At 44.7% G+C, this 141,356-nt stretch overlaps 1 protein-coding gene across 2 annotated transcripts; it reads left to right on the top strand.

Moving 5' to 3' along the window:
* Positions 1–63,724: 63,724 nt before the first annotated feature.
* On the top strand, positions 63,725–113,784 carry FDXR (ferredoxin reductase). Of its 2 annotated transcripts, none has more exons than XM_040435710.1 (12): positions 63,725–63,872; positions 67,994–68,091; positions 70,902–70,997; positions 90,897–91,019; positions 97,220–97,333; positions 99,458–99,559; positions 100,744–100,851; positions 110,795–110,879; positions 112,316–112,515; positions 112,595–112,766; positions 112,847–113,023; positions 113,492–113,784. In XM_040435710.1, the coding sequence occupies exons 1-12, from the start codon at positions 63,791–63,793 to the stop codon at positions 113,620–113,622; spliced, it is 1,488 nt and encodes a 495-aa protein (XP_040291644.1). In that variant the 5' UTR covers positions 63,725–63,790; the 3' UTR covers positions 113,623–113,784. The 2 variants fall into 2 exon arrangements, with proteins under 2 accessions (XP_040291644.1, XP_040291645.1); XM_040435711.1 differs by having other exon boundaries at positions 112,850–113,023; positions 113,492–113,783.
* The last annotated feature ends 27,572 nt before the right edge of the window (positions 113,785–141,356 follow it).

The following is a 141,356-nucleotide window of genomic DNA, read 5'->3' as shown; positions in this document are numbered from 1 at the left end:
TCAATTCTTATCTTACTGCAGCATTCACACAGCTAGACAAATAGTTAACCCTTTGTGACAGAACGGCTGAATATTTTTTTAAGAAAGACCAATTGAAAAAAAGTTTTTTTTTAGCCCAAAATGAGTTAAAAAAAAAAAAAAAAATAGCCTCGAAGGTGTACATAGCCTTTAAAGGCACAGTACATGGTAAATCTCACATTATTATAAACACAGCAGGCATAAATATAGCATGTTCTAGCAACAGTCACATCGCAGTTCTACAGTTCAACTAAGTGGTATTACCTCCGCAAAAGGGTCAAACAGTAACCCATACCAAAAGTTACTGTAAGGGCGGGTTCACATCACCGCTATGAATTCCGTTATCGTTTTCCATTATAATGGAAAATAACGGAATTCGTAAGACGCATTCCATTTTGATATGTCATAATAGAGGTCTACGGGCAAGCATAACGGATCCGTCTGGTTTCCGTTATGCAGGACGGAAAACAAAGTCCTGCTGAAAGCAATAACGGATTTCATAACGGTGATGTGAACCGGCCTTAAAGGATACGTTTTTTCTGTAAGAGGTACAAAGCTTCCTTCCAACCCTTTTCTAGCAGGTACCTTTAGGAGATGTAATGACAATGTTCATTAGTAAGCTCCATTAAACACATGAAAACACTTTTTCACATTGGTAGGTGATGTCCAAGCACAGAAATTTTCCTGAAAAAGCAATTAACAAGAATAATGAGCTGAAATATTAAGTATAACAGCTCATTGTACTGAGCAGGCACTGTGTAATTAACAGGATCCGGGAACACAATGTAATCTATCAGGCTCATGGCAGAGCGTCCTGCATTTTCATGGAAGAAGTGCATTGTGGGTGCTCATGATTATTGGGGGTGCAGAGGATCGAACGATTTATTCCAGAATTTGTTGTGCTCCATGGAACGGTGCCGAACACGTATAAAAGTAAGCCTTCCAAGGCCGGCATCCTACGGCTGACCTGATTCAGTGTATCAAGGTACAGTGGTATTGATCAGCAGAAGGGATTTAAAACCAAGGGCATTCGCTCGGAAAGGTGCACCGTACGGTCCAGAAAGAAAGCAAGGCTGCATTCTGGAGGGCGCTTAGCTAATGGTAGAGAGAAAACATTATTTTTCTTGCCACTGAAAGTGTAATTGTTTATCCCATTAAATTCACGAAGAACGCTTTGTGACTTCTACAGCTTAATGAATGTTTTTGGGCTTTAAAACACATTTATGACATGATGTTACTGAGATAAAACTGTCGTTTCTGGCTAAAAATGCAACTTGAATGGTCATTAAGTTCGCTGGGTTGTGAATTTTGCAGTAAATTATGACTCCGTCTGTAGTAAACTACAGTCACAGCTGGATTATGAGAGACGCTGTTCCTGGGGAAAAGTTTCGCCGGCAGATATGCCACTGGACTATGTCGGTGCTTTCATTAACCATTGCTGCCAGGGGATTGTTAACAATTAAAGTGCTTAGTGCAATATGAAACAGAGGTATAAATTAAGTACAAAACAGTCCTCCAATAGAAATTCATATAGATATAAATAGTGAACATAAGAAGTTAGTCCGCAGGAAAAGGAATCAAATAAGTCAAATACCGACCAGTGTAACTCCAACCCCGACGTACGTTTCGCCTCCAGCTTCCTCAGGGGATATCTTGCTCACAGAATTACACATATTTATTCCCTGATAATTCTCCTATATTAAAATCAGGTGAAAATAACTTACTCAGCCACTTATCACACATGTCCTGGCCTCTGTAACTCGCCATGCGTTCCACTCGGCATGAACGCATGACATCACTTCCTCCCATCCTATTCCACACCCCTAATCGAATGCCTAATTATTTTTCATCACTTGACACTTGGCACTTTAACTGGCACTGTTGCATGGTGTGGCACTGGCACTTTAATTATTCATTATTATTTGGAAATCAGTATGGATTCATAATTCTTATGATTGTACTTACACAATAATGTATTTTTTATTATATTTTATGTTTTACTTATCGAATTGCTCAGTTTGGTCACAATTACAGTATAATCATGTTCATGTTGTAGTAGTTTATTGGGTTTACATCCCCTGTGTATCTCCATTTGGTGTATATGTATGCCGCTGTTATTATATGATGAATTTTAACACCATACAATATGTAATAATAAAGTTATTGACTGTTTCTACATCTATTCAAAACTGTGTGTGAGTTGGCTTTTTGAATTAAAGGTGGTAAATTCGTTAGTACGCAGTGATAATATTACTTTTGGAGCCTAATTGCGGTTGGTGTGACATACTAATAAAACCTGAATTATGTAAATAAAAAAATTAAAAATCATATTGTACCCCTAATACCCATACTGTAGTAAGCAGACGGCATTAGTTTGAATACATGTAAAGTCTATATGATAATAGAGTAACCGTGCTAATGTGATGCTTTGTTTGTCTCGTACCTGTCCTAACAAGGCCAGATTTGGTATTTTTGGGGACCCAAGTAAAGTTATGCCTGGTGGCCTCCGTTGCACCACCTTACCCTGTTGCACCACTAAGCTCCATCCTATCATACCGCGTAGCTCCGCCACATCAGTCCACTAAGTTCCTCCCCTTTTGGCCTGCTAAGCCTCACTCTCAGCTTAGTAGTGCAGCCTGGTCACAGAGAAAACCCCTTTAAAGGTCGATTTAAAAGTTGATTGCCAAAATTTGACATTTGGCTTAAAATGTTACTGCTGGTCCTCTGTTTCTGAAATCATGGGCTGATTAAGTCCCTAGGTAAGTCAGTAGTCCCTGCCTAACCAAACAAGGCTACAGATGGCGCACTTAGGCAGCCACCCTCTTTCCACTGGGAATGATGTCTTACCTGGGACCAAATCAACTTTGGAAGCCAAAGGTCTCTCAGAAATTTGAATTTGGGAGGAAGCGGGTGTTGAGTTGAGGTTATTGTGGCAGGCGCAGCACTTTGAAGTGCCTTTTGCGCTGTTCATGCAGCAAATAACAGATATCTGTCAGAAAAAATAAGAATTTCATTATGACCCACTGAATGTAGTAGTTTCCGGTCAAAGGCTGCTGACCCAGCAGCTTCAAGAAACATCAGTGTGTTGCACCAAGAGGAAAGGCAAGAGGGTTGACAGAGGACTAGAGATGTCCCGAACTATTCGCCGGCGAACATCGCTTGTTCGCGTTCGCCGTGGCGGCGGGCGAACATATGCGATGTTCGGTCCGCCCCCTATTCATCATCATTGAGTAAACTTTGACCCTGTACCTCACAGTCAGCAGACACATTCCAGCCAATCAGCAGCATACCCTCCCAGACCCTCCCATCTCCTGGACAGCATCCATTTTAGATTTATTCGGAAGCTGCAGTCTTAGTGAGAGGAGGGACAGTGTAGCTGCTGCTGATTTAATAGGCAAATCGATAGTTAGGCCAGTGTATTCAGTGTCCACTACAGTCCTGAAAGACTCATCTTATCTCTGCTGTAAGGACAGCACCCCAAAAAGCCCTTTTTAGGGCTAGAACATCAGTCTGCTTTTTTTTCCTCTGTAATCTAATTGCAGTTGCCTGCCAGCGTGTGTGTCAGGCTCACAGGCTATACTGTGCCCACTTGCCCAGTGCCACCACTCATATCTGGTGTCACAGTATCTTGCATTTAAAAAAACAAAAAACTTTTTTGACTATAATATAATAGCAGTCAGCTGTCTGCAAGCGTGTGTGTTTCAGGCCCTGCCAGTGCACAGTGTCACACCAGTGCAACTCATATCTGGTGTCACAGTAGATTACATTAAAAAAATTAAAATAAAAATTTGACTGTGATAGAATAGCAGTCAGTTGCCTGCAAGCGTGTGTGTTTCAGGCCCTGCCAGTGCACAGTGTCAAACCAGTGCAACTCATATCTGGTGTATATCTCTGACTTTTAGTCTAACCAGACTGTCTATTACTCTGTAATTCCTCTAGCGCCGTTCTATAGAAATAGTAAGTTTAAAGAGCACACCAAATGCTTCAAATAACTTCTTTATTAACTTCAACTTTTCTTCATATATAACACTGCCACCTCCGCAGCAGATGTACAAAACACGTGTTGAAAAGATATCACCAAATGGCGGTATGATTAAGATGGTGGTTCAACTGTTTAATCTTGTCATTCAACATAAAATGGTGGATATATTTCTCTCTTGAGTATCTGTACTGTCACTTTAAGTTATTTAAGCACTTTATGATCTCTCTGAGACGTATATCTAAGATTTGACCAATAGTTCTACTGATCTGTATGCAATTTGTATGGATTGCTATTTGTATGCTATTTGTAGTTTGCAATTGAATTTGCAATTGTATGGTTGCAATTGTAGTTTGGTGGAACTATTTTGTCCTCTTGTTCCCATAAAAACACAGCTCTCAGTGGAGTGAATGTCTCTTCAGCTCCTGTCTCTGGTGAATAATGATTCCAGCAGCTCCTGCTAGGGGAATTCCCAGACAGGCTGTGTGTGAAGCTGGCTGTGATTGGTGAAAACTCTTGCTGTGTGAGAAGCTGGCTGTGATTGGTCTAGACATCTGCACAGCAGCAACAGATTAACACTATGCTTTCTGTTGTTTCTGCTGTGTCACTGAGCTTACCTTACATTATATAATGAATCTTAAAGGCATATTATCTTTTCTGCTTCTGTGAACACAATATATAACAGTTAGTTATATGACACCCAAAACATGAAGTCACTGTAAATAACCCTGCTTTTGTCTCTAACACATAAATATAGGAACTGTATTAAGGTTCTCGGCAGGTCCAGCTGAATAAACATACAAGCTATACTAGCAACCTAGGACAGGTCTTAGCTGGCCAGCTACAGTTATCAGACACAGTTCCTATGATCATTAAGGTGTCCATAAACATAAAGGTAAGCAGAACCCAATGCTTTCAGAATGTCTGGATGACCATCTTGGAGGTTTGCTTATTCTCCCTGACAGACAGTGTTGGGGATGTGCCACTAAATAGATTAGACTTGGGGCCACTCCTAACGGAGTTATCCTGGCAGTCCCCTGGTCTTCAGCCATTAACCCCTATACAGGGATCTGGACAAGGTCGGCTCCAGGTTCATGTGGGCCCTTGGGCAATAAAGTCTCAGTGGGCCCCTTTGTGGCAATTCCGGTATTTTCATTGTTCTGCTCCTATTTTAAGCAGAAGAAAAAAAAAAAACATAGATGTGAACCTTAGATTAAATAGCCCCTATAATGCCCATAGTAATGTCCCCCAACTGCCCCCAGTAATGTCCCCATAGTGTCCATAGTCATGTCTCCCCCCAGCCCTCAATAATCTCCCTGCAGTGCCCACAGTGATTTTCCTCCCATCTACACTCACTGGTAACAGGGCTGGAACTGTCTTTGTACTTCATGCCGGTCCCCCGTCAGAGCGCACACCACAGCAGCATCAGATCCACTCATTCCGGCATCTATCAGGCCCCAGCGCTGCCCTACTAGTAGTATTCACTAATGACGTGGGTGGGCGGAGCCCCATTACCAGTGAGCACAGGCATGAACATAGCCCCCAGCCAGTCACCCCCTGACAACAGTACCGCCAGTACCACCCTGATGGCGGCCTTGACCAGCAGCCATAACATTCGGGGCCCTGGTCAAAATATCCAGGGCTCAAGTACCAAATGTTTCGACCTGCTGACGTCCCTGGAGTGAGGAGACGCAGTTGGTTCCCCTAGGAACAGTGGGCCCCAGCACTTGTCCAGGTATGCCAGGTGCTAACGCCGGCCCTGGATCTGGACTCCGCTGCAGGGGAACCACCAGGCCACTCCTGGAGTAGTCTCAGTTCAGAAGCTGCTGACCTACGGGGGTCAAGACACCCTGTTGCATAGTTACATAGTTAATACAGTTGAAAAAAGACACAAGTCCATCAAGTTTAGCCAAGGGATAGCTGGGGACGCGAATCCCAGAAGGAATTGAGACTCGGATATCTACACGTTTTCAGAAGCATCAATGTTGTTCACTTTTTAAGAATTCATCTAAACCCTTTTGAACAGTTTGTCACCACATTTTTTGTATGGCCCATTTATATATTTGTATAGGTTAATAATGTCCCCCTTTAGATGTCTCTTCTCAAGACTAAATAAATTAAATTATTTTAATCTTTCTTCATAACTAAGACCCTCCATGACGCTTATCAGAATAGTCACTCTCCTCTGTACTTTTTCCAGCTGCAGAGCGTCCTTTCTATGGACTGGTGCCCTGAACTGAACTGCATATTCCAGATGAAGCCGCACCATCGCTTTATAAAGTGGTAATATTACATCCCTGCCCCGCGAGTCCATGTCTCGTTTAATGCATGACAATATCCTGGTGGCCTTAGAAGCAGCTGATTGACATTGTATGCTGTAATTTAATCTACCATCCACAAGGACACCCACATTTTTCTCTATAAGTGACTCTCCCAGGGTTACATCCCCTAGGACATATGAAGCACAGAGATTATTACTACCACCAAGATGCATAACTTTACATTTGTCCACATTGAACCTCATTTGCCAAGTTGATGCCCAATCACTGTTGTGGAGCACTGTGGGATTAGGCAAAACTGTAGTCAGTAAATAAGCTGAGGTCAGGGGAGGCAGAGTATGAGCAATCCAGTAAACAGTCTAATGGTCAGGGCAGGCAGCACATGGTGAGAACAGGGAACAGGCAGAAGTCAGGTCCGACAGCGATGAGTCAAATCCAGAAGCAGGCAGAGTTTAGTACACAGGGAGGCAAACTAGCTGACTAGAACCTATTGGTCTGGCATTGCCCTAAATACTCTAAGGTGGCCAGCCATTGGGTGGGGAGGACTATGGGCATGCTGACCCTTTAAGAGCTGAAGAGAGTGTACACATGTGTCCTACGGGCAGCAGGAGGACTCCAGTAAAAGAGGAGCAAGTTGGTAATACTGTCAGGGTTACTCCGGCCGCTGCTACCTCCATACGGCAGCAACATCCAGTTTCCGGGGTAACCAGGAGTACAGCCCAGCCCTCACTGACCTTAGAGCCCGTGGCGTGAGCTGCTGTTCCTGGAGTATGAAGGCCAGTACCTGCAGATTCCAGGTGCTGATTAATTTTTTGTTACCTAGCAATATTAGAAGACTCCACTGGCTGTGACTTTCTGGATTGGACTTGTGACTACGGTTTTGGGTTCTGGCATTCTGGTATCGTATTTTATCTCCTGGTTCTGTCTCTTTGGTGTGTCTGAGTTTGCTCGTTTGCCTGTGGCGTATTCGTACCATGTTGACCATCTGGCTTCTGACCCTTTTCCCGTATAACTACTTATTGTGTTTGTACGTCTGTTTGTCCACGTTTGTGTGTCGCCTTCACACGTATTGCAGACTGTCGTCCAGTTGGGGGTCACTGCCTGGGATGTTTGTGCAGGTAGGTAGGGATAGTGGGTCCAGGCAGTATAGGGGTGCACTATACCTGTGTGTGTGTGTGAGGATAGTCATTGTCTTGACAATTACTCCAACGGCCACATCCACCGGAAGGATGTAGGAGGACACCAAAGTGTCACCAGGGGAAAAACAGCAGGGACCAGGTGAGTGTTTCAGTGGTCGGGCCCACAGGGTGAGGTGAAACGGTGGTGGCCACTGCCGGTATAACAGGGAAGAAGAAGGCTTGGGCAAGGTGCCCATTCCTTTTGTTCTCAAGGGAGGGAAGCCACCGCCATAGGTGTCTATCAGCGGCTTACTTCCCGCACCTCATTGAGAACACATACACATTTTTCTGAGCTAAGTGGGCCGAGGTCAGGAGGAATAGCTATGGTCTAAGAGATACTGCAGGCTAAGAGCACCTTTATTCTTAGTACCATATAACAGCTGGGGAAATCTATAGTCTAGATAAGGGATGCACAACCAGCGGCACGGGGACCACATACAGCCCTCAATATCATTATGAGACTATGTCTTGTGGCTGCTCACATGCATTTTCCATGTATTTATATGGGAATCCTGGAGGTGTAACCAGAGATTTGAAGTTTATACTGTATGTACAATACACTATAAATACAGTATTTCAGTTGGTAGTACCCCTTTAACTTTCATTATAGGTCCTTGGGATTCCTTCAGTCTGACAATGTGGCCCTGGTCTAGATTTTATCTAAACAGCTTATTATTGATCAAAATTACTGTAGCCATGTAGAAAAGTAATGCATTTTTTTCTCTGAGACTGCTATACCGTATGTTGTTCTGTGCGCCACATCTATATTAAATTATATTTTGAAGTGTTATTTGACTCCAGTTTTTAATTAAGGTCAAAGTAATTTCCAGTTTATGTAAAATAATGCATGCCTCGAGGGCTGTGAGATAACCCAATCAATCTTGAAACAAAATGAAATGTGGGAAAAAAAAAGGGGGGAAATCACTGAAGTCTAAATGCAAGTGACCCCAATCTGTCCACTGCTCTATAAATACCGTACATAGCTATTAGGGATGAGCGAATCGACTTCGGATGAAACATCCGAAGTCGATTTGCATAAAACTTTGTTTCGATACTGTACGGAGCAAGCGCTCCGTACAGTATTAGAATGTATTGGCTCCGCTGAGCCGACGTTATTACAGCCAGCCAGTCGCAGGGGCAACACGTGAGGTGCACGGTGGACCGATGAGGGGCCAAATAATATAACACACAGTTCATCAGTTTACTCACGGTTAGCAGAAAGCCTCCCTGGGCTGGCAGCACAGTGTTGAGGTGGACAGCACGAAATCCTACGGGGCACGCTCTGTGGTAGGAAGCATCAGCCAAGATGGTGGTTGAGGTGCCCTTGATGTTAGGGGTGCTTAGGGTGCTTGTTGCGGCTGAGTCCCTTGATGGTTTTTGTCGTCCCTTTCTGGACTAAAACTTCTCTTTCGAGCTGAAGTGCTGGATCTTCACCTTTTCACTCTCTCAGTGTCAATATACTCACTGATCTCCACACTGACCTGTGGTCTCAACTGAACTCCACTCTTAAAGGGTTTCTACCACCAGAAATACTGTTATGTAGCTGACTGACATTAGCGATGCGCTAATGTCAGCACTACATACCAGTTTTTCTAACATTAGTCCCTCCAGCCGTTTTTGTAAAAAATGCACTTTTATTATATGCTAATGAGCCTCTAGGTGCTATGTGGGGATAAAAACCAGCACCTAGAGGCTCCGTCCACTCACCCATTATCCCGCCCAGGTCCCCTGTTCTGCCCGCCCCGCTCCTCTTGATTGATGCCACGGTCCACCGCATCATTGACAAAATCCCTCGCCTGCGCCGTTCACTTCTGTCTTCGGCGCAGGCGCAGTGAGTGAAGGCCGCTCTCCTGATGCCGGCTTCCTCACTGTGACGTAGTCGGCGCAGGCGCAGTGAGGAATCCGGCACCAGGAGTGCATCATTCACTCACTGCGCCTGCGCCGAAGACAGAAGTGAACGGTGCAGGCGCGGGATTTCGTCAATGATGCGGTGGACCGTGGCATCAATCAAGAGTAGCGGGCGGGCAGAACAGGGGACCTGGGCGGGATAATGGGTGAGTGGACGGAGCCTCTAGGTGCTGATTTTACGCCCACATAGCACCTAGAGGCTCATTAGCATATAATAAAAGTGCATTTTTTACAAAAACGGCTGCAGGGACTAATGTTAGAAAAATACTGTTATGTAGTGCTGACATTAGCGCATCGCTAATGTCAGTCAGCTACATAACAGTATTTCTGGTGGTAGAAACCCTTTAATCCGCCTAATCTGATCTGTCTCACTAGGCCTGACCTGGGTATATATATGACCTGAACTTTATCCCCATCTAGTGGTGGGATGTATAAATTACACCTAATTGGCCTGTTAGGGATTTTACAGATAAATACATACAAAATTATACATTACAACCTAGTGCTTTTAATACTGTAAAAAGTGCTTTTAAGCAGTGCCCACACACACGTAGTGGGACGCTGCATTATTACTTCGCGAAATCTCACAAGACTTTGCATAATAACTTCAGAAATTGATTTATACTGTAAAAAAACATTTCCAGAACTCGGGTTCGGTTCCAAGGTACCACTTACATGTACAGTATTGGAACAAAGTTTTATGCGAATCGACTTCGGATGTTTCATCCGAAGTCGATTCGCTCATCCCTAATGGCTATACGTGTGCGAAACAGAAAAAAGTCTGCACAGTTAAAGGTTCTATCAATATCTGATCGGCGGGGGTAAGACACCCCACACTCCGGTGGTCAGCTGTTCTGGCGTAGCTCCGGTGCCAGAACTATACAGCTCCATCCAGGGGTGCACCACCAATGAGGCCAAGTGAGGCGATCGCCTCAGGTAGCACTAGGTAGGGGAAAGAGGGGGCAGCGAAAGGGCCATGGGCAATGAGCACTTTCATTGTGGCAAAGGGGTTAGGTTAAGGAATTGGCATGGGGGGGCGCCATTTCAGTTTTCGCCTCAGGCAGCAGAAAGGCTAGGTGCACCCCTGGCTCCATCAATCCTTTAGTGGACAGATCTGGTTACTGCATTCCGACCATTCCCATTACTTTCTATGGGAGCAGCGCTGCAGAACAGCTAATCAGAGGGGTGCTGGGTGTCGGTCCCCTGCCAATCAGATATTGATGGTGTATCCTGAGGATATATTATCAATATAATTTTTTTTACTCCTTTAAACAAGCATTAAAAAGGGGCTGTATCTTGTGGTTCTAAATAGAAGCCGGCCTAGAGATAAGTGATTAGACACAGGCCTGATTTCTCTAGACATTCTAATGCCTAGCCAACAATGTTCTACGTGGCTGGACCAGGCCCACCACAGCCCAAAAAATTAACCTGAGTGGCTATCCACTCTGTCTTGTAGTCGTGGATCTTGAACATATGGAAAGACATTGTCTTGGTGAGAGAACCCCTTTGAGCTTCAATGCATATGAATAATGATTTTACAAACAGCATTTTATCTGTCTAAGAAACAACTTGCTCCAGAAGAAATCTTCTCCCACTGCTATCTCCACAGAGACCATGCAAGACTAAACCACGCCCCTTAAAGGGGTATTCCCAACTGGACATTTATGGCATATAGATATGACATGACATAAAAGCCTAATAGGTGTGGGTCCAACCTCTGGGACCCGCTCCTATGAGATACATTTACTAATCCGTTCCCTTGCTGGCATATATTTAATTTTCTGGTGCACGGAACTCCTGAAGATATGCCAGAATTATTACGAAAGGTAAAAAAACTTTAGTCCTTCCCCTCGACTTCCAAGCAATCAGAGTCACATCAAAAAGCGCAAATTAATGACACAGAACACAGTCATTGGGTGTTAAATGGTTAAAGATATATTTAAAATACATGACCACACTAAAAATATCAAACCTTCGACTAATGAAGAGTCACACTCAAGAGAGGAAAACCTCTAAGGAACCATGGCTGAAGGAATGCCCTTCCATTAGTCTTAGAAGCTGATGCCAAAATAAGGCCTCCACATAAATAAGGAGGATAGGGAATGAAGCAGCTGGTGATGATCTCGTTGGCTAGTGCAGTGAACAGGTTTGAGGTGGCCCCAAACACTATGCTGGATGGGCCAGACACCATTGAGGTGTCACCATGTGTTGTTACTCTCCAGGGGGATGGTAAGGCATGGCACACCCCAATGAGAAATAAGTCCAGAGAGTCATGGTTTGCAGTAAACCAGTGTGCTTCTCCAGTCTCCACCTTCGGGACCTTCTGCTATCTCCAGAATGGGGCCCCCGAAGTGAACAGAGAGCAGCAGTACATGCACAGCCACCTTCCATTCACCGCTATGGGAGTTTCGAAAATAACCAAGCTCTGGCTCAGCTATTGCCATCAGTCCCTTAGAGGTGTATGGAGAGGCAGTGGTGCTTGCACAGTGCACTCTTCATTCACCGCTATGGAGCTTCTGAAAATAGCCAAGCACACTCACATGGGCGGCGTGCTCTCCTTCACTTCGGGGTTCCTATTTTCTAGACAGAAAAAGGTCCCAGAGGTGGACCTTTCTAACATTGATGGTATAACATTTAATGGTGGCACAAAATCCTGGCAGGCTGATAAATACTGTAGGCACATTTTCTTGACTTTTTTTAAAATAATTTTTACGTTTTGTGTCGATTTACATTGTAGATATATGGAACAGTATATTTATTCTTTGAGGCTGGTAGAGTACATGAATGTCTGATGAAAAGTTAAAGTTCAAGAAAAAAGTCACATTAACGAGGGGATGAAGAAAACACCTGGTTCCCTCCTTTTTATCTTTTCAGCTGCAGATCTGCCAATTCCAAGGCTCCTCTTCTGCCGTCTAATTTGGCAACACCTCTTCTGAGACTACCTGAAAAATCCTGTGCATTTGGTAGTCTGAGACAATTCCTGCTTTCCTTGGATTGTCCAGGACTGATCTTGTGAGCAGCGGTGTCCTATCCAAGAGCAGGGCTGGAAAAGCAAGAAATGTCTTGGACTACCAATGCACAATGTGTATCAGGTGGTAGGATAAGCGGCGTGGCAGAAAAGTAGCCCAGGAACTATGCTGTCCTTATGTTTCCAAACACAGCTCCTGATGAATGGCTTTTTGCCTAGAAATGCGTTGAGCTTCTTGTATATTGCATGAACCATGCTATACTAGGGACTACTTGTAGCCAAGTTTTTTAGGTGTCTCGTGAGGGGTTGGGCATGTGCTAGTTATAGCCCAGAGACAGACAGGTTGGGGTAGAAGTTAGCACTAGAACCCCAGTAGATTCCCTGTGGAGGCTTATAGACACATAAAGAGTGAAACGTTTGTGGCCCCATAATTGCCATATCTAGGCATCTCATGAGCACAAGCTTTATTTATTATCTTTTGTTCCAAGTTCCGAGTGTATAGAGTGGGGCTCGGCCGCTCGAGTGGCGCAGGGATTGATAGTGGTGTTAGTGGTATTTGTTTGTTCTGGCGCCACAGTTTCCCAGTTAATGTGAATTTTTTCTTGAACCAGAGGGTCACTTTAACCACCTCAGCCCCCAGTGCTTAAACACCCTGAAAGACCAGGCCACTTTTTACACTTCTGACCTACACTACTTTCACCGTTTATTGCTCGGTCATGCAACTTACCACCCAAATGAATTTTACCTCCTTTTCTTCTCACTAATAGAGCTTTCATTTGGTGGTATTTCATTGCTGCTGACATTTTTACTTTTTTTGTTATTAATCGAAATTTAACGATTTTTTTGCAAAAAAATGACATTTTTCACTTTCAGTTGTAAAATTTTGCAAAAAAAACGAGATCCATATAGAAATTATGCTCTAAATTTATAGTTCTACATGTCTTTGATAAAAAAAAAATGTTTGGGTAAAAAAAAAATGGTTTGGGTAAAAGTTATAGCGTTTAAAACTATGGTACAAAAATGTGAATTTCCGCTTTTTGAAGCAGCTCTGACTTTCTGAGCACCTGTCATGTTTCCTGAGGTTCCACAATGGCCAGACAGTACAAACACCCCACAAATGACCCCATTTCGGAAAGTACACACCCTAAGGTATTCGCTGATGGGCATAGTGAGTTCATAGAACTTTTTATTTTTTGTCACAAGTTAGCGGAAAATGATGATTTTTTTTTTTATTTTTTTTTCTTACAAAGTCTCATATTCCACTAACTTGTGACAAAAAATAAAAACTTCTATGAACTCACTATGCCTATCACGAAATACCTTGGGGTCTCTTCTTTCCAAAATGGGGTCACTTGTGGGGTAGTTATACTGCCCTGGCATTCTAGGGGCCCAAATGTGTGGTAAGGAGTTTGAAATCAAATTCTGTAAAAAATGACCTGTGAAATCCGAAAGGTGCTCTTTGGAATATGGGCCCCTTTGCCCACCTAGGCTGCAAAAAAGTGTCACACATCTGGTATCTCCGTACTCAGGAGAAGGTGGGGAATGTGTTTTGGGGTGTCTTTTTACATACAGGGAGTGCAGAATTATTAGGCAAGTTGTATTTTTGAGGATTAATTTTATTATTGAACAACAACCATGTTCTCAATGAACCCAAAAAACTCATTAATATCAAAGCTGAATATTTTTGGAAGTAGTTTTTAGTTTGTTTTTAGTTTTAGTTATTTTAGGGGGATATCTGTGTGTGCAGGTGACTATTACTGTGCATAATTATTAGGCAAATTAACAAAAAACAAATATATACCCATTTAAATTATTTATTTTTACCAGTGAAACCAATATAACATCTCAACATTCACAAATATACATTTCTGACATTCAAAAACAAAACAAAAACAAATCAGTGACCAATATAGCCACCTTTCTTTGTAAGGACACTCAAAAGCCTGCCATCCATGGATTCTGTCAGTATTTTGATCTGTTCACCATCAACATTGCGTGCAGCAGCAACCACAGCCTCCCAGACACTGTTCAGAGAGGTGTACTGTTTTCCCTCCTTGTAAATCTCACATTTGATGATGGACCACAGGTTCTCAATGGGGTTCAGATCAGGTGAACAAGGAGGCCATGTCATTAGATTTTCTTCTTTTATACCCTTTCTTGCCAGCCACGCTGTGGAGTACTTGGACGCGTGTGATGGAGCATTGTCCTGCATGAAAATCATGTTTTTCTTGAAGGATGCAGACTTCTTCCTGTACCACTGCTTGAAGAAGGTGTCTTCCAGAAACTGGCAGTAGGACTGGGAGTTGAGCTTGACTCCATCCTCAACCCGAAAAGGCCCCACAAGCTCATCTTTGATGATACCAGCCCAAACCAGTACTCCACCTCCACCTTGCTGGCGTCTGAGTCGGACTGGAGCTCTCTGCCCTTTACCAATCCAGCCACGGGCCCATCCATCTGGCCCATCAAGACTCACTCTCATTTCATCAGTCCATAAAACCTTAGAAAAATCAGTCTTGAGATATTTCTTGGCCCAGTCTTGACGTTTCAGCTTGTGTGTCTTGTTCAGTGGTGGTTGTCTTTCAGCCTTTCTTACCTTGGCCATGTCTCTGAGTATTGCACACCTTGTGCTTTTGGGCACTCCAGTGATGTTGCAGCTCTGAAATATGGCCAAACTGGTGGCAAGTGGCATCTTGGCAGCTGCACGCTTGACTTTTCTCAGTTCATGGGCAGTTATTTTGCGCCTTGGTTTTTCCACACGCTTCTTGCGACCCTGTTGACTATTTTGAATGAAATGCTTGATTGTTCGATGATCACGCTTCAGAAGCTTTGCAATTTTAAGAGTGCTGCATCCCTCTGCAAGATATCTCACTATTTTTGACTTTTCTGAGCCTGTCAAGTCCTTCTTTTGACCCATTTTGCCAAAGGAAAGGAAGTTGCCTAATAATTATGCACACCTGATATAGGGTGTTGATGTCATTAGACCACACCCCTTCTCATTACAGAGATGCACATCACCTAATATGCTTAATTGGTAGTAGGCTTTCGAGCCTATACAGCTTGGAGTAAGACAACATGCATAAAGAGGATGATGTGGTCAAAATACTCATTTGCCTAATAATTCTGCACGCAGTGTATACCCATGCTGGGTGAGATAAATATTTTGGTCAAATGCCAACTTTGTATAAAACAATGGGAAAAGTTGTCTTTTGCCAAGATATTTCTCTCACCCAGCATGGGTATATGTAAAATGACACCCCAAAACACATTCCCCACCTTCTCCTGAGTACGGCAATACCAGATGTGTGACACTTTTTTGCAGCCTAGGTGGGCAAAGGGGCCCATATTCCAAAGAGCACCTTTCGGATTTCACAGGTCATTTTTTACAGAATTTGATTTCAAACTCCTTACCACACATTTGGGCCCCTAGAATGCCAGGGCAGTATAACTACCCCACAAGTGACCCCATTTTGGAAAGAAGACACCCCAAGGTATTCCGTGAGGGGCATGGCAAGTTCCTAGAATTTTTTATTTTTTGTCACAAGTTAGTGGAAAATGATGATTTTTTTTTTTTTTTTCATACAAAGTCTCATATTCCACTAACTTGTGACAAAAAATAAAAACTTCCATGAACTCACTATGCCCATCAGCGAATACCTTGGGGTCTCTTCTTTCCAAAATGGTGTCACTTGTGGGGTAGTTATACTGCCCTGGCATTCTAGGGGCCCAAATGTGTGGTAAGGAGTTTGAAATCAAATTCTGTAAAAAATGACCTGTGAAATCCGAAAGGTGCTCTTTGGAATATGGGCCCCTTTGCCCACCTAGGCTGCAAAAAAGTGTCACACATCTGGTATCTCCGTACTCAGGAGAAGGTGGGGAATGTGTTTTAGGGTGTCATTTTACATATACCCATGCTGGGTGAGATAAATATCTTGGTCAAATGCCAACTTTGTATAAAAAAATGGGAAAAGTTGTCTTTTGCCAAGATATTTCTCTCACCCAGCATGGGTATATGTAAAATGACACCCCAAAACACATTCCCCACCTTCTCCTGAGTACGGAGATACCAGATGTGTGACACTTTTTTGCAGCCTAGGTGGGCAAAGGGGCCCATATTCCAAAGAGCACCTTTCGGATTTCACAGGTCATTTTTTACAGAATTTGATTTCAAACTCCTTATCACACATTTGGGCCCCTAGAATGCCAGGGCAGTATAACTACCCCACAAGTGACCCCATTTTGGAAAGAAGAGACCCCAAGGTATTCGCTGATGGGCATAGTGAGTTCATGGAAGTTTTTATTTTTTGTCACAAGTTAGTGGAATATGAGACTTTGTATGAAAAAAAAAAAAAAAAAAATCAGCATTTTCCACTAACTTGTGACAAAAAATAAAAAATTCTAGGAACTCGCCATGCCCCTCACGGAATACCTTGGGGTGTCTTCTTTCCAAAATGGGGTCACTTGTGGGGTAGTTATACTGCCCTGGCATTTTCCAGGGGCCCTAATGTGTGGTAAGTAGGTAAATGACCTGTGAAATCCTAAAGGTGCTCTTTGGAATGTGGGCCCCTTTGCCCACCTAGGCTGCAAAAAAGTGTCACACATGTGGTATCGCCGTATTCAGGAGAAGTTGGGGAATGTGTTTTGGGGTGTCATTTTACATATACCCTTGCTGGGTGAGAGAAATATCTTGGCAAAAGACAACTTTTCCCATTTTTTTATACAAAGTTGGCATTTGACCAAGATATTTCTCTCACCCAGCATGGGTATATGTAAAATGACACCCCAAAACACATTTCCCACCTTCTCCTGAGTACGGCGATACCAGATGTGTGACACTTTTTTGCAGCCTAGATGCGCAAAGGGGCCCAAATTCCTTTTAGGAGGGCATTTTTAGACATTTGGATACCAGACTTCTTCTCACGCTTTGGGGCCCCTAGAATGCCAGGGCAGTATAAATACCCCACATGTGACCCCATTTTGGAAAGAAGACACCCCAAGGTATTCAATGAGGTGCATGGCGAGTTCATAGAATTTTTTTTTTTTTGGCACAAGTTAGCGGAAATTGATATTTTTAATTTTTTTCTCACAAAGTCTCCCGTTCCGCTAACTTGGGACAAAAATTTCAATCTTTCATGGACTCAATATGCCCCTCACGGAATACCTGGGGGTGTCTTCTTTCCGAAATGGGGTCACATGTGGGGTATTTATACTGCCCTGGCATTCTAGGGGCTCTAAAGCGTGAGAAGAAGTCTGGAATATAAATGTCTAAAAAATTTTACGCATTTGGTTTCCGTGAGGGGTATGGTGAGTTCATGTGAGATTTTATTTTTTGACACAAGTTAGTGGAATATGAGACTTTGTAAGAAAAAAAGAAAAAAATTCCGCTAACTTGGGCCAAAAAAATGTCTGAATGGAGCCTTACAGGGGGGTGATCAATGACAGGGGGGGGTGATCAATGACAGGGGGGGTGATCAATGACAGGGGGGTGATCAATGACAGGGGGGTGATCAATGACAGGGGGGTGATCAGGGAGTCTATATGGGGTGATAACCACAGTCATTGATCACGCCCGTGTAAGGCTTCATTCAGACGTCCGTATGCGTTTTGCGGATCCGATCCATCTATCAGTGGATCCATAAAAATCATGCGGACGTCTGAATTGAGCTTTACAGGGGGGTAATCAATGACAGGGGGGTAATCAATGACAGGGGGGTGATCAGGGAGTCTATATGGGGTGATCACCACAGTCATTGATCACGCCCCTGTAAGGCTTCATTCAGACGTCCGTATGCGTTTTGCGGATCCGATCCATCTATCAGTGCATCCGTAAAAATCATGCGGACATCTGAATGGAGCTTTACAGGGGGGTAATCAATGACAGGGGGGTGATCAGGGAGTCTATATGGGGTGATCACCACAGTCATTGATCATGCCCCTGTAAGGCTTCATTCAGACGTCCGGATGCGTTTTGCGGATCCGATCCATCTATCAGTGGATCCGTAAAAATCATGCGGACGTCTGAATGGAGCTTTACAGGGGGGTAATCAATGACAGGGGGGTAATCAATGACAGGGGGGTAATCAGGTAGTCTATATGGGGTGATCACCACAGTCATTGATCACGCCCCTGTAAGGCTTCATTCAGACGTCCGGATGCGTTTTGCGGATCCGATCCATCTATCAGTGCATCCGTAAAAATCATGCGGACATCTGAATGGAGCTTTACAGGGGGTTGATCAATGACAGGGGGGTGATCACCACAGTCATTGATCATGCCCCTGTAAGGCTTCATTCAGACGTCCGGATGCGTTTTGCGGATCGGATCCATCTATCAGTGCATCCGTAAAAATTATGCGGACATCTGAATGGCGCTTTACAGGGGGGTGATCAGGGAGTCTATATGGGGTGATCACCACAGTCATTGATCACGCCCCTGTAAGGCTTCATTCAGACGTCCGGATGCGTTTTGCGGATCCGATCCATCTATCAGTGCATCCGTAAAAATCATGCGGACATCTGAATGGAGCTTTACAGGGGGGTGATCAGGGAGTCTATATGGGGTGATCACCACAGTCATTGATCATGCCCCTGTAAGGCTTCATTCAGACGTCCGGATGCGTTTTGCGGATCCGATCCATCTATCAGTGCATCCGTAAAAATCATGCGGACATCTGAATGGAGCTTTACAGGGGGGTAATCAATGACAGGGGGGTGATCACCACAGTCATTGATCATGCCCCTGTAAGGCTTCATTCAGACGTCCGGATGCGTTTTGCGGATCGGATCCATCTATCAGCGCATCCGTAAAAATCATGCGGACATCTGAATGGAGCTTTACAGGGGGGTGATCAGGGAGTCTATATGGGGTGATCACCACAGTCATTGATCATGCCCCTGTAAGGCTTCATTCAGACGTCCGGATGCGTTTTGCGGATCGGATCCATCTATCAGTGCATCCGTAAAAATCATGCGGACATCTGAATGGAGCTTTACAGGGGGGTGATCAGGGAGTCTATATGGGGTGATCACCACAGTCATTGATCATGCCCCTGTAAGGCTTCATTCAGACGTCCGGATGCGTTTTGCGGATCCGATCCATCTATCAGTGGATCCGTAAAAATCATGCGGACATCTGAATGGAGCTTTTCAGGGGGGTGATCAATGACAGGGGGGTAATCAATGACAGGGGGGTGATCAGGGAGTCTATATGGGGTGATCAGGGGTGATCAGGGGCTAATAAGGGGTTAATAAGTGACGGGGGGGGGGGTGTAGTGTAGTGTAGTGGTGCTTGGTGCTACTTTACTGAGCTACCTGTGTCCTCTGGTGGTCGATCCAAACAAAGGGGACCACCAGAGGACCAGGTAGCAGGTATATTAGACGCTGTTATCAAAACAGCGTCTAATATACCTGTTAGGGGTTAAAAAAAACACATCTCCAGCCTGCCAGCGAACGATCGCCGCTGGCAGGCTGGAGATCAACTCTCTTACCTTCCGTTCCTGTGAGCGCGCGCGCCTGTGTGCGCGCGTTCACAGGAAATCTCGGCCATCGCGAGATGACGCGTATATGCGTGACTGTGCGCAGCGCTGCCACCTCCGGAACGCGATCCTGCGTTAGGCGGTCCGGAGGTGGTTAAAGGGGTTCTCTGGGAATTAAGAAAATTAAAATACTTAAATATTACTTCATTATAAATATATTCCCAAATACCTTTCATTAGTTATAATGGCTCGTTTTGTCTGGGGAGCAATCATTAGAAGAAATAAAATGGCTACAATCCTACTTGTCCACACAAAACCTGTCCTAATTACACAGGAGGACAAGTTAAAAGAGCTGCACCATTTTCCTCTCTTACTTGTCAGGGATTATGATCCTGAATACAGTTTGATATGATCTTCAGATTAATCTCTGCAGGAATGGAGTTCATTAGGAGACATGAAGTGCAGAGAGGAGGTGCGGTGTAGATAATGAGTAGCAGCACTTGTATGCAGTCTCCATTACCACAGCCCCACATTATCTGTCCTGTCTGTCCTCTCTATACTTCACGTCTCCTCATGAGCTCAATTTCTACAGAGATTCAGCTGAAGATCTTATCATCTGTATTCAGGATCGTAATCCCTGACAAGCAGAGCAGACAGGACGATGAGGCAGCTCTTTACCTCAGTGCTATAAAGTAACTTGTCCTCCTGTGTGATTAGGACAGGTTTTGTGTGTGCTAAGAGGACTGTAGCTGACCAGCTAAGACCTGTCCAAGGTTGCGAGTATAGCTTTTATGTGTATACAGCTAGAACTGCAAATAGCCTTAATACAGTTCCTATGTTTATGTGTTAAAGACAAAAGCAGAGTTCTTTACTGTGACATCATGTTTTGGATGTCATATAACTGTTATATTTTGTGTTCACAGAAGCAGAAAAAGATAATATGCCTTTAAGATTCATTTTGTAATGTAAGGTAAGCTTAGTGACACAGCATAAACAACAGAAAGCATATTGTTAATCTGTTGTTGCTGGGCAGAAGTATAGACCAATCACAGCCAGATTCTTACATAGCAAGAGTTTTCACCAATCACAACCAGCCTCATACACAGCCTATGTGGGGAATTCCCCTAGCCGGAATCATTACTCACCAGAGAGAGGAGCTGAACAGACACACAGTTCCAGTCAGAGTCCAGTTTTATGGGAACAAGAGGCCAAAATAGGTATTTAGAACAGTTATATAATGTTTATATTGTTAGTATTGTGATTAGAACTGTATACTGAACCAGTTTTTTGTGTGTTTACTTACAGTTCCGCCAAATTGCAAGCATACAAACCAGATTCCATACAAATTGCATTGAGCAAGCAGAACTATTAGTTAGACCTCAGATATACCTCTCAGAGAGATCATAAAGTGCTTAAATAACTTAAAGTGACAGTACAGATACTCAAGAGAGAAATATATCCACCATTTTATGTTGAATGACAAGATTGAACAGTTGAACCACAATCTTAATCATACCGCCATTTTGTGATATCTTTTCAACACGTGTTTTGTACATGGACTATCTGCTGCGGAGGCGGCAGTGTTATATATTAAGAAAAGTTGAAGTTAATAAAGAAGTTATTTGAAGCATTTGGTGTGCTCTTTAAACGTTACTGTTTCCATAGAACAGCGCTGGAGGAATTACAGAGTAATAGACAGTCTGGTTAGACTAAAAGTCAGAGATATCAAAATTCTTCTAATGCCACAGCGCAAAAGGCACTTCATAGTGCTGCGCCTGTCACAGTGGAACTATTGCCCTCAGAGGACGAAGCGATAGCGCTCCTCAACTTGCACAGTAAAGAGCGCATTAGAGCAGCGGAGCGCCAGCATATACCTCCCCGCAGCAACTGTTCCCTGAGTGAGCAAGCAAAGACATCTCAGCAGAGCTACCATAAAGGCCATAGAACGTGTGCATTAGTCAGACTGCAGCCGACTCTTAAAGTGGCAGAATGGCAAAGGCAAGATAGTCAGAGAAAGAGCGCCAACCATCCTGCAATCCCTAGAGAGAGAAAGAGACGCATGGTGGGAGGCTAAAGTCCAGAGCTAGAGTGCCTGCACCGCTATCCATGGAGTGACCACGTACTGCAGTCAGCTAGTTTCCCACCACTAGGCCCAAAGCCTGCAGCAGCGTATCCAAGCCAGCGCATCGCAAGGCATCACAGATCATCGCAAGTCATCACAAAGCATCGCAAGTCTGCACAGAGCATCGCAACTCAGCGCAGTGCATCGCAAGTCTGCACAGAGCATTGCAAGTCAGCGCAGAGCATCGCATCACATCAAGAAAAGACAAGTCTCCTTTAAGACAGACATTTGTTACAGCAACCTTCAGATCACAGTATCCTGCTCTTCAGAATAAGGTCAGAGCTTTTCTTTTATTACTTATCATTGCATATAGGCTTTGGCATAAAGAGAGATTTTTTGTGTTCAGAAATAAGAGACTTTAAATAAAAACAAATGACAGTTTGTAGTACATTGACTCTAAAGCATTTAAAGTGAAAGTCATTTATTGCCTGCATTTATTTCTGCATTTGTCAGTATTGCATTTAAAGTGAAAGGACTCTTAATATTTGTATTGATTGTCAGTATTGCATTTAAAGTAAAATGTCTGAACCCAGTATTACCATGCCACTGTTAGAGGATACAAAGATAGAGTAGAGGGGGAAGAGCAAGGGAACCTGTCTGAGGTAGAAGAGTCTGATGCAGCATTAGTCCTGCCTCAAACAAATATAGCCCAAACAGATGAACTAAGATGTTCATCACGTGTCAGAAAACCGACCCCAAAGATGCTGGAAAATTTGGAGCAAGAGGCAGCATTAAAGGAGAAAAAGTTTACCCGGATGTATGATAGGTGGAAATCATACATTAAAGAGGACCTTTCACTAGGTTAAAAACTAAAAACTAACTATATCAGTGGGCAGAGCGGCGCCCAGGGGTCCCCCTGCACTTACTAGAATGTCTGGGCGCCGCTCCGTTCGCCCAGTATAGGCTCTGGTGTCTGCAGCTCCCTCTGTTGTACTGGCCGGAGTTTTTGTATTAGGGTTGTCCCTTGCTGCAGCGCTGGCCAATCATAGCGCACAGCTCATAGCCTGGGACTCCCAGGCTATGAGCTGTGCGCTACGATTGGCCAGCGCTGCAGCAAGGGACAACCCTAATGCAAATACTCCGCCCAGTACAACAGAGGGAGCTGCAGACACCGGAGCCTATACCGAGCGAACGGAGCGGCACCCAGACATACTGGTAAGTGCAGGGGGATCCCCTCGGCCCACTGATATAGTTAGTTTTTAGTTTTTAAACTAGTGAAAGGTCCTCTTTAAAGGGGTTGTCCGAGTTATGAAAAAAAATAATATAGCACTGAAAATCTGATGGGCAGCAGTATATAACTAAGCTAAGCAAGTTTTATGCAAAAAAATATATATATATTTCCTAATTTCCCTGGTTCTTTTCTGGCCCTTTGTTTACATGCAATAAAAACAATCTCTGCCCCTCCCCCTGCACTGCTAAGGGAGTGGATACAAGAGCTGCCCTGAGTGACATGTCTGCCTGCTGTTGTATGTGTAGGACTACAAGTCCAAGCTGTATAATGACACTGCTAAGGGAGTGAATACAAGAGCTGCCCTGAGTGCTGGGAGAATCAACAGCAACTTGTAAGTGTAGAACTACAAGTCCCACTTGCATAATGACACTGCTAATACACACAGGATCTTCCCCCTACCTTCTTGTGCAATGCTCTCTCTAGTCTGTCAGATCCTGTGCCCAGAATTGTCACTGTTGCAGCTAGCCAGTATGTGCAGCTGAAGGGGTTAAGAATCTTAGGAGAGAGAACAGACGGCAGTGAAGGGGGGGCGTGGCCAGCACAGTGACGTCTCGTTTACAGGCTTGTAAACGACCTTTATCAGAGCAGCGAGAGAAGCTGACATCACAGGTCATGTGACCCTCAGTAAAATCTGAGAAACCAGCCACTGGAGATAAAGTGAGTTAATTGGAAAGCTGTTACATTTGCTTAGTTAGGAACATAGCAAGAACAAAAAAATAACTCGGATAACCCCTTTAAAGATATTCATAGAAAGCTAAAGCAAAAAAGTATAAAAGGGAACTTGAGTGATATGGTAGAGAAGGTAGAAGAATCTGAATCAGAGCTTATGGCAGCATATGTCAACCTGCGGTCGTTTACGACACCTTCCCAGGATATTGTAACATGGACACATGTACTGCGGTCACTAAAGATTTAGTAAAGCTCATGAGAGAACTATCATCTGCAGCAAACTATGATGAAGTTAAAGCAAGAAGTAGAATGAACGAGCTTTTTATGAGAGACTATGCTAGGTCCTTAGGGGGAACAACAATCTCTAGTATGACTTCCTTCGCTAGCAGAAGTGCCACCCACATATCAAAGTCCTCAAATATTTCAGCCAAAAGAAAGGAATTAGCTGAACAACTTGCTGTCAAGAAATCAGAAATTTAGATGGAAGCTGCCATCGAGGCGCAGCGTCAACTGATGGCTGAAAAGCAAGCTGAAAAGGATGCACAACGCCATCAGATGGAAGCTGAAATGGATGCACAATGCCATCAGATGGAAGCTGAAATGGAGGCAAAGCGCCATCAAATGGAAGCTGAAATGGAGGCACAGTGCCAACAGATGAAAAGTCTGGAAAGGCAAAAAGAAGTTAAGATCATTGAAGCCAGACTCAGAGTACACAAAGAGGATATGAATCAGAGTAGTCATAGGTTCAAATCTGTTCTATGTGAAGAAGCAGACTCCTACTTTCCTACTTACGCCCACGAGAATGGAAGGGAATCTCCAGCATTTAGTGAGAGAATAAGTTATTATCCTTCCATCCCTGCTCAGAAAAACAAAGAGAGGCCTAGTCCAGTGTTAGGAAAAAGGTGTGTGAATTTACCCTCTATCTCTACCAGAAAAAATAAAGAAAAGGACTAAGATAAAGAAAAGGACTCTAATTCAGAAGTAAGTGAGAAAATAGAACCGGATGATTCTATTCCTAGATGTCATGGCAATGCTCAGGAGAGTGTTACAACTATTGTCCCAACAGGACAACAGAAAACAGTCCTCACTAGACTTCCCGTGCCAGAACCCACTGTATTTTCAGGAGACGTACTGAAGTTCATAGAGTGGAAGGCAAGTTTTGAAATGATCATTGAGCATCATTGCTTCAGTTTAATCGACAAGTTATTCTACCTTCAGAGATATGTTTGTGGGGAAGCAAAGAAAGTTCTTGAAGATAACTTCTATAGAAAAGACGAAGAAGCCTACAAGCAAGCTTGGGACAAATTGAATGCAAGATCTGGTCATCCTTTCTTAGTACAAAGAGCTTTTAGAGAGAAATTGAATAACTGGCCTAAAATAGGTCCTAAAGAACACTTCAGACTCCAAGAGTACGGTGACTTCCTGCAAGCCTGCAGCAATGCCATCCCACACGTTCAAGGACTGGAAGTACTGAACGACTATCTAGAAAACCACAGGATGCTAACTAAGTTACCTGAATAAGTGGCTTTTAGATGGAATCGCTATGTGACTGAACAGTTAGCTCTAGACAAGAACTTCCCAAGTTTTAAAGAGTTCTCTGAGTTCGTCAATAAGGAAGCACGGGTAGCATGTAATCCAGTAACATCATCTTATGTCTCAAAATCCTTAGAAGAAAGGCCTGCAATAGAGATAAGACATGCAAGAGCAACTAGCTTTGCAACCAACACAGCAGCTAAAGGTCCAGATACCTACGAAAGCAAGTTCAAAGTCACTACTGGGATCAGTAGAGAGACAGAACCAACAAATCTTCAGACTACCTTCAAGTGTATGTTCTGTGGAGGGAACCACTCCATACATAAGTGCCAACAATTGAAGGCGAAGTCCCCAGAAGAAAAGAAAAAGATGAAAAAGAAGAGAAAAATTGTGCTGGATAACCAACTGTGTTTCGGATGCCTAAGAAAAGGCCATGTTACTAAGGAGTGTAAGAAAAAGGCCACATGCAGCGTTTGCAAAGGACGCCATCCTACACCACTACAAGAAGAACGTGCAAAGAAAGATAAATCCTCAATACCTAAAGATACTGAGGAAGGAAAGAAAGTATCGGTATTCTCTTGCAGAGTGAGGGAAGGAGAAAGCAATGGCACATCAATGGTTGTACCAGTGTGCATTTCAAATCCTAAAAGGAGGAACAAAAAGGTATACGCCTATGCGCTACTGGATGCCCAGAGTGACGTCACCTTCATTGATCAAGAAATCTGCAAGAAATTACAAGTGGTCACAGAACCAGTGAAGCTCAAACTCACCACAATGACGGGGAGAGACACATTAGTGAACAGTCAAAGGGTTAAAGGACAGAGTTAGAGGACTTCATTCAAACTGCACATTAGATCTACCTCCAGCTTATACAAAAGACGATATACCTCTAAATCGAGATTGCATACCTACCTGTGAAACAGGCAATGAATGGGAGCACTTATCTGTCATATCTCTTGAAATGTCCCCGCTGAAGGAGTTTGGTGTTGGACTGTTGATAGGCTACGATTGTCCCGAAGCCTTGGTACCACGAAAGGTAATCACAGGAGAAAAGGGTGCAGCTGTTCAAACTGATCTAGGACGGGGTGTTGTTGGAGGAACACAGCATATTGCAAACTCAAGACAGGTGACAGGTTTGTGTCATCGAATATCTGTCCAAGAGTTACCAATTGTAAGTCCAGCAAAAGTAATCAAGATCCTTGAATCCGACTTTGCAGACATAAGTTCTAAAGAAAAGAGTGTATCACAAGAAGACAAAGTTCGTACACACTCTAGAAGAAAGTATTCAGCAGAATCAACAAGGCCATCTTGAAATGCCCTTACCCTTTAGAGAATGACCTCGTCTGCCAAATAACAGAAATCTTGCCCTAGCAAGATTGAAATGTTTGAAGAAAAAGAGATCCCAAATTCAAGCAGGATTATTTGAAATTCATGGAAGGCATTCTCGAAGAAGGACATTTCAGAGAAAGTTAATAACCAACCTAAAGAAGGAGAAGTGTGGTACATCCCACATCAAGGTGTTTACCACTCAAAGAAACCAGATAAGATTAGAGTAGTATTTGATTGCTCAGCAAAGTACAATGGTGTTGCATTGAACGATCATCTACTAAAAGGACCAGATCTTACAAACACTTTGCCTGGAGTACTCTGTAGATTCAGAATGTATCCTGTAGCGGTCATGTGTGACGTTGAAAAGATGTTCCACCAGTTTCATGTGAAGAATGAAGATATAGACTTCCTGAGGTTTTTTATGGTGGGAGGATGGAGATACAGATACAGCAGAATACAGAATGAAAGTACACTTGTTTGGAGCAGCATCATCTCCAGGTTGCGCCAATTATGGTATGAAGTACCTTGCTAATCAGAATGAAAAGGATTGCCCATTAGCAGCAAATTTTATGAAGAAAAACTTTTATGTAGATGATGGTTTCATGAGTCTAGAGTCTACAGAATCTGCAATCAAACTAGTTAAGGAAAGAAAAGAGTTATGCGCAAGAGGAAACCTGCGCCTTCATAAATTCATCTCAAACAACAGAGAGGTACTGGAATCCATCAGTGACTCTGAACGTGCAGCAACAATGAAGAATGTAGATCTCAATTATGATCATCTTCCAGTTCAGAACGTACTTGGATTGGGATGGAATGTAGAGAACGACAAGTTCTTCTCTGAAGTATCTATTGAAGAGAAAGTTGCAACTAGATGAACCATTCTTTCCGCAGTGGCTTCTATATTTGATCCATTGGGATTCTTAGCCCCAGTAATCCTCAGAGCAAAATAAATACTGCAAGAATTATGCTGACAGAAGTTGGGATGGGATGAGCCCATATCTGAAAATTTGAGGCCAAGGTGGGAGACTTGCAAAACTTGAGAGAAGTTTGAATACCCAGATGTTTTGTATCTCATGATTTCGGAAAGTACAAGAAAATAGAACTTCATCATTTTTCAGATGCCATTAGTTATGGTTATGGTCAGTGCTCCTACAGAGTAATAGGAGAAGAAAAGATACACTGTGCCCTGGTTATGGGGAAGGCCAGAGTTGCACCTACCAGTATTCAGACAATACCAAGACTTGAACTGACAGCAGCCGTAGTTTCAGCATCAGTAAGCAAGTTTCTGAGAGAAGAATTGGAATTGAAAATAGATGAAGAATATTTTTAGACAGACTCACAAGTTGTCCTAGGATACATAAACAACAAAGCTTGAAGATTCCATATCTTTGTCGCCAACAGAGTTGAGAAAATTCGGGAAATAACAAATCCAGAACATTGGCATCACATTGACACAAAGCATAACCCAGCAGATCATGCTTCAAGGGCCTGAATGTAACAAAATTGAAAAATTCAAATTGGTTCACAGGCCCAGAGTTCCTTTGGGAAAAGGAAATCACGCCCAGTAAAGGTTACACAGAATTGTCTATGGGTGATCCAGAAGTAAAAGTTGTACAAACATTGAGCACTGCTGCCAAGTGTCAAGATGACATACTTGAAAGACTAGCCAGATGTTCAAAATGGAATACAGTCATAAACATAGTAGCTCGAATTCAACGTTTGGCAAAGGGAATCAGAAAGAAGGAATTGTTAAATGTAGAAGAAAGAATGAAAGCTGAATAAACAGTCATAAGACTCATTCAACAGAGATTCTACAGTGAAGAGTTGAAGAGACTTAGTCAAGAACCTAAAAGGCTTCCAAACAACCACCCATTGTACAAGATTAATCTTGTTCTGCAGGATGGTCAACTGAAGGTGGGAGATAGACTGGAAAATGCATAGTTACCTATCAGAGTGAAGCATCCAGCAATTCTACCCAAAAACTCTACCTTCACAAGATTGATTATTGATCACTACCACCACAACATATACAGTACTTGCATCAAGGAAGAAGATTTACCCAAAGCTGTTTGAGAGAAGGTGGTTACTGGATTGTAAAAGGAAGCAAAGTTATAGAAAAGTATATAAGTAAATGTGTAGTCTTCAGAAAGGCACGTAGACCTACCCAAGAATGGCAGATTTACCGGCAGATCGTGTAAACCCATCACCACCATTTTTTATAGCGCAATAGATTGTTTTTGGCCCATTCATCACCAAACAGAACCACAAGGAGTACAAGAGATATGGACTAATATTTACATGTCTAAGCTCCAAAGCAATTCACCCGGAATTATTAGAGAATATGTCAACTGACGCATTCATCAACGCCTTAAGATGTTTCACAGCCATTAGAGGTACCGTCAGAGAGCTTAGATCTGACCAAGGATCTAATTTTGTCAGAGCAAAGAATGAATTGAAGAAAGCTCTAAAAGAGATTGATAAAGAAAAAGTAACTAAGTATTTGTTAGAGAAACAGTGTGATTTTCATATGAATGCTCCACATGCAAGCCATACAGGAGGAGTTTGGGAACGACAAATCAGAACTGTGAGAAATGTGTTAAGTTCAGTGTTGAAAAAGAACGCCAGAAGAATAGATGATGCTTCACTTAGGACCCTATTCTATTAAGTAATGTCTATTGTTAACAGTCGTCCACTTACAGTTGATAACATCAACGATCCAACAAGTTTGGACCCTTTAGCTCCCAACCATCTACTTCACCTTAAGTCGGATTACATAAAGCCACCGCCTGGCAAGTTCACCAAAGAGGATTTCTATGCCAGAAGAAGATGGCGAAGAGTTCAATATCTATCAGAACAGTTTTGGAATAGATGGAGGAAAGAGTACTTAGCCAATCTTATGCTAAGAAGTAAATGCCAAACACCCAGAAGAAATGTCCAAGTTGGTGACATAGTGTTAGTAAAAGAAGAAGATTTACCTAGAAGTCAATGAAAATTGGCCAAAGTTCTAGAAGTTCAAAAGGATGAAGATAAACTAGTAAGAAGAGTGTTGTTACAAATAGGAGACTCAAAACTTGACAAAAAAGGAAAACGTCTCACTACACCACTCATGTTGGAACATCCTATACAGAAGTTAGTTGTTCTACTTGAGAGTGATAAAAGACACTTGCAAGTTCAGAACCTGATGGAAAATTCCTCAAATTCATGTTCAAGTCCTACCACTAAGAACATAGAATTATAGATAATTTTGGTAGGAGTGTAGCTGGCCAGCTAATACCTGTCCTAGGTTGCTAGTATAGCTTATATGCAAAAAGCCTTAATACAATTCCTATGTTTATGTGTTAAAGACAAAAGCAGAGTTATTTACTGTGACAACATGTTTTGGATGTCATATAACTGTTATATTTTGTGTTCACAGAAGCATAAAAAGATAATATATGCTTTAAGATTCATTTTGTAATGTAAGGTAAGCTCAGTGACACAGTAGAAACAACAGAAAGCTGTCACGGATGTTGTTGCAGATAGCTGGAACTTATGAATAAACGTCCGACTGGCTTGATCACAAACTAAGGAGCATATAGGTGAGCCCTATAAAACCCTAAGAGCTCTCCCTAACTGCTATGGCCATGCAAGGGTATCAATGGTAGACGATTGCATGCCCACGTACCTATGACTGTGTGATACCTGAAAACCCTATAATAGTGAGGGGACACGACCACCGGCTCCCTGCACTTAATACGGACGGAGTCAGCTCCCTGCACTTAATACGGACGGAGTCAGGGTCACCTAGAATCAAGCCAGCAAGGAAACACAAATAAAGGAAAAGGACTTATCTGAGGAATCAGCAGTAGCAGCCTCCAGCAGTGAACAACTCATCCAGGAAGAAGTATAAACCGCAAAGTGAGGCAGTATGGGAGGGAATATAAAGGGAGACAATTAGTGTAAATAGGTTACAGCTGGGAGAAGGAAAGGAGATGACAAAGTGAAACCAAAACAAAGAACCTCATGCAAGAGGTAGAGAAGAACTTCTAACAGACCTTCTCACAGAACTGGCGGTGACAGTACCCCTCCCTCTACGGGTGGACTCTGGACACTCAGAGCCCACCTTCTCAGGATGAGACCTATGGAAAGCCCTGATGAGACGAGTGGCCTTAATGTCCGCCACTGGGACCCACATCCTCTCCTCAGGACCATAACCCTCCCAATGAACGAGGTACTGGAGAGAACCGCGGATAATGCGAGAATCCACAATCCTAGAGACCTGAAATTCAATATTGCCATCAACAAAAATTGGAGGAGGAGGCAAAGAGGAGGGTACAGTGGGTTGGACATAAGGTTTTATTAGGGACCTGTGAAAAACATTATGGATCTTCCAAGTCTGAGGAAGATCAAGACGGAAGGCAACAGGATTGATGACGGACAAGATCTTGTAAGGCCCAATAAACTTAGGACCCAACTTCCAGGAGGGAACCTTCAGTTTGATATTCTTTGTAGACAACCACACCAGATCACCCACATTCAGGTCCGGACCAGGCACTCGTCTCTTATTCGCCACACGCTTATATCTCTCACTCATCCTCTTCAGATTACCCTGAATCTTTTGCCAAATAAATGACAAAGACGAGGTAAATCTCTCCTCATCAGGTAAACCAGAAGACCCCTCTCCAGAGAATGTCCCAAACTGCGGATGAAACCCATATGCACCAAAAAATGGTGACTTATCAGAGGACTCCTGGCGACGGTTATTTAAAGCAAACTCAGCAAGGGACAAAAAAGAATACCAATCCTCCTAATTCTCCGCCACAAAACAGCGCAGATATGTCTCCAGATTCTGATTGACGCGTTCGGTCTGACCACTCGACTGCGGGTGAAAAGCAGAAGAGAACGACAACCGAATCCCCAAGCGAGAACAGAAGGCCTTCCAGAATCTGGAAACAAATTGAGTGCCCCTATCAGAAACGATGTCTGAAGGAATGCCATGCAATTTAACAATGTGATCAACAAACGCTTGCGCCAACGTCTTAGCATTGGGTAACCCAGGAAAGGGAATGAAATGCGCCATTTTGCTAAAACGGTCCACTACCACCAGAATCACAGTCTTCCCCGAGGAACGAGGCAGGTCCGTAATGAAGTCCATGGACAGATGCGTCCAAGGACAGGAAGGTATGGGTAACGGGAGGAGAGAACCCGATGGCCGTGAATGAGGGACCTTGGCACGAGCGCAGGTCTCTCAGGCTGCCACAAAACCCTCAACTGTCTTACGAAGAGCCGGCCACCAGAATATCTGAGCAATGAGATCCACTGTGGCTCTACTCCCCGGGTGCCCAGCAAGGACAGTATCGTGGTGCTCCTTAAAAACCTTGTGTCGTAAAGCGAGAGGCACAAACAACCTCCCAGGAGGACAAAGATCAGGAGCCTCTGCCTGGGCTGCCTGAACCCCTGCCTCCAAATCAGGATAATGAGCAGAGACGACCACCCCTTCAGCCAAAATGGGACCCGGGTCTTCAAAGTTCCCCCCTCCTGGAAAACAACGTGACAGGGCATCCGCCCTCATATTTTTAACCCCAGGGCGGAACGTGACAACAAAATTAAACCTAGAAAAGAACAAAGACCATCTGGCCTGTCTCGGGTTCAGACGTTTAGCCGATTTCAAGTAGGCCAGATTCTTATGGTCGGTAAACACGGTAATAGGGTGTCTGGCTCCCTCTAACCAATTGCGCCATTCCTCAAAAGCTAATTTGATGGCCAACAACTCCCTATCTCCCACATCGTAATTTCTCTCTGCAGAGGATAGTTTCCTTGAGAAAAAGGAGAGGGACCCTGAGATAAGACCGCACCCATACCCACCTCAGAAGCGTCCACCTCAACAATAAAAGGTAGAAAGACATCAGGTTGTACCAAAATGGGAGCGGAAGCAAAACTCTCTTTGATACTAGAAAAGGCTTTAAGCGCTGTGGCGAAACCGACCTCGCCACTGGGTTTTGGAGAGGACTGGCTGCTGGCCTCTTGCCCCAGGATTATGGGCCATATACTAACTTTTAAACCCCTGAACCGATTCAAGTGAATTTTGGATAGGTTTGTCCCCACGTTATACTGTTTGAATTAATGTAAGTTATATGTATGGCCAATGTAAACTCACAAAGTTGTAACAATTTATAATAAGTGTAACTTGTCAGCTTGGGAGGAAAATGCTGGGTGTGTTTATATTGTGCCATTGTCCCATTGTGTGTTTAAAGGGTGATGTCTGTTCTGTTGTCTGCACATGTGTATTGGCGATCTCCCTTTGTCCTCAGAGATAATTGGATTGCTCTTCAGGTTGTCTGGACAGAGAGGAGGAAACCATGATGCATTGTGGGGATATGTTGTCCTATGTTACAGTCTTCATTCTGGTCCTATGGGGGCGTGAACGATTGGTTGCTGTAGTTACATTGTATGTCTTGTAATATACTGATTGGTTGTATTTCAAACCCCTGTGGGCAGTACTATGTTTGTTTTTTTGTGAATAAAAGAGGCTGTACTTCAAGTACAGTCAGACCACTGCTTGACCTTCAACACGGAGCCTTGTCTCGTTATTGGGGGGATTCACTGTATGCTGTTAGAGGACCGATTGCCAGGATTGTATGCTTTTCCTGTTCGTCTGCTAGCAGCTATTCGTGAGGTTCCAGTTTGGAGTGCTATTTTGTATCCAGTTCGGGAGTGGGTGTTCTGCAAGTAGCTGTGCCTGTCTCTCAGAAAGGGGCTTATCGCCTAAACGGATTTTAACCCCTTGTCTGCGGAAACGGTCCGTTACATTGGTGGCAAGCGGCGGGATCGTTCCCACAGCCCAGAAGGACAGCTACAAAGAAACATCATTCCCTGGAATTACAATTTGAGGGCAACGCATGTCCCAGTACAGCGACCCTGACAGCACCAGAATGGAAACAGCAGTGGAGTACGATGAGGGTGTCATGGATGACCGAGATGCAGTCCGCAAAGGCATCTGGTACCAGGTACTGGGTATTGTGGAGTATATGCGGGACGAGAGACTCCCCACAGAAGACCAGCGGTTGCAGAAGCGAGTAGCCCTGCGGATGCCCTTCCTGGGAGAGCAGCCCCGGGAGGAATGGGTAAAGGAATTGGAACTCCTGGCATGGCAGGAGCTGTGGCTGGAAGATGCCTACCAGGCGCTCTGGTGGTATGGGGCACAGTACCTACCCAGGACAGCTGAGCATGACAAGCCGGAGGGAGAGGAGTTTGATGGTCCTGGCTTGTTATGGGAGACTTTTTCAGAGCTGGAGTTTGGGAGCCCTACACAAGCCCGGTTCAATGATCTCTTGGAATGGAGGGAGAGCAGGTATGACTGGGACGACACTCATGAGATTGAGCAGGACCTGGTCCACCTGGTGACCCGGGAGATGGAGCTGGAACAGGGCTACCAGCAGCTGTTCCACGCCAGTGAGAAGGCTCAGCAGGACAGTAAGGTGACAGACCCAGTCTCCATTCCCCAGCGGCAGTGTGAATTGCAGGGAATTGGGAGCCCAGTCTCCATTCCCCAGCGGCAGTGTGAAGTGCAGGGAGAGGAGAGCAGCGTCCTCCCTCCTCAGCGGCAGGCGGAGTTACAGGGGGCAGAGGTAGTTGTTCCTGCCCCCCAGCAGCAGCATGATTTTTTGGGAATTGGGAGCCCAGTCTCCATTCCCCAGCGGCAGGCGGAGTTCCAGGGGGCAGAGACAGTCGGTCCTGTCCCCCAGCGGCAGAGTGTCCAGCAGGGAATAGAGAGCCCAGTCTCCTTTCCCCAGCAGCAGGACACTGTATTGGGAGCGGAGACGGTCGGTCGCCCTCCCCAGCGGCTGGAAGTATGTATGGGAGAGGAGCTCATTACCCCCTCTCCCCAGCGGCAGCTTAACGCACCAGGGGGACAAAGTAAGCCCCACAACAGTGCAGATGGGACCGTGGTCTCTGCACTTACAGCACAGGGGGTAGAGACAGTCGGTCTCCCCCTCCAACAACCAGGCTCCAACCAGGCTTCTTCCGTGGTAGAGCTGGCACCAGGGCAGAGTACCGCTGATACCTGCCCACAAAGCAACCTCCACTCCAAGCCAGGGAGCAACACAGAGACCGAGAGTACCAGCTTCCAACACAACCTTGGTGGACTCACTGGACAGAGACAGGCTACTAAAGTCAACAGGTCCAGTATTTGGTTGTGGGTGGGCTGCCAGACTAACTCAGGTACCGACCGGCGTGAGGTCAGGTATCTGGTTAGTCTTCCCTGGGGGGGGGGGGAGATGTGTGGCGAAACCGACCTCGCCACTGGGTTTTGGAGAGGACTGGCTGCTGGCCTCTTGCCCCAGGATTATGGGCCATATACTAACTTTTAAACCCCTGAACCGATTCAAGTGAATTTTGGATAGGTTTGTCCCCACGTTATACTGTTTGAATTAATGTAAGTTATATGTATGGCCAATGTAAACTCACAAAGTTGTAACAATTTATAATAAGTGTAACTTGTCAGCTTGGGAGGAAAATGCTGGGTGTGTTTATATTGTGCCATTGTCCCATTGTGTGTTTAAAGGGTGATGTCTGTTCTGTTGTCTGCACATGTGTATTGGCGATCTCCCTTTGTCCTCAGAGATAATTGGATTGCTCTTCAGGTTGTCTGGACAGAGAGGAGGAAACCATGATGCATTGTGGGGATATGTTGTCCTATGTTACAGTCTTCATTCTGGTCCTCTGGGGGCATGAACGATTGGTTGCTGTAGTTACATTGTATGTCTTGTAATATACTGATTGGTTGTATTTCAAACCCCTGTGGGCAGTACTATGTTTGTTTTTTGTGAATAAAAGAGGCTGTACTTCAAGTACAGTCAGACCACTGCTTGACCTTCAACACGGAGCCTTGTCTCGTTATTGGGGGGATTCACTGTATGCTGTTAGAGGACCGATTGCCAGGATTGTATGCTTTTCCTGTTCGTCTGCTAGCAGCTATTCGTGAGGTTCCAGTTTGGAGTGCTATTTTGTATCCAGTTCGGGAGTGGGTGTTCTGCAAGTAGCTGTGCCTGTCTCTCAGAAAGGGGCTTATCGCCTAAACGGATTTTAACCCCTTGTCTGCGGAAACGGTCCGTTACAAGCGCATCTACCGACCACGAGGAAAAATCTACCCCCTTTTTAGTCATATCAGTGAGTGGCTTAACAACAGAGGAATAATTAAATTGGCGTCACCCACAGTCAAACGGATATTGTGAACTATGCCCTTTAACAATCTTTGAGAAAGTAGAGTGGAATCGATAGCAAAAACAGGTATATCCTTTTCCAAAGTGCATACCTGGAAACCATGCGTTATTGCAAATTGATTATCAATAAGATTGACAGCTGCTCCACTATCTACAAAAATCGGACAAACAATGTTCTTGCTGTCTAGCGCCACCCTGGCAGGTAGGAGAAAATGGGAACTACAAGCAAACGGAAAACCTTCAATTTCCACATCAACCTTGCCAATAGTAGCAAAAAGAAAGTTTTTAGAGGGTTTTTTATTTTTTTATTATCCTCAGAAAACTCCATAAATCTCATAGAGGGGCAAACATTAGCCAAATGATTTATACCCACACAACAGAAACAAACCCTCCTCTGAGAGCTGAATCCTCTACTATCAGAGGCATGCAAACCCAGCTGCATGGCCTCCTCCTCAGAGGGGATTGAGAGAGACTGAGACCCCTGGGCACTGAATGAGACAGGCCCACTGTCCTTGGGCTGAATATGACAGGAAGGAGTAGTCTCCTCTCTCTCTCTAAGACGCCTGTCAATACGAACAGCTAGAGACATGGCAGATTCTAACGAGGCTGGTCTCTCATGAAAAGCAAATGCATCTTTCAATCTTTCCGAAAGACCATGGCAAAATTGACTTCGGAGTGCAGCATCATTCCAACCAGTATCAGCTGCCCATCTCCAAAATTCAGAACAATATATCTCTGCGGACTGTTTACCCTGGTATAAAAGACGCAGTTTAGATTCAGCCAGAGCAATAAGATCCGGGTCATCATATATCTGCCCCAGGGCTACAAAAAATTCATCCACCGATCGGAGAGGCCGTGGCCCCACCGGCAGCGAAAAGGCCCAAGACTGAGCATTATCCCTGAGCAGCGAGATGATGATCTCCACCCTCTGCTCCTCATCACCAGAGGAATGGGGAAGTAGGCGAAAATGGAGTTTGCAAGCCTCTCTAAAGCGAACAAAATTCTCACTACCCCCGGAGAACGTATCCGTAAGCAAGATCTTAAGCTCGGAACAAACTCCATGAACGCCAACAGAACCAGTCACCTGAAACTGAGACACAGTTTTACGGAGATCTGCTACCTCCAGCGGTCAATCAAGGCTGAAACCGGATCCATGCTTAAGACGGTTACGGCGGTTTATAATGTCACGGATGATGTTGCAGATAGCTGGAACTTATGAATAAACGTCCGACTGGCTTGATCCAAACTAAGGAGCATATAGGTGAGCCCTATAAAACCCTAAGAGCTCTTCCTGACTGCTATGCCCATGCAATGGTCTCAATGGTAGACGATTGCATACCCACGTACCTATGACTGTGTGACACCTGAAAACCCTATAATAGTGAGGGGACACGACCACCGGCTTCCTGCACTTAATACGGGTGGAGTCAGGGTCACCTAAAATCAAGCCAGCAAGGAAACACGATACACAAAAGACTTATCTGAGCAAACAGCAGCAGCAGCCTCCAGCAGTGAACACTTCATCCAGGAAGTAGTATAAACCGCAAAGTGAGGCAGTGTGGGAGGGAATATAAAGGGAGACGATTAGTCTAAATAGGTGACACCTGGGAGAAGGAAAGGAGATGACAAAGTGAAACCAAAACAAAGAAAGTCCTGCAAGAGGTAGAGAAGGTGTCTGCCAGACCTTCTCACAGAACTGGCGGTGACAAATGCATAGTGTTAATCTGTTGTTGCTGGGCAGAAGTCTAGACCAATCACAGCCAGCTTCTCACACAGCAAGAGTTTTCACCAATCACAGCCAGCCTCACACACAGCCTGTGTGGGGAATTCCCCTAGCTGGAATCATTACTCCCCAGAGAGAGGAGCTGAAAAGACACACAGTTCCAGTCAGAGGCCAGTTTTATGGGAACAAGAGGCCAAAATAGGTATTTACAACAGTTATATAATGTTTATATTGTTAGTATTGTGATTAGAACTGTATACTGAACCAATTATATGTGTGTTTACTTACAGTTCCACCAAATTGCAAGCATACAAACCAGATTCCATATAAATTGCATACAAACTGTGAATTGCTGATACCAGATCATAAGCAATTGCATACTGCAAACCAAGTTGAGCAAGCAGAACTATTAGTTAGACCTCAGATATACCTCTCAGAGAGATCATAAAGTGCTTAAATAACTTAAAGTGACAGTACAGATACTCAAGAGAGAAATATATCCACCGTTTTATGTTGAATGACAAGATTGAACAGTTGAACCACCATCTTATGCATACCGCCATTTTGTGATATCTTTTCAACACGTTTTGTACATGGACTATCTGCTGCGATGGCGGCAGTGTTATATATGAAGAAAAGTTGAAGTTAATAAAGAAGTTATTTGAAGCATTTGGTGTGCTCTTTAAACCTACTGTTTCGTTAGAACGGCACTAAAGGAAGTACAGAGTAATAGACAGTCTGTTTAGACTAAAAAGTGAGACTAAAAAGAGATATCAAAATTCTTCTAATGCCACAGCGCAAAAGGCACTTCATACTGCTGCACCTGTCACAAGGATGGCGGACATTTTTTTTTTCTCCTAATAATTGCTCTCCAGACAAAATGAACCATTAGAGCTAATGAAAGGTATTTGGGAATATATTTATAATAAAGGAATATTTAATTACTTTCATTTTGTTAACTCCCGTAGAACCCCTTTAAACGGCACCTGTGAGCAGATTTGTACCTATGAAGCTGGCTGACCTGTGTCATGTGCTCTTGGCAGCTGAAGGCATCTGTGTAGGTCTCGTGTTCATATGTTCCCACATTGCTGAGAAAAATGATTTTTTAATATATGCAAATAAGCCTCTAGGAGCAACGGGGGCGTTGCAATTACACCTAGAGGCTCTGCTCTCTCTGCAAGTGACACGTCCTCTGTACTTTGATTGACAGGACCCTGTGTGATGATATTTTTATTGCCTGGTTCTGTCAATCATAGTACAGAAGGCGAGGCAGTTGAAGAGAGAGCAGAACCTCTAGGTGTAGCAGCAACGCCCCTGTAGCTCCTAGAGGCTCATAATTTTTTTCAGCAATGCAGGCACATATGAACATGGGACCAACACAGAGGTCTTCAGCTGCGAAGCGCACATGTAACTGGTCAGCCAGTTTCATGGGTACAAATCTGTTGATTTCCTTTACGATATGTTGCGTGTTGACCAAAAATTGACAAGAAGCTTTCATTCCAAAATAATCCCCTTCTTACAATGTGCTGGTTGCAGCAGGTTTCTTTTTTATAGTTGTCCATATATTGAAGTCTGCACTTGGCGTAATATAAATGTTCCTTCAAAACACTTATTTGGAAGATTTCATATATTTTTGATTGATGTCGTCAGTGTGAACTGTTCTAATATCCATCTTCATTTATTTTTCATGAGCTCTTTATATTTTCATATTCCAGTTGGCGCAATATCAAGAAACATTCTCATGATATGAAATGAAGGAACCTATTTCTCAGAGTGGAACTTCTCTACAATTTGAAGCAGTGGTGACAGGATCTGAGATAATGATGCAAAGCAGATGTCTTCTATCATCAACACCCAGGATTAGAGCTTCAATCCCTAGTCCCCACCAACAGCAACGTCCAGTTATGAGGCAAGGGGACATTTCTCATCTTCAAGCTTCCTCCTTCCACTGATGCCTGCTCTGTCTATGAATTGGTGCCCTCTGTTAGGTCCTTCTATCCTGGCTTGTTGTTCCCTGTATATTTGGGTTGCTAATTTGTTTTACCTATTTCTGACCTTGACCTTGTTTGCTGACTATGTTCCTGCCTTGACCCTTTGATGCTATGCCTGGTATTTGTGGTACTACACCTGGTCTTGACTCCTTCTACTCCTGACTCCGTTCCTGTTTAAACCGATGGATGCTATGCTTAGTACCTATAGTGCTACTCCTGGTTCTGACCCCAGGCTTGCTTTTCATGTCTCATTTCTTGGCCTAATGAATCTTCTCTGCTCTCCTACTGACCTTTGGCCCTGTTTCTGGATATGCTTTGCTCCGACAGTGCCATTACTGTCAATTTATGACTATTCTGGGAACCTCAAAATGGGAATTTTTCTGCTGCAAAGTCCACACCCCCTTTCGGAGGTTAATAAGCACATGGGAGGTTGTCCTTATAGGTCTATGTAGGGACAGGAAGCAAGAGAGTTTAAAAGGCCCCTCCCCACCTCCCTCTCCAGTGTTCTTCTTGTCCCTACAGGGAGTTGGCAAGAGAGGCCCTCTTTAGGGTTGAAGAAAGGAAAAGGATTGGAAGTAGCCACATGGCTACTAGGGCTGGAGCTGGGTCAGGTGGTGTCTGGCCATTCCTCCCAGTTTCTCAAGGCCTTGCTAGTACCTCTATGCGAGGTTTCCTAGCATTGCCCAGTATACCTCTTTCCTCCATGGCCGTGGTGGCCGATACCACTTCCCCTTCGGGGGCTCTGGGTTCGTCAGCGCACGCTCCTCCTCGGCATTACAGGCTGAACCGTTGACATCACTTCCAGAGGCGGCTACGTGTACAGGAAGTGATTTCGTGTTGCCAGGATACAATATGGCAATGCCCAGCGTTTCCATGCTGGAGGCCTGGTGTTGAGCCTCGCATGGGGGGTCGACTCTCCCCTAGGGGATTGAGTCCCCCTGAGGAAGGAGGAGCGCAGCGGCAGCAGGAAGGGCGGACCCTTAAGGTAAGACATATATAAAGGAACCAGCAAGCAGTAAAGCTTGTCTGGTGTTCCAGATGGAGGTCCAATTATCTACCAAGCCTGAGGTGGCTAGTGATCCCCCTGCTCAGGGTTATGCATGTTAATTACCCATTTCAGGATCTTGCCCGATTCCCCAGGTCGCAGTACCTGATCAGACCGGGATCCGGTATCAGCGGTATCGGGACAAGTACTGACACTACACACACTATTGAATTTGATCACTCTGCTGCCTACAATCTACCAGATGGCACGGGAGATCAAATTGTTGCCGGTTCCTTCTAACAACTACTAAACTTCAGAGATTCGTATTTTAAAGCAAACAGGTAGCTGAATATTAGGAACTCTAATTGCTTTAAAAAATATTGCCAGTGCTAGGTTAAATAATTGGTTTTAATAAAAATCGAAAGATGTAAAAAACAGAAGCATACAAATATACACAGAACAGTTATTAAAATAAAAGGATGAAAGAAAACTGACGCCTACTTTACTCACACAGAGACTTGCAGCTATCAGGTCCTGAGGCAAGACAGAAAGACATGGATCCTCATTCAATCAGATTGGCCTCAAAATGGGGAACACTGTACAATCTGCTCTGTCCAATTTATAAGAATTGGTCCAGGCAGTCTGTAAACCCACCTTTAGGGCGTGACATATGGGTTGGCTGTGACTTTTATGACCGGTCAGTCATGCTGAAATCTGGTCTAAAATGGATTTCTGCCCATAACTCTACACAGGAGAATGCCCGCCCGATAATTGTGGGCTCATTTTTCAGCTCTCAGTATTGGGGTCACAGGGGTACCAAACACGGGGTGTCCACGTGACCCCAATCAGAAGAACTGATTTCCTGAGCCAGGATTTAACATAAGTTGTTGGATTTTGGTATGTGTGGCACCGTCACCTCCTGACCGTTAAAATGGCGTACCTCAATAATCTCTATTGAGTTGTATTTTCGAGTTATGACCGGAGTAAGATTTTTGGATTTTCCCACTGACAGCGAGGCATGGAGAGCAGCTTGCCCCCACCCTCCGGAAGCGTGCCCCTATCATAAAGTAATAAACCCCTCTGAAGCTGTCCACTATACAGGCATGTTTATATAAAGTGTCGTGGAGGCCAGTGATCGTTGTCACCTCTGGGTGAGGGACTAAGAAGTTTATGGCGGTGGTCTGGTTTTGGATGTGGGGGAAGATGGAGAGGGAGAGAAGGGACAGTTATTTGTTTGAATAAGGGGGAGCTCTGAGTCAGAGAAGGGACAGTTATTTGTTTGGATAAAGGGGAGCTCTGAGTCCCCAGAACACAGGTCAAGCACCGATGCTCGGGGTGCCACAACCCATACCCTGGTCTGTTTGGTTTACTTGTGTGCCTAGTACTAAGGGAGAGTTCCCTCTTGTTTGCTCCTAGGAGGAAAAGGATCCGGGACATAGATCCCAGGCGGAACCTAAAAGAAAAACAAGGAAATGTGTTTCCTGTACTAAAAAGCTACAGGAATCATATAAAAAAACAATTATGCCCTGATTGTATTGCCAAACTTCTGGAGGAGGAACAGCTGTCCTTCCTCTCTGATCTAAGGTCTATGATAAGAGAAGAAGTACATGCTTCAGTCTCAAGTTTGATTCCTCCTCCACCTGTTTCACCGGCAGTATCAAAAAATTCTAGAATTCAGCTGGAATCTGATTTAGATGAACAAGGCGGGAATACTTACTATTCTGATGGGGAATTAGAAGAGGAAGAGTTAGTCATTCCTTCAGTTTCTTCTGAAGACCAGGAAAAAAAAATATTTGGAAGATTTAGACTGTCTACTATGGAGGGAAACCATGGAGGTGGAGGAGTTTCAGCAACGTAAAACAACTCAGGATTAGATGTTTGGTGGATTAAGGGCAAAGAAAAAGAAGCTGTTTCCGGTTAATTCCAACTTGAGAGAGATGATACTAGAGGAATGGGAAGATGCAGAAAATAAACTTTCTATTCCTTGGGAATTCAGAAGTAGTCTCCTCTTTAATCCTGATGACACTAAATTATGGGAAGAGGTTCCAAAAATAGATGTCCAGGTAGCTACATTTGCAAAAAAGACGACCATCCCATTTGAAGACTGGTCCCAATTAAAAGATCCCATGGAAAATCTGATGGGCTCCTAAATAGAGTCTGGGAATCTTCATCAGCAACAATTAATATTAATATTGCCGCCACGTCTGTAGCCAGAGCAATGGGATTATGGCTCAATCAATTGGAGAACCATTCAAAGCTCAAAACATCTAGAGAAGAAATTCTGGAATCACTACCTCTGCTAAAAATGGCTACAGCTTTCATGGCGGACGCCTCTGTGGAATCTATCCGTTTTGCAGCGAGAAGTGGGACACTAACAAATAATGCTAGAAAGGCCTTAAGGCTGAAGACCTAGATGGGCGAGATAACTTCTAAGAACAAGTTATGTTCAATACCATTCTCCGGTTCCTATGTAATCGGACGGCCTTATCTATCATGTCTTGTAAACCGGAATTAAAAATATCTAGGCCTATATCTGACAAATGCACTAAATCGTCCTGATATAGACCCAGAATGATGAACCCGAATTGCTTGCCTTTCCAAACAAGACGAGGTTAATTTCTGAAAACAGTAAGGTCACTTCCGGTAATAATGATTTTATATAACTCAAATCTGATTTCATCTGATTTAACAAGTCGACAGTGGAAACTTTACCCAAATCATTCCCCCCAGCATGAATACTCAAAACGTCAGGCTGGGGTAAAGACCGCAACTCACCTCTTAATATAGGAATGATTTGTCTCCATTTTAAACCTCTAAAACCTAACCAAAAAAATTTAATAAATAACGAACCAACAGCCAGCTTTTGAGCATAATTACATTCCGCAGCCCTTCTTTCTGCCCAAAATATGAAAGAATGACCCATTATCCAATCATTCAATTGCTTTTGACCTAAAAGAAATTAATTTAAATTAAGATAATAAATTAGGCCTAATATATGACTTGAATCTATTAGATTCCCAATGCCCAATTTTCTTAATTACTGCCTCATTCAAACCCAATTGCGGCAGCAACTGTAGCTGCCCCAATGCGAAATGAAATCCAATGAACATTTCTTTGTCAAAGAAGAAAAAGAATACCGAAACAGGAGCCGCACATCTACAAAATTACAAATTTATTTAAGGAAACAGACACAACATAAAGTAAGTTAAAATCGTTGTATACAACAAATCTGGGCCATGTGAACCGTGTGTCGGCACATGCCCATCTGGCTCACCACAAACTCATAGACAGACCCCCACATCCATAAACATATAGCAATGTAAAGTGCATGTAATCCATCAACAATAAATAAGACTCAAATACTTATCATAAAAATGGCATGATGGGGGGGCATGCGTGGTGGTCAGAAGAAAAGCCCAACGCGTATCGCCAGACTTGCACTCCACTCCTGAGGAAGCCAGCAAGTCTGGGGATACGCGTTGGGCTTGTGGTGAGCCAGATGGTTCACATGGCCCAGATTTGTTGTATACAACGATTTTAACTTTCTTTATGTTGTGTCTGTTTCCTTAAATAAATTTGTAATTTTGTAGATGTGCGGCTCCTGTTTTGGTATTCTTTTTCTTCTTTGACATATTGTGCATTACATACCGTGAGCCGGCACTCTTTTCTATTTTTGGATGTGCCCCTATCTTTTGATTGCATGATAAACATTTCTTTAACATTGCATTGAATTGATAAACTGATAAACCTAAACCATCTTTATGCATTAAAAAGGAACCATCCTTGATGGGTCTCATATCCAGAAATTCTTTAACTGCATTTACTGGACATAACGAAGAACCAGGTAGGACTTCTAGTTTAATCAACAAACCCTTCCCTAACTGATCCGTTTTTGACCTTCTAATGTACATCACTAACGAATTGTCATTCAATTTAACATCTTCCATTTTTAATGGGGCCACAGAATGTCTGTTAGCTGCTACTAGTTCCCCGATTCGAGTAGCTCCAAAAAATGCTAAAACAAAAGCTGTTTTAAATAGAACTGTCTCATACGCAGAAAATGTACAAAACTTCAAAACCGCCACAATGCTACCCAATAATTTGAGCGAAATTGGACGCCTAGCATCCGCATGGGTTAAAGATCTTCTAGCACCTTTAAGAAATTGTTTACCTATAAACTGGTTTGAAAACAACTGAAAACCTGCTAGCTTAAAGAAGAAAGAAACACCGGAAACAATTTTATGAACAGCTGAATGACCTAAACCATCTTCTAACAAAGAACAGAAAAACAGAAGAAAAAAAAATTCAAATCATAATTAAAACAAGACACAGTCTTAACAGCACAAAACCAATACCACCTCTTCCATGCTAATGAGTATCCATCCCATGTCCGTGGGGCTAATGACTTCTGAATGAAACTGATTATCATTCCCGGATGAGCTTCCAAACCTGCTTTGGACAAGGAATCCCCACTCTGCCTGAGGAACTAGAGAAAATAATCTTTCCCACTGTGCGGGGGAAAGAGAATCAGCTATATCATTGTCTTTACTTGTAATATATTTAGCTTTACTCCACACATTTAATTCTAAACTGCAACGCACTAAATAACGTAATAACTTAACCACTAAATCATTATGAGAAGACAAACAATTGCAAACAAGACTCCTTTGTTATTTGAAAATATTAAAACTCTTTTATTCCTAAAAACTTCACCCCAAATCACTAACGCAAATACTATCGGAAATAATTCCAACAAAACCAAATTTTTATTCAAACCTCGCTCCTTCAGCCAATCTGGCCAAGGTTCAGCCGACCACTGACCATCGAAAAAGGCTCCATAACCCCAAGAACCTGATGCGTAACCCTTTAGTTGCCATATATAATCTCCTAGAAAAAACTCCGACTGGAATAATTCTTGAAGCAAAGGCTAATAAACCCAACAAACTCTGTAACTCTTTCAACTGCGTCTTTTTTACCATTCACATCTTCCTAATAGCCATTATAGATTTCTCCACTTTCTCAATTGGAAGCCTAAATTCCATATTAATTGAGTCAATAACTATGCCTAAAAACTCAATTTCTTGACAAGGCCATACGGTCTTTTCTCGAGCCAAGGGAACACCGAATTGCTTACATATTTGCATAAAACCAACTAACAAACTAAAGCAATCACTATTAGAACAAACAAATAGAAAATCGTCTAAATAATGTAAAACACTTGTTAACCCAACTGCTTGCGTCACAACCCAATGCAAAAAAGAAGAGAACGTTTCAAAATAAAAACAAGACCATGAAAATCCCATTGGGAGGCATTTATCGAAGAAAAACTGACCATTAAAATGAAAGCCTAGCGAGGTAAATCCATCAGGGTGAACTGGTAGCAACCTAAACGCAGCCTTAATATCTGCTTTAGCCAAAAAGCAACCTTTACCACAAGAACGTAATAAAGAAACTGCCTCATCAAAAGATGTATAAGAAACAGACGCAGCTTCTTTATCCAATATATCATTAAAAGATTTATTAAAAGGATAAGATAGATGGTGTATTAATTAAAATTCATTAGGGTCCTTTTTTGGGACTAAACCCAATGGTGAAAGCCTAAAATCGGAGAAAGGTGGGGAGTCAAATGGACCCATCAACCTTCCTTCTCTAATTTCTTTCTCAATCTTGTCTTTAACTATATACATATGGTGTTTAACTGATGGCAAATTCTCAAACAAAATACAACCTTTACCTAAAAAACTGGGAACGTCATTATTTCCGCCTTCAGCCGGTCTGGAAACAATTCTAGCCATGGTAAAAAAAAATCCAATTTCACTGGCGTCTGAGCTTTTTGAAATTTCTCTGACATTATGACTTTGAATTGTTGCTTGGTTTGATTTTTTAAAGCATCAAATAATCGGATGCGACCCTGTACAAAAAGAGCATTCATGCCGATATCTACAATTACTCAACCATTTACAGGTTGCTTCATTGTATGCAAAGCATACTCCTTTCTTAAAATTAGAACCTGATCCAATGAATTATTTGGCTTATTTTGAGAACCCGATCTCTGGGGTAACATCAAACTAAGCTAAAGTCCCACATCTTTGGAACCCCAATTCATGTTGCTATGTACTGCCAATTTCTGGCGGAACGTTTCATCATATAAAAACCATGCAAGGCCACCAAAATTACGATAAGTCTCTAAAATGGAATCAATATGCTGAAACAACCCTATTGCAAACTGTGGATACTTAGCGCATAACACTGAAGATACAAAAGGTCTGCAACCAATTATTAAAGGATCTCGGTGCAGACCTTTTCCTATCCTCATCTTTGTCCTCACCTTTCTTTTCAATTTTAAAAGACTATTTGGCGGAAGGAAGTAAAGATAAAATATCTATATACTCCTTCCTCCAAATGTTTTCTTTCATAGATTGCAATAAATGAAACCCCAAAGCAGACCCTTCACAGGTCATGGCCTCCTTCAGGCATGCTTCAGATACCCCAGTCCTAGAATCTGATAACACTGTAAGTTTAATATTATCAGCCCCTGCAGCAGTTGGCAAATCACACCACACTGCTGCAGGCTGATTAGTCTGGCTGGGCAATGACGCTGCAACCCAGTCAGAGAAGAGCCTAGCTAAACTCAATAGCAGGCTATTGTTGGAGGTACCTATGTCGGTGGGCAAAGCAAAGCTATGTCCACATGTCCTCTCACCTATATCCTGTGCTTGATCCATGGGGGCTGTGATGGAAGCTGGCTGCGGCGCTCTACTCGAAACCCCAGACTGCGATTCAGCCTGTCCAGGGGAGGAGCGCCTGCTGCCACTTCTTCTAAGTGCTTGATCCGCTGGAGAATAGGATCTTCTTTGCTCTTCTGGAAACCCGGCTGGGTTCCACGGTGGCCCATGGAGCGCTTCTTGATGACGTCGGCGGTGCTCCGTCGCTGACGTCACTCTGCTGCGCCGCGTCTAGAGGCCCTGCCTCCTCTTCATGCGTGGATGCGCTCTCTGCCAGGCAGCACCGGAGCCAATCTTCTTCTCCCCTTGACCCAGCACGCAGGATCAGCTGCCTCAATGGGTCCTCCATTTTTCTCCGCTGATGAGTAACACTTCTCCCTGCTCTGCTGGAACTGTTCCCTGGCTTCTTGTCCTGGATGATGCCCCTCAACTTTTGCTCTTAGGCCCTTTGCAGTCTTCAGCGCCGAACCTCCGCTCTTCTCCGTCCCTGCCGCCGCTTCAACTTCAGTGCTGCTTCAGAGCCACCGCCGCCGCTTCAACGCCGCTTCAGCGCCACAGCCGCTGATCAGCCTTCTGCCCAGAAGTGCTGGCAAAAAATGCTGGCAAAGCTAAAATAGCTCTTTTGCAGCTATACCGGAAATCCTCTGGGTCTTCCACGTCTTCTCCCTTCCAGTGTTGACTGACGGACAACCTCTGAACCTGCTGAGAGCTTGTATAAATAGTCAAATTTACCGCCTCTGGAACTTGAGTAGCCAATCACACATGGGCAGAACATTAGGTACCCAGCAACAGGTAGGCAACCACTGACCAATCACATCTTGTTATTAAAAATACCTCAGGTGAATATTGTAAAACTACTTATAAAGAAAAAGGCGGGAAAGGGGGGAGAGAGACAAAATGGAGAACAATTCATATACAATGAACCTTTCCATATGCTCAATGTCACTATGGTGGTGACTTCGGCATACGCCTACGTGCCCACTCAGGAAACTGACATGGCAGCCTCACTCTCTAAGCTGCTATCAGCCACATTACATATATCACATATACCACTTATGTCATTATCAGCCCTGACCTCTAGGGGCACACATGAGCTAATCCCCACAATGGACATTTCCTCAGTAACCACATCTGCTTCCGATTTTACAACAATTTTGTCAACCTCATGGCTCACTATCTTGCTTCCTCTTACACGGGTTAACATTGGATCCCTGAGTTTAGCCATACCAAAGTTACCTCTTGTAACTGACAATTCAGGTAAAGGCTTGTTCACACGAACGTAAGGGCTCCGTGCTTGTGCTGTGGGTCGCATACGGCGGTTCCACCATACGGCGGTTCCGCCATACACAGTTCACCAGCCGTGTGCATTCCGCATCATGAATGCGGACCTATTCACTTGAATGGGTCCTCAAATCCGGAGATGCGGTGCGGAACGGAACGGAAGCACGGAACGGAACCCCACAGAAGCACTATGGAGTGCTTCCGTTCCGCAAAAAGAAAGAACTTATTCTATCATTTTGCAGAACGGACGGATCGCGGACCCCATTCAAGTGAATAGGTCTGTGATCCACATTACTATTTCCGCATAACAGTTGTGTCTCTTTTCTATCAGACACCTTCTCATTTAACCCATTGTTGTCCATGAGTCCATTTGACTTTTTAAGTCCATGTTGCACAGTCTCAACAAAAACCAGCATGGTCCCACCATGCTCAGGACTCTTTCCTCGCAACTTCTAGTAGCACTTTTGTCTGGTCACAATTCAGACTGTCCGATAGTGAAACTCCACCCACCGTTACCTCAAGTCCTCTTGCTTTTCCCTTTTAGGTAGTTGAGCAGCCTGATATAGGACCTTGTCTCCCTCCCACAACTGCCAGAAATATGGGAAGTCTCTGCGCAGTCTGAACTCCGCTCTTAGCTCAGCACACTTCAACAGTTCATGTTGTATAGTGCAGTGTCGGACTGGGGTACCTAGGGCCCACCAGTAAAATTTATTTTGGGGGCCCACCGTACGGATACCTTCAAATATAATAAATAATCTAACAAGTTTTTTATATGAACATAGGTTGGTTGAGGTGCTGTACATGGAATATATGTATATAGTGCAGTAAATCTAATATGTTAAGTGCCACTTGTGCAGGGGGTGGGAGACTAGGGGCCCACCTTGCTCAGGGGTCCACCGGGGGATTCCACTCTACCCCTGTGGTCCAGTCCGAGCCTGGTATAGTTCCATAATCAGTCACAAAAGTAATAAATACAGTTTTAACAGTCTCTGGACCCGTTTTAAACAACAACAGTACCTCTGGAAGTACCTGTGACACTCAAACAGCTTAACCTATAGTGGGATTCCACCCACCAACAACTTGCATGTCTTCTTCTGTAATTCCTCTGGCCTTCTGACCAAAGTACAATCAGATGCACACTTTCCCACTTGACGGCATCTCCAGCAGCACTCTCTGTTGCTGGGCAGCTGCACGCTGTAGTTGTTGGTTGCTCCTAGCAAAAGCACGGTGTCATATTCGACAACTTAAAATTAATAAATATTATAAACAAAGACATACCACCCATATGGATTAAAATGGCTGCAGTCTTTATTAAATTGGGGGGGGGGGGGGGTAACCATAAATATGGCCAAAAATTAGCAAATTATTAACTCCTTAAAATCACCACATATGTTAATAAAAGTCCATTACTGAACTGCTCCTCGGTCCACCCACCTATTCAACAAGACTGCGACACAAACCGGGAGGGCAGGCAGGGGACGATCTTCCTGCTTGAATCTTCAGACGATGACAGGCTCCTCATGGTGAGTGACCTCCATAAATACCCCCAATTCCTGCCACAGATGGCCCTTGTCCAATCCACATGAAAGGATAAAAAAAACTGGTCAGCAACCATTTTGGCTAATAAAAACACTGTCCTTGTCGCTGGCTAACTTAAGCATCTGAGGAGAAATAGAGAAGACAAAAAGAGAAGGGGGGGAGGAACCATACAAGAACATACTGTGTCTCAATGACACCATAAGGGGCAAATGCCAATTCTTGCCCTGCCCCTGACATGGTGTCATATTCGACAACTTAACATTAATAAATATTATAAATAAAGACATACCACCGATATGGTTTAAAATGGCCGCAGTCTTTATTAAATTGGAGGGGTAACCATAAATATGACCAAAAATTCATAAATCATTAACTCCTTAAAATCACCATATACAGTGGATATGAAAAGTCTACACACCCCTGTTAAAATGTCAGGTTTCTGTGATGTAAAAAAAGGAGACAAAGATAAATAATTTCAGAACTTTTTCCACCTTTAATGTGACCTATAAACTGTACAACTCAATTGAAAAACAAACTGAAATCTTTTAGGTAGAGGGAAGAAAAAATATAAAAATAAAATAATATGAATAAACTAATAATTTGTTGAAGCACCTTTTGATTTTATTACAGCACTCAGTCTTTTTGGGTATGGCACATTTTGACTTGGCAAGATTTGCCCACTCTTCTTTGCAAAAACACTCCAAATCTGTCAGATTGCGAGGGCATCTCCTGTGCACAGCCCTCTTCAGATCACCCCACAGATTTTCAAGCGGATTCAGGTCTGGGCTCTGGCTGGGCCATTCCAAAACTTTAATCTTTTTCTGGTGAAGCCATTCCTTTGTTGATTTGGATGTATGCTTTGGGTAGTTGTCATGCTGAAAGATGAAGTTCCTCTTCTTGTTCAGCTTTCTAGCAGAAGCCTGAAGGTTTTGTGCCAATATAGACTGGGATATGGAACTGTTCATAATTTCCTCTAGCTTAACTAAGGCCCCAGTTCCAGCTGAAGAAAAACAGCCCGTTGGCATGATGCTGCCACCACTATGCTTCATTGAGGGTATGGTGTTCTTTTGGGGATGTGCAGTGTTGTTTTTGCGCCAAACATATCTTTTGGAATTAAAAGTTGCGCCAAAAAGTTCAACCTTGGTTTCATCAGACCATGACACCTTTTCCCACATGCTTTTGGGAGACTCCAGATGTGTTTTTGCAAAATGTAGCCTGGCTTGGATGTTTTTCTTCGTAAGAAAAGGCTTTGGTCTTGCCACTCTACCCCATAGCCCAGACATATGAAGAATACGGGAGATTGTTGTCACATGTACCACACAGCCAGTACTTGCCAGATATTCCTGCAGCTCATATAATGTTACTGTAGGCCTCTTGGTAGCCTCCCAGACCAGTTTTCTTCTCGTCTTTTCATCAATTTTGGAGGGACGTCCAGTTCTTGGTAATGTCACTGTTGTGCCATATTGTCTCCACTTGATGATGACTGTCTTCACTGTGTTCCATGGTATATCTAACGCCTTGGAAATTCTTTTGTACCCTTCTCCTGACTGATACCTTTTAACAATGAGATCCCTCTGATGCTTTGGAAGCTCTCTGTGGACCATGGCTTTTGCTGTGGGATGTGACTAAGAAAATTTCAGGAAAGACCAACTAGAGAAGCTGAACTTTATTTGGAGTTAATCAGAGGCACTTTAAATGATGGCAGATGTATGCTGACTCCTATTTAACATGATTTTGAATGTGATTGCTTAATTCTGAACACAGCTACATCCCCAGTTATAAGAGGGTGTGCACACTTATGGAACCACATTATTTTAGGGTTTTTTTGTTTTCTTCCCTCCACCTAAAATATTTCAGTTTGTTTTTCAATTGAGTGGTACAGTTTATAGGTCACATTAAAGGTGGAAAAAGTCCTGAAATGATTTCTCCTTGTCTCATTTTTTTACATCACAGAAACCCGACATTTTAACAGGGGTGTGTAGACTTTTTATATCCACTGTATGTTAATAAAAGTCCATTACTGAACTGATTCTCGGTCCACCCAGAAGGCTGGGCGACTAACTCCCAACAGCCAAGTGTGGCATCAGCCACACTTGGCCGCCCCCCAACAAAACCGCGGCCCTCTCAATAACTGAATGTAACCCAATATAAAAAATGTCCAATCCAATGTCAGAAAGGTGAACCAAATCATCCCGACAAAGCCCCAGAACTAAACCATCTAATTTAAAATGTCGAAAAGACCACCCATTCATAGAAGGCAGGAACTTCTCTAATCCCCTATTAATCCTCTTACGAATGCTATCCAAAAAAACGAGATGGGAGTTATTCCACAAAAAACGGGGAATAATTTCAGAAAAAAAACAAATAACTCCTGGCAACAACTGACTAATGTATGCCAGATCCTTTTTAATGTCTGCCAATAAATCAAGTTTTCTTTTTCCCCAAATCTTTACCTCCTACATGAAAGATAATCACCTGAGGTGGAAGACGAGCTTGCAATTCGCCTTTAATAATAGGCACGACTTGATTCCAACGCAACCCCCTAAACCCTAACCAATAAATGGATACAGAAGGAATATCAAAAAACAATTGCTGAGCATAGTTACGAACTAAAGCCCTCTTTTCTGCCCAAAAAACTAAGGAATGACCGCAAATCCATACATTGATCTGCTCAGAATCTGAAAGAGAATTCAATTATAGTAACACCAAAATTAGGTCTGATGTACAGCTTGTATCTATCAGATTCCCACCATCCAATTTTTTTAATCAAAGCCTTATCCAAACCCATTCTAGACGCTTCTGTAGCAGCGCCAATACGAAAAGAATGAGATGAATAAGGCTCAGACTCTAAACCCAGGAAAGACAAACATTTTTTAAAACCAAATTGAACTGAAATTTAGAAAGTGAAGAGCCATCAACATGTATTAAAAAGGAACCAGCTCCAGGGGGCCTTACATCTAAGAATTCCCGTACCGCTAAAACTGGACAGATCGCTGAACCACGAAGCTGACTCAATGTAATACCCAAACTCTTCCCTGACTGATCCATCTTAGACTTTCTAACCAAAATCAAAACAAAAGAAGACAATAACTGAATATCAGACAACAACAAAGAAGAAACTGCACGGCATTGGGAGCAAACAGCTCACTAACCCTTAAAGGGTTTCTGTCATGAGAAAAATTGTTATGTAGCTGACTGACATTAGCGATGTGCTAATGTCAGCAGTACATATCAGTGTGATTTATAACTCCCTGCCTGCCGCCGTTCTTTTAAAATAAAGACTTTTATAATATGCTAATTGTTGTGCCTTTTCATAGGTATATGCATTGATATCCAATTATTCTAGTCAAGATGAATGTTCATTGCCTTTAAGAGCCATGCTCGACTATATTTACAATTTTGTATGTCTTGAGTAGGCCAAAGTAAGGTCGCACAAAGGTTTCTGTGTAAAAAGGTTTCTACTTTTTAGTGTTATTCTTCTCATGAATGTACCAGTCTGAGAAGAATCCTCCTTGTCTACTTATAAATTTATGACGTGAGATAAAGATAAGCTCTATGCAGCTGGTAATAATTACCTATACAATTAGGCATTTATGAATGAAGCAAAATATATAATATTCATGTATTCATTTAATGAGCCTTAGTTAGTCCTTAGCATAAGACAATCAGTAGGACATAGATATATATATATACACTCACCTAAAGAATTATTAGGAACACCTGTTCTATTTCTCATTAATGCAATTATCTAGTCAACCAATTACATGGCAGTTGCTTCAATGCATTTAGGGGTGTGGTCCTGGTCAAGACAATCTCCTGAACTCCAAACTGAATGTCAGAATGGGAAAGAAAGGTGATTTAAGCAATTTTGAGCGTGGCATGGTTGTTGGTGACAGACGGGCCGGTCTGAGTATTTCACAATCTGCTCAGTTACTGTGATTTTCACGCACAACCATTTCTAGGGTTTACAAAGAATGGTGTGAAAAGGGAAAAACATCCAGTATGCGGCAGTCCTGTGGGCGAAAATGCCTTGTGGATGCTAGAGGTCAGAGGAGAAGAGAATGGGCTGACTGATTCAAGCTGATAGAAGAGCAACGTTGACTGAAATAACCACTCGTTACAACCGAAGTATGCAGCAAAGCATTTGTGAAGCCACAACACGCACAACCTTGAGGCGGATGGGCTACAACAGCAGAAGACCCCACCGGGTACCACTCTTCTCCACTACAAATTGGAAAAAGAGGCTACAATTTACACGAGCTCACCAAAATTGGACTGTTGAAGACTGGAAAAATGTTGCCTGGTCTGATGAGTCTCGATTTCTGTTGAGACATTCAAATGGTAGAGTCCGAATTTGGCGTAAACAGAATGAGAACATGTATCCATCCTCTGATGGCTACTTCCAGCAGGATAATGCACCATGTCACAAAGCTTGAATCATTTCAAATTGGTTTCTTGAACATGACAATGAGTTCACTGTACTAAAATGGCCCCCACAGTCACCAGATCTCAACCCAATAGAGCATCTTTGGGATGTGGTGGAACGGGAGCTTCGTGCCCTGGATGTGCATCCCTCAAATCTCCATCAACTGCAAGATGCTATCCTATCAATATGAGCCAACATTTCTAAAGAATGCTATCAGCACCTTGTTGAATCAATGCCACGTAGAATTAAGGCAGTTCTGAAGGCAAAAGGGGGTCCAACACCGTATTAGTATGGTGTTCCTAAAAATTCTTTAGGTGAGTGTATACTTCCATGTCAATACCAGATAATTGAGTGCCTTGCATATCTTTTTCATTTAAACTATAAACATAAATCCTCGTCCGTCTGGCCACTAACTTATTTTTTTTATGTTTTTGAAATACTAGAACTTGAGGCAGGGCCGGTGCAAGGATTTTTGCCAACACAGGCGAAGCTACATTTTGGCGCCCCCCTCGCAGCTCACTTGGCCCTGGTCCAGTCTGCAGCTGCTGGCTTCTCCTCTGTGTGGTCCTGGTATCTTCTCTCTGCTTCAAGAGACGACTGTTTTGACGACTGTACTTTTCGCCCTCTAAGATGCACCGGCCCATAAGACAAAAAAATATTTTCCATTGCACCTCAGGTCAGACAAGCAATCAGACCCCCAATGTTAATCAGACCTCAGATCAGACCCCCAATACCTCAGATCAGTCCTCCATGTTAGCCATCATGCCCCGATGTCAGCCATCATGCCCCCGGCGCTGGCGGTCAGGAACACATCACCCTGCCCTCCTGCGCCGCGTCATCTCGCGAGACCCGGCGCAGGAGGTCTCGGTGATATAATCGCGATCTCCTGGACTCCTGCGCCGCTCTGCTGCTTCTTTAAGCTTCAGGCCAGGCGGAACGGAGGGGATGGGAGCCATAGGCTTCCATCACCCTCATTTTACTGCCTTCTGCCTGGCGCCCCCTACAATTTGGTGCCCGGGGCAACGCCCCCCCCCCCCACGCCCCTGCCCCCATGTCAGCCATCATGCCCCCCCATGTCAGCCATCATGCCCCCCCATGTCAGCCATCATGCCCCCATGTCAGCCATCATGCCCCCCCATGTCAACCATCATGCCCCCATGTCAGCCATCATGCCCCCCCCATGTCAGCCATCAGCACAAATAAAAAAAAAATAAAAAAACGTACCTCTCCTGCTCCTGGACGCCGCCGCTCCTCACCACCAGCGCTCTCTCTCTCTACTTCCTGGTTCTCGGCTGTCAGCTGTGAAGCCTGCGCACAGTGAGGTCACATGGTACGCAGCCCTTTACAGCAGACAGCCGAGCGGAGGACCAGGAAGCGGTGAGTACAGAACCTTCACCGCTTCCCGGAAGCGCTTCATTAGTATTCGCCCCATAAGACCCAGGGGAAAAATATGGAGTATTTAACCGCCTCCGGACCGCCTAACGCAGGATTGCGTTCCAGAGGCGGTCGATTCATTCCTCCTTGACGCGCCGGCGCATCATCTCGCGAGACGCGAGATTTCCTGTGAACACGCGCATACAGGAGCGCGCGTTCACAGGAACGGCAGGTAAACGAGCTGATCTACAGCCTGCCAGCGGCGATCATTCGCTGGCAGGCTGTAGAAGCGATTTTTTGAACCCCTGAAAGGTAAATTAGACGCTGTTTTGTTAACAGCGTCTAATATACCTGCTACCTGGTCCTCTGGTGGTCCTTTTTGCTTTGATCGACCACCAGAGGACACAGGCAGCTCTGTAAAGTAGCACCAAACACCACTACACTACACCCCTCCCCCCTGTCACTTATTAACCCCTTATTAACCCCCTGATTACCCCATATTAGACTCCCTGATCACCCCCTGTCATTGATCACCCCCCTGTAAGGCTCCATTCAGACGTCCGTATGTGTTTTGCGAATCCGCGGATCCACGGATCGGATCCGCGGATCCGCAAAACACATAAGGACATCTGAATGGAGCCTTACAGGGGGGTGATCAAGGAAAGGGGGGTGATCACCCCATACAGACTCCCTGATCACCCCCCTGTCATTGATCACCGCCCTGTAAGGCTCCATTCAGACGTCCGTATGTGTTTTGCGGATCCACGGATCTACGGATCCGCAAAACACATACGGACGTCTGAATGGAGCCTTACAGGGGGGTGATCACCCCATATAGACTCCCTGACCACCCCCCTGTCATTGATCACCCCCCTGTAAGGCTCCATTCAGACGTCCGTATGTGTTTTGCGGATCCGCAGATCCACGGATCCGCAAAACACATGCGGACGTCTGAATGCAGCCTTACAGGGGGGGTGATTAATGACAGGGGGGGGGGGGATATCCCCATATAGACTCCCTGATCACCCCCCTGTCATTGATCACCCCCCTGTAAGGCTCCATTCAGACTTCCGTATGTGTTTTATGGATCCACGGATCCGAAAAACACATACGGACGTCTGAATGGAGCCTTACAGGAGGGTGATCACCCCATATAGACTCCCTGATCACCCCCCTGTCATTGATCACCCCCTGTCATTGATCACCCCCCTGTAAGGCTCCATTCAGACGCCCGTATGTGTTTTGCGGATCCGCTGATCCACGGATCCGCAAAACATGGACACCGCGGAGCCGCAAAACACGGACACCGGCAATGTGCTTTCCGCATTTTGCGGATCCGCACATTGCCAGAACTATATAGAAAATGCCTTTTCTTGTCCGCAATTGCGGACAAGAATAGGACATGTTCTATAGGCTCTACAAAAAACGCAGTGTTCGCCCGATCAGGCCTGATCTTGTGCGCACACTTGCGTTCAGTCCACCCCACCGCAGTGACAGAATTTTTTTTTTCTGATCACTGCAAAAACACCGTAAAATCGCTGCGGCGTTATAAAGATCACTTTTGAGGGGCATGGCGAGTTCATAGAAGATAATTTTTTTTTTGGCACAAGTTAGCGGAAATTTTTTATTTTATTTTTTTCTTACAAAGTCTCATATTCCACTAACTTGTGACAAAAAATAAAATCTCACATGAACTCACCATACCCCTCACGGAATCCAAATGCGTAAAAATTTTTAGACATTTATATTCCAGACTTCTTCTCACGCTTTAGGGCCCCTAAAATGCCAGGGCAGAATAAATACCCCACATGTGACCCCATTTTGGAAAGAAGACACCCCAAGGTATTCCGCGAGGGGCATGGCGAGTTCATGTAAAATTTTATTTTTATAAGAAAAAAAAAAAAAATAATCATTTTCCGCTAACTTGTGCCCAAAAAAAAATATTCTAGGAACTCGCCATGCCCCTCACGGAATACCTTGGGGTGTCTTCTTTCCAAAATTGGGTCACTTGTGGGGTATTTATACTGCCCTGGTATTTTAGGGGCCCTAAAGCGTGAGAAGAATTTTGGAATCCAAATGCGTAAAAAATGCCCTGTGAAATCGTAAAGATTCTCATTGGAATTTGGGCCCCTTTGCTCACCTAGGCTGCAAAAAAGTGTCACACATGTGGTATCGGCGTACTCAGGAGAAGTAGGGCAATGTGTTTTGGGGTGTATTTTTTCATATACCCATACTGTGTGAGATAAATATCTCTGTAAAAGACAACTTTTCCCATTTTTTTATACAAAGTTGTAATTTTACAGAGATATTTCTCTCACCCAGCATGGGTATATGTAAGAATACACCCCAAAACACATTGCCCTACTTCTCCTGAGTACGGCGATACCACATGCGTGACCCTTTTTTGCAGCCTAGGTGGGCAAAGGGGCCGAAAGTCCAACGAGTACCTTTAGGCTTTACAGGGTTGCTCACAATTTAGCCCCGCCCAAAATGCCAGAACAGTAAACACACCCCACAAATGACCCATTTCGGAAAGTAGACACCCCAAGGTATTCGCTGAGGGGCATATTGAGTCCATGAAAGATTGAAGTTTTTGTCACAAGTTAGCAGAAAGGGTAGACTTTGTGAGAAAAAAAATATAAAAAAATCAATTTCCGCTAACTTGTGCCAAAAAAAAAAAAACTTCTATGAACTCGCCATGCCCCTCACGGAATACCTTGGGGTGTCTTCTTTCCAAAATGGGGTCACATGTGGGGTATTTATACTGCCCTGGCATTTTAGGGGCCCTAAAGCGTGAGAAGAAGTCTGGAATCCAAATTCCCTCCTAAAAGATTCTTATTGGAATTTGGGCCCCTTTGCGCACCTAGGCTGCAAAAAAGTGTCACACCTGTGGTATCGCCGTACTCAGGAGAAGTAGGGCAATGTGTTTTGGGGTGTCTTTTTACATATACCCATGCTGGGTGAGAGAAATATCTCTCTAAAATGACAACTTTGCATAAAAAAAATGGGAAAAGTTGTCTTTTACAGAGATATTTATCTCACCCAGCATGGGTATTTGTAAAAATACACCCCAAAACACATTGCCCTACTTCTTCTGAGTACGGCGAAACTACATGTGGGACACTTTTTTGCAGCCTAGGTGCGCAAAGGGGCCCAAATTCCAAAGAGTATCTTTACGATTTCACAGGGCATTTTTTACGCATTTGGATTCCAGACTTCTTCTCACGCTTTAGGGCCCCTAAAATGCCAGGGCAGCATAAATACCCCACAAATGACCCCATTTTGGAAAGAAGACACCCCAAGGTATTCCGTGAGGGGTATGGTGAGTTCATGTAAAATTTTATTTTTTGTCTAAAGTTAGTGGAATATGAGACTTTGTAAGAAAAAAAAATATAATAATCATTTTCCGCTAACTTGTGCCAAAAAAATAAATAAATTCTAGGAACTCGCCATGCCCCTCACGGAATACCTTGGGGTGTCTTATATCCAAAATGGGGTCACTTGTGGGGTATTTATACTGCCCTGGCATTTTAGGGGCCCTAAAGCGTGAGAAGTAATTTGGAATCCAAATGCGTAAAAAATGCCCTGCGAAATCCTAAAGGTGCTCTTTAGAATTTGGGCCCCTTTGCGCACCTAGGCTGCAAAAAAGTGTCACACATGTGGTATTGCCGTACTCAGGAGAAGTAGGGCAATGTGTTTTGGGGTGTCTTTTTACATATACCCATGCTGGGTGAGAGAAATATCTCTCTAAAATGACAACTTTGTATAAAAAAATGGGAAAAGTTGACTTTTAGAGAGATATTTCTCTCACCCAGCATGGGTATATGTAAAAAGACACCCCAAAACACATTGCCATACTTCTTCTGAGTACGGAGATACCACATGTGTGACACTTTTTTGCAGCCTAGGTGCCCAAAGGGGCCCAAATTCTAAAGAGCACCTTTAGGATTTCACAGGGCATTTTTTAGGCATTTGGATTCCAGACTTCTTCTCACGCTTTAGGTCCCCTAAAATGCCAGGGCAGTATAAATACCCCACAAGTGACCCCATTTTGGAAAGAAGACACCCCAAGGTATTTCGTGATGGGCATAGTGAGTTCATGGAAGTTTTTTTTTTTAGTTTGTAAACGCTATAACTTTTGCGCAAACCAATAAATATACACTTATTGCTTTTTTTTTATCAAAGACATGTAGAACAATAAATTTAGAGAAAAATGGATATAGAAATGTAGTTTTATTTGAAAAATTTTACAACTGAAAGTGAAAAATTTCATTTTCGATTAATAACAGAAAAAGTAAAAATGCCAGCAGCAATGAAATACCACCAAATGAAAGCTCTATTAGTGAGAAAAAAAGGAGTTAAAATTCATTTGGGTGGTAAGTTGTATGACCGAGCAATAAACCGTGAAAGTAGTGTAGTGCAGAATTGTAAAAAGTGGTCTGGTCATTAAGGGGGTTTAAAGGGATTCTGTCACCAGGTTTCACCCCCTCCAGATAAAAATATGGTTATGTTCAGGGAGCTTTCACGATTCCTAATGTGGTCTTATAAATGTAATCTGTAGGCTCATTTTGCTAAAAATACGCTATTACTAACCTGTCATTCATAAAAATAAGGTGCCCAAGGGGATGTAAATGGCTCCAAGCTGCCGCCCGCACCTGCTGTGACGTCTCCTGCTCTCCCTCCCTCCCCCCTCCTCTTGCTGTAACATTCTCCTGTAGCAGGAGACGTCACAGCAGGAGGAGGGGGGAGGGAGGGAGAGCAGGAGATGTCACAGCAGGAGGAGGGGGGAGGGAGGGAGAGCAGGAGACGTCACAGCAATCTTACAGCAGGAGGAGGGGGAGGGAGAGCAGGAGGCGTCACAGAAGATTATGAGGCGGCGCTGGGCACGAACGGCAGCAGGTGCGGGCGGCAGCTTGGAGCCATTTACATCCCCTTGGGCACCTTATTTTTATGAATGACAGGTTAGTAATAGCGTATTTTTAGCAAAATGAGCCTACAGATTACATTTATAAGACCACATTAGGAATCGTGAAAGCTCCCTGAACATAACCATATTTTTATCTGGAGGGGGTGAAACCTGGTGACAGAATCCCTTTAAGCTAGGGGAGCTGAGGTGGTTAAAAAAAAAAGAGTTTCATCCCCCTCCCCACCCGTCTCTGCGCCCTAAGGCAGCCGCTTGGTCTGCCTTATTATAGCACCGGTCCTGACTTGAGGTCAAACTAAGGCTACTTTTACATTAGTGTTTTTACTGGATCCGGCAGGGTTCAGCAAAAACGCTTCCGTTACTGATAATACAACCATCTGCATCCGTTATGAACGGATCCGGTTGTATCATCTTTAACATACCCAAGACGGATCCGTCATGAACTCCATTGAAAGTCAATAGGGGACGGATCCGTTTTCTATTGTGTCAGAGAAAACGGATCCGTCCCCATTGACTTGCATTGTTGGTCATGCCCGATCCGTCTTGCTCCGCATCCCAGGATGGAAAGCAAACTACAGCATCTTGCGGTTTTCTCTCCGGTCTGGGAACACATCTAAACAGAACGGAATGCATTTTGGAGCACTCCGTTCTGTTCAGTTCAGTTTTGTCCCTATTGACAATGAATGGGAACAAAACTGAAGCATTTTTTTCCGATATTGAGCCCCTATGACGGAACTCAATACCGTAAAACTAAAACGCTCATGTGAAAGTAGCCTAAAAGGGTTTGGATTCAAAGGCGGACAATCTGGCCCAGTAGAGAAAAGTGTCCATCCCTACACCAGATTTATCCTCCAGCCTGAGCCCCTGTGATAAATTTGGGGCAGGTCTAGACAGTCGGTCTAAGCTTCCGCCATCTACAGGATTAGTAAATCGGGGCCGTGTGTTCTGAATGTGGCGGAAACTGGTGCACCGTTCGCAATATCAAGCACTGCTGTTTTCAATGCAGCAGCAGCTGTAGGGTGACAACGCCAGATCTCCATCGTTGTAGAGATCACCATTATTACTAATATTTAGGAGTATCATTTCTGGTCAGAAGATGGTGAAGAAAGCCAAAGGAAGTGCCTGCAAGGGACTTTCTGTGGCCCTTTAAAAATGTAGGGGTAACGAGGAGACTGAACTTTTAAGGGGTGGTTCCCACCATGGACATTTATGACATTTCCATTAGATATGCCATAATTCAGGGGTGTGACTACCTCCATCACAGGAGGGGTACAGTGTGGGGTCTGAATTAATATTTTGGGTCTTGGCCTGTAGTTGAAATAGATTTTGTAGTCTGGTGTCTAATTACATTTTGGAATCCCTTCTGGGGTCTCAAACAATTTAGGGGTCTGGAGTCTGAGTTTATTTAGGGAGCTGAATTCATTTTGGAGGGTCTGGTCTGGGGTTGGAATTTTTTGGAGGGTCTGTGCGGTCACTTCCTGCATGTCGAGAGGGACCAGGAAGCATTGAAACTACTACATCAGAGGATTGATAAGGTGGGTATACCATTCTGAACCTTTCAAAAAAAAAAATTATTTGCTTGACAACCCCTTTACCTTTCCCATGGAGTCAGTAAATGTTATTGGAGGAAGGGGTGGGCATTCGAAAGTTTGTTGCGGTTGGTTCCCAATAATTGCCAGAAATGTCAAGAATTTAGGGGTCCCAGCTCTGAAGTTGCCATCTCTTGGGCCATGGGTGATCCCACAAAACCACCTCCTTGTAGTCGTCAACTTTAAAGGTTCTCCAGGAATTACGGAAGCGGCATACCTTGTTCTGCTGCGCTGTTTGCATAGCTCCCATTCACTACAAAGGAGGTTACAGAAACAGCGGAGCGCCGGCCCATGTGGATGTTTCCATAAACCTGGCCACCTAGAACCAACGCTTAGTCCCCTCTCGCTGTGGAAACGGCGAGATGGGACAACCCCTGGGGCTACACGGCGATCTTGGCTGTGACAATCGTTGTGCAACCCAGGGTCATTGTAAGGGCTCATACACACAAACATATTTTTCTTCCGTTTCCATTCCATTTTTTTTTACAGGTCCATATGTGGAACCATTAATTTCAATGGGTTTGAAAAAAAACTAAAATGACTCGGAAAGTGTGCATTCCATGTCTGTATGTCCACATATCCGTTCCGCAAATAGAAAAAAAAAAGTAGAGCATGTCCTATTCTTGTCCATTTTGCGGACAAGGACAGGCATTGTTACAATGGAGCCGCATAACAAACGGATGCAGCATTTTTTTTTTTTTTGCGGATCCGTGTTTTGCGGACCACAAAATACATACAGTCATGGGCATGATCTCTATATCAGTGCAGCCATTGAGATCAATGGCATTGCAGCACAATTCCCAACCTTCTACATCCCCAGAAATCCAAAAAAATAAATAAAAAATCCAGCCGTACTCGATTTTTAGCGATTGTGGAGTAGCGATTTCTATGGCTGCACTGATACACACAGATCTGGGTCGCACAACAGGTGGCCGATACCCATGCCCCATTGATTTTAATGGGATGTGAGACTTTCCTGCAAGTTTCTGACTTGGTAGGAGTTCTAACAGACAAATCACAGCTCAAAGATAGTTGCTGGACAGCAAGTTGCAGACAAATCGCATTGGTCCACGTCAAGCATGTATGTATATCGCATTATATGATATAGTAATACTGCACAGGCCGCACACATGAGACGCCGAGCAGGCCGGTAATACCGCAGCCCTGACACTAGGGGGAGAGAAACGAAGGAATCAATGTCCAAGGCCGTGGCTCGTTTCTCAGGGCCGTCTCCATGGTAACAGAACGCCGTCCTGTCAAAGTTCCGGCTCGCCGGCTGGGAGGAGTCTGGGCGGGGCGGAGCTCTCACCACAGTCCCCGGCTGCACTGTGGCCTGCTATGCGGCATGGCTGCTCGGTGGAGCTGGATGTGGCGCCTTCCTCGCTGCCCTCTCCTCGGCAGGAATCTTCCCGGGACTGGAAGACTGGGTGAGACTCAGCCGGGGGCTGTACAGACAAGTGAGGGCTGGGGTGGTGGGCAGTGCCTGCCGGGCATAGAACTACAAGTCCCAGCATGGCATCATACTATGGCATGGGCACCAGATCAGCTCCTGTATTTCTGTATTAGGCAGTGAAATTGCTTCTGAAAGAGTTAATGCATCTCACTACAATGGTAGCACCCCAGTATATGACACCAGGGGCATGCACTGTACTGGTAGCACCCCAGTATATGACACCAGGGGCATGCACTGTACTGGTAGCACCCCAGTATATGACACCAGGGGCATGCACTGTACTGGTAGCACCCCAGTATATGACACCAGGGGCATGCACTGTACTGGTAGCACCCCAGTATATGACACCAGGGGCATGCACTGTACTGGTAGCACCCCAGTATATGACACCAGGGGCATGCACTGTACTGGTAGCACCCCAGTATATGACACCGGGGGCATGCACTGTACTGGTAGCACCCCAGTATATGACACCAGAGGCATGCACTGTACTGGTAGCGCCCCAGTATATGACACCAGGGGCATGCACTGTACTGGTAGCACCCCAGTATATGACACCGGGGGCATGCACTGTACTGGTAGCACCCCAGTATATCACACCAGAGGCATGCACTGAACTGGTAGCACCCCAGTATATGACACCAGGGACATGCACTGTACTGGTAGCACCCCAGTATATGACACCAGAGGCATGCACTGAACTGGTAGCACCCCAGTATATGACACCAGGGGCATGCACTGTACTGGTAGCACCCCAGTATATGACACCAGAGGCATGCACTGAACTGGTAGCACCCCAGTATATGACACCAGAGGCATGCACTGTACTGGTAGCACCCCAGTATATGACACCAGGGGCATGCACTGTACTGGTAGCACCCCAGTATATGACACCAGAGGCATGCACTGAACTGGTAGCACCCCAGTATATGACACCAGAGGCATGCACTGTACTGGTAGCACCCCAGTATATGACACCAGGGGCATGCACTGTACTGGTAGCACCCCAGTATATGACACCGGGGGCATGCAGTGTACTGGTAGCGCCCCAGTATATGACACCAGGGGCATGCACTGTACTGGTAGCACCCCAGTATATGACACCAGGGGCATGCACTGTACTGGTAGCACCCCAGTATATGACACCGGGGGCATGCACTGTACTGGTAGCACCCCAGTATATGACACCGGGGGCATGCAGTGTACTGGTAGCACCCCAGTATATGACACCAGAGGCATGCACTGTACTGGTAGCGCCCCAGTATATGACACCAGGGGCATGCACTGTACTGGTAGCACCCCAGTATATGACACCGGGGGCATGCACTGTACTGGTAGCACCCCAGTATATGACACCAGAGGCATGCACTGAACTGGTAGCACCCCAGTATATGACACCGGGGGCATGCACTGTACTGGTAGCACCCCAGTATATGACACCAGAGGCATGCACTGAACTGGTAGCACCCCAGTATATGACACCAGAGGCATGCACTGTACTGGTAGCACCCCAGTATATGACACCAGGGGCATGCACTGTACTGGTAGCACCCCAGTATATGACACCGGGGGCATGCAGTGTACTGGTAGCGCCCCAGTATATGACACCAGGGGCATGCACTGTACTGGTAGCACCCCAGTATATGACACCAGGGGCATGCACTGTACTGGTAGCACCCAGTATATGACACCGGGGGCATGCACTGTACTGGTAGCACCCCAGTATATGACACCAGGGGCATGCACTGCAGTAATAGCACCCCAGTATATGACACCAGGGGCATGCACTGTACTGGTAGCGCCCCAGTATATGACACCAGGGGCATGCACTGTACTGGTAGCATCCCAGTATATGACACCAGGGGCATGCACTGTACTGGTAGCACCCCAGTATATGACACCAGGGGCATGCACTGCAGTAATAGCACCCCAGTATATGACACCAGGGGCATGCACTGTACTGGTAGCGCCCCAGTATATGACACCAGGGGCATGCACTGTACTGGTAGCATCCCAGTATATGACACCAGGGGCATGCACTGTACTGGTAGCACCCCAGTATATGACACCAGGGGCATGCACTGTACTGGTAGCACCCCAGTATATGACACCGGGGGCATGCACTGTACTGGTAGCACCCCAGTATATGACACCGGGGGCATGCACTGTACTGGTAGCACCCCAGTATATGACACCAGAGGCATGCACTGTACTGGTAGCGCCCCAGTATATGACACCAGGGGCATGCACTGTACTGGTAGCACCCCAGTATATGACACCGGGGGCATGCACTGTACTGGTAGCACCCCAGTATATGACACCAGAGGCATGCACTGAACTGGTAGCACCCCAGTATATGACACCGGGGGCATGCACTGTACTGGTAGCACCCCAGTATATGACACCAGAGGCATGCACTGAACTGGTAGCACCCCAGTATATGACACCAGAGGCATGCACTGTACTGGTAGCACCCCAGTATATGACACCAGGGGCATGCACTGTACTGGTAGCACCCCAGTATATGACACCGGGGGCATGCAGTGTACTGGTAGCGCCCCAGTATATGACACCAGGGGCATGCACTGTACTGGTAGCACCCCAGTATATGACACCAGGGGCATGCACTGTACTGGTAGCACCCAGTATATGACACCGGGGGCATGCACTGTACTGGTAGCACCCCAGTATATGACACCAGGGGCATGCACTGCAGTAATAGCACCCCAGTATATGACACCAGGGGCATGCACTGTACTGGTAGCGCCCCAGTATATGACACCAGGGGCATGCACTGTACTGGTAGCATCCCAGTATATGACACCAGGGGCATGCACTGTACTGGTAGCACCCCAGTATATGACACCAGGGGCATGCACTGCAGTAATAGCACCCCAGTATATGACACCAGGGGCATGCACTGTACTGGTAGCGCCCCAGTATATGACACCAGGGGCATGCACTGTACTGGTAGCATCCCAGTATATGACACCAGGGGCATGCACTGTACTGGTAGCACCCCAGTATATGACACCAGGGGCATGCACTGTACTGGTAGCACCCCAGTATATGACACCGGGGGCATGCACTGTACTGGTAGCACCCCAGTATATGACACCGGGGGCATGCACTGTACTGGTAGCACCCCAGTATATGACACCAGAGGCATGCACTGTACTGGTAGCACCCCAGTATATGACACCAGAGGCATGCACTGTACTGGTAGCACCCCAGTATATGTCACCGGGGGCATGCAGTGTACTGGTAGCACCCCAGTATATGACACCGGGGGCATGCAGTGTACTGGTAGCACCCCAGTATATGACACCAGGGGCATGCACTGTACTGGTAGCACCCCAGTATATGACACCAGGGGCATGCACTGTACTGGTAGCACCCCAGTATATGACACCGGGGGCATGCACTGTACTGGTAGCACCCCAGTATATGACACCAGGGGCATGCACTGTACTAGTAGCGCCCCAGTATATGACACCGGGGGCATGCACTGTACTGGTAGCACCCCAGTATATGACACCGGAGGCATGCACTGTACTGGTAGCACCCCAGTATATGACACCGGGGGCATGCAGTGTACTGGTAGCACCCCAGTATATGACAAGGCATGCACTGCAGTAATAGCACCCCAGTATATGACACCAGGGGCATGCACTGTAGTGGTAGCACCCCAGTATATGACACCAGGGGCATGCACTGTACTGGTAGCACCCCAGTATATGACACCAGGGGCATGCACTGTACTGGTAGCATCCCAGTATAGGACGTCAGGTGGATGCACTGCAGTAATAGAACCCCCAAGTATATGACACCAGGGGCATGCACTGTAGTGGTAGCACCCCTATGTATGAAATATATGCAAGCACTGCAGTAGTAGCACCCCAACATGAAACCAGGGACATTTACTGCAATAATAGCACCTTAGTGTGTAAAATCAGCGCATGCACTGGAGTTGTAGCACCCTAAATATATGAAACTAATGCCTTGCACTGTAAGAGTAGCACCCCAGTTTATAACTCCAGGGGTATGTGCTGCAAATCTGTTATGCAAGACTAATGTATATGATCTTATATTAAGGTGTAGAACGAAGACTTTCTTCCAAGTCGCAGACACCCCAGATCTGCATAGTTGGCAGCGGCCCAGCCGGATTTTACACCGCTCAGCACCTGTTAAAGGTAAGGAAAACACTTCTATCACTTTGCCTGAAGACATTCTGCTTGCGAATATTTGCATCCATTTTCATTTAGTACAATTTACCTATTGGAGGAGATGTAGCAGAGCGAGGCCCAATTTATGCTATTTCACGTCGATTTCCACAAAGTCTGTGAAATATAACCCCCTTCATCTGTAATCAGAGACACACTGAGGGACAGTATGGCTCAGAGCAAGCCGTGGGCATGATATTGTGAATCTGTTTAAGGTCTTGTGCACACGACCGCGTCCATGCCTGAAGCCTAAAACAGATCTGTAATTCAGGTGAGAAATTAGAAAAGTTAGTGAAGCCATATTGGTTGTCACTTCTGATTCAATTTCTCAGCTATTGATGGTAAAATTTACTTTTTTAACATAATTTGGAAATTTAACATCAGTTTTGGAGGTTTATCCCCACAATCGGACAAGGTGATCTTTTATCTGAACTTCCACATTGCACTGTGTTCTGGGAACTGGACACTGATTCACATGAGCGCTGCCGGTCCAGGAATCACTGGCCGTGTTGGCAGAATCTCCCAGACCGAGCGCGGTTCCCGGAATGATTGTATCATAGTGATTTATGATAAGTCAGTGTCTCTCTGATCTTGGGTCTACTGTACTGCCATGATGATGTGGGTACGGTACAATAGACCCCTAATCAGATAGGAACTGACTGTATAGTGTGAATCACTATGATGCAGTCATTTCTACAGTGAAGACTGGCGGTCACTGATAGGACCGCCCACTGGACTCCTAAGCTTGGAAAGAGCAGAGATATCAGGATAGTCCTCATGCATGTGGCCGTTCCGGGCAACATCTGTGCAGCGGGCCACACCCATTCAACTTGAATGGGTCCATGGTCTGTCCGCACCGCAAAAAAATTACGACATGTCATATTCTTTTGCAGTGCGGAACCACGGAAAGAAACACCACGGAAGCACTCTGTAGTGCTTCTGGTGTTCCGTTCCGTGACTCCATTCCGCATCTCCGGAATTGCTGACCCATTCAAGTGAATTGCCGACTTGCCGTTTGCGGGCTGCAATACGGCCACGGCCACCCAACGGCCGTGTGCATCAGGCCTTATACTGAATCTTTTCCCGTAAAACTCTACATCCTCCTGCTCTAAACTATACACCGCCTGCAGATTGCACTGCATTCCCACAGTGACAGGTTCCATTAGTATTGCAGTCATTTGTTTGCTTTTTCATCTTCCCAGTTTGAAAGCCCAAACTTTTTTTTTCTTTTTAATTAGTGTCCCCCTTTAGCAGTACATATACAGGTGAAACATTAGAATATGGTGCAAAGTTCATTTATTTCAGTAATGCAACTTAAAAGGTGAAGCTAACCTATGAGATAGACTCATTACAGGCAAAGCGAGATATTTCAAGCCTTTATTTGGTATAATTTGGATGATTATGGCTTACCGCTTATGAAACCCTAAAGTCACAATCTCAGGTCCCCTTTGCTCAGGGGGTATGGATTAATTAGCTGACTAGAGTGTGACACTTTGAGCCTAGAATATTGAACCTTTTCACTAAATTATAATTTTAAGCTGCATTAATGCAATTCTTTTTAATTTACATTACTGAAATAAATAGACTTTTGCACGATATTCAAATTTTTCGAGTTTCACCTGTAATGTGTTGTATAATTTTTTTAGGGGGATGAATAAACGGTAATATATTATCATGGGTTTTAGGTTTTTATGGTGTTCACCTTGCGGTATAAATGACATTATTCTGTGGTTGTTCAATAAAAAGGTCTCTAGTACGTTGCCTCTTTCCGCGTCGCAGGTCCCAATCGTGAAGTGGGTACAATTCACACAAATCTCAATCTTTTTCCAGTTGGACCGCGCTTCTCCACAAGTCAGGAATATCACCACTATAGACTCCTTCCAATAATCCGTGGATATAGGGAAGCAATAGGCCACAGAAAGCAGCAGAGCCTCCACTCATTCGCCTCTGTCAGAGACCAAAGGATAGCCACAATAGTGAAACACCATCACATAAACGGAATAATTTTTTAAAATTATACTCACAAAAGTGAATATAATACAAGCAGTATATAACTTTAAATTGCATACACCCGACCCGGGTTTCGCTCCAGAAAGCTTCGTCAGGGGCATCCCTATCTGATGGTCTGACTCCCCACCTTGGCTGATCAGCAGGAGCTCCAGCGCTGGACCTACATAGCTGTATTATTTGTACAGTGGACAGAGCTGGTTTGAAGCAAAGCTGCAGTATCCAGCTCCATCCACTATACAATGGTTGGAGCTGTGTAGTGCCAGTACCAGAACTACCGCCAAGCAGCTGATTGGCGGAGGTGTAGAGACGTCAGACCACTGCCGATCAGATAGTAATAGCCTGTCCTCAATATTGTCCATCAGTCGAAAAAGGTTGGGCAACGCCTTTAATACAAGGACTTTGTAAGGTAAAACTGTAACAGCCTAATAGACATCCACACTTAGCAGACCTCAAGCCTTTCTTTAGGCACTCGGCTGCCAAAGCAAGCCATAGATACCCTACAGTGGTGCCAATGGGGTGACAGAAGGATCTACTTGAATACCATGGTGGACATTGACCTTGGCATCTAAGGAGTTTTTACAGTTGGGCTTGGTGGCATCTCGGATTACAGCCATCAGGACAGGTGACTGATTATATAATACGGTTGTACTGTTACATCAGTTTGCAGGAACTGCTTGCTATAGGATAAAACACGAGATATAGTAGACGTTGTCGTGAAATATTTCACATGACATTAGAAATGCTGAATAACGTGTCCCTTACGTTTGCAGCACCACACACAAGCCGTAGTCGATATTTATGAGAAGCTGCCTGTACCATTTGGCCTGGTCCGATTTGGCGTGGCACCAGATCATCCTGAAGTCAAAGTAAGTATAATTTACAGTATTTATGGGGATCTTTAGTTGCATTTGCTCTTCACTTTCATGTACAGGCAGATTACCATAGTAATAAAAAAAATTGAATGAATGTTTTTTTATATCCGGGTTTGGCGCCTGAGCTATTATCACAAATTTTCTTGAAGGGGTTGTCCGGTTTCATGATATTGATGACCTCTCTTCAAGTTAAAGGGGTTATCCAAGTTCTAGAATCCACCCCCATATGCCCAGGCCCCTCATAGAGGTTATACTTACTTCGCTTCCGGCATCCGCATCGCTTCTTATACCGTCACGGCCGCCGCTGCATCTCCCCGCCGCGCGGATGAAAACATCCAGCATCGGCGGGGAGAAGGAGGGGGGGGGGGTTGCAGCTAATAGCAGGCCGGGACGGGAATTAGCCTCCCGCTAGGGAGGCTCGTCCCCATCACCACCTGCTATTGGCTGCCCCCCCAGGACATTTCTGCAGGAATCAAAAATAAAATGGTGGCCTGCTCTCGGCCGGGATCCATGTTTTGCAGATCTGCAATTTGTGGACCGCAAAACACTTACGGCCGTGTGTATGAGCCCTAGTTCATCAGTTTTAGGGTCCAACTTCTGGCACCTCTGCTGCTCAGCTGTTTGAAGGGACTGCGGCGCTCTTAAGAAACTATCATTACACTGCACGAGGCATGCAGGTAAACATTGAATAATGCCCCAGTCCCTTCAAATAGCTGGCAGGGGTGCCAGGAGTCAGATCCCCACTTCTCTAATATTGATGACCTATTCTGAGGGTAGGTCATCAGTATAATGAAAGTGGACAACCCCTTTAAAAGATCAGCATATCAGCAAGTTCCTACTGACATTCATTAAATGAGTATGTCCACAGTAAATTAACCCTTGTAAAAAGTAATGACTCTAAAAACTTTCAGCAACTAGACTTTTAAGTAGCCAAATTTTGAGCTTAGACCTTGGTATTATATTAAAGAGTTGCAATCAGGATCAGCAAGAATAGTTTTACTTCCTGGTTGTGTGTAGGAAGGGTGGGGGACACTGTCGATGACGAGAAGAATGCTTACAGCCTGATCCCATCATCTCTCCACCTGTAGAACCTTACAGTAACCTAAGGTAGAGCCAGGAGCTTTCCTTCATGTAATCACCCCTCTGACCACCTAGGATGGAGGAGGAAGCTGCCGGTGACATCAGGAAGAATTATCACAGCCTGATACCATCACCTCTCCACCTGTAGAACCTTACAGTAAGGTAGAGCCAGGAGCTTTCCTTCATGTAATCACCCCTCTGACCACCTAGGATGGAGGAGGAAGCTGCTGGTGACATCAGGAAGAATTATCACAGCCTGATACCATCACCTCTCCCCCTATAGAATTATACAGTGACCTCAGGGAGAGACAGGAACTTCATGTAATCACCTCTCTTACCACCTGGGTGTAAGAGGGAGGCGGAAGCTACCGGTTACATCACGAAGAATGATCACAACTTAATAACATCATATCTCCCCCTGGAACCCTACAGTTGCCTCAGGGAGGGACAGGAACATTCCTTCATGTATTCATCCCTACTGACCATCTAGGTGTAGGAGGAAGGAGGAAGCTGCCGGTGACATCAGGAAGAATGATCACAACTTAATAACATCATATCTCCCCTAAAGAACTCTACAGTGACCTCAGGGAGGGACAGGAGCTTTTCTTCATGTAATCATCCCTCTTACCATCTGGAGGGGGAACCTGCCAGTGACAGCAGGAAAAAAAATCTATCCCCTATAGCTTGCTAACCTACCAAGAAGTAAGAAACAATTAATATGACAGCAGGCTCCTACTACCTCATTCATGTGCTGAGCATGCATGTATGTGGGGTAGTCGGGGGAGATAGCTGTTTAATGCATATGGCCAGCGCTAAGATGCTGGGAAGCAATAAAAAATATTGGAAAGGTGAACATAGCCGTAGAGAATAGCATACCTAACAATTATGTAACATCTGATAGGGACTGCTTCTTTTTATAGATAGAACTAGCAGAAGGACCCTGCTTCGCATGGGTATATTTCATCTATTTCATTTAATATTTGTGTGTGTCGTTTAAAAGATATCGACAGTATCCCCCATAACAGTGACCTCTACAGCACCCCATCCCTTTAACAGTAAACTCCACAGTGCCCCGCCACTTTAAAATGAAACCTCCACAGCAGCCCATCACCTTAACTTTGACTTTCACAGCAGCCTGTCCCTTTAACTGTGAGTTTCTCAGAACTCCACTCCCTTGACAGTGACCTCCTCAGGGCCCCCCCCTTAACGGTGACCTCACAGTACCCTGCTGTGTTAACAGTGACCTCCACAGCGCCCTGCCCCTTTAATGCTAGGGCTACACGACGACATGTGTCGCGCAACATTTTGTCTCAACAATTTTTGTAATGATAGTCTATGGTGTCGCGCTGCGACTGCGACATGACAGTTGCAAAAAATCCATCCAAGATGGATTTTTCTGCGACCGTCGCGTCGTAGTCGCAGCATGTCGCATGTGCCAGTGCAACACCATAGACTATCATTATAAAAATTGTTGAGACAAATTGTCGCGCGACACATGTCGTCGTGTAGCCCTAGCCTGAAGCTGACCTACAATGGATGGGTTGTTATGGAAACCTGGAGTAAAACTGTGTATGTGGACACTAAGGGCCTGCGAGATTCTATTGGCTGATAAGGGACATGTGACCGTGTGTTTGGCAGTTGGGATATGAAGAGAAAGACTTGCAGGCTTGTATTGGATAATGCAGGTAATTTTTTGGGAATATCTCAGAAACGGTACGTCCTAGAGAGCTGAGACCCCCACAAGATTTCTTTCCAGGTAGCAAGTGATGTGTCTACCAAGTTTTGTTGAAATCGATGGTTGCGTTTTTGAGTGATCGCGGAACATACATACATACATACATACATACATACATAAGTCCTTCTTTATATATATAGATTGATCCAATGATCACAGACATGAGGGAGATTCAGGTCGTATTGTACATTAAATCTCCGGCAGAACTGGTATGGTGTATCACCTTGAGCTGTCCGGAGATCTGATCTGATTTCTCTCGGGCATGTTAGGAGCGGCCAGAGGGTTTGAAGTTGATATGAAAGGCTGTAAGTATGAGATAAGAAGAAGAAGAGCCCTTGAATGGTCTGTGGAGAGAAAAAGAGCGGCCTTGCAGATAAAAGAGCTCTTGCAAGGACTCCCGTGTGGGACTGAGGTGTCCCAGAACATCACAGAGCCCGCTCCTAGAGGCTGCTGTCTGAAGGTTGAGCACATTTCAGGCAGAAATGTCAATGTTAAACATACAACCACTGGACTGAAAGTTTTCCAATCTGCCAGATGGACTGCAGTTTGTTCTGTGGTTTCTCAGTCCACATTTTATAGGCTTTCCACCACCACATTGTGACCTATTTAGCTGTCAGACACTAGCGATCTGCTAGTGTCTGCTGTACCTAACCATGTTCATGGATTACCTTTGTCTGGAGGGGTTAAGCTTAAAAACGTAGTTTTATTGGTATGCAAATGAGCCTCTAGGTGCTATGGGGGCGTCATTTCAGCACCCAGAGGCTGAAATTTCAGCACCTAACCGCTCCAGACAAAGGTAATCCATGAACATGGTTAGGTACAGCAGACACTAGCAGATCGCTAGTGTCAGACAGCTAAATAGGTGAAAATCTGGTGGTAGAAAGCCTTTAAGCTGGCCAAGTCCATTAGATCAACGTTGGCCAAAACTGACGACTTTGGGTGGATCATCTAATGCAGGGGTGCACAACCCTTATTGGTCTGGGGGCCGCATTGTCACATTGCTCTATTTCAAATAAAAAACAAAAAAAATGTAATCGGCGCTCATCTGCCTTTTACATAAACCAGTGCAAAGTGACTGGGGAGGAATGATCGCTACCACAGTCATTCCTCCTTCATTTAGTTGTATTGATTATTGGTAGCCCATTCCTAATTACACCGGGAGATGTGCTGCAGATAATCGGACATCTTTCACCCTGATAAAATCTGCAAATCAGCCGACAAACGACCGATTCCTTGTTTATCGACCGATCAGCTGCACGATTATACCGGCCAGATAGAAGATATGGGCGCTCCTATGAACACTTGTTCCCAGTAATTGTCCCGAATATCGTGCTGCAGCATAGCCCCTGAAACTGAAGAGTTGTACTTGCCTGCTCCCCGCCGCTCCGATCCTTCACACTGCCCCCGCTGTTTACACCTGGCAGTGCATGGACATGGTCATACACCACTCCAGCCAATCCTTACGCGGTGATGTGGCCACAAGCAGCATGTCACCACTGAAGCCAGTCATTGACTGGAGCCGTGCAAGTGACCATGGTCATGCACTGCCAGGTGTAAACAGCACAGGGACCAGAAGATGGAGGGCAGAGGACCGGAGCGTCATGGAGCAGGTAAGTATGAATCTTCTATTTCAGGGGCCATGCTGCAGGAAGTTGTTAAAAAAATCACGAAGTGGCGAAATTTCCTTCCATCCTTCCTCCTATTCATAAATCAGAGCTTTCCTCCACTGCAGAGGACGGAGCTCACTGGTTATTACCATCTCCTGCCCCCAGTTATAGGCGCCCTGCAGTAACTAGTAAGCGTTTTACCTTGGTTAACGCTTTAATGACCAGGCCTGAAAAGGCTTAATGACCAGACACTTTTTTATGATTTAGCGCGCGTGGTGGTTCAAATGGTTGTAACTATCTTATTTGTTGGACTGCAAAAAGAATTTTTGCAACAAAACTTTTTTACGTTACACATAGGGCTTTATAATTAAATTTTTTTGTAGTTTTATTTGGGGGAACTATAGCTCCTTATTCTTTAACTATGCAAACTGACACCAAAATAAATTATTATAATTAGTTCCCTATTTTGTATAGGGTGTTTTGTTATACACTGCTCAAAAAAATAAAGGGAACACTTAAACAACACAATGTAACTCCAAGTCAATCACACTTCAACTGTCCACTTAGGAAGCAACACTGAGTGACAATCAATTTCACATGCTGTTGTGCAAATGGGATAGACAACAGGTGGAAATTATAGGCAATTAGCAAGACACCCCCAATAAAGGAGTGGTTCTGCAGGTGGTGACCACAGAGCACTTCTCAGTTCCTATGCTTCCTGGCTGATGTTTTGGTCACTTTTGAATGCTGGCGGTGCTTTCACTCTAGTGGTAGCATGAGACGGAGTCTACAACCCACACAAGTGGCTCAGGTAGTGCAGATTATCCAGGATGGCACATCAATGCGAGCTGTGGCAAGAAGGTTTGCTGTGTCTGTCAGCATAGTGTCCAGAGTATGGAAGCGCTACCAGGAGACAGGCCAGTACATCAGGAGACGTGGAGGAGGCTGTAGGAGGGCAACAACCTAGCAGCAGGACCGCTACCTCTGCCTTTGTGCAAGGAGGAACAGGAGGAGCACTGCCAGAGCCCTGCAAAATGACCTCCAGCAGGCCACAAATGTGCATGTGTCTGCTCAAACGGTCAGAAACAGTCTCCATGAGGGTGATATGAGGGCCCGACATCCACAGGTGGGGGTTGTGCTTACAGCCCAACACCGTGCAAGACATTTGGCATTTGCCAGAGAACACCAAGATTGGCAAATTCGCCACTGGCGCCCTGTGCTCTTCACAGATGAAAGCAGGTTCACTCTGAGCACATGTGACAGACGTGACAGAGTCTGGAGACGCTGTGGAGAACGTTCTGCTGCCTGCAACATCCTCCAGCATGACCGGTTTGGCAATGGGTCAGTAATGGTGTGGGGTGGCATTTCTTTGGAGGGCCGCACAGCCCTCCATGTGCTCGCCAGAGGTAGCCTGACTGCCATTAGGTACCGAGATGAGATCCTCAGACCCCTTGTGAGACCATATGCTGGTGCAGTTGGCCCTGGGTTCCTCCTAATGCAAGACAATGCTAGACCTCATGTGGCTGGAGTGTGTCAGCAGTTTCTGCAAGATGAAGGCATTGATGCTATGGACTGGCCCGCCCGTTCCCCAGACCTGAATCCAATTGAGCACATCTGGAACATCATGTCTCGCTCTATCCACCAACGTCACGTTGCACCACAGACTGTCCAGGAGTTGGCAGATGCTTTAGTCCAGGTCTGGGAGGAGATCCCTCAGGAGACCGTCCGCCACCTCATCAGGAGCATGCACAGGCGTTGTAGGGAGGTCATACAGGCACGTGGAGGCCACACACACTACTGAGCCTCATTTTGACTTGTTTTAAGGACATTACATCAAAGTTGGATCAGCCTGTAGTGTGTTTTTCCACTTTAATTTTGAGTGTGACTCCAAATCCAGACCTCCATGGGTTGAAAAATTTGATTTCCATTTTTTTTTATTTTTGTGTGATTTTGTTGTCAGCAAATTCAACTATGTAAAGAACAAAGTATTTCAGAAGAATATTTAATTAATTCAGATCTAGGATGTGTTATTTTTGTGTTTCCTTTATTTTTTTTGAGCTGTGTATAATATGTATAGTTTCGCATGAATTGGGCTTTAATGATGATGGTTTTGGTTGGTGTGGATGTTTTTTATTTTATGTAATTTCTTTTTTTTTAATCTTTTTTTTAACAATTTTTAATATATTTCTGCTACATAATATGTCTTCCAAGAGGTCATAAAAAGACCTTTGGGGGACACCGACACTTTTTTTTTTATTCACTTTTTCCTTTTTTTTAATTTTTTTATTTGTATTTTATTATTTATTGTATTTTATTTATTATTTTATGTCTTCAATAGTTTTTTATTGAATACTTTTCATAATATAGTCAATGCATGCCCATCATGGCATAATATCACAGTGCGAAGTATAACAAAGTACATTTTTTCAAAAAACATACATACAGTACATAACAAAAAAAAAACTAATGAGGTCCCAACAAAGCTCACGTTAATATTGCCCATGCTGAGGTAAATGTTGTAACATTATATAAATCCCTACCTAAGTCCCCACCCCAAACCCTCCAAATGTACCCAAGTCACCAAGCCACTTGTGAGGAGCGGATGGAGACCACCACTCCAGCGCCTGCTCCGCCAAGGAGGCCAAATAATACTTATACAGATCTGGCACCCCAAGTCCTCCAGCTCTAACCGAAGGATACAGAGAGGCTTTCGGGATTCTAGGGTGCTTATTCTGCCAAATAAACGCCAAGAGATCTTTTTAGAGCATGGTTATCAATTTCTTAGGGACTTGCAGTGGGAGACATCTGAAACAGTAAAGTGCTTTTGGTAGGGATAACATTTTTGCAGCATTGATTCTCGCCACCAAGGATAACTGGACCTGCGCCATATGGGAATAATCACATTGTAGGTCCTTCCTCAGGCGATTAAAGTTAATGGCAACTGTCTCAGCTGAGCTTCGTGCTAACTCTATCCCTAAATATGGAATGGACCTGTCTGTCCATTGGAAGGGGTATTTTTGCTTTAACCTATCCATTGTGGTTACAGGTAAGTGGAAATCTAAAACCTTGGTTTTACTGTCATTTATTTATTTATTATTTTATTGTATTGTTTTATAATTGGCTTATTACTTATTTTTTTTAAATATATTTTTGCCACATAATATGTCCCACAAGAGGTCATAAAAAGACTGTTGGAGGACAATGAACACGCTATTATTTTGCACATTTTTCTTTTATTTCTTTCTTCAATTTCCTTTTAATTTTTTCTATTTGTATTTTATTTTTTTATTATTTTTATTATTTTTATTATTTTTTTAGAATTTTCAATGATTTTTTTTATATATATATTTTTGCCACATAATATGTCTCCTATGGGGTCATAAAAAGACTGTTGGGGGACATTTTTTTTTATTTTTATAATTTTCTATTTATTTATTTTTTTGCCACATAATATTTTATTTCTCTTTTCTTTTCTTTGTATTTTATTATATATTTTATTTAGTTTAAAAAAAAATGTATTGATCATTTTTTATAACTATATATTTATTTATTTTTTTATATATATTTTTTCCGCATAATTTCTCCCCAAGAGGTCAATGAAAGACCATTGGGGAGACGATGAGAGACTTTTTTTTTTTTTTTGTACTATTTTCATTGTAACTGGAGCATCCAAAGGATCCCCACAGCCTGCTGGTGGTGCTTTGTACAAGGCAGAGCTGATCAGGGTCTACTGACCCTGCAGCTCTGCGCTCCTCTGCCCCTGAGACACCCAGCGATCATGTGATCGACGGGTCCACACTGCAGAGCGCTCATAGAGGAGAAGGCAGAAGCGCTGATAAAGCGCTCCTGTCTTCTCCTCGCCTTCCTCGCTCTCACTAACAGCTGGGGACCCTTTCCGCTTCTGCTACAGTACAAGAGCGGTCATCCATCGCTGTGCGGCACTCCGGGCAGAAACAGATCAGCTGTGTTTCTGCCCAGCAGGACGGAGGCGGCATGCTCAATGTGTGTGGGGTTGTCCCCAATGGCAAATATTCGTGGGAGAGGATTAGCCATTAGGATTTCATCCCGATCCCCTGCAGACTCGATTATTTACCTGGTCTGCAGTTTCTACATAAAGTTCACAAGTCCATAAAGTTCAATGTAAACTGTACAATGTTCATATAGAGCAGGGGTGCACAACCTGCGGCCCTCGATACTATTCTGTGCGGCCCCCAACCATCTCGTGACAGACATGTATGTCTATGTCTTGTGGCTGCTCACATGGATCTTTCATGTATTTCCCCATTAGATGGGAGTACTAGAAGTGCAATTAGACATTTGATATATACTGTATGTTCAATATGCCGTAAATATAGTATTTCAGTTGGTAATACCCCTTTAAGTTTTATTATCGGCCCTTGGAATTGGTTCAGGCTGACAATGTGGCCCCCAACCAAAAATGGTTGTACACCCCTGATATAGAGAAATGCAACAAAAGTTTTATAATCAGTACAAGATAAAAAAAACTTTGTAATATGTCTTGTTAGAGAAAAATGTCTCTTTCCCAACTCCTCTGTGAAAACACTGATGGAGACTATTTTACAGCTGCGCTGAGAGATCAGGTTACATTTGCCCTTTGAACTACAGTGCCTTGAAAAAGTATTTATACCTCTTGAACTTTTCCACATTTTTTCACATTACACCCACAAACTTAAATGTATTTTATTGGGATTTTATGTGATAGACCAACACAAAGTAGTGTAAAGAAATAATGATACATGGTTTGAAAAATTTCTAATAAGTAAAAATCTTGAAAGTGTGGCGTGCTTTTGTATTCAGCCCCCCTGAGTCAATACTTTGTAGGACCACCTTTCGCTGCAATTACAGCTGCAAGTCTTTTGGGGTATGTCTCTACCAGCTTTCCACATCTAGAGGCTGAAAAATTTACGTATTCTTCTTTGCAAAATATCTGAAGCTCAGTCAGATTGGATGGAGAACGTCTGTGAACAGCGATTTTCAAGTCTTGCCATTGAGTCTCAATAGGATTTAGGTCTGGACTGTGACTGGGCCATTCTAACACATGAATACCATGTGTCACGGTGGCAATGGTGTTTTCAGGGTGATGGGCAGTGTTAGTTTTCTGCCACACATTGGATTAAGGCCCAAAAGTTAAATTTTGGTGTCATCTGACCAGAGCACCCTCTTCCACATGTTTGCTGTGTCCCCTGCATGGCATGTGGCAAACTGCAAATGGGACTTCTTATGGCTTGCTTTCAAAAACAGCTTTCTTCTTGCCACTCGTTCATAAAGACCAGATCTCCTTCAGAGTGACCAATTAGTGCTCTCCATGCCTGGGCTGTCAGTTTAGGTGGACGGCCATGTCTTGGTAGGTTTGCCGTTATGTCATACTCATTCCATTGTTGGATGATGAATTGAACAGTGCTCCCAATTCAGGATTATTTTGGTGGCTGTATATATTCCCCCTCCATATTCGGCTGAAATTATGAAGATGATTATTACATTTACGTCTAAGTTCCCGTCAGTCCCTATATTAATTGTGGGAGATTTTAACATGTATATTGACGGCTCTCTGGATAAATTCCACAATGGATCAGGAAATTACACTAATACCCCTACTTCTCTGGCAAGACTGCTATCGGAAGTAGATTTATGTGACATTTAGAGAACCATACATCCTGGTCGGCGTCAGTATTCATGTTACTCATCTTCGCACAACTCCTTATCCAGAATAGATTTAGCAATTGGATCCTCAGCCTTAGTAACACTGACAAAAGAGATCTCATATTTGCCTCGTAGTATATCTGACCATTCTCCACTATTGATTACGTTGGAAGTGGGGAGGCAATTACGTACTACTCGGCCTATCTGGCGTTTAAACCCATTTTGGTTATCGATAGTGGATACAGGAACTGATATCTCTAGGGCCATTACTGACTATTTAACTATTAATGTAGTTTCTGCACCGGTGGCGACTGTTTAGGACGCCCTAAAGGCGTATGTTAGGGGACTATATATTAAACATATTAGTATTAAAAAATCTAAGAGCCGAGTTCTGGATAGGGAGCTTTCAGATAGAGTTCCGCATTTAGAAGCTAAATTTGTAGAACAGCCCACATCGACTAATGAGGCACATTGGAAGGAAGCTCAAAAGCTTTTGAAAGAACACATTCAAACTAGGGCAGAGGATAAGCGTCTCTTTGTGATTCAGAGATACTTTGCTGAAGGGGAAAGTGCGAGTCACTTATTGGCTACTGTGACTAAAGCACAAGCTGGTCCTTCCTGTATAGCCTCAATTAGAGGAACTGGAGGACAACTAGTAACAGGAGATGAGAATATTCTGGGAGAGTTATAAGCTCATTTTAGGGAAGTGTATAGGTCCAGACTGGTCACCAATGCATCTGATAGAACTAACTATTTGGAAGGGATAAATATCCCAGTCTTATCTGAAGAGAATAGGTTGCTTCTTGATGAAGATATAGTGTTGGAGGAATTAGAAATGGCGCTGAACTCCATCCCTAATGAAAAGGCGCCGGGTGGGGATGGCATTCCTGGGGAATTCTATAAGAAACATGGGGAACTATTACTTCCGCAGCTTCTAACGGTTTTTAAAGATGCCTATCGAGAGGGTAGGTTGCCTTGCTCCATGAGAGAAGCGATAGTAGTAGTGATACCCAAATCAGGCAAAGACCCCTCACTTGTAGATTCCTATAGGCCCATCTCTCTCTCCTGACAGTGGATGTAAAACTTCTTGCTAAAGTTTTGGCCAATCGCTTAATTAGGGTTATTCAAACTATTTTCCACGATGATCAATCTGGATTCATGCCTGGAAAATCTACGGCCTTGAATCTTAGGCGATTATTCCTGAATCTCCAGCTGGAGGGAAGAGATGGACAGGATAGTAGAGCTGCTGTGGTCTCACTTGACGCTGCCAAAGCTTTTGACAGCGTCGAGTGGGAATATCTTTGGGCAGTCATGAATAGGATGGGCTTCGGATCGGGATTTCTAAGATGGGTCAAGCTTCTATATTATGAGCCTAGGGCTAGAATTAGCGTGAATGGTCAGCTGTCACCTGCAATAGCTCTGGAGAGGGGGACGAAGCAAGGCTGCCCGTTGTCTCCCCTATTGTTTGCGTTAGCAATAGAACCGTTTGCATGTCTCCTAAGGTCTACGCCACTGATAAGGGGGCTAGTGAGGGGCTCCATAGAAGAACGTGTATCTTCTTTTTTTTTTTTTTTTTTTTTTTTTTTATATTCTCATTATTGAAATGAGAGGTTCCATACAATACATATGCAGGTATTGAGTCATGGATGACATTTTTGTGGCAAACATCATTTTACATACAGATGTAATTACATGGTTCCCAAATCACATTTTCACAATTTTTTTGTCCCAAAACCCTTACCTTCCCTCCACCCTCTTCCCAAACCCTCCCTCTCTAATACAACCCAACTCATGAACACTAATCTGAGACTATATCGGTGACAGTATTTAACCCGTACAAGTGTACATCATACCTTACGCTTGAATATCCCTTGCATCGAACTATGCTTCCAACTTCCCCAATCTATTCGCTAGTTGCGATTCCAGGTACCATTTAGTCAGTTTGAAGGGGGCCATAAGTTCCTGAATTTTGCAACTCGACAATAGCTTCTCTATGAATCCCCTCCATTTTTTTATGAATTTCTCAATCAATCGCTCCTTGTCTTGTTCTACCTCTAGTCTTTCCAGATATAGAACATTCTTCATAGTCCCTACTATCTCATCCCATGATGGTACCTCGACTTCCAACCAGTGACGTGAAAGAGACTTCTTCACTGACATCAACAAAAGATGTACTCCTCCCTTCGTAACCACAGCCCCCAATTCCTCTTCCTGGTTTTTGGGTATATAATGGAAAATGCATTGCTGCGGCGTTAGTCCCACTATCTCTCCCCAGACCTCCTCTATTGTCTCCACTGACCGCTTGCCACAGCGATTGCACCTTGGGGCATTCCCATAAAGCATGCAACAGTCCAGCTTTCGGGAGAACGTGTATCTTTATACCCGGACGATATGCTGATCTATGTAGGTGATTTAGCTGACTCCATGGATTCTATAATCTCTATAATTTCGGAGTTTGGTGGCCAGTCTGGACTTCTCATAAATTGGGATAAATCAGTGATCCTCCCAATATCTTCGCAAGTGCAAACCCATAATGCCAATTTCTCTGAGCTCAAAGTAGTACACTCTTTTAAATACCTCGGAGTGATGGTATCGATGAACCCTGGTGATTATATCTCTAATAATCTAATACCTCTGATAGGAAAGTTCAAACGTAAGATTGCCACCTGGCACAAATTACCATTATCATTGGTAGGTAGAGGCAACTTGCTGAAGATGATTCTAATGCCCCAGCTGCTATATATTTTGCACAATTCCCCTGTATGGATTCCTGCACATTATTTTTATAAGATACAACAACTGTTTCGTTTTTTTATCTGGAAAAATAATAGAGGCAGGATCAAATACGAAACTCTACAGAGAAATAAAAATGCAGGTGGTTTGGCTCTACCCAACCCTATGCTATATTTTTTATCAGCCCAACTACAACACTTTAAGGGGTGGGGAGCGATGAGTGAATTGGGGGGGAAAAATGGTCGGCTGATGGGGTGGGTCTCGAATAGGTCTCCCCCCATTAGCAGCTATAGAAGGAGAAGTAAAAGGGGAAGTTGGGCATATTCCAATTCTACAACTTATGAGAAAAGTATGGGTTAAGGCAAAAAATATCTTAGGGATAGCGGGGCTAATGAATATCTCACCTTTATGGAACATCTCGGTGCTTCATGATTGATTGGCTTGAATGGGTATTCACAGTGGGAAAGTAAAGGGATATGGAATTTAGGCCATATTTACTCCAATGGGATCCTAAAGCAATACCAGCAGTTATGTTCTGAATTTGGGTTGCCCTCTACACAGTTCTACGAGTATTTGCAACTTAGGCATGCATTGGAATCTCAGTCCAAAACAACCACGGTGACGTTTGTATCTAATCAGATGTTAGGCGCAGCGGTTAATGCAGGACCGGTAAAGGGAGCGATTTCCATGATATATCAAACCTTGTTAGAGGACTTTCTTAAAGGATACCCCTCAAAAGTAGACAACACTGGGAAAGAGATGTGGGTAGCGTTACGGATGCGCAATGGGAGGAGGTGTTTATCCCTTAGTGAGGCGGCGCGGCTATCCCATTTGTACTTAATCTATAGAGTTTACAAGACCCTAGTGTTTTTATATAAAATAGGCTGTAGAGACAGTCCGGCTTGTCCGAAATGTGGAAGTGTTGAGGCAGATCTACTTCATATGTTGTGGGCATGCCCTTCATTGACCTCGTATTGGAAGGCTGTAGTACACCTAGTAAACAAGGTATATAGTGCCAATTTTACCCTAGACCCTAAGTTGTGCCTATTGGGCATAATACCGGAAGATAATCTACAATCTGTTATAGCAACTGGAATAGGGAGAATGTTATACCAGGCAAGGAAAACGTTAGCGGCAAAATGGATACAATCAATACCCCCAGATATCTCGGAATACGTTACTAGATTAAGTATGGTGATTCGCCTGGAAAGGGGAGTATACCAAAAAAGAAAAAATCTGTCCAAATTTGAGGCGATATGGGGAAGCTGGATTGATCATTCTGGATGCTGTAGTCCCTGGTTAGCGCTCACAAGAGGTTTATTGTGTGCTAGGTGAGTGTACGGAGTGTGGAGGTTAAGTATGAATTGGAAATAAAAATGGAAAAAAGATCACAGTGGTTATTGCATGTGCTATGTGTATTCCAAAAATGGTTGCAGGTCAGCTTAAAAGGAGTTAGGCCAGGGTATGGTTTTAAAGTGGGTATGGATGCTTGTTGGAGATATTCTATGTGCATGTATGAAATTGGAGGACAGTGTTGTGTGATGGATTGCTAATGAGGTTTACGGTGCCGACACCCCAGGGGAGGAGATGAAAGAAATGGAACTTGCTAATAGTGGAGGGCTTCGCGCTATTCACGGTTGGCATTGCTAAATATTACAGAAGGAATTGATGGGATTACCATAACTGTGTCCAGCTCTTGTAGGGTTAGAGGAGGGGGGGGGGGTTACCTGTTAATGGGAGGTTTTATTGACCACTTTAACCACCTCAGCCCCCAGTGCTTAAACACCCTTAATGACCAGGCCACTTTTTACACTTCTGACCTACACTACTTTAACCGTTTATTGCTCGGTCATGCAACTTACCACCCAAATTAATTTTACCTCCTTTTCTTCTCACTAATAGAGCTTTCATTTGGTGGTATTTCATTGCTGCTGACATTTTTACTTTTTTTGTTATTAATCGAAATTTAATGATTTTTTTGCAAAAAAATGACATTTTTCACTTTCAGTTGTAAAATTTTGCAAAAAAAACGACATCCATATATAAATTTTGCTCTAAATTTATTGTTCTACATGTCTTTGATAAAAAAAAATGTTTGGGTAAAAAAAAAATGGTTTGGGTAAAAGTTATAGCGTTTACAAACTATGGTACAAAAATGTGAATTTCCGCTTTTTGAAGCAGCTCTGACTTTCTGAGCACCTGTCATGTTCCCTGAGGTTCTACAATGCCCAGACAGTACAAACACCCCACAAATGACCCCATTTCGGAAAGTAGACACCCTAAGGTATACGCTGATGAGCATAGTGAGTTCATAGAACTTTTTATTTTTTGTCACAAGTTAGCGGAAAATGATGATTTTTTTTTTTATTTTTTCTTACAAAGTCTCATATTCCACTAACTTGTGACAAAAAATAAAAACTTCCATGAACTCATTATGCCCATCAGCGAATACCTTGGGGTGTCTTCTTTCCAAAATGGGGTCACTTGTGGGGTAGTTATACTGCCCTGGCATTCTAGGGGCCCAAATGTGTGGTAAGTAGTTTGAAATCAAAATGTGTAAAAAATGGCCGGTGAAATCCGAAAGGTGCTCTTTGGAATGTGGGCCCCTTTGCCCACCTAGGCTGCAAAAAAGTGTCACACATGTGGTATCTCCGTACTCAGGAGAAGTTGGGCAATGTGTTTTGGGGTGTCATTTTACATATACCCATGCTGGGTGAGAGAAATATCTTGGCAAAAGACAACTTTTCCAATTTTTTTATACAAAGTTGGCATTTGACCAAGATATTTATCTCACCCAGCATGGGTATATGTAAAATGACACCCCAAAACACATTGCCCAACTTCTCCTGAGTACGGAGATACCACATGTGTGACACTTTTTTGCAGCCTAGGTGGGCAAAGGGGCCCACATTCCAAAGAGCACCTTTTGGATTTCACCGGCCATTTTTTACACATTTTGATTTCAAAATACTTCCCACACATTTGGGCCCCTAGAATGCCAGGGCAGTATAACTACCCCACAAGTGACCCCATTTTGGAAAGAAGACACCCCAAGGTATTCCGTGATGGGCATAGTGAGTTCATGGAAGTTTTTATTTTTTGTCACAATTTAGTGGAATATGAGACTTTGTAAGGAAAAAAAATTAAAAAAAATCATCATTTTCCACTAACTTGTGACAAAAAATGTGTTTAGCGGAATGTGTTTAGCGGAAAATGATGATTTTTTATTTTTTTTTCTTACAAAGTCTCATATTCCACTAACTTGTGACAAAAAATAAAAACTACCATGAACTCACTATGCCCATCAGCGAATACCTTGGGGTATCTTCTTTCCAAAATGGGGTCACTTGTGGGGTAGTTATACTGCCCTGGGATTCTAGGGGCCCTAATGTGTGGTAAGTAGTTTGAAATTAAAATCTGTAAAAAATGGCCGGTGAAATCCGAAAGGCTGCAAAAAAGTGTCACACATCTGGTATCCCCGTACTCAGGAGAAGTTGGGCAATGTGTTTTGGGGTGTCATTTTACATATACCCATGCTGGGTGAGATAAATATCTCGGTCAAATGCCAACTTTGTATAAAAAAATGGGAAAAGTTGTCTTTTGCCAAGATATTTCTCTCACCCAGCATGGGTATATGTAAAACGACACCCCAAAACACATTGCCCAACTTCTCCTGAGTACGGGGATACCAGATGTGTGACACTTTTTTGCAGCCTAGGTGGGCAAAGGGGCCCACATTCCAAAGAGCACCTTTCGGATTTCACCGGCCATTTTTTACAGATTTTGATTTCAAACCACTTCTCACGCATTCGGCCCCTAAAATGCCAGGGCAGTATAACTACCCCACAAGTGACCCCATTTTGGAAAGAAGACACCCCAAGGTATTTCGTGATGGGCATAGTGAGTTCATGGAAGTTTTTATTTTTTGTCACAATTTAGTGGAATATGAGACTTTGTAAGGGAAAAAAAATTAAAAAAATCATCATTTTCCGCTAACTTGTGACAAAAAATAAAAAATTCGAGGAACTCACCATGCCCCTCACGGAATACCTTGGGGTGTCTTCTTTCCAAAATGGGGTCACTTGTGGGGTAGTTATACTGCCCTGGCATTCTAGGGGCCCTAATGTGTGGTAAGTAGGTAAATGACCTGTGAAATCCGAAAGGTGCTCTTTGGAATGTGGGCCCCTTTGCCCAGCTAGGCTGCAAAAAAGTGTCACACATGTGGTATCGCCGTATTCAGAAAAAGTTGGGCAATGTGTTTTGGGGTGTCTTTTTACATATACTCATGCTGGGTGAGAGAAATATCTCGGCAAAAGACAACTTTTCCCATTTTTTATACAAAGTTGGCATTTGAGCAAGATATTTATCTCACCCAGCATGGGTATATGTAAAATGACACCCCAAAACACATCGCCCAACTTCTCCTGAGTACGGCGATACCAGATGTGTGACACTTTTTTGCAGCCTAGATGCGCAAAGGGGCCCACATTCCTTTTATGAGGGCATTTTTAGACATTTGGATCCCAGACTTCTTCTCACGCTTTAGGGCCCCTAGAATGCCAGGGCAGTATAAATACCCCACATGTGACCCCATTTTGGAAAGAAGACACCCCAAGGTATTCAATGAGGGGCATGGCGAGTTCATAGAAATATTTTTTTTTTGGCACAAGTTAGCGGAAATTTATATTTTATTTTTTTTTCTCACAAAGTCTCCCTTTCCGCTAACTTGGGACAAAAATTTCAATCTTTCATGGACTCAATATGCCCCTCACGGAATACCTTGGGGTGTCTTCTTTCCGAAATGGGGTCACATGTGGGGTATTTATACTGCCCTGGCATTCTAGGGGCCCTAAAGCGTGAGAAGAAGTCTGGAATATAAATGTCTAAAAATTTTTACGCATTTGGATTCCGTGAGGGGTATGGTGAGTTCATGTGAGATTTTATTTTTTGACACAAGTTAGTGGAATATGAGACTTTGTAAGAAAAAATATATATATTTCCGCTAACTTGGGCCAAAAAAATGTCTGAATGGAGCCTTACAGGGGGGTGATCAATGACAGGGGGGTGATCAATGACAGGGGGGTGATCAGGGAGTCTATATGGGGTGATCACCCCCGTCATTGATCACCCCCCTGTAAGGCTGCATTCAGATGTCCGTATGTGTTTTGCTGATCCGATCCATGTATCAGTGGATCCGTAAAAATCATACGGACATCTGAATGCAGCCTTACAGGGGGGTTAACAATGACAGGGGGGTGATCAGGGAGTCTATATGGGGTGATCAGGGGTGAATAAGGGGTTAATAAGTGACGGGGGGGGTATAGTGTAGTGTGGTGCTTGGTGCTACATATTGCTGAGCTACCTGTGTCCTCTGGTGGTCGATTCAAACAAAAGGGACCACCAGAGGACCAGGTAGCAGGTATATTAGACGCTGTTATCAAAACAGCGCCTAATATACCTGTTAGGGGTTAAAAAAATCGCATCTCCAGCCTGCCAGCGAACGATCGCCGCTGGCAGGCTGGAGATCCACTCTCTTACCTTCCGATCCTGTGAACGCGCGCGCCTGTGTGCGCGCGCTCACAGGAAATCTTGCGTCTCGCGAGATGACGCACGGATGCGTCCAGGAGGAATGAATCAACCACCTTCCGGACGCATCCGTGCGTTACATGGTCGGGAGGTGGTTAAGGGTGTTTATATTGTAAGACTATATGCTTGGATATATCACTTGACTATGTATTCATATGTTTTGTTCTACATTTATTGTATGTATCTGACAATGGATATACTTTTTGTCTACAAGCATGACATAATGATGTTAAAAAGATTGAAAAACCATAATAAAGAACTATCTGATTAAAAAAATATTCTCTAACAAACTTCTGAGGCCTTCACAGAACAGCAGAATAAATTACACACAGGACTCGATTTACTAATTAGGTGACTTCTGAAGGCAATTGGTCACACTAGATTTCTTTAGGGCTATCGGAGTACAGGGGCTGAATACAAAAGCACGTCACACTTTTCAGATTTAGATTTTTTCAAAATTTTTAAAACCATGTATCATTCTCTCTTCACAAATACTTGCTACTTTGTGTTAGTCTGTCAGATAAAATCCCAATATAATACATTTAAGTTTGTGGGTGTAATGTGAAAAAAATGTGGAAAAGTTCAAGGGGTATGAATACTTTTTCAAGGCACTGTATGTGGAGGGGGATAGGAGGAAGAAGCAGCTGCAGAGAGAAAGCGAGAGTGAGTGACACACTTGAGATGCCCCTGCTGGCTCCAGCAAGTTTTCTATCTCACCCCAGTGCTGAATTCACAGCAACACTGCTTTGGTACTGCTGTATAATGTCATCCATGCTGCTGCTTTTGAGGGCATGCTACAGTGTGATAGGGCAGAAGGATTTCCTCTTCTATGGTCTCCAGCTCTTGCCTCCTCTTCCTCACTCCACTTTCCATAGACTCCTATGGGCAACAGTAACCTGCTCTCTCATTGAAGCGAAAGCGCCATCTCTTCTTTGAAAATGAATGTAATCAGTGAGTCCAGAGTAAGTGATCAGTGCAAGAGGATGAGGGGAGGAGCCTGATAAGTGTAGAAAGAGGCATTTTTCTCTAAAAGATGTTTGAGGGAGTTTATCTTCGCTTGTACTATTCGTTTATGAAAAGGTGTATATTTAGAGGTACACTTTAAAATTTGAACTGCAGAGATGTTGTTGGAATAATAAAAAAATATTAAACTTATTAGCAAGCCCCTCAGATCCAGCGCCACCGCTCACTGGACTCGGTATATGGTCCCAGGTATTGTCTGCAGCAGTCACGTACAGTATATTGGACGTCACCGCTGCAGCCAAGACAATGTGTAACTGCTGCAGCCCCAGGGGACCTAGTGGCGGCACTTCTTCACCTTTTATTTCTAGTCCCTACATCTACAATTGCCAACATCTGGACTTATAGCCAGGTCTGAGAAAGTGTCACTTACCAGGGAGAAATTACCAGATTGTACACGTCAGTGGGGAAGCACGCAGTTCATTACTGTTTAATTCAATGCATTTATTCTGCTTCTTTATCTCCATACAGAATGTTATTAACACTTTTACACAAACTGCCAAATCTGAGCGCTGCAACTTCTTAGGAAATGTGACAGTCGGAAGAGATGTGACCGTCGAGGAGCTGCAGGAAGCCTATCATGCTGTAGTGCTGGTGAGTGCTGAGAGTCAATTAAAGGGTACTTGAAATGTTGCTGGTGTTTTTTTTCTCTCCCATTAGTTTAAAGGGGTCATCCAGCCACCTCATATTTAAAAAAAAGAAAAGAAAGAAATTAGAATGCTATAAAATAGTAAACAAAATAATACCTTGCCCATCCGCCTCTGCTCCTGTGCCGCCTCCTTTCAGTTCCTCCACCAGCCTCTGTTCTTCTTGCTCCAGTGATGATTTGTGTGTGACCACAGCAGCTATAGCGGCGGCATGTCGGCACCAGTGAGATCACCATTAGTAATTGGCTGCAGCAGTCACATCTGTGTCGATGAGCAGAGATCCATAGGGGACCCTCGAAGCATTGGGAATGGTTAAGACAAGTATTACTACTTTTTTTATTTTGTGGCCTTCTAAGTTTGCTTTTTAATTAGGTGGCTGAACAACCCCTTTAAACCTTTAGCCGGGAGACTCATCTGACGGACCATACTATATCGGTACTATAGCTAACGGAACCATACGACACGCAAAGCCTCTGCTGCAAAGTAGATACTGTATGTAGTGCAGCTGTGTCAAACATCTGAAGGGGATGAGAATGGCAGTGATATTGAGGTACTTATTAGGCCTAGTTCACACTTCAGTTATTTGGTCAGTGATTTCCATCTGTGACTGTGAGCCCAAACCAGGTGCAGGTCAAATACACATAACAGGAGCAGATGTTCCCACTATATCTCATCTCTGTGGAGGCTCCAGTCCTGGAGTTGGCTCACAATCACTGATGGAAATCACTGACCAAACTCTGATGTGTGAATAAGGCCTTTAAAGAGGTTTTCGAGGATTTAATAATTGATGACCTATTGCTAGGATAAGCCATCAATGTTAGATTGGTGGGGGCGGAGCTGTGTAGTTTCGGCACCAGAGCTACTCCCGAACACTTGATCGTGGTGGTGTGAGGCATCGGGCCCCCGCCGATCTGATATCAGTTGTTAAAGGGCATCTGTCAGCAGATTTGTACCTATGACACTGGCTGACCTGTTACATGTGCGCTTGGCAGCTGAAGACATCTGTGTTGGTCCCATGTTCATATGTGCCCGCATTGCTGAGAAAAATGAAGTTGTAATATATGCATGTGAGCCTCTAGGAGCAACGGGGGCGTTGCCGTTACACCTAGAGGCTCTGCTCTCTCTGCAACTGCCACGCCCTCTCCATTTTGATTGATAGGACCAGGCAGTGAAAACGTCATCACACCTGGCCCTGGCGATTAAAGTGCAGAGGGCGCGTCAGTTGCAGAGAGAGAGAGAAGAGTCTCTAGGAGTGAAGGCAACGCCCCCGTTGCTCCTAGATTCTCATTTGCATATATTAAAACATCATTTTTCTCAGCAATGCGGGCACATATGAACGTGGGATCAATACAGATGCCTTCCAAGTGCAACACATCAGCCAGTTTCTTAGGTACAAATCTGCTGACAGATGCCCTTTAAATCCTGGAGAGCCCTTTTAACCCTTTCTCGACCAGTGCCGTAATAGTACGGCGCTGGCCGGTTCTTTAAAGATGGCGCCCACTCCTGATTGCTGCGGGCGCCATAGCCGCGGGTGGCCATCTGCTTCTTATAGCAGACTCCCGCGGCTCATGTCGGCAACCGGCAGTAATGCCGATCGCGGACATTTAACCCCTCAGATGTCGTGGTCAATCCTGACTACGGCATCTGAGTGCGCTGAAAACCGAAATTGCGCGCTTTCGGTGGTGCTCCAGCTCCCCCGTGGGGCGATCGGAGGAGCCAGAGCTTGTGTGCAGCAGCCCCTGCCTTTGTGAATGACAGGAGGCTGCTGCAAAGTATTTCCTATGGAGCCCTTGCCTGTAATAGGGCTCCATAGGAAAGTAGTAAAATCATCATAGACTCCAATGCAAGTGCATTGGAGTCTATGATAATAGCAATCAGATGATTGATTGTTATAGTTCAGAAGTGTAAAAAAATAAAATAAAAAAACATAAAAATTCAAATCGCACCCCCTTTTCTCAAATTAAAACTAAAAAAAGTTAAAAAAAAAATACACATCATGGGTGTTGCGATGTGCGAAAACGCTCATAGTATAAAAATATATTCCCCATACGGCAAACAGCAAAACAGAAAAAAGCGTCAAAAAGGCCGATTCGCCGTTTTTGGTCGCTTCATTTTATACAGAAAATTACTGTATTTTTCGCCCTTTAAGATGCACCTGCCCATAAGACGCACCTAGGATTTAGAGGAAGACAATAAGAAAAAAAATATTTTTCATTATACCTCAGGTCAGACCACCAATCAGACCCCCAATGTTAATAAGACCTAAGCTGACAGCCCCAATCAAACCCCCAATGTTAATAAGACCCCCAATCAGACCTCAGATAAGAGCCCCATGCCTTTCATCAGCCTCCATGTCTCTCATCAGCCCCTATGCCTCTCATCAGCCCCATATCAGCCCCCATATCAGTCCTTATGCCTCTTATTAGCCCCCATTATCAGCCTTATGTTATGCCTCTCATCACCCCCATTGCCTCATCCCTAAGCAGCCTTATAACATAGTAACATAGTAACATAGTACATAAGGCCGAAAAAAGACATTTGTCCATCCAGTTCGGCCTGTCATCCTACAAGTTGATCCAGAGGAAGGCAAAAAAACCCTGTGAGGTAGAAGCCAATTTTCCTCACTTTAGGGGAATAAAAAATTCCTTCCCGACTCCAATCAGGCAATCAGAATAACTCCCTGGATCAACGACCCCTCTCTAGTAGCTATAGCCTGTAATATTATTACACTCCAGAAATACATCCAGGCCCCTCTTGAATTCCTTTATTGTACTCACCATCACCACCTCCACAGGCAGAGAGTTCCATAGTCTCACTGCTCTTACCGTAAAGAACCCTTTTCTATGTTTGTGTAGAAACCTTCTTTCCTCCAAACGCAGAGGATGTCCCCTCGTCACAGTCACAGTCCTGGGGATAAATAGATGATGGGATAGATCTCTGTACTGCCCCCTGATATATTTATACATAGTAATTAGATCTCCCCTCAGTCGTCTTTTTTCTAACGTGAATAACCCTAATTTTGATAATCTTTCAGGGTACTGTAGTTGCCCCATTCCAGTTATTACTTTAGTTGCCCTCCTCTGGACCCTCTCCAGCTCTGCTATGTCTGCCTTGTTTACAGGAGCCCAGAACTGTACACAGTACTCCATGTGGGGTCTGACCAGTGATTTGTAAAGTAGTAGGAATATGTTCTCATCACGGGCATCTATGCCCCTTTTGATGCAACCCATTATCTTATTGGCCTTGGCAGCCGCTGCCTGACACTGTTTTTTGCAGCTTAGTTTGCTGTTTATTAAAATTCCTAGATCCTTTTCCATGTCAGTGTTACCGAGTGTTTTACCATTTAGTATGTACGGGTGACTTGCATTATTCCTTCCCATGTGCATAACTTTACATTTGTCAGTGTTAAACCTCATCTGCCACTTATCTGCCCAAGCCTCCAATCTATCCAGATCCCTCTGTAGTAGTATACTGTCCTCTTCAGTGTTAATTACTTTACACAGTTTAGTGTCATCTGCGAAAATTGATATTTTACTATGCAAGCCTTCTACAAGATCATTAATAAATATATTGAAGAGAATAGGGCCTAATACTGACCCCTGAGGTAATACTGACCCCTGAGGTAATACTGACCCCTGAGGTATGTTTTATAAAATAAAAAAACACTTACCTCTCCTGCTCCCGGCCGCCGCCGCTCCTCTCCTCCAGCACGCTCTTCTTTCTCCTGCTGACAGCTGTGTGTCACAGAGTCCCCTCACGCTGTGCGCAGCCTTCACAGCCGAGGACCAGGAAGCGGTGAGTAAAGAGCCTTCACCGCTTCCTCCGGTACTAATGAGCGCTTCCATAACTTTTGGCGGGGGGAAAATGCGTCTTATGGGGCGAAAAATACGGTAAAAAACCACATCATGCCAGTCATTCACAAGTGGCTCGGAGGGTGGGTTCCTGCACCAACAGAGGCCAGGTTCACAATTGTCCAGCCATGGCACAGTTCTGGAGGAGGAGGATGATGATGAGGAGGAGCCGTGTTCACAGCACGGTGGCACCCAAAGCAGCTCATGGGCATCACTGGACCATGGTTAGGGGGATACAGAGGACACAGACGATACACCTCCCACAGAGGACAGCATGTCGTTGCCTTTGGGCAGCCTGGCACACATGAGCGACTACATGCTGCAGTGCCTACACATTGACCGTCGAGTTGCCCACATTCTAACCAGTGCTGATTACTGGGTGGCCACCCTGCTGTATCCCCGCTACAAGGACAATGTACCGTCCTTAATTCCAACACTGGAGCGTGATCAGAAGATGCGCGAGTACAAGCGCACGCTGATAGACACGCTGCTGATGGCATTCCCATCTGACAGCGGGGGCTCAGTGGAAGCACAAGGCAAAATCAGAGGAGGAGGAAGAACTCGCCAATGCACCTGGGGCACCGCCAGCACCTCACAAGGGAGAGTTAGCATGGCCGAAATGTGGAAAAGCTTTGTCAGCACGCCACACCAACCAGCACCACCAGCTGATACAGAACGTCTTAGCAGGAGGCAGCATTTCAGTAATGTGGTGGAGCAGTATGTGTGCACATGCCTATACGTACTGACTGATGGGTCTGCCCCATTCAACTTCTGGGTCTCCAAATTGGGCACATGGCCCGAGCTTGCCCTTTACACCTTGGAGTTGCTGGCCTGCCCTGCAGCCAGTGTATTGTCCGAACATGTGTTTAGCACGGCATGGGGCCTCATCACAGACAAGCGCAGCCGCCTGTCCACTGCCAACGTGGACAAGCTCACGTTCATTAAAATGAACCAGGCATGGATTCCACAGGACTTGTCCGTACCTTGTGCAGAATAGACATGTATACCGGCCGCACCCAGCCATTGTTATACTGCAGCGCACTTTCTCTTTGCATTCTCTTTTCTAGTTCCTAATGTTTTGGGGATATTCCCAAATTTATAAAAAATAAATAAAGGAAAAAAACAACAAAAAAAGTGTTGGCTACCGCCTCCTCCTCCACCGCCGCTTCCAACTACACCACCACTGTGAGCGCTGCGATTGGACAGCACTACAGCCAGGGAGAGCCAGAATAAAAAGTGATCAAAAAGTCATACACACACCCAGAATGGTATCAATGAAAAGTTCAGATCGCCCGCAAAAAATGAGCCCCCATACAGCTCCGAACACATGATTGCAAAAAAGTTACAGGGGTCAAAATATGGCGACAAAAAAATAAAACAGATTTTGTTTTTTTTTCCCACTTTAAATTTTTTTTAAAACTAGCAAAACGCAAGAAAAACTATACATATAAGGTATCGCCGGATTCGTACTGACCTGTAGAATAAAAGTGGTCAGTTTTATCTCACATCGAACGTCGTAAATAAAAAACCCGTAGAACTGTGGTTGAATTGCTTTTTTTTTGCCATTTCACCCCATTTGAATTTTTTTTTCTCGCTTCCCACTACATCATATGCAATATTAAATGGTGGCGTTGGAAAGTATAACTTGTCCCGCAAAAAACAAGCCCTCATATGGCTATGTGAACAGACAAATAAAAAAAAAGTTATGGCTCTGGGAAGGCAGGGAGCGCAAAATGAAAACGCAAAAAAAAAAAACGACCTCCGGGGGTGAAGGGGTTAAAGAGGAAAGCTAGTGGCTGCAATTGTTTTGGGTCCATATAATTACGTGTACCATATGTAAATGGAGAATGTTAGCCATCCTTAAGGGCCCTTTACACCGGCCGAGAATCCCACAGATAATTGCTAATGAGCGTTCATAGGCAAGCTCGTGAGCAATTCCCTGGCAGTGTAAAAATGCCGCCGATCATCCGATGAACAAGCAAAATGCATAATTCATGCGGACACAAAATTCTTCATTTGCCGTCTAAACAGCCTCTGGCATCAGTGGTTTTGGTACATGTGATCGCTACCTGAGTAGTAAATATTGCCCCCCATGTACTTGCACTCTTGATCCAGCTGAGCGTGCATGTGTTCTCAATAATGAGAGGGCAACTCTGGTAGCCGCTTATCTCCACAGAAGACAAACGCCCGACTATCCAATTCTGTGTCGCCCTTTACGTCTCTATGAAGCTGCCATGCCTGTGACCTGACTAAACCCGACGTTTTTGTGTTTCTCTCTACGTATTGTCTCCCTCAGAGCTATGGAGCAGAAGATAAGAGGGAGCTGGGGATCCCCGGAGAGCAGCTTCAAGGGGTGTATTCAGCCAGAGACTTTGTCGGCTGGTACAATGGACTTCCAGACAATAGACATGTAAGTCGTCGCCAGAGACGTATCCCTGCGCGGTTTTAGTTCTTTTTATGCCTGTTTAATAGAGAAAAAGATTTACAAGCATAAATGTGACCCGAGTCAAAAAGAGATTCCGATTTCTAAGTCTTGGTCTCCAGGCATTGCTGGATCAAAATCTGAAGCGGAAGAAATCTGTACGTTCATTTGTTTAGTAGATTTTCGTACGGTCTCGTCCCATCTACTTTATTATTGAGAGAGTAGATGTAGGTTGTGTACCGTTATGGGGAAGATCCACGGTCTGGAATGAGGGGCTATTGTAAATCACTCCTAACAATAGAGTAATATTATTATATATAAATAATAGGGGCCACGAAAGCCGCGCTGCGCTTCTTAAATCACTCTCTTTTATACAGTGATACATGGTTTGCCAATAGGCATGTGCTGTGTGTGCATATGGATGAGTGCGATCCCCGCGGCAGTGGCCCCTGAGGGACTGAATTTTAACACTGTTGACTTTCTCACAAAAAGCGTCAGTAATGCAAGGCTACATTCACATCAGCTGTTTTTACAACCATTGCAGTCTATCAGGTTATTCACGTAGCGGCCTTCCAAAAATTTGAAAAAACTGCTAACCCTGTTCACTTAAAGGGATTTTCCAGCAAAAAAATAATAATTCCTTAAAGGGTTTTTTTTGTTAATAATTACATGTCATCTAATGTCTGCCTGCGTCTTCAAACACAAGATTCCTACTTACCTGCTCCATGCTGCCTGTGTCCATGTACCCCAGACAGTTAGAGCCTACAATAACCCAAAAACCGAACCTCACTCACCAACTTACTGCAACTTGTACAAAAAAAGAGCAAGGATTTAACAAGGTAAAAAAATCTCATTTTATTTGTTATAAATCACATGAACATTACAGGTGAGACTCAAAAGGGACAGAACATGGAGACTGGGCCACAAAAGTGCTCTGCAATGTGGAGAATCACAATGGGGGATAATGTGACCATATACAGCAGGTAACAGACAATAAACAGAAGCTGTGAACATTGGAGTAGTTGCGGGTGCAATTGCTGTCCCCTAGTGTTGAACAACTACCTAGCTCTTATTCACAGCGTCCCAGCAATGGATGCTGTAGGGTATAATTGGACGGTGCAATACTACTCATAAAGATGGCATATAACAATAACTGTAAGTCACTAGTCCCACCCTAATACAGATACCATGTTACCTACCCATGTTGCTGCTGAAAAATGGTGACACAGTTCCCCCACTGCTTCGACCTCAACACGTGTTTCGCCACGTAGGCTTCGTCAGGAGGTACCCCAGACATCCGGCATTGCATGGGCATTTTCACGTGCTCCATTGCAGCCAATGATTGGCTTCAGCAGGGATGTGGCCACAAGCAGCACGTTGCTACTGAAGCCAGTCATTGGCTGCAGTGGAGCATGTAACCATGCATCGCTGGATTCAAACACTCCAGGGACCGGAACATGGACACGGCGGGGGACCAGCGCGGCGTGGAACAGGTGAATAGGAATCTTCTGTTTTAGGAGGCGGGTTACGAGCACTAGATCAAATCTAATTATTACTGGAAAAGCCCTTTAAATGTAACAAGCAAGTTTTCCACAATGCCCCGATCCTCAGATATGCCCTCCGGTCCCAGGTCCTGACATCTCCCAAGCCAGAATGGAGCAGTAGGGAGCAGTTAAGTATAGATTTTTTCACAGGTACGGCCGGGGGAGGAGGAATAAAAAAAAAAATATAATAATAATCCTGGACAGCCCTACGTCATTATAGGGAACCATTCAACACGGTGCCTGATCTGTAGTATGGTGTAGAGCAGGAGGAGCTGAGAAGATTTATATACAGTTTTGTTGGAAAGGATTTGGGATACCTCTTCATTTATTGATGTAAAACTGCAAATTTTGGCTTAGGAGTCCAGTAGGCTGTCCTATCAGTGATTGACAGCTATCTCTGTATCTCATTAGGATAGCCCATTGGACTACTAAGCCAAAATTTGCAGTTTTACATCAATAAATGAAGAGGTATCCCAAATCTTTTCCCACAAAACTGTACAAAATCTGCTCAGCTCCTCCTGCTCTAGAACATGACGTCCTCAGATAAGTGATGTTCTCTATGTTATAGTTGTCCCCAGATCTGAGCAGCGAGACGGCTGTCATCTTAGGACAAGGAAATGTTGCACTGGACATTGCAAGAATGCTGCTTTCCCCTCTTGAACTGTTAAAGGTGAGTGAACACTTAAAGGGGTTGTCTCACTTCAGCAAATTGCATTTATCATGTAGAGAAAGTTACTACGAGGCACTTACTAATGTATTGTGATTATCCATATTGCCTCCTTTGCTGGCTGGATTCATTCTTCTACCACATTGTACACTGCTCGTTTTCAGGGAGTACAGGCGACCGCTACAGCTACGAGATGGGAGCTGCTCCGCATACATGCCTTTGGGTGCTCCCATGGTCTCGCCCACCAGAGAGGCCGGTGCTTTTTCCTATACTGTGTAAGCATGACCACCTCTGTTGGATTCCATGGTAGTTGTCATCACTGGAAACAATTAGTGTACATTGTGATGGAAAAATGAATCCAGCCAACAAAGGGGGCAATATGGACAATTACAATACATTAGTAAGTGCCTTGTATTAAAGGGGTTATCCCATGACTTAAAAATTTAAAATCATACATAATCTAGTACATGATAGTCTCTTTCTACCAAAGCTAGAACCAGCCCTGTACCTCACATGGATCCAGAGATCTCCCCGTTCATTGCTCTGCTAGATTTATATCAAGCTGCCCGCTCAAGGGGAGTGTCTTTCCTGCTGCAGCTAAGGGGGCGTGTCTCAGCTCTCCCTATCACTGCTCAGGGGGCGTGTCTCAGCTCTCCCTATCACAGTTCAGGGGGCGTGTCTCAGCTCTCCCTATCACAGCTCAGGAGGCAGTTGAAGGATAAGACTGAGCATGTGCGGCCTTCTCAGTGAGCAGGACAAAGAAATAAGAAAAAGAACAAACAGATAAATTTTATTGAATAACTCAGTGGCTATGCTAAATTTCTAGTTACTTGCAATTACAAAATAATTCAAATCCAAGTGCTGGTTTGAAAACTATAGAAAAATTTTTCGTGGAAAACCCTTTTAACTGTCTACATGACAAATGCCATTTGCTGAGGTGAGACAACCCCTATAAAGGACTAATTTAACATTAGAAAAACATGGCTGCTTTCTTCCAGAAACAGCACCACAGGTTGTGTAAGGTATTGCAGCTCAACTACTTTAACTTCAGTGAAGCTCCATGGGCAGGTTCGGCACTATTTCTACAGGAGAGCAGCCATGTTTTTCTAACCCTGGATAACTCCTTTAAGTTTGTCGTTTCTACCCCTCCATCTAGTGAGATGCCTTAAACACTGTCTTTTTTACAGAAAACCGACATCGCACAACCTGCTCTTGAAGCCTTATCCCAAAGTCGCGTCAAGAAAGTCTGGCTGATTGGACGTCGTGGACCTCTGCAGGTGGCATTCACCATAAAGGTGCATTTTCAGTTTAGATATTCGTTTTTATATAGCAGCAGTAAATCTTCACAATTTCTAGTCATTTACCCCAGCCCAGTCCATGGGGTCCACAGTCTAATTTTCATACCACACATGTGATACCCAATTTCATCCAGTAAACCTCTTAAAGAGGACTTATCACCTCTCTTGATATGTCTGTTTTAGTAACTACTTGCATTACCCCTGGTAATAATTTTGGAGCATCTATTCTCATTGCTCTATGTTGTGCCACTCATTTATTATTCCTGCTAGAAGTAATGAATGAATTACTAGCAGTTTGCCGTGAAGTTCCAGATGGGTGTTACAAGTTGGGGGTGTTTGCACAGTCTGACACTATCCAATCAGTGCTACCAGTGTCAGACTGTGCAGGGACACAACCGACTGGTAACCCCCAGCTGGAGCTTCATTGCAAACTGCTAGTAATAAAGAAATGGTACAAAATACAGTCATAAGAATAAATATTCCAGATTTATTATTAACAGGGAGATGCAAGTAGTTGCTAAAACAGACATGTCAGCAGAGGCTCAGGCCCTCTTTAAGCTGGCCATACCCTTGAGATAACCGTCTCTCCTCATCCCCCATGCACACACATTACTCTTGATCCTCCATTCCAATACATACTTGGCAGAGCATGCATGTTACGAATGGGGAAAAGGGATAGGTGTCAGACACCTCTGGCGGATGGCTTATCTCCCCGAGAACAAAAGGATCAGTCAGGCATGTGCAAATTCTGTGCTGTTCCTTTCATATTGAATTTCTGCACTGTATTATTTCTCGTTTTACCTATGTTGTTTAAATCTATTGTTCTCTGCTGCCATCTGCTGGCCGGAATTTGTATGCTGCACGCTTCGTTCGTTGTCTATAAAGTTTTATGTCTGGGCGTGGTTTTAGCAGCCTTGGGCCTGGTCACTTCCTGTAGCCTTTTTCAGTGCTGCATTCCTTTGTGACTGGAGACACACACCTCGGCTTGTGAAGGCATCAGTTTTTGACCAGCAGTTGCCTCAGCAGTTAGCCTCAGAAAAGACATCCACATCACAGCATCTACTGTATTCCATCACTGTATGTCACTGCTCTGGATCAAATAAACCCACGTTTGATTGCATCCTCATGTCTACGTCTGGATCCATCTAACCTGAGCATCTGCCGGTCCGGTCTGCTCCACTGCTTGGATACGAAGGTAGGACAGTCACAAAGCCATTATCAGTTACACCTTCAATCGCCTTCATGTGGGGACAGAACAGTCAAAAACTGCCTTAAAGCCTTATACCTCAGTCAATATCCATCTGAATGTCCAATGCCGGCTACAGGTTCCCTCAGAGCCCAGTGCCACACTCAGGAACCTCCCCTGCAACAGGCCCACTCCCAGCAAATCTGCCCAGCAACAGTGCACGTCCCATAAGCCTAAGGGGAAGCACGGCGTGTCCGCAGTAGATATACTCTCGCCTGGAAGTCCTCCACTACTCGCCAAGCCCCTTATTACATCCTATATTAACCCTTGCTTGCATGATATAAGAACTGTTCACGCACGCGGGGCCTCCCTTAAACCAAAACCCCGCAATTCACTCAAGACACCTTGGGAAACTCATCGGGGTGCCTCATCTGAGCCGCACTGCAATTTTCAGCCCCCAATTCAAAAGTTCGATTTCTTAAAGAGACAGCGCACCTTAAATCAAAATGGCCGAAAAGGACCTCGTACAGTTCCCCAGTGATGAAACAAAGCAAATGCTACCTGATACTGATCATTATGAAGAGCTGGAGGTAGAACCCACACTTCCAGCAGACCAAGTCACACGACCAAGGCGCTCTCTCAAACCAACTATAAAGATCACAGAAAATTATCACACCAGGAAAGATGAGCTATGTGACAACCTGGAAGAGCTATGGGAACGAGTTTCCTCCCTCATATCAGGATTTAAGTCCTCCTCAGGCGATGCCACCAGTTTACAAGTTGCCGTCGGGCGGCTAAACGCAGCCCATGAAAGATACAAGAGACTGTCCACAAGGTATATAACCTTTCTAAAAGACTCTAATATTGAAGAAGCCCCGTCAGAGTTGTGCAAGGCAGAATCAATAGACAGACAAAGAGACGCCATGGTGCTGGACGCTAAAGATAAAGTGGAACTCCGCATCTCTTATTTGCAAGAAACTAGATCACACAGATCACATTCATCCAAACATTCCTCGCGGTCCTACAGATCATCATGCTCTAGAAGCTCCGCCCTGAGCGACAGATTACTAGAGGCCCGCATAAATGCAGAGCTATCCAAAGTGAGGCGTTCCTTCACCGAAAAAGAAGTCCTTGCGAGAACAGAAGCACAGACGGCGGCGGCCAAGAGGGCAGAAGCTGAGGCTGAAGCCAAGAGGGGAGAAGCAGAAGCAGAGGCTCGAATAAAGATCCTTGAATCAGAGAGGGAAGAGGAAATCGCATTAGCAAGAGTAAGACTACTTGAGCAAGCATTGAGCCAAGGCCTTGATTCAGCCTGCTTACCACCAGAGGAGATAGACGATCCAGCTGACCGCACCAGCGACTATGTACTGAAACAGTTATCTGCACCACCCCCAGTGTGCAGTACTGTCCAAGCCAACAACACTGAAACCTCCAAGTCAGCTCTACCTGCAGTGGCAGTGACACCCACAGCACCCGAGCAATCCAATAACAGTCGCCCAGATGCACCCTCTCAAGGACAGTTATTACAGCAAGATGGCTACCAGGTGTTTCCTGGCCTACCTCCACAGCTCAAGCAGCAGTCATCAGAATCTACAGAGGCTAGACCACAGCTCAACCCTGCAGCAACATCATTCTACCCGGAAGCATCTCACCCTTTCTCGCCACGCAACCTATACGCCCCAGGGGCATCACAAGTTGTCATGGCAACAAGCAGTGAGAAATCAGATATGTCTGAGTTTGCCAGGTTTATGGTGAGCAGAGAGCTAATTAACACCAGTCTCTCAAAATTTGATGACCGTGCGGAGAGCTACAGAGCCTGGAAGGCAACCTTCAAAGCTGCCATCGCCAACCTCAACCTAACTGCAGAGCAGGAGCTCGACCTCTTGATCAACTGGCTGGGCCCAGGCTCCACAAATCGCATCAAGAGCCTTAGAACTGTCTATGTGGGACAAGCAGAAGCAGGTCTCGCTGCAGCCTGGCAGAGACTCGAACGCACCTTTGGCAGCGCAGAAGCAATAGAGAAGGCACTATTCAGGAGACTGCAGAACGTCCCCAAGATCAGTCTCAAGGATGTCCATAAGCTTCAGGATTTAAGTGATTTGCTCATGGAACTGGAGCTTGCCAAAAGAGACCCTCGTCTGTCCGGGCTGTGCTACCTGGATACAGCCCATGGGGTGAACCCAATTGTCGTGAAGCTACCATACAGCCTGCAAGAAAAGTGGGCGGCATCAGTCTCAAGGTACAAAAGAGTGCATGACGTCACTTTTCCCCCATTTATTCATTTCTGTAGGTTCATCGATGAACAGTCCCAGATGAGGAATGACCCCAGCCTCGACTTCCTGGAGTTCAATACTACAGCCTCAGTGACACCATCATCAAGGTATGAAAGTATTGTACATAAACACAGAGACTTTAAGAGCAGCGTGAGTGTTAGAAAGACTAACCTACCATCATCTGCAGTACCTACTGGTAGACAGTACACTACCTCATCAGGAGACAAGGCCTTCAATCGTGAATGTCCCATTCATAAAAAACCACACTCACTGAACAAATGCAGAGGATTTAGATCCAAAACAATACAGGAGCGCAGGAAAGTCCTGACCGAGCTTGGGGTATGTTTCAAGTGCTGCGCTTCATTGGAGCACATGGCTAAGGACTGCAAATCCATTATCAAGTGTGAGGAGTGTCATAGTGATAGACATGCCTCAGCTATGCACCCAACTCCACTCACAAGGGATTCACCTGCTGCCGTCACCACCAGTCCTGCTCCAAGTCATGGCGGGGAGCCCCAGAACCACGCTAACACAGCCACTGCTGTTTCCTGCTCATGCTTGGACGTATGTGGGGAGGGCCAGAGTGAGAAATGTTGTGCCCGCATATGCCTAATCAAGGTCTACCCGGAGGGGCTACCAGAAAAGGCAGTAAAAATGTATGCCATCATTGACGACCAAAGCAACCGCTCCCTAGCAGGACCTAAATTCTTTGAAGCCTTTGGAATAAAGGGACCGTCAGAACCCTACATCTTAAACACCTGCTCGGGTCGCATAGAGACTAGCGGCAGGAGGGCACAAGGATTCATCGCTTGTTCCGTCAGTGGAAATACGGAAATACCTCTACCGACGCTGATCGAATGTGATCAAATACCCAACCATAGGGATGAAATTCCTACCCCGGAAGCTGCATTTCACCATCCACACCTAAGGCACCTAGCCAATGTTATCCCACCTATGGACAACAACGCCGAGATTCTACTCCTGCTTGGCAGAGACAATCTAAGGGTACACAAGGTGCGTCAACAGTGTAATGGTCCCGACTATGCACCATACGCCCAGAGACTGGACTTGGGATGGGTAGTCATAGGAAATGTATGCTTGGATCAACCAAAAATCCGCTCATTCAAAACGTACGTGCGTGGAGATGGACGCACAACTTGCATTAAGCCTTGCCCTCATCACTATGAGGTGAAAGAGAAGCCTCCAGACCTCATACAACCACCTGACGACATTCCTCCCTTCTTTGCTGACAACTTGGGAAGATTAGTCTTTCACACAAGCAAGGACGATGATAAAGTAGCTTTGTCAGTAGAGGACAGAGAATTTATCAAGATAATGGACAATGAGTTCCTTAAAGACGAAACCAATCACTGGGTTTCTCCACTACCCTTCCGAGCTACCAGGGTGAGACTCCCGAACAATAGGGAACAAGCTCTGTCTAGATTTAACTCTCTTCAGCGTACCATGAACAGTAAGCCTGAGATGAGAGAACACATCGTTGCCTTTATCGACAAAATATTCCGCAACAACCATGCAGAACCAGCTCCATCCTTAGGGAAGAACGACGAGTGCTGGTACTTGCCTTCATTTGGAGTGTATCACCCACGGAAACCTAATCAAATTAGGGTTGTTTTCGACTCAAGTGCCAAACATCAAGGTGTATCGCTTAATGATGTCCTTCTCACAGGTCCTAATCTGACGAATAACCTAGTTGGAGTGCTGATGAGGTTCAGAAAAGAGCTTGTTGCCATCACCGCCGACATTGAACAGATGTTCCACTGTTTCGTAGTCAGAGAGGACCACCGGAACTTCCTCAGGTTTCTGTGGTACAAGAATAACGACACCAACGCAGAGATGGCAGAATATCGTATGAGGGTACACGTATTTGGAAACAGCCCTTCACCTGCCGTGGCAACTTACGGCCTTCGGCGCACTGCATTAGAGGGAGAATTCGAGTACGGTAAAGACGCCAGAGACTTTGTAGAAAAGGACTTCTACGTAGACGATGGACTCAAATCACTACCCACTGAAGAAGCGGCTATCGATCTGCTCAAAAGGACTCAAAGTATGTTGTACCAAGCTAAACTTAGACTACACAAAATTGCTTCAAACAGCCTGGCCGTTATGAGGGCCTTCGAATCAGGCGATCATGCACCAGGATTCAAGGACATTAACTTGGGACTGGACAGTCCACCTGTGCAGAGGAGCTTGGGCCTCAGATGGGATCTCTCGGCTGACTCCTTCGGTTTTCAGATAAGTTGTGCAGACAAGCCATTCACAAAACGAGGCGTCCTATCAGTGGTAAACAGCCTATTTGATCCGCTGGGATTTGCAGCGCCCATCACCATACAAGGTAAATCTCTACTGAGACAGTTTTCTGAAACAGTCAAGGATTGGGATACCCCACTTCCCTCCGAGAAAGAGCAAAAATGGGAAGCCTGGAAGCGATCCTTGTGTGCCTTGGATGAGATCCACATCCCGAGATGCTATATTAAAACTTCACTTTCCTCTAGCATAAAGAAAGAACTCCACGTGTTCTCGGACGCCTCCACGGAGGCCATCGCAGCGGTTGCCTATCTGAAAGTGACAGAACCTAACAACCAAAACCACGTTGGATTCGTCTTTGGTAAGGCTAAGTTAGCCCCCAAGCCCGATCATACTATTCCCAGACTGGAACTTTGTGGGACTGTGTTGGCAGTTGAGATTGCGGATTTCATACAACAAGAACTGGGTGTCGACATAGCTGAAGTCCAGTATTACACCGACAGTAAGGTCGTTTTAGGTTACATCCACAATCGGACCAAGCGATTCTATGTGTACGTTAGTAACCGCATAGAGAGAATCAGGAGGTCCTCCAAACCTGAACAATGGCACTACGTACCATCCGAACTTAATCCAGCAGATCACGCCACTAGGCCTATGTCTATAGGTTCCTTTATTAACTCTACTTGGCTTACAGGTCCAGAGTTTCTGCTTGAAGAGGCGGACGAATGTGTACAGGAAGTTTTCAGCATCCAGGATCCGGATAATGATCCAGAAATCCGTGCTGAAGTTAGTGCATTAGTCACTGGAACAAAGCAAACCGCCAGCTTCGGTTGTCAGCGCTTTGAACGTTTCTCCAGCTGGATGAGACTCGTCAGAACTATTGCAAGGTTAGTGCACATTGCAAGATGTTATCATAATACTCACCAAGATAAAGATTGTCATGGTTGGCATGCCTGTCATAAACCCTTCTCTGCTGAGGACATCTCTCATAGTGAGTACCTCATATTACGTCACGTCCAGCAGGAAAATTTCAACATAGAATGGAAGTGCTTGTACAACAAACAGCAGATTCCTTTAAAAAGCCCTCTTGCCAACTTAAATCCAGTTATCGACAGTTTTGGCTTGCTAAGAGTTGGTGGTCGTTTGAATCAAGCCCACCTGGGAATTGCAGCACAAAATCCTCTCATCATTCCCAGCAAACATCATATCACCGTCTTGCTAATCCGACACTACCACGAAAGGGCCGAACACCAAGGCAGGCAAATTACTGAGGGCAAAATACGGTCTGCTGGCCTTTGGATTATAGGTATGAAAAAACGCGTGGCCCAAGTATTGCATGAATGTGTGCACTGTCGTAAAGCAAGAGGAAAACAACTACACCAACAAATGGCCGACTTGCCTGCGGACAGACTATGTACAGAGCCGCCTTTCACCTATGTTGGCCTAGATGTCTTTGGGCCATGGATGGTATCCGCACGCAGGACTCGCGGCGGTCACGCAAACAGTAAGCGTTGGGCTGTACTATTTACTTGCATGAGTGTGCGAGCAGTTCACATAGAGGTGATAGAATCTATGGACACATCCAGCCTTATCAATGCCTTAAGACGGTTCTTCGCAATCAGAGGACCAGTAAAACAATTGAGGTCTGACCAGGGAAGCAACTTCATCGGAGCTTGTAGAGAACTTAACATCGACACCAAGTCCATTCAAGATCAGTTGGCGGAAAAAGGTTGCACCTGGATTTTCAATCCTCCTCATAGTTCCCACATGGGGGGCTCCTGGGAGAGAATGATCGGCATCTCACGCAACATCTTAAATTCTATGCTGATGGATGTAAACTCGTCAAGACTCACACATGAGACTCTAGTCACCCTTCTTGCCGAAGTTTCGGCTATTATCAACTCAAGACCCCTTGTGCCAGTGTCTATGGATCCTGAAACACCTGCCATACTGACTCCGGCTATTCTACTTACCCAAAAGACTGAGAGTACGCTAACACCTAGTGGAGAATTTACTCATGCTAACATCTACCAAAAACACTGGAAACGTGTACAATATCTAGCAGATTACTTCTGGAACAGGTGGCGAAAGGAGTACCTCAGTATTCTTCAAGGAAGAAGAAAATGGCAACACAACAAACCAAACTTGAAGGAAGGAGACCTTGTATTGATGAAAGAGCAACAAACCGAAAGGATTGACTGGCCTATCGGACTAATTTCAAAGGTTTTCCCTAGCAAGGATGGCAAGGTCCGGAAGGTGGAGTTGAAGATCTTCAGGAAAGGCGAGCTTAAAACGTTCTCAAGACCAATCAACGAACTCATTTTAATATTACCCGTCGAGAACGTCCCTGCAGGGTGAACAGGACTAATCTATGTTTGCATTCTAACATGTTTTCTTTTACAGGTTGTTTATATTTTATGGACATTCGTCATAGTGAAATCCCCAAAGTGAATTTCAGACGGGGAGTGTGCTGTTCCTTTCATATTGAATTTCTGCACTGTATTATTTCTCGTTTTACCTATGTTGTTTAAATCTATTGTTCTCTGCTGCCATCTGCTGGCCGGAATTTGTATGCTGCACGCTTCGTTCGTTGTCTATAAAGTTTTATGTCTGGGCGTGGTTTTAGCAGCCTTGGGCCTGGTCACTTCCTGTAGCCTTTTTCAGTGCTGCATTCCTTTGTGACTGGAGACACACACCTCGGCTTGTGAAGGCATCAGTTTTTGACCAGCAGTTGCCTCAGCAGTTAGCCTCAGAAAAGACATCCACATCACAGCATCTACTGTATTCCATCACTGTATGTCACTGCTCTGGATCAAATAAACCCACGTTTGATTGCATCCTCATGTCTACGTCTGGATCCATCTAACCTGAGCATCTGCCGGTCCGGTCTGCTCCACTGCTTGGATACGAAGGTAGGACAGTCACAAAGCCATTATCAGTTACACCTTCAATCGCCTTCATGTGGGGACAGAACAAATTCAACATACCTGACCTTTCTATCCCCGAGTACAGTGCTCGGCTATCTTCGGAATCCCCATAGAAATGAATAGAGTGGCAGGGCACATACCCAACTGCCGCTCCGTTCATTTCAGGGAGGCTGTAGGGGATACAGGGCCACCGTTCTTGTGATCGTTAGGGGTCCCAGCGGTAGGACCCCCATCAATCTAATAGCTATCCCCTATCTTGCAGAGAGGGGATAACTTCTAATAACAGGAATACCCCTTTAAGTAGTTCTATTCATGGACAGGATGTGCTCTCACTTCATTACAATATGGGGCACGGTTGGAGGAGACTTGAATTACTATAGCCCTTTACTTCCTCCCTGCTGATGTCTGTTTCCGGAGTAGATAAATTAACTTAATTATCTTGACTCAATCAGGAAATGACAAGCTGTGAAGAGGGATCTTGCTGGTTAATAGAGCTCTGTGATTACAGCAGCCTTGGCAGTGATTCAAACAGACATTATCTCTGTATCTCTCTCTGCTATGTGAGAGAGGGGTGACCACCGTACTGTACTGACAGGGGAGAGAAAGAAAGTAGAAAGAGTAATGTGAGCTAGCAGATTTGTAGAAACGGTGACCGGTGACTGGGCTGCAGATTCACTGTCTCTGTAACATGGTAGACAATGATACCAAACTTCCTATTACTGAATTATGAAGCTGTAATACAAAGATGCACTCTTGGCACAACAGCCAGAATCAGTAGTTTATTCAGTCCCGCAATCAAACCTGATGGAGCCATGATAGCCATGGCTGGTGTCACTATGGATATAGTCTGGGACTAATTAAGGTCTCCAGGCTATCTCTTATACACCCTAAAAATGGTACATGTGGAAATTGCAAGTTGTCTTGCAAAAACAAGGCTCCATGTTGCCATATTGATGGAAAAAAAATGCATAAAAAATTATTTGTCCTGTTTTCTAATACAGAGGTCCAACTTCTGTCTGCCTGCACACTGTTAATACATTGCATAAAAGAGCAATGTGCAGTAAGCTCCACCTAGTGGTGGCTGCTGGCAGCCCAGATGTTATGTTTTTGCTCTATGTCTATCCAGAGGATTTGGAGCTGTGTGTCAGAAAAAAAGGAGCTCTCACCACCATAACGATATACTAACAAATTAATCAGAGCAGACAATTGGTCCTAAAAACAGCCTGGTTTAAGGTGGAGATTTGTGTTTTATCTATAGTTGCCTATTTTAATTTTATTTTTTAATTAAGGAATTACGAGAGATGATTAACCTGCCAGGAACTCGTACGATCAATGACCCTTCTGATTTCCAAGGCCTTGGGGACATTTTAAAAGGTGAAGTAGTTTGTTGATCTAATATTACTATAGAACCACAAACATTTACGGGGGAAATTAGCATTCATCCCACGCCAGTTTTCTGGAGTAAAAAAAGCAGCAAACCTTGTGATTTAGGCACCAGTGGCTTTTCTACACTGCCTTCGCCACTTTCCTAAGAAGGTGATATGATGAGGACAAGGCCAGCGGGCTCATCATAGTTATCTATCACTGGAAGCACACACTCCCCGGTCAATCAAGCCCGCTGCCTTGAAGTGACCTTGGATTCTGCCCTCTCCTTCCGACCGCACATCCAAGCCCTTTCCACCATCTGCCGCCTCCAGCTTAAAAATATCTACCGCATCCGCTATTTCCTCAACTTTGAATCTGAAAATGCTTGTACATGCCCTCATCATCTCCCGCCTAGACTACTGCAACACTCTCCTCTGTGGCCTTCCATCTAGCCCTCTCGCACCCCTCCAATCTATCCTCCACTCTGCTGCCCGACTATTCCACCTCTCACCCTATTACTCCTCTACCTCTCCCCTCTGCCAATCCCTTCACTGGCTCCCCATTGCCCAGCTTATTCAGTTCAAAATACTAACAAATACAAGGCCGTCCACAACCTGTCCCCTCCCTACATCTCTGAGCTACTTTCCCGATACATCCCCACATGCAATCTCCGATCCTCACAAGATCTCCTTCTCTCCTCTTATCACCTCTTCCCACAATCACCTCCAAGATTTCTCCCGTGCATCCCCCACACTCTGGAACTCCCTACCCCAACATATCAGACTCTCACCTACAGTGGAAACCTGAAAACCCACCTCTTCAGACAAGCCTATAACCAGTGACCCTGCTGCCTCTATACCGCCATGACCAACTTCACCCTCACCTACTGTGTCCTTCTCCCATACCATGTAGATTGTAAGCCTCACGGGCAGGGCCCTCTCTCCTTCTGTACCAGTCTGTAGCTCGTCTTGTTTATGCTTAGTGCAATTGTCTGTATTATGTATGTATACCTCTTCTCATATGTACAGCGCTATGGAAGGAATGGCGCTTTAATAATTCATAATAATAATAATGATCTTCTTTTACTCCAGCTCGAAAATTTCACTTTAGGCGCACAGGCTGCCAGAGGGTGCACCTAATTTATGACAAGGTGTGCACGCCGTCATAAACTAGGTGCATCGTTCAGCAGAGAAAGGGATATCATAGACCGGCATAAAACGCTGGTCTATGATAAATCCCCCCTCAGGGTACAGTTAGACAGGGCAGTCTGAGATATGTCGTGTGGATGAGATCAGCTCATTAGAAGCAGATTGGCTAGTTTTCGTTCGGAATGACTGGATTTCACAGGTTGCACCCCCATTGATCAGATACTTTGACAAACTTTAGACAAACTTTCTCCAGAACTTTCTTTTTTAATTCTCTTTTCCCTCCATAATTCTCCGCAGACCTCCCTAGGCCAAGGAAACGACTTACAGAACTGCTGGTAAAGTCAGCACTGGAGACGCCTGGAGATAAAGAGGCCGCTCGTAGGGCTCAGTGTAGCAAAGAATGGGGTCTGCGTTTCTTCCGCAGCCCAGTCACCGTGCTTCCCAGTGAAGATGGAAAAAGAGCAGCTGGGATCCGGCTATCGGTCACTCGACTTGAGGTATGAAAATGACATTCGCAGTGTAAGCAGCTGTATTTGTTGCCTTCCATGATGGTAGGTCATCTTTCCTCTTCTTCAGGGATCTGGGGAGAGTACAGTGGCTGTTCCTACAGGAGAAACAGAAGATGTATCGTGTGGCCTTATTTTCAGCAGCATTGGGTATAGAAGTGTCCCTATCTCTCCAGGTGTGCCTTTCCTTCCCAAGCAGGGCGTCATTCCAAATAATTTGGGAAGGGTGCACGGGGAGCCAGGTCAGTATTCCTAACTTCTCAGTACTTCCATTATTAAACATGGCTGAAGCCGGTCTGGAAATTTACATGGACTTTATTAGCAGGACTGTACTGCAGCGGCTGGGTGAAAAGGGGTCCCACAGGTGTCATCACAACTACAATGACAGACAGTTTTGACACAGCACAGGCTTTGATGGAGGACATGAAGTCGGGGGCATTGAAGTTGTCAGATTCTCGAGCAGGAGCCTCAGCAGTTCGAGAGCTTCTCCTTCTCAGAGGTGGGTTTTGCTTTACATAGACAGCTTATGTATGACTTCTCTCACAATACTTTTTTGTCTGATATCTTCCAAATGATTACTTGTCGTATATATTTTCTTGATATTTTTTGCTTGCAAACCTTAAAGGAGATGTCCCATCTGGGACACTTATGGCATATTTCCTCTCCTATCTCAAAAGCTGGACCCTGTCATCAGTGGAGAGCACGTTGCTTTCTCCATTCACTGCTATGGGACTTTCGAATACGTCCTAGCACTGTCTTTGCTTCAGTATTTTTGGAAGTCCCATAGCAGTGAATGGAAAGTTGGCTGCGCATGTGTGGAATGCTGTGCATTCACGCCGGGGCCCCATTCTTGAGATGGGAACTGGTTTCAGAGGTGGGTGGATATGTACAGCATATCCTATCCATGTGCTGTACATGTCCAGATAGGACAACCCCTTTAAGAAATGTATTTTATTTTCCATCACAGGAGTTCAAACTGTCTCCTTCTCAGACTGGGAAAAGATAGATTCGATGGAAACAGCTCAAGGTGAGAAGGTGGGAAAACCTCGAGAAAAGATTTTAGACACAGAAGAGATGCTGCGGTTGGTTTCTCGATGATGAATTCTCGCGCGTTAGACTTCACAGTCTCGGAGTTGCAGAAAAGGAGATCAGTGACGTATTCATACAATTACCTCACATCCCCTATATTTTTGTAAATATTCTTTTTAGTTATTAAATGTATATTAAAATATTTTATTATACTGCTATTTAATAAAAAAAAATCTTCTTGTGGGCTCCTGTGTATGTGGTGAAAAGCAGAGGAATCAAAATTGTGTGCCTGCATTTGCTTCTCTACAGGAGGATACCCTCTAAGTCATTGTCCAGCTATTAAAGGGTAACTGACTTTTGACCAAGAAAACCCCTGACGTAGTGACGTGACAGAAGTTTTGATTGGTGGGGGTCTGGGTCCTGAAAGCCCCACAGTTTCTAAAATGAAGGGATTTATGCTCTCTGCTGAGCACTTCAGCGCTGGTTGTTGATGCACTGCTCACATTCACAACCGTTGGAGAAGTGCTGCAGTAACCAGCCCCAGAGATGGCTACTTCAGAACAGCTGAACGGGGGTGTGGGGTGTAGGACGCCCACCGATCAGATATTGCTGGCCTATCCTGAGAATAGGCAATCAGTATTACACTGACGAGCAAAAGGGTAACAGTGTTTTGAACTTTTGACTTTCAGGCTCCATATCTCACCATCCACTACAGCTTTGAACGTGAGACTACCATTATTTTATAGACAATCATCTTGGCTATCTCATACATAGATTGGACTTGCAGCTATTTAGCCTGTGATTAGTTATACAGATTCTTGTCATGTAACTGCATTGTTACTGATTTGCTCCTGGTGGTGGAGCAATCTTTCTCTTCTTGAATACTACAAATTACAACCTGTTCTCACATTCCCTAATAGCTCCGTGTGTTATTAGGTTGATTCCCAAGTGAAAGGTTACTGGCTCGATTCCAGGAGCAGCCATGAAGAAAATTTCCCAAGAGAAGAGAAACCGCATCATTCAGCTCATCGACAGGTGGAAGAATACGAAAATGAAGTCCATTCATCCATTCCAAAGCCAAGAGATGGACGCCCAGGCAAAATATTGGAGTCAACAAGTCGGCTCATCTCAAGGTCTATCAGTTCTGGAGCGACAAACAGATAGTGAGATCACAGACAATCACGCAAGCACCGTGCGACCCTCATTACACAAGTCTGGCACGGTGGCCCAAAAAAAGGTGAAGAAGCCTCGACTTCAATATCGTCATAAGAAGCGTTGGCTTTACTTTGCAAAAAAGTACGAACAGTGGACAGTAGAAGATTGGAAACATGATTTGGAGCGATGAGATGAAAGTCAATAGACTGGGCTCTGATGCGTGCAAATTAGTCTGAAAGAAACAAAAGGTAAAGGAGGCTAACAGATCGAGAAATTGAAGGAACTGTCAAGTTTGGTAGAGGAAGCCTGATAAGTTGGGGATGTTTCACAGCCAAAGGCATTGGATACTTGACCAGGATCAATTTTGGTCTCAATGCTGACCTATATATGAGTATCTTACAAGACAAGTTACTTCATACACTCAAGTACTACGGGTATGAAAATGACGACATAGTGTTCCAGCAGGACAACGACCCGAAGCATATGTCGAGATTGGCGAAGAAATGGTTCAATGACAATGAAGTAGAGGAGCTGGATTGGATCCCCACAGTCCTCAGACCTCAACCCAATCGAACACTTGTGGGTAGAGTTGAAGATAAAGCTGTATTCATGCCCAAGTGAATCAACCAGTGTGCATCAACATTATAAATGTGTAGAAGAGACCTGGGAAGAGTTTTTGGTCGAGACATGCTTAAATCTGATCGTCAGCATGCCCAGAAGGATTCAGGCAGTGTTGAAAGCCAAAGGTGGATTTACAAAATATAAAAAATTTAGAATTTTAGGAGCAAAACAGTAACAATGCAGTTACATGACAAGAATCTACATAACTAATCATATGCTGAATAGTTGCAAGTCCATTCTATGTATGAGATAGCCAAGATGATTGTCTATAAATTGATGGTAGTCTCACATTAGAAGCTGTAGTGGATGATGAGATATGGAGCCTGAAAGTCACAAGTTCAAAACATTGTTACCCTTTTGCTCGTCAGTGTAAAATACCGGCAAACACAATCGTATGTTGATGGATGCTATGACAGCCATAAACCTTGCAGTGGTCCCGGAGTCGTCCTTTTTAGCACACCTGTTAAAACCTGCCGCAGAAAGAGTCTAAAAGTTTGTCTGTCAGCATTATTGACTGTAATACAGAAGTTCTACAGTATATTTTTCAAGTGGTTGCTTTTTAGGGTACAGCTACCCTGTCCCTCGACAGTTTTTTCTCGTTAATGTCATTAGGGGACACAGCACCATGGGTATACGCCCAGCTACCACTAGGAGGCGACACCTTAGTCAACCTTTTTGATATCTAGTGTTGCCTACTAGTGGTAGCTGGGCGTATACCCATGGTGCTGTGTCCCCAATTAATTGAACGAGAAACGGATTTTACGGTGAGTACAAAAATCCAATTATTTTAGCACAGAGTTCAGGTCTTCATGGAGCTATATGGACATAAAAATAAAAAAAAAACTGTGGCTGTCCAAAGGCAGAAATGAAAGTCATAAAGTCCAAAACTAGTTGTGGCGGTAAGGGGTAAAATTAAAAGCTATTTGAACACTAGCTTGAACTCCATAGGAGCTGAGTAAATGCATTTTCAATACACCTAACAGTGGCTGCAGGCAGCTAGACAGAATTTTTGTGTGGATTGGCTTTTTCCTATTTTTTTACATTTTTCTGTGGATTTAGAGTTTGATGATTCTTTTAGGCCAGACAATGCTCCTCTGAAATTCTGGGAAGAAGATATGCAAATCAGCCCTTAGCAAGATCTACATCTTCTCATGCCACCCGACGTAAGGTAGCCTATAAGTCTCCTCACTCCGATTAGTCGCTCTTCATAAGCAAATAAAGTATCCCCCCGAATCCAGACCTAGGCCTCTCACACCATTAAGAGAGTACTATCTGCTCTGCAATGATGGAGGGCAAGCACCCCGAATCAGCCATCTGCAGATGAGGTGCTGGTTTGGTAATTATTATAGTCATCTTTCAAGGCCTGTTTAAAAGATTGAACATTGACTTATAGGATAGCTGCCTTACAACTGGTGGCATCAGATGTAGAACTTGTTAACAACTGATTTGCATGCCTTCTTACCAGAATGCCAGAGGACCATTGCCTGGCCTATAAAAATCCTCACGTGGATCAGTCATTCTCCATAAGAAGATATAGTATCCTCAATGGATAAATTGTAGAAACCAGAGGAGGTGTGGGAGGGAAGAGGATTGTGGATGCTTGGAGAATGGGAGATAATTTCATGCCGGATGTTTTAGATTTTTCTTTGAAGTAGGTGGCCAGATCTTCAGCACAGAAGGCAGTGATGGACATCTGCACTTTAGGACTTAGGAGAGAGTGAAAAGTGTCGAAGATGAGAGGGGAAGTAGGTCTGTTTGGTGAGGTGAAGGACAGAGTTGTAGGTCCTAAGTTTCAATTTATAATGGAGGAAATCTTCTGGTGTATTAGGTTTTTCTCCCCAGGCGCCAGAGGTTTGTGCTAGGGTTGTTTTCTTCTTTGGTGGGATGTTCTAAGAGTAGGGGGTGCTACTTCATCCAGGGCATTTACTGTATATTTCACCATCATATTCCACCATGGTGTACAGAATTTATCATCACTGACCTCAATCCCTGCCCCCATTAACAATATAAACTCCAGATTAAGAGTTTTTGTTTCCATAAGTTATCCCTTATCAACGTGATAGATACTATCTGTTTACTGGGGGTCCATCTGCTGCGACCCCCACTGATCCTGAGATTCTATCATGTGGACAGAGGATAACTTATAAACTTGGCACAACCCCCTTAAAGGGGTTATCCCATGACTAATGGAAAAAAGATCATATAGGACCTGAGAATCTCTTTCTAACAAACCTAGAACCAGCCCTGTACCTCACATGGATCCAGAGATCTCCCCGTTCTTTGCTTTTGCTAGATTTATATCAAGCTGACCGCTCAAGGGGAGTGTCTTTTCTGCTGCAGCTCAGGGGTCGTGTCCATGCTCTCCCTATCACAGCTCAGGAGGCGTGTCTCAGCTCTCCCTATCACAGCTCAGGAGGCGTGTCTCGGCTCTCCCTATCACGTTCAGGAGGCAGTTGAGAGATGAAACTGAGCATGTGCGACCTTCTCAGTGAGCAGGACAAAGAAATAAGAAAAAAAAACAGCAGGTGGTGCTATACAGATACATTTTATTGAATAGCTCAGTGGCTATACAAATTTTTTAATGACATGCGATTACAAAAGAATTCAGATCCATCTGCTGGTTTGAAAACTAGATTATTTTTCATGGGACAACCCCTTTAAGCCATCAGTATGTTTTTGGACCGGAAATGAATGAACGTGGAGAAAACGCACACAGAAGCAGGGCGAACATACAAACTCCATGTAGATGTTGGCCTTGGTTGGATTTAAACCCTAGACCCGAGAGCGGCAAGACAACAGCACTGCTTCTGGCAGAGCCTAACAACCGTACAAAGATGGAAAACGTGGGGGCTTTCAATTATTTGCAGTCATGTTCTGGGGGTGCTGTTGGGGTGATGGTACCCCTGGGCATCCGCTATTAGTATCTAATGGGTGGGATCTGTGTTATCGCCAATCCTGCAGGGTGTTAATCACATGATTTTGTCATAGGAAGCAAGAATTTGGAGCTTTGTATCGTAAAAACTGCCCTCTCCTCCCTATGAGGATGTATTAAAAATGAAATTCCACAAAATCTGGGTCTTGTTTAGGCTACGTTCACTCTAACGTAAGTGTTTTGCGGATGTAGGCCGTGTGCGTTCTGCATTTTGCGGACCACACATGGCCGGCGCTATATAGAAAATATGTATTTTTGTCCTGGATTGTGGACAAGAATAGGACATGCTGTATATCAGGGATGCCCAACCTGCGGACCTCTAGCTGTTGCAAAACTACAGCTATTAGGGCATGCTGGGAGTTGTAGTTTCTCAACAGCTGGAGCGCCGCAGGTTGAGCATCTCTGCTCTATATTTTTGCAGGGCTGCGGAACGGAACTACGGATGCAGACAACACACGGTATGCTGTCTGCATCTTTTGCGACACCATTCAAATGAATTGGTCCACACCCGTTCCGCAAAATTGCGGAACGGATGCAGACCCACAATTACAGTTGTGTGAATGCACCCTAAAAAGAAAAGTGATGGGTACTCAGGATAGGGATACAGGATGTACAGTTGTGTTCAAAATAATAGCAGTGTGTTTAAAAAAGTGAATAAAGCTCAAAATCCTTCTAATAGCTTTTATTTCCATACACACAAATGCATTGGGAACACTACACATTCTATTCCAAATCAAAACATGAAGAAAAATATATCAAATTTGTGTTGCTCCTCTAAAAAAATTGAAGAAAAGTGAATATTAGACTGTTCAAAAAAATAGCAGTGCTTGTATTCTTCTTTACAAACTCAAACATTCACTATATAAACTGAAAAATGTTTGAAGTTTTTGCTTTCCTTTGAATCCCTTCACTAATATTTAGTTGTATAATCACAGTTTCTGAGAACTGCTGTACATCTGTGTTGCATGCAGTCAACCAACTCCTGGCCCCTGTGAACAGGTATTCCAGCCCAGGATGATTGGACTACAGTCCACAGTTCTTCTCTATTTCTTGGTTTTGCCTCAGAAACTGTATTTTTGATGTCACCCCACAAGTTTTCTATTGGATTAAGATCCGGGGATTGGGCGGACCACTCCATAACGTCAATCTTGTTGGTCTGGAACCAAGATGTTGCACGTTTACTGGTGTGTTTGGGGTCGTTGTCTTGTTGGAACACCCATTTCAAGGGCATTTCCTCTTCAGCATAAGGCAGCATAACCTCTTCAAGTATTCTGATGTATTCAAACTGATCCATGATTCCTGGTATGTGATAAATAGGCCCAACATCGTAGTATGAGAAACATCCCCATATCATGATGCTTGTCCACCATGCTTCACTGTCTTCATTGTACTGTGGCCTGAATTCAGTGTTTGGGGGTCGTCTGACAAACTGTCTCCGGCCACTAGACCCAAAAAGAACAATCTTACTTTCATCAGTCCACAAAATGTCTCCTTAGGACAGTCAATGTGATCTTTGGCAAATTGTAACCTCTTCAGCACATGTCTTTTTTTCAACAGTGGGACTTTGCGGGGGCTTCTTGCAGATAGCTTGGCATCACATAGGCCTCTAATTGTAACAGTACTCACAGGTAACTTTAGACCTTCTTTGAGCTTCCTGGAGCTGATTGTTGGCTGAGTCCTTGCCCTTTTGGCTATTCTTCTATCCATTCGAATGGTAGTTTTTCGCTTTCTTCCACGTCTTTCAGGTTTTTTTTGCCATTTTAAAGCATTTGCGACCATTTTAGCTGAACAGCCTATCATTTTCTGCACTTCTTTATATGTTTTCTCCTCTCCAATCAACTTTTTAATCAAGGTACGCTGTTCTTCTGAACAATGTCTGGAACGACCCATTTTCCTCAGAATTTCAGAGAGAAATGCACTGTAACCAGCATGTACAACAATTGCTGCCTTCCTTAAATAAGGGCAATAATTGCCACCTGTTTTTCAAGGAATGAATGACCTCACTCATTGAACTCCACACTGCTATTATTTTGAACATGCCCCTTTCAATAAGTGATTGAATTACAGAGAATCAGCAGCATGCATGTCATGACTGTTGGGTTTTTATTAATTTACTAGCAGGTGTACTAGAGTATTTGCCATGTAGAAATATCATTTCTACCAAAAACAGTGATTGATCAGGTTAGTGATGTCTGACTGCTATTATTTTAAACACAACTGTATTTATATGCCTATTTATTACACATTTATGCGGCAGCTATTCTAACCTAGATCTGCTCTGTCTTGATTGACCCGATTGGTCTCTTTTATAGTCCTGTTAAATGACATCCCAGGCAATGAGCTCAGGTTTCTGAATTACTATAATAAGGTTATCGGTAGCCATAGGGCGAGAGTCAGGACTGGTGATGGCAAATAAACCTCCTTGTAAGACATTTACCCTTCTACTCTACTTAGAAGTGATGTAAAAGCTATGTAATGTTAATAGTCTGCCTAAAATATGATGTCGGAGATTGGCAGAGAATTGGGATGAGTTGGGTAATGGTATGCGGACACGTATTACCTGAATCAGATGACATACAGCGCTAATGTCATGTAGAGCAGCATAATATTATGCAGAGCTTCTAGGGGACGAGACCAGCTAATGAAGAAAATAGCGCGGACTGTATTCGTTTTTGTTTTTTTTCTTGTAAGGGGAGAAATAGAAGTTGTTTTCCATGTCCTTCATTTAGACCACTGGAGGTTTACAAGACCCCCGACTGTGATTCGTCCTTGAGCCTGACAACAACCAGAACGGATATTCTTTAAGCCTTTTTCTAACTTCACATTAAACTGCACCTTGCATTGACTGAGCATGTCTGAAATTAAAAATTACAGTGTCATTATCTGTTTTTGTGCTTTAGGCCTTGTGCACATGACGACTGTATGCATTTCGTGGTCTGCAAAATACAAATACAGCCCGTACCATCCGCATTTTTTTTGCTGATCCGTTGACTTCAATGGGTTTGTGGTCCGCATTTTGCAGCCAAGTATAGGACATGTTCTTTTTTCCGGAACTGATGTACGGATGTGTGGAAAGCACGCGGATGATCGGTGTGCTTTCCATATCCGTATGTCCTTTCTGCAAATAGGTAGAATATGTCCGCAAAATGAGGACCATGTACCCATTGGAGTCAATGGGTCTGCAAAAAATACGTACTGCACATGGACTGCATTCATAGACACATGGACAGACATGGTCATGCGCATGAGGCATTTGACCCCATTAATGCATGATTCCAGTAAAAACAAAAACTTTACGGTACACTTTGATATTCACGTACAGCACTTTTGTAAAGCCTTTACCTTACAAATGCAGACATCTGTTTCCTGGAGCCGGGATAGTATTATGGTTACAACGGTGGAGCTGCAATACGGTCATGGTCACTATTTCATTAAACATAGCGAGTTTCCTCTACAGACACAATGCCTGTTTGGGTAGGATATTCAAGTTATGCCTATCTTTACACCAGTTTGATAAAGGACCCCGAGTGGTTTTATATATATATTTTTTGGACTGCTTTTACACAGGATGAATTGTATTATCTAATGCCACCATACTCTGAAACCTATAGTTTGTATTTAAGCCACTTTAGGATACATGCAATTTTCCAATAATTTTTTTTATTCAATATTTTTGGAAGGATGAGGTGACCAAAAAAAATGAAAATTTTGGTGGTTTTGTTTTCATTTTTGTTACAACATTCACCACACATGATAAATAACATGATATTTTTAATATTTCAGAAGTTTTTGGAAACTCCCAACACCAATTACCGGTATATTTATTAATCTATTTATTATAATGGGGATATATGTTTTTTTTATGAATTTTTAAGATTTTTGTTAGTTGAATTATGGTTTTGAACATATTTTTAAATGTTTCTTAATTAAAAAAAATAAATCCTTTTGTTTGATCGCTTGTGCTGTACCAAGGTTGCTATTGATCATGGCATTTGTGAGCCTAAACTGACAGTGACAGCAGCATGCTAGCTGTATAATACAGCTGGCGCTCGTAACTGGTGATGGCTCGGCGTTTTAATAGTACATCACTAAGTGCAAACTTAATTTCACATGCTGAGGTGCATGTCTAAAGAGGTTTGTAAGTGGATTACTGAAGGTATGCTTTAAAGGATAAAACACCTCTTCACTGCAAGACACAACCATGCCCAGGGTCAGACGGGGGTTTCTTGGGCCCACCAGAGGAAATTATTCTCGGGACCCAACCACTGTATGACCAATAAAGTCTAATGTAATTTGATTTAAAGAATAGACCCAAGTGGCAAGTTATTGGCTCCTAAAGCAGCTCCAAATGATTTTTTTTTTCTCCTGGACCTTCAGGGCCCACTATGCTAGAAGATCCTCTGGTGGGCAAGTCTGTCTTACATTTAGAACTGGCGGAGGATCCACCAAAGTTATGTAGAGGCAGGCGCCTCTTCATAACTTCAGCTGAACCGATGCCATCTTAGGGCTTTATTAGAACCGGTGTCTAAAACATCGGTTTCAATAAATGTGCCTCGAGATTTTGATTGATATTTTGGCCAAAATACACAAGCTCGCAAACCCCATCAATGGTCATCATGGTCTTGTGAGCGCCTAAACTAAAATCAAAAGCAAGTCACTGAAGACAGAGATCAAATTACTAAGCAAAAGGACATACTGGTCCACGGTCAGAGTTGCTAACAGTCCTGAATTTGCAGGGACTGTCCCTAATTTTCAGAGGCAGTCCCGGCAAATTCAGGCTGTCCCAAGCCGACATAGGATGGCTATAATGGCATGGCACACTAGACATAACCGTGTGACTGGTGCATTGGGTCAGGTTTCCTGATGCAGTTTTGAAAGCCAAGACCAGGAGTGAATTCATAAAACAGAAGTTATATCTGTCTTCTCCTCTTTTTTTAATTTCACTCCTGATTTTGGCCTCCAAAACTGATCAGGAAACCTGGCCGTGTGGTCGTACCCTAATAGAAGCCTTATCTGTGTGCATTGAGAATTGTAAGCCTTTGTCCACCTCCACACTATGGTTGACAGCCGTGTGAGAGGATCCATCATATACCATTATGTCTATATGTCTTGCAGTGGATGGCCTCTTCACTGCCGAATTACTCCTCCTTGCAAAACCTATGAACAGTAGAGGCATATCTCCCAACTTTGTAAATGAATAAGAGGGACACATTGTGCGGCGCGTGACATTTTTCCACACTAGGCCACGCCTCTAACTATGTCCAAAACATAACTATACACCTAATTCCACCCAGTCCCCTTAATGCCTCCACATAGTAATTATCTCCCCTTCGTGCCACCTCACAGTATTTATGCCCACATTGTGTCATCACAGAATCATGCCCAGCTGTACCCCCAGTAATATGCCCAGTTATGTGCCCCCAGTAATATGCCCACATTGTGCCCCCAGTAATATGCCCAGCTGTGCCCACAGTAATATTCCTACATTGTGCCCCCAGTAATATGCACAGCTGTACCCACAGTAATATGCCCACATTGTGCCCCCAGTAATATGCCCACATTGTGCCCCCAGTAATATGCCCACATTGTGCCCCCAGTAATATGCCCACATTGAGCCCCCCAGTAATATGCCCACATTGTGCCCCCCAGTAATATGCCCACATTGTGCCCCCCAGTAATATGCCCACATTGTGCCCCCCAGTAATATGCCCACATTGTGCCCCCCAGTAATATGCCCACATTGTGCCCCCAGTAATATGCCCACATTGTGCCCCCAAGTAATATGCCCAGCTGTGCCCCCCAGTAATATGCCCACATTGTGCCCCCCAGTAATATGCCCACATTGTGCCCCCCGGTAATATGCCCACATTGTGCCCCTTACAGAAAGTAAAAAAATAAACACCACATACTTACCTTCTTCCAAGCAGCAGCAGCAGGACATCGGCTGCTCTGGTCTGTGGAGAAGGCGGAGCTGAGGCTGACTGCTGGCTGGCCCCGCCCCCCGCACAGACCAGAGGTGTGGAGAGCCGGCAGGGGGGAGGGATGATGAAGCAAGGAGCTGATGCCGGCTCTCTGCTTCATCATAATACAGGCAACTGTCTCTGCTTCTTATGGACGCAGAGGCAGCTGCCAGGAAGCGGGACAGCCACTGAAATCCGGGACTGTCCCGCCGGATCCGGGACGGTTGGGAGGTATGTAGAGGAATTATTAGGATGGGAGTTAGGGTGCCTTTGGGTGGGTTCACATTACCTTTTATGCCTCCTTTTGAAGTATACATTAGAAAAAAAAAAGACGACAGAAACGCAGCACACCACGTTCTTGTATCATGCCCAGTCCAGTAAGAAAAAAATGTATCCGCTTTTTTTTTTTTTTTTCTTACAATGGTACTCTACAGTGACAGATACCACTGTATGTCATCAATCTGAGACATCTGTTCAACATATATATTTTTTGTATACGTTAAGCAGATGGGAAAAATGTGATGTGAACTCAGCCTTAGGGCTCACACACTTGACCGTATGTATTTTGCGGTACGCAAAACACGGATCCGTGTGACATGCACTTTTTATTTTTTTTGCGTTTCCATTGTAACAATGATTTTTCTTGTTCGCAAAATGGACAAGAAAAATTTTTTTCTATTTTTTCGTGGAACGGACATGCGGACATACACATGGAATGCACATGGAGTAATTTCCTTATTTTTTTTGCGGACCCATTGAAGTGAATGGTTCTGCATACGGACCGGTAAAAAAAACGGGACGGAAACAGAAAAAAAATATTTGTGTGCACGAGCCCTTACTCCGACTGAAAAATCTGTCCCGTTCATCTGAATGGGGTTGTTTTAACATCAAGCCCATGGATTTCTGTAAGACCCATTCAGGTGAATGGAAGTACGGTAGTTTAGGCTGGGGGCTTTATGGCAATCTTGGCCATAACACTCATGGCACGTCCAAAGCTTGGTGTGTATCTGTGCAGCTATTGAACTGAATGGGGTCACATTGTGACTCAGAAGTTGTCACAACCACAAGCCCAGGATCACGAAACCATTAACACTGCTGGATTTTGTGTGATTCTGGATTTGCAATCATGCAACTTCGGATTCTCACTGCGACTTCATTTGGTTCAATGGCTACCCTCCTGGGGCCAAAGTATGACTTGATAATTTATGGTGTACAGTGGCAAACGTTGGTGATTTAGGTTCAACGCATGCCAACCAATGCACCTACCACAGCGCCGTAATATAATGTAAACATGGTGGTGACTAGAGATGAGCGAATTATTCAAAAGTTCGATTCAGCTGCTTCAACAAATTTAAAAAAAAAATGCGCTTCATGGCGAAGCGCATTTCTTTGTAAGTAGTGGGTGCAATGAAAGGGAGTGGCGATTGTGCCACCCCCGTCATTGTACCCCTCAGATGCCGCGTTCATACATGATGGCGGCATCTGATATAAATAACAGAGTGTACAATTAAAAAATAATAATAATAAAATCATATTTACCTGATCCATTTGCTTCCGACGGGCTAGCTTGCTGGAAGATCTGGCGTGAAATCTGGTGCGGCCCCTGATGATGTCTTCACGCCGGCCAGTGTGGTGATGTCATACATCACCGCGCACAGTATTTTGTGGCAGATCTTCAAGCAAGATGGTGGCGACCGGCCTGTCGCGAGCAAATGGATCAGTTAAGGATGATATTTTTTTTCCATGTGTTTTACACTATTTTAGGTTAAATCGATTCGATTCATACTACCATGAAGCACGAGGATTTTCGGTTTCACGGCAAATCGAATTAATCATGAAGTTCGGACTTTGCAGACTTCGATTCGCTCAACACTAGTGGTGACTGGGGATGAGCAAACTTGTGTTTCAAGTTCGGCGTGCAAGATTCTGGATCGGGTTACCTAGAATTCGGTTATGGATTCCGCTATATTATGGTTCGTGGTAGCGGAATCCATAACGTAATTCTTAGATAACCCGAACCGTATATGCCGAACTTGAAAATAGAAGTTTGCTCAACACTAGTGGTGACACATGCCCCATGTTAGATGGCACGGATCCATTATAGACCTCTGTGGGTTCCTGCTGTCCCTCAGTGTGCCTCATGCCATATTTCACCATATGTTATACTGCAGAGGCGTTGTCTCATATCCCAGACGGGAGCGGACTGTGTGTCCGGACCGCTCATCAGACACAATAAAACCTGACAGGACTGAATGTAGCTTTAGGAAGGTGTTAGGAGATAGTTAATTCTATATTACTGCAGTGTACCTCTTATCTACTGAATGCTGACTGATTGCAATGAGAACTTCAAGTGCTTCTGGAAAACTTGATGAGATTTCATTAACTTTATATATTTTTGTTGTCATTTGAAAGATACACAGTAAACCCATGAATGGCTGACGGTGTCCTTCAGGATCAAGCCAGTGACGCCTAACGTGCCGTAAAGTTCCTACAATCCAGCATTGATGGCAGGGACTTCATGCGCAGTGGCTTACAAGGAAAAAAAAATGAAGCCTCTTCCTGGTGCTACTTGACACCAGTACAGCTCTACCCAACTTTTTGACTTTTTTCATGCTTGTAGCGCTGTGTTTTGCAGGTGTCCTGATATAATCCTCTGTTCGCTGCAGCCCACTGTTTTGTACAGTCCTGATCAAAAGTTTAAGACCACTTGAAAAATGGCAAAAAAATCCTATTTAGCATGGCTGGATCTTAACAAGGTTCCAAGTAGAGCTTCAACATGCAACAAGAAGAAATAAGAGTGAGACAAAACATTTTTTGAGCATTCAATTTAATGAAAACAACGAATAAACTGAAACAGGCTGTTTTTCAGATGATCAAAAGTTTAGGACTACATGCCTTTAAAAGGCCAAATCTGTGCAAAGATGTGGATTCATTGTCATTTTCTGTCAGGTAGTCACACGTTGTGATGGCAAAGGCAAAAAAACTCTGCCTTTTTGAACGTGGTCGGGTTGTTGAACTGCATAAGCAGGGTCTCTCACAGCGCGCCATCGCTGCTGAGGTGGGACGCAGTAAGACAGTCATTTGGAATTTCTTAAATTCTTAAATGATCCTGAGGGTTATGGAACAAAAAAGTCAAGTGGAAGACCCCAAAAAATTTCATCAGCACTGAGCCGGAGGATCCAATTTGCTGTCCGTCAAGACACTGGACGATCTTCGACCCATATTAAGGCCCTTGCTGATGCTGACTGCAGTCCCATAACCATCAGACGGCATCTGAGACTGAAGGGCTTCAAAAACAAAAAACTTCTTCAAAGACCTTGTCTCCTTGAACGCCACAGAACTGCTCTTTTGGACTTTGCAAGAGAGCACCAAACATGGGACATTCAAAGGTGGAAGAAAGTTTTATTCTCTGATGAGAAAAAATGTAACCTTGATGGTCATGATGGTTTCCAACGTCACTGGCATGACAAGCAGATCCCACCTGAGATGTTTTCTACGCGCCACAGTGGAGGGGGCGCCATAATGGTCTGGGGTTCTTTTTCCTTCAGTGGAACAATGGAGCTTCAGGAAGTGCAGGGGCGTCAAACAGCCGCTGGCTATGTCCAGATGTTGCAGAGAGCATTTCTTCTTGTTGCATGTTGAAGCTCTACTTGGAACCTTGTTAAGATCCAGCCATGCTAAATATGATTTTTTGCCATTTTTCAAGTGGTCTTAAACTTTTGATCAGGACTGTATTTATTGCAGTTGCAGAGAGAGCTGAGCCTCTAGGTGTAATGGCAATTGCTCCTTTTGCATATACAGTACAGACAAAAAGTTTGGACACACCTTCTCATTCAAAGAGTTTTCTTTATTTTCATGACTATGAAAATTGTAGATTCACACTGAAGGCATCAAAACTATGAATTAACACATGTGGAATTATATACATAACAAACAAGTGTGAAACAACTGAAAATATGTCATATTCTAGGTTCTTCAAAGTAGCCACCTTTTGCTTGGATTACTGCTTTGCACACTCTTGGCATTCTCTTGATGAGCTTCAAGAGGTAGTCCCCTGAAATGGTTATCCCTTCACAGGTGTGCCCTGTCAGGTTTAATAAGTGGGATTTCTTGCCTTATAAATGGGGTTGGGACCATCAGTTGCGTTGAGGAGAAGTCAGGTGGATACACAGCTGATAGTCCTACTGAATTATGGCAAGAAAAAAGCAGCTAACAGTCTATTCAGTAGGACTATCAGCTGTGTATCCACCTGACTTCTCAACGCAACTGATGGTCCCAACCCCATTTATAAGGCAAGAAATCCCACTTATTAAACCTGACAGGGCACACCTGTGAAGGGAAAACCATTTCAGGGGACTACCTCTTGAAGCTCATCAAGAGAATGCCAAGAGTGTGCAAAGCAGTAATCCAAGCAAAAGGTGGCTACTTTGAAGAACCTAGAATATGACATATTTTCAGTTGTTTCACACTTGTTTGTTATGTATATAATTCCACATGTGTTAATTCATAATTTTGATTCCTTCATAGTCATGAAAATAAAGAAAACTCTTTGAATGAGAAGTATCCAAACTTTTGGTCTGTACTGTACATAAATACTATTCAATATTTTTATCAGAAATATATTTCCACATCTTTACTTTATTTTGGCTGCACTTCCAAAATTTTTTTACTTTTTTTATTTTTATTTAGGAGACTTAACATTTTTACATAAATTTTAAAATGTTTGAAGTACATATTTTTTCCTGCAACAAGCCAAGTTTGCAGAGGCTAGTGTCAGAATAATAGAACCCCCCAAAAGTGAACCCATTTTAAAAACTAGGCCCCTTAACGTATTTATCTATGGGTGTAATGAGTTTTTTGACCCACTAGTTTTTTAAAGAAATTAATGCTAAGAAGGTGAAACAAAAAAAAATAAATCATTTTTTTACACAAAAGTATTAATTTAAAGACATATTTTTCCTACAGAGCACATTATTATTGGTCCCTGATGGTTACGGTGCTGAAGGCAGATCTTCAGCACAGTAACCAGTGCGCGCATGTCTGCGCCATTTATTTATATTTTTTTTATTAGATGGGGGGGCGCCCTAATAACTTTATTTAAACATATCTGGGGGCCATATTGCCCCGATCGGGGTGCTGTGGGACCCGATCGGGGCATAATTTGAACTTCTCTCTCCTCTCCTGAGGAGAGCAACCTTACTGTGAGCGGCGGCGGCCGGCTTTCAGTCTGTGCATGCGCCAGGCAGCCGCCGCCATCTTTCTTGAGGGTAAGGGGAGGTGGGGGGTGAGGATCGGGACCCAGCTTAGGGACAGAAACGCTGGGGGACCCGATTGCTGCACCAGAGACTTTCTCCCTCCTCTCTTACATGAGAGGAGGGAGAAAGTTTAGTGCGGGCAGCTCCGCTGCCGGCATTTTCTGTGATCGCTGTGATAAAGTGTATCACGGCGATCACGTGATCAGAGACCGCTTGTCACGGTCTCTGATCACTGCCCTGAGCCCTCAGCTACCTCCGGTAGCTGCGGGCACGGAGCTGCAGCGATTGATTTTATCGCTAACTTGGGCTGAAGTGCCGCCGTAAAAAGGCGGCGCTCCAGCCTAAGGCCCCTTAGTGACCGCCGTAAAAACACGTATGGGTGGTCACTAAGGGGTTAAGAAGGTATCTTTTCATATGGAGAGTGTCCCTTTAACTCTTGTCAGTTGTTTAACCTTGTAAACTGCAAAACTCATTGCATTTATGAAGCTGAAAATCATCATTTATGAAATCGCTGCAGTCATCTGGAAAATTCTGCTTGGAAGGGGACATCACCCGAAAGATAAATCACTGTTTCTATTGTGTATTAGGTTTAGAGAGAGCCTGCATCAACAACGGCAGGAGACGATCGGCTACCGAGAGATTACCATGAAGTGTCATATTGATGAGATTCTATACATAGACTCATTTCCATAAATTGTGTATACTATAAAGTGATCCCGTGACCTTATCCCCAGGGACAGGAATCAATAAATTACTGAAAAGCAGGTCGACACTGCAAGACGGAGCACTAAGCGAATGACGTTAGGCCTTTCTGGACCACAGGGAAGGCAGGGGCTCCATCCATTTATAAATCAGTGCCTTTCATTCGCATCTTCTGGTATGGACATACATTCATGGAAGAATGTTTGATCTTGTGCCACTAGAATTCAGCCTCAGACATATATTAAAAAGATTCTACATTTTTCAAACCAGAACCTGGATCTGAATACTTTTGGAATTGCATGTAATTAAAAATTTTGCATAGCCAGTGAGTTATTCAATAAAATGTATCTGTATAGCGCCACCTGCTGTTATTTTCCTTATTTCTTGTCCTCGTCAATGTGGTGGCCACACGCACTCAGTTTAAATCTTCAAAGGTCACCAGCCATATGTTCTGTTAGAAGCTGGGACAGTTACAGGGAAAGTGCTGCAGCAGAAAGGACATGCCCCCTGAGCTGCCAGCCTGCAGTAAATCTAGCAGAACAATGAATGGGGAGATCTCTGGATCCATGTGAGGTACAGGGCTGGTTCTAGCTTTGCTATACTATATGATGTCTGATTTTCATTATTCACACAATTCATTGCATAACCCCTCTAAACTGTTTTTTTTATTTATTATTTTATTTAGGCTACATTCTCACAACCGTAAAAAAAGGAAAAACGGATGATATCCGTATGGCATCCATTTTTTTGCGGATCCATTGTAACAATGCTTATCCTTGTCCGCAAAAAGGACAAGAATAGGACTTGTTCTATTTTTTGGGGGCGGGGCTACGTAACGGACATATAGATGCGGATAGCACACGGTGTGCTGTCCTCATTTTTTGCAGACCCATTGAAATGAATGGGTCCTCATCCAAACCGCAAAAAAAGAAAAATAGAACGGGCATGGAAACAAAATACGTTTGTGTGAGTACAAGTATAAAAGTAGTTCTTCTGGAGTATTTTTTCTTAAAACTTTCCAGCTCCTCTGTAATTCCTCCTGGAAATGTATGAATAACGTACTATTTAGATTGACCGTGTCAGGCTGTGTAGGGAAACACTTTTTTGCAAAAAGTTTTCAGTTTATTTGTACATTTCCAGAGGGAGTAACAGAGGAATGAGTTCTCAAAAAAAGATGCTCCGCTTCTCTGATTAAGGCCTCATGCACACGACCGTATTTTTTGGCGGTCCGCAAAACGGGGTTCCGTTTTTCCGTGATCCGTGACCGTTTTTTCGTCCGTGGGTCTTCCTTGATTTTTGGAGGATCCACGGACATGAAAAAAAAGTCGTTTTGGTGTCCGCCTGGCCGTGCGGAGCCAAACGGATCCGTCCTGAATTACAATGCAAGTCAATGGGGACGGATCCGTTTGACGTTGACACAATATGGTGCAATTTCAAACGGATCCGTCCCCCATTGACTTTCAATGTAAAGTCAGGAGTTAATATACCATCGGATCGGAGTTTTCTCCAATCCGATGGTATATTTTAACTTGAAGCGTCCCCATCACCATGGGAACGCCTCTATGTTAGAATATACCGTCGGATTTGAGTTACATCGTGAAACTCAAATCCGACAGTATATTCTAACACAGAGGCGTTCCCATGGTGATGGGGACGCTTCTAGTTAGAATATACTAAAAGAACTGTGTACATGACTGCCTCCCCCCCCGTAGTTAACACATTGATGGCCAGTGTGGCCGGCCCCCCCCCCTCCCTCCCCTTTAGTTAACTCATTGGTGGCCAGTGCGGCCGGCCCCCCCTCCCCTGTAGTTAACTCATTGGTGGCCAGTGGGCCCCCCTCCCCTGTAGTTAACTCATTGGTGGACAGTGCGGCCGGCCCCCCTCCCTCCCCTGTAGTTAACTCATTGGTGGCCAGTGGGCCCCCCTCCCCTGTAGTTAACTCATTGATGGCCAGTGTGGCCGGCCCCCCCTCCCTCCCCCCCCTGTAGTTAACTCGTTGGTGGCCAGTGCCCCCCCCCTCCCTCCCCTGTAGTTAACTCGTTGGTGGCCAGTGGGCCTTCTCCCCTCCCTCCCCCTCCTAATTAAAATCTCCCCCCTATCATTGATGGCAGCGGAGAGTACCGATCGGAGTCCCAGTTTAATCGCTGGGGCTCCGATCGGTAACCATGGCAACCAGGACGCTACTGCAGTCCCGGTTGCCATGGTTACTTAGCAATTTGTAGAACCATTATACTTACCTGCGAGCTGCGATGTCTGCTTCCGGTCGGGAGCTCCTCCTACTGGTAAGTGACAGGTCCGGCCGGGAGCTCCTCCTACTGGTAAGTGACAGGTCATGTCACTTACCAGTAGGAGGAGCTCCCGGCCGGACCTGTCACTTACCAGTAGGAGGAGCTCCCGACCGGACGCAGACATCGCAGCTCGCAGGTAACGAGTTAACTACAGGGGAGGGAGGGGGGCCGGCCGCACTGGCCACCAATGAGTTAACTACAGGGGAGGGAGGGGGGGGGGGGCGGCCACACTGGCCATCAATGTGTTAACTACAGGGGGGGGGGGCTACCCCCTGCTGCCTGGCAGCACCTGCCGGGCAGCAGGGGGCAGTCATGTACACAGTTCTTTTAGTATATTCTAACTAGAAGCGTCCCCATCACCATGGGAACGCCTCTGTGTTAGAATATACTGTCGGTTCTGAGTTTTCACGAAGTGAAAACTCAGCTCTGAAAAAGCTTTTATGCAGACTGATCTTCGGATCCGTCTGTATAAAAGTAACCTACGGCCACGGATCACAGACACGGATGCCAATCTTGTGTGCATCCTTGTTCTTTCACGGACCCATTGACTTGAATGGGTCCGTGAACCGTTGTCCGTCAAAAAAATAGGACAGGTCATATTTTTTTGACGGACAGGATACACGGATCACGGTCTCTGCTGCAAAACGGTGCATTTTCCGATTTTTCCACGGACAGTCAATGACTGTCAATGGGTCCGCGAAAAAAAACGGAAAACGGCACAACGGCCACGGGTGCACACAACGGTCGTGTGCAGGAGGCCTTATGCAAAGGAAAAGAGAGGCTGTCAGCTCTCTTATAATAAGGGAGGAGAAATTGATGGACATACCCAGATTAGGACAATGGATGGAGAAGCGGTCAGACTGGCCCAATGGTTAGCATTGTTGGCTTAAAGCCCTGGGGACCTAAATGAGAATGCAACATCTGCATGTTCTCCACATTCTTGTCTGGGTTGTCGGGTTTTGTCCCACACTCCAAAAACATACTTATAAAAAGTTTTAGCTGCTGTTAGTTGTGCTACTTGAACCCTGATTATCGGACCACCTTTGTGTTAAGCAGGAAGTCCAGGTGTGACCCGGCAGTTAGCGGTAACCACTGTGATATGGTGAAAAATGTTGGAAATCTGGTGTGTTTGCATTCATAAATCTCCCCCAACGGAGATCTTCCTGGTAATTGTGTGATCTACAGCAGTGAAAGGGTTAATGCACCTTTTTATATAATTTTATTTTTATTTTGCCTAAATAGATGCTGATTAACTTGGTTATTTATCTTTAAAAGCATTTTGCGCTATTTTCTGATATAAAAAATTTGACTGCCTGCCCCTTCCACTAGGGGGAGCTCACACCCTACAAATTGATGGCACTCCTATTGAAAAAATTAGTAATAGTAGTATAAATCTGTATGATGCAGGCTCCCCCTAGTGATTCTCATGACTCACATTTAGGTAGGTAGGGGTCCTGCAGACCAGTGGATATGCCATAAATGATAGAAATACCACCTTAATTCACTGATAGATGCAGCAGCCATTTGCTTTTGGAAGGCATTGGGGGTCCTCCTTTCTTGGGATAGCTGCAATACCCAGTGATAGGACCTGCATCTATCAGACATTTATGTCTAGGATGAGAATACCCCTTTAAATATGTGAAACTATGGGTAAGTCAGTACCTTTTGGACATAACTGTCAGTTTTAGCTCTCCAGAAGCTTAGCACCATCGTTCTTTCTCATCCGAGGCTTAAAAGGGTTGTCCCATGAAAAATATTCTACACTTTTTTCAACCCAACATCCAGATCTGAATACTTTTATAATTGCACATAATTAAAAATTTTGTATAGTCACTGAGTTATTCACTGAAATCTATCTGTATAGCGCCACCTGCTGCTTGCCCTTTTTCTAAATTCTCTCTCCCTCACTGAGGTGGATACACATGCTCAGTTCCATCCTTCAAATGCCACCAGCTGCAGCACAAGGGACATGACTAGAGATGAACAAATAAAAAAAAAAGAATCAATTCGCAGGTTCGCCAAATTTTTGCGGAAAAATTTGGTTCGATCCGAATTTATTCGCGGGGAATTACGTTAAAAAACGACTATTTCATGGCTGCAGAGAGCTTTTATAGTGGTGTAGAACACTGTGCCTTGCAGTAACACGCATAGGGAGTCTGCTTTGGTAGTGAAATAATACTGTGAGTCCGTATGACATGCAGATGACAGGCGTCGGTCTTAGAATCACTGCACACTTCACTTATTAGGGCAAAACTGACCAAATAACTCAAGTATGAACTCAGTCTTACAGGTCAATGTTAGCGCCAAGAAGAAGCGCACTCCTTTTACACCGTCGTCAGCTGATTCCACATAGATGTCTACAGAACCTGTTCTATTAAACGCTTAGGCTACTTTCACACCTGCGTTAGGTGCGGAAACGTCTGGTATCTGCACAGACGGATCCGCACCTGTAATGCAAACTCTTGTATCCGTTCAGAACGGATCCGTTAAAAAAAAAGTCTAAGTCAAAACGGATCCGTCCTGACTTACATTGAAAGTTAATGGGGGGTGGATCCGTTTTCAACTGCACCATATTGTGTCAGTGAAAACGGATCCGTCCCCATTGACTTACATTGTAAGTCAGGACGGATCCGTTTGGCTCTGCATCGCCAAGCGGACATCAAAACACTGCAAGCAGCGTTTTGGTGTCCGCATCCAGAGTGGAATGGAGGCGGAACGGAGCTAAACTGATGCATTCTGAGCGGATCCTTATCCATTCAAAATGCATTGGGGCTGAACTGATCCGTTTTGAACCGTTTGTGAGAGTCCTGAACGGATCTCACAAACGGAATTCAAAACGCCAGTGTGAAAGTAGTCTTATACTGTACAAGTAGAGCCCTCCGACAGAGTTAAGAGGGTGTCAGCAGTAAGTTGTGTTGACGTCACTGATTATTTTGCCCCTTTCCTCCGATCAGTCAGAACAATAACCCACAAAAAACAGATCCTGTCTGTGGAGCATCCGCCTTCACTCGGTCAGCATTTGGTCAGTAATCAGTATTGCTAATGCCAAAAGAAAACAGGAGTGGATCCAAAACAGACATGAGACGTGAACAGAATATTTGCAAGTCTTCTGTGTTTTGTACCTACTTCTGCTTTTGGCTACCAAACCATAAGCCAATCTGATGGGACCATACAGGCCTTACAGCTTCTACACAGACAGGATCCGTTGTGCGTATCATTTTACCTTCCTTCTGACAGATCAGAGGAAGGGTCAAATAAATGATGATGTCAGCCAGGCCAAAAAGGCAAAATAGTGGCCCAGTCATGAAGTGGCTTGGGTGGGAACAGCTTGAGAAGTCCACAGAGTGAAAGCAGCATAAGGGGACAACAGAGTGGCCCAATGACAGAATCTGTAGGTGGCGGCAGTATCAGGAGGCCACAGAGTGGCACAATGACAGAGTGGGGAGGTGGCAGCAGCATCAGGAGGCCACAGAGTGCCACAATGACAGAGTGTGGAGGTGGCGGCAGCATCAGGAGGCCACAGAGTGGCACAATAACAGAGTGTGGAGGTGGCGGCAGCATCAGAAGACCACAGAGTGGCAAGGTGACATAGTGGTGAGGTGGAAGCAGCATGAGGAGACCACAGAGTGGCCCAATGACAGAATAGTAGCTGAGGCAGGTAGCCAGAAGAAACCTGTCTCCTTTGTCAAAGTGTTGGTGTGGCACCATGGATGATCTGTGATCATGATGGCATTAGTGGGTGGAAATCCTTGCTGATCCACGCCTGATTCATCTTGATAAAGGTCAGTCTCTCCACATTTTGGGTGGACAGGCGAGTTCTTCTTGGGGTAACTATTGGCCTCGCCGCACTAAACACCCGCTATGATGCCACACTACTGGCCGGGCAGGACAGCTTTTTCCAGGGCAAACTCGGCCAGTTTCGGCCACAAATCCAGTTTGGCTGCCCAGTAGTCCAGTGGATCTTCAATGACAGCTGGCAGGGTGCACTCCAAGTATGCCACCACCTGCTGGTTCAGGTTCTGCTCTACGTCTAGCTGCTGGTGAGTAGTTTCTTCACTAGGCAGGTGAAGAAAGCTGCTCATCAGCGACTGTAGACTCAGACTGCTGCTGATGGAGCTGGTACTGCTCCTGACACCCCACCCCTCCCCAGCAGCCATGGTAGTGGAACGTGAGAGTAGAGGGCCCCCCCCGGTCAGACCTGCAAGAGGATGGACGATAACGCAGATAGGCAGCGGCCAACTGACTACATAGGATGTCTCTATAGTAGTTCAGTTTGTCCTCCCTCTCAGCGGATGTAAAAAAGGACCCCATTTTGGACCGGTAGTGAGGGTCCAACAAGGTGGAGAGCCAGAAGTCATCCCTCTGCCGAATGGTGACAATTCGGCTGTCACTACCCAAGCAAGTGAGCATGCAGCGGGCCATTTGCGCAAGTGACTCAGAGGGACTCCCTGTCTCCATCTCCACTGCATATTGCCACAGTGTGCCTGGGTCCTCTGCCTCATCTTCCTCATCGCCCTGTAGCTCCTCTGGCTCCTCCTGCTCCTCCTCTCCTGTCACCTGTGTAGCAAAACCACCCATTTCGCTACACATTGCTTGTGCTCCAATGTCCTCCTCCAGTTCAGCCCCCACAGGGCTCATGTGGCCGTGAGATCTAGGCGCCACGTCTCCAGTCCCCTGAAGAGCCAGATTTACCAGCATCTGTACCAAGACATGAAGCAGTGGAATGACATCCTACATCCCGTACTCCTGGCACCTGACAAATAACGCGGCCTCCTCAAAAGTCCTGAGCAAATGGCAGGTGTCACGCATGAGCTGCCACTGGCTGACATCGAAGTTACACAGGGGGGTACTCCTGTCCGCTTGAATCATCAGGAAATCGTTAATGGCCTTTCTCTGTTCGTACAGTTGGTCCAACATATGGCGGGTGGAATTCCAACGGGTGGAAACGTCGCATATCAGCCTATGTTGGGGGAGGCCGTTCTGCTGCTGCAGCTCGAGGAGGGTGTGCTTTGCGGTGTACTAGTGGCTGAAGTGCATGCAAAGTTTCCTGGCCATTTTTAGGATGTCTTGCAGATGGGTGGAAGACTTTAGGAACCACTTGACAACCAGATTGAACACGTGTGCCATGCAGGGCGCATGGCTCAGCCCAGCCTTGACACAGCGCCAAGACAATGTTCTACCCGTTGTCAATCACCATGGTTCCGATTTTGAGTTGTCGTGCAGAAAGCCAGGATTCGATTTCTTGCTGAAGGACACGGAGCAGTTCCTCCCCTGTGTGACTCCGTTCGCCCAGGCAAACGAGGTGCAGAACAGCGTGACTCCACCGTGCCCTACACATGTGGTATGCTGGAGGGGCCCTGTGGATAGTCCCTGCAGTGGAGGCTGAGGACACGGTGGAGGATGAGGAGGCAGAGGCGAACATTGTCGATGGACCAACGGCGTGGCAACGTGGAGGCGGAAGCGGCGTCACCTGGTCAAGTTGCTGGTGTGGCTGTGCAGGAACCACATTGACCCAGTGGGCCGTAAAGGACATGTATTGTCCCTGACCGTAGTTACAGCTCCACATGTCGGCGCTGCCGTGCACTTTGGCAGACGCCGACAGGCTCAAGGACTGGCCCATCTTCTGTTCTACATGTGTATGCAGGGCTGGTACTGCCTTTTTGGCAAAGAAATGATGGCTTGGGATTCTCCACCTCGGCTCGGCACAAGCCATCAGTTCTCTGAAAGGTGCAGAGTCCAACACTTGGAAAGGGAGGGACTGCAGCACCAGCAACTTGGACAGGAGCACGTTCAGCTTCTGGGCCGTTGGATGAGTGCATGCATACTGTTGTCTCTTGGCAATTGCTTCGGTGATCGATTGCTGACGGAATGACTGATGAGGAGTTGGAGGACGAGGAGCAGGAGCATCAGGAGTGGTAGATGATGGGAAGGACAGACAGCTCCCTTCAGCTGAGGTGGTGGAGCATTGACTGGCTGAAACCGGGTGCGTGCCACTGGGTGATGCAGCGGTTGCTACTGCAGGCTGGACCACCACATCGGAGCCACGGTTCTCCCAGGCCACTTTATGGCAATGCTGCATATGTTGACGCAGAGCCGTGGTGCCAACATTGGCACCCTGGGCCACGCTTCACCTTCTGCCCACAGATTCTACATTTGGCCACGTTCACCTCCTCCGGCGGCTTAAGAAAAACTGCCACACCGTCGAGTAGGTGTCACGGAACCATGAACCAGACGTACAACAAGAGACAAATGAAAATAAGAAGGCTTTATTGAAAATAAAGCTGTAAAGCAAAAGTCCAAACGGATGGCCAAACCGAAGCAGAGTCTTTGCGAAGCCAGAGGTCAGGAACCAGAAGGGTAGTCAGACGAAGCCAGGATCAGGAACCAGCAGGGTAGTCAGACGAAGCCAGGATCAGGAACCAGCAGGGTAGTCAGACGAAGCCAGGATCAGGAACCAGCAGGGTAGTCAGACGAAGCCAGGATCAGGAACCAGAAGCAGCAGCAGTCTTAGAAGCATGTGTACACAGGAGGACCAAGCAAGGAACTGAAGCCACAGACCTCCTATATATATGAGCTAGACATCCAGCTCCTCCCAGTGGGAAGGAGGAGCCGCAGGGTGGGAGGCTACAAGAAACACAGAAACCAAGATGGCCGCCAGCACATGTCAAACGAAGGAGAACAGCAAGAAGGTAAGACCATGACAGTACCTCCCCCTCAAGGGCCCCTCCTCCGCGGAGTAAAGAACGGTTTCTGAGGGAAGCGTGCGTGGAAGGCTCGGAGCAAGGCAGGAGCATGGACATCTGCGGAGGGAACCCAGGAACGCTCCTCTGGACCATAACCACGCCAATGGACCAAAAACTGCACCCGACCGCGGACCAGGCGTGAGTCCAGGATATTGCTCACCTCATACTCCTCACGATTGCCCATTTGGACCGGACGAGGCCGAGGAACCGAGGAAGTGAAACAATTACACACCAGTGGCTTCAACAGGGAGACATGAAACACGTTGGAGATCCGCATGCCAGGAGGAAGCGCAAGGGCATAGGCTACCGGGTTTACCCTGCGAAGCACTCGGAAGGGACCAACAAAGCGAGGCGCCAGCTTGGGAGTGGGCACTCGAAGGTTGAGGTTGCGGGTGGACAACCATACACGGTCTCCGACCTGGTAGGAAGGAGCAGGCGCTCGTCTGCGATCAGCCTGGAGTCTCTGGCGCTGCGCAGAGACCTCAAGGGACTTCTGGATCTGTACCCAAGAAGCACGTAGGACGGAAAGGTGATCCTCCACAGCCGGAATATCCTGGGGAGAGAATACCTCTGGTAACACGGCAGGTTGGAACCCATAATTGGCCATGAAGGGAGACGTCCCAGAGGAAGAGTTCACCGCCGTGTTCCTGGCAAACTCAGCCCAAGGCAGGAGGTCAACCCAATTGTCTTGGTGATCGGAGACATAGCAACGAAGGAATTGCTCCAAGGCCTGATTGGATCGTTCTGCGGCCCCATTGGACTGAGGGTGGTAGGCCGAGGAGAAGGAGAGATGAATCCCCAACTGGGAGCAAAAGGCGCGCCAGAACCTGGACACAAACTGACTCCCCCGATCCGACACAATCTCCTTGGGCAAACCGTGCAACCGGAAGACCTCCCTGGCAAAAATCGTGGCCAACTCTTGTGCAGAGGGTAACTTCTTGAGAGGAACACAGTGGCACATTTTGGAAAACCGATCCACAATCATGAGAATGACCGTATGGCCTCGGGATGCAGGGAGGTCCACAATGAAATCCATCCCCAGGTGTGACCATGGGCGCTCCCCGGTGGCTATGGGTTGCAGAAGGCCCAACGGAAGGTGCCGAGGGGACTTACTCTGGGCACAAACGGAGCATGCCGCTACATATGCGGCGATGTCGGAACGTAGGGAAGGCCACCAGAACAGACGTGAAACAGCCCAGGACAGCTGATTCTTTCCAGGATGCCCCGCGGTCTTGGAGTTATGGTAGGTTCGCAACAACCGAGTGCGCAACTCCTCAGGCACAAAACATCTGCCGTTGGGTCTCCCAGAGGGAGCACCAGATTGAGCCGCCAAAATCTGCTCACCCAGGGGAGAGGTCAGGCTGGTGCGAATGGCGGCCAGGATCTGATTCGGAGGTATGACCGAAGTCGGAATCGACTCCTCCCTGGACAGCTCGGAGTACTGCCGTGATAAGGCATCCGCCCTGATGTTCTTGGAACCGGGTAGGTAGGAGACCACGTAATTAAAACGTGACAAGAACAGAGCCCATCTGGCCTGACGTGGTGTCAATCTCTTGGCCTCAGAAAGGTAGGTCAGGTTCTTGTGGTCCGTCAGGATGAGAACCGGAACCACCGAACCCTCGAGCAAGTGCCTCCATTCTTTAAGGGCCTGCACGATGGCCAATAACTCCCTGTCACCAATCTGATAGTTGCACTCCGCGGAAGACAGTTTCCGGGAGTAAAACCCACAAGGAAGCAAAGGACCCTCTGGTGTTCTACGCTGAGACAGAAGGGCGCCTACTCCCGTCTCAGACGCGTCCACCTCGAGGACAAAGGGCAACCCAGGGTTGGGATGCGACAGAATCGGAGCCGACACAAAGGCGGACTTTAGAGCCTCAAAAGCTCGGATGGCCTCGAGCGGCCAGACCTGGGAATTACTGCCCTTCCTGGTCAGATCCGTGAGAGGCTTGGCTAGCATGGAAAAGTCCCTGATGAACTTCCGATAATAATTGGCGAAGCCCAAAAAGCGCTGCAGGGAACGAAGACCACTGGGCTGGGGCCACTGTAAGACAGCCGAAACCTTCTCAGGATCCATGGAGAACCCCTCAGCGGAAATGATGTAACCTAAGAAGGTTACCTGGGATAACACTCGTCTGACATCCAGAATG

This window comes from Bufo bufo, chromosome 6 (genome assembly GCF_905171765.1).
Source record: "Bufo bufo chromosome 6, aBufBuf1.1, whole genome shotgun sequence".
Taxonomy (NCBI): domain Eukaryota; kingdom Metazoa; phylum Chordata; class Amphibia; order Anura; family Bufonidae; genus Bufo; species Bufo bufo.
The sequence above is the reverse complement of the archived record's forward strand: the minus strand, read 5'-3'. Positions and strand labels throughout refer to the sequence as shown.

Excerpts from the sequence above, each read along its gene's own strand:
- FDXR (XM_040435710.1), top strand. The coding sequence starts at position 63,791 with ATGGCTGCTCGGTGGAGCTGGATGTGGCGCCTTCCTCGCTGCCCTCTC. Across the intron at positions 100,852-110,794 it reads AGGTGGCATTCACCATAAAG|GAATTACGAGAGATGATTAA; the intron begins GTGCATTTTCAG and ends TTTTTAATTAAG. Across the intron at positions 110,880-112,315 it reads CCTTGGGGACATTTTAAAAG|ACCTCCCTAGGCCAAGGAAA; the intron begins GTGAAGTAGTTT and ends AATTCTCCGCAG.